The sequence below is a fragment of the Sorghum bicolor genome, chromosome 2 (genome assembly GCF_000003195.3).
Source record: "Sorghum bicolor cultivar BTx623 chromosome 2, Sorghum_bicolor_NCBIv3, whole genome shotgun sequence".
Classification (NCBI taxonomy): domain Eukaryota; kingdom Viridiplantae; phylum Streptophyta; class Magnoliopsida; order Poales; family Poaceae; genus Sorghum; species Sorghum bicolor.
This window is the reverse complement of record NC_012871.2, coordinates 69,396,174-69,501,376: the sequence shown is the minus strand read 5'-3', so window position 1 is coordinate 69,501,376 and position 105,203 is coordinate 69,396,174. Positions and strand designations below refer to the sequence as shown.

The window sequence follows — 105,203 nt, the reverse complement described above, 5'->3', positions numbered from 1 at the left end:
AAGGATGGGAATTGGAGAGGGGTAGTGGTTATTTCATTCTCTTCTGGCACAATTATTATACTAGTTTCATGGCTTTCAAGTCATCATGGGTTATAGCCGAATGTTTAAACCCATCTGCTAGGCTTTCGCTTTACAGGAGTCGTTTGATGCCTTTTAAAACCATGATGGACTTGGTAGCACTAATCGCAGGGGTAGACTTCACTAATCGCGTTTGGTGGGTGTGATCACTGTAATCTTTGTGACGATTGGGAGCAGTTAAGAGTTGTTGCTTTTAGTTGTATATCGACCGGTAGGAGAGGCGCACGAGCTTTTCGTGATCTCGAAAAGAGAGTGTTGCAACAGCAGCTAACACTAGTGACTAGTGAGCCTGAACTATCCTCTCAAGGAATGAGCCTGAACTAACACTAGTGACTCTGAAAGGGTGGTGGACTGAATTTTAGTAGTAACACCTGTTGGATGGGTGAATTAGTTTACCAATATGACATGAAGTTCAGCAGTTGAACCTTGTGCAGTTGGCTAGATGAAGCCTGCTGATAGGTTATGCGGTTAAGCTATCCCGTTCATGGCAGATTGCAGGCTCAAGCATAGCTTGGTCATGGCAGCTACCACTGTACTCCAGTGCCCAAACTAGGAGCAATGCAAGCTGATGACACTAGATCGTTGAAATGATTCTCCGACATCTCGTACCATGTCGGCAGGACAGGCCAGGATTCCAGTACCTAAATCCTGTCCTGTGTTTTTTTTTTCCTTCCTGATTTCCATCAGTTTGACTCTGACCTAACCCTGTCGCTGATACTACGTTCTCTTTACACAGCGTTACTGTGTAATTTCACCGGCGCTGCAGCTCACGCAAGGTCGCAGGGGTACTGAACTTATGAACAGGCCTTGTTTAGTTCACCCCGAAATCCAAAAACATTTCAAGATTTCCAATCACATCGAATCTTAGGACACATGCATGAAGCATTAGATATAGATGAAAACAAAAACTAATTACACAGTTTATCTGTAAATCGCGAGATAAATCTTTTGAGCCGTTAGTCTATGATTGGATAATATTTGCCACAAACAAACGAAAGTACTACATTACCGAAATCCAAAATCTTTTCGGAACTAAACAAGGCCTACACCGCACAAAAAGCACAGGCGATGGAGAAGAAACAAGTCGTTTGGCCCCTGCCATGCCAGCAGTGTAGGAGTATTTGTTCAGATCAGCACGCACGGTGTTGAGGTCTACTCGGCGAACTACATTGGCATGGCGTTGTCGTCAGGTGCTCGAGGAACTGCTCGTGCTCGAATCGTTTCCATGGTGCTTGTACTAGTACACGACAGATGACACCTCAAATCTCTTGAGGATCTACTACCTCACTTGGGTTGGGCTGGCTGCTGGCACTGGCAGTGGGTTCCCGATGCTGTTCTGCGGCCACTGAATCGATGGTGATGCTCGGGTTATTCTCTGATCTGATGGCGCGCACGACAGGGGCGTCGCCGTGCCCGCGCATGCCTGGGACTGAGATGCCTCCATGTGTCGCGCCGGGGAAGGCAGAGGCAGGTGCGGTGAACATGGGATCCACGTGCACCGGCCCCGGGAATACGGCGAACCCGATCTCATCTGCCCGTAGCCGTTAACGTTGTCAGCAGCCTAATCCTAATCCGCCGCGACGGACATCTTTTCTGAGCACGACCAGAGTTGCTGCCAGTGGACCTGGACGTAGCATCAATATCATATTGCCATCGTGCCATCATCTGGCCAGATCAAATTGATCGAAGCGCCACTCGCGAACATGACACACACTACTTTTGACCGATTTCTAACATTTTTTTTTCTTTTGATCGAAAGCCGTTGCGTTTCTCTCATACAGACGGGCCTGAAAACCGGGAACTCTCCAGCGATGATGCTACTGGTATGCCTGAGACCGAGATCACCTCCACCGGAGCGAAACCTCAGCAGGTGAAAATTTCTCGGGCCGTCGGAGGTGGTGTGCCCTGCCGTGGCCGACCACTGCCGGTGAAAATGTCGCGGCCGTCTTTTTGGATGCTTCTTCTTTCTTTAATCTGTGCACCCTGACCCTTATCTTCCTTTTTCCTCGTCAGCCTCACATGCACTTGTTCGCTCATGGCGTAACCTTTTTCTCCTTTCACTTTTTTTTTCCCCCTGATTCGTTCGCGATCCTAAATATGTCACGGTAGAGTACCACACCACACAAAAGGAAAACAAAAGCATGTCCCTAGTCTCACTAATAATCTGTAGACGAGTAGATGGAGTCATCGATCGTTTTCGTATCAGGCACAGCAAAAGGTCACAGGCTCACAGGTCACGGGATGGGTAGCGGGGATCTGTGGCTGGACACGGGCGGGCTGAAGCAATGGCCTGACCGCCGTGCCGGACGAGGCAAGGCAACTGATGAGATCTACTCGGCGCATGTTGCCATGCCCCTGCGACGCCGCACGTTCTCGGCTCTCTCTTTGCTGCCGCCGCGCCGCCCTTGATTCCTTCCTTCTCCAGCCTGCCACCGGGCCACGCCGCTCGTGCCCATACCCTGCCAAACTGCCTGAGGCTGTATCATGATTTGATTGCATTGCATCGTCACGTTAATAACCCCCCCGGTCCATGCAAAATCTAGCTCCCCTGTGTCCTTAATTAAATGGAAAATGGCAGCTTTGCCAACACAAACAGATTTTGCTTTGGTGGTTGGTAGTACAAAACTGGAATCCATTCCTCATCTCCTCCAACCAAACAGGTCCGGACTCAGCCTGCCCAACCCGATAATGTCCGACCTTTATCCCCCAAAAATCAGCAGCAGCCAGTTTACAAACACAAAACCCAAAAAAGAAGAAAAAAAAAAAAGAATCATCTCATCATCATCAACCAATAGTAGTATGATTGGGTCCCGACCGACCGACGAGAGAGGGGCTCGAGGTCGTCACGAGGCGGTGGTGGCGGCGGCGTCCCGGAGCGCGCACTCCTCGGGCGGCGTCGGGAAGCGCTTGCGGTCGTCGCAGTAGTCGTAGATGAGGAGGTTCCTGGCCACCCAGGCGTTGTCCAGGCGCTGCCCGGCGTCCAGCGCCCACGCGGGGGGCTGGTCCCACCAGCTGTCCCCCGTCGCCGCCGCGCACGCCGGCGGTCCGCCTGCAGCCGGCCACGCGCAGGCGTCGGCGGCGAAGTCGCGGTAGGACGACACGAAGGGCGCCCTGGACCAGTCCGTCTTCTCCAGCCCGCCGCGCGTCGCCCAGTCGTCCGCGTTCCAGATGCTCGAGAAGATGTACATGGGCTTGCTGATCGGGAAGAAGCCGCTGCCGCCGCCGCCGCCCGGCTTGGACGCGTCGTTCGGGTACACCCGGATCGCCACCTTGTCCACGAAGAACCTGCTCGCGTGCACGGACACACAAGAAGCGCGTCAGCAGTCAGCAGGTTGTCTCGCTATCTCGTCGCACAGTCCTGCATGCCGACACGTGAGCGTGACGTGCTTTGCTGTAGAGGACTGTTGTATCTGGAGAGCCTGTTGTCTGGGTGTCTGGAATCGATCGGCAACATCGTCAATCGTCATGGGCCACTACGTGAGTCGTGGATCATGGACATGGGCGGACCGACGGCATGTGATAATTCCTGCGCAGCACGGGGCCAGCAAGAACAGTTGCAATCTGGGCAGCGTCGTCTGCCGAGGATCCATGTGCGGTGTGTGGTGGTCCGGACGGAGCACAAAGAGCGGTCGGAGGAGGACGGGACGGGACGGGAATAGGCATGCACCGGTGGGCATGGGCGAGACGCCACGCATGGTTTGGCCCCAAACAAGGGCGGGTACCAAGTTTGCCATTGCCGACGCGCGGGACGGGAGCGAATCGTATCCAAATCCAACGAGCTATGCCCATGCCCATGCCAATTGCCAAACCAGGGTGCGGGGCCGGACAAGGCGGTGGGTGGCCGCATTCAACTCGCCCCGGATCCGGCCCCGGCCCCGGCCGGCCAACCAACCACCACGCTCTCTCTCTCTCTCTCTCTCTCTCTCTCTCTCTCTCTCGGAGCGGCAGAGAAGAAGCAGGCAGCACCAGGAGGGAGCGTGAGCGTTGGGGCAGGCAGCAAGGCGAGTGATGGTGACGGATGAAAGGAAAGGGAGGAGGAGGATTGGAACGGGAACGGAGGATTTGCTTACACGATGTGCTTGGGGTTCCAGAGGATGGCGTAGGTGTGGAAGTCGGCGGTGGGGTCGAACCAGAGCGAGTGGCGCATCTCCCGGCCGCCGACGCCGTTGTGGTACACGTTGGTCTGGATGATGTAGGGCTCCCCGCTGCGGTTGCCCAGGAACTCGAAGTCCAGCTCGTCGCGCAACGGCGCCGCGTCCACGTCCGAGCACATCTGCAGTGCAGATCGATCAGCAGCCATTGTATCAGCAACACTCGTGATTATGGTCGGATCAAATGATATGATCGGGAGTTAAAGGAAGCAGCGACGCACGTAGTAGGCGGTGACGACGCCCGCGGAGTCGTTGCCCACCAGCTTGAGCTTCATGCTGAACCAGCCGAAGAGGTAGCGCTGCTTCGTCTGGAACCCGACGCCTGCATACCCGATGATACGCCAAAGGGGGGATCGAGAGTGAGCTGAGCTTGACTGATTGCTGAGTGACGCGATCCAACCATCCATCGATCAAGCATTGTTATTACCTGTCTTGTTGTCGAGGTACAGGTACCAGGTCTGCCCGTCGGCGGAGGTCTTGACGTGGTCCTCGGCGCCCGTGATCTCGAAGTTGTCGCCGAACGACGCTGCCGCGGACGCGCCGTGGCAGCAGCAGGACGACAGCACCACCGCGACGGCCGCCGCGAGGGGAAGAAGAAGCGCGCCCGCGCACGGACGCCGCGGCGGCCCTCCCGTCATCATCGGTCTGGGTCTGTCGCGAGACGACCGGCGGGGGAGACGGCGGATCGACCGATCAGACTGGGAGAGGTTGCTGCTGGCTGGTACTGGCAGATGCTGCCTTCGGGAGCGGGGCAGAGCACGAGGCGGTCTCGTGTTTTTATCTATCGGAGAGAATCAGACGGGGCATGAGCGCGTTTGTTTAGGCTAAGCTGCGGGTTTAAAGTAGGACACAAGTTGTGGGCGGGGCCTCAAGAAGCGTGCAGCAAATTTGATGACAGCTGCACGGCTCGTTGCGGCTTGGCCGTGTCTGCATGCGTGCGCCGGGCGAACCGTTGCAGCTCGCTGCCTAGCTAGCCCGACCATCTTTCCCTCGAGTGGCTACAAGGCTAATATCACAACATCTTTTGTTTTTGTAGAATATTGCGAGCACCGGTGGTGGAGGGGGCCTCAGCGAGTTTCCATGATCACGACACCAGGCCATGGTCCATTCGTCTGCTCCCTCAGCTCGATCTAGATCGCGCTGGATTCTGAAATCTGAAGCCCAGCAGCCGGGCAGGAGAGCAGCAGCCAGGGTTTGCTGCGGCGATCGAGCAATCTGGATCGGGCGCTCGCCGCTCCGCTCGGCGCTACCGGGCTACCCGCTGGAGCAGGTCCGTGGCGTGGCCCCGGTAAACCGGCCGACCACGGCGCGGAGGACCGGAGGAGGGAGGGAGGGAGGGAGGGCCGATAGGTTTGACTCGGGTCCCAGTTGCCAGCACTTTCTCATTTTCAAAAAGGTGTCAAAAGTCGCTACTCGCTATTGGATTGGTGGATAAGAAGCGCGCGATTCGTGGTGGCCTCGTGACCATGCCCAATGGCCAATGGCCAATATGCACAATCCCCAGCTACCGCATGATTCGCTAGTCTCAAACGGTGTAGGTTTTGTTTCCTAAATTTTACTTTTAGGCCTTGTTTAGGCCCTGTTTAGATGCAGCCAAACAGCCAAAAATTTTGGAGAAATGAGCACTTTTTGGAAAAATAGATGTAAACAGGAGCTTGTAAAACTTAGGATATAAAGATTTGGAATTTGGGACCTTGGAGCCCCAAAACTGTGTAAACTTGCTTAGGGACTCGTATCTTGTGTGTTGCACACCAAAAAATTTGAGAAGCATCTAAATACCTATTTGAATGTAAAGTTTATAGTCAAAAATTTTGGGATCTAAACAGGCCCAGTTCGCGAAATTTTTTGGTTTCGCTACTGTAGCACTTTTGGCTTTATTTGATAATTATTATTTAATTATAGACTAATTAGACTTAAAAGATTCGTCTCGCAAATTACAGGCAAACTGTACAATTAGTTATCTTTTTAATTTATATTTAATACTTCATGGATGTGCTGTAAGATTCGATGTGAATGAAAAATTTTGAAAATTTTTGGGAACTAAACAAGGCCTTATTTTTATTTGGTAATTATTGTTCAATCATGGACTAACTAGGTTTAAAAGATTTATCTAGTAATTTACAGTTAAACTGTACAATTAGTTTTTGTTTTCATCTATATTTAATATTGCATACATGTGCCGCAAGATTCGATACGACGGAAAATCTTAAAAAAGTTTTTGGTTTTTGATTGAACTAAAGAAGGTCTAAACACGTATGAGGACTGTGCAGATAGCCTCGTGCAAAATTGATGAACAGTTAGCATGACTGGATTCACATCACTACACTACACACCTGGCCTGTTGGTGTTGAGGGTCCATTGATTCTGTTGTTCCTCCTAGTAGTTTTATCTTGCTAATTGCCCTGAGTGAGCTTAATATTTTTTCAATGAACCACCAAAAAGGCTAGGCTTAAACTCATTGTTCGATCTTGTCATCGGCAGTCTATAGAAATGTCACAAATCTCAGTCGATTGAAGTCGAGGAAGCGTGGAAAAAGAAGGGGGATGCAAGGGTCAGATCCTCACTTTTTGTAATGGGATGATCAGATGAGCGCCAAAGAAACTTAGTGTGATTTTTTAGCAAGAATTAGCAAGATAAGCTTCAACAGTTAATATAACACTTTAAAACTTTACATACACTCTGAAATTAAATGAGGCCCTAGCTGTAGGAGAAGTTTGAGCAAGGCGATGAGACAGAGAGTCACGTGTGCCTACAGTTCCAGTGTAGGAACTGTCTCATTTCCTTTTGTTTTTCTTTCTGACGAAAAGCTACTATGTGCATGTGCAAGTATGCCACCGTCACGGCAAGGAGCGATGGAGACCCGCAGGCCGCAGCAGAATATCGGGCTAACGGTGGTGGTCTCCGGGCCGGATTCAGGGCGGCCCTCCTCTGCACTGTGATGGACTGTGTGGTGTGGGTGCCCCTCCTCGTCGTTGTCCCGGGAGGCCCATGTGCCAGAAGGCTAGCTTTCAACCGGGCTACACACATCTAAGATCTAGATCTACTAGGCCGTGTGTGATCATTTGTTAAAAGGAACTCCTGGCCGGGCCGAAATCAAGTCACAACAGCTACCACAATTACTACTCCATCAAATTCAAATTATGTCACTTTACTTTTCTGCTAACTACCAAGTCAAACTTCTCTATTTTTATTTGTTAGAAAATACATTAACATCTATAAGTTGAAATGGATGCACTATTGTATCAAGCCATATTCCATGAAGAATTTTAATTAAACCAATTTGATGTTGCACATGTCCGTACACTTCCTATGAACTTAGTCGAAACTAGAGATTTTTTTTGCGAGACAAAACTAAAGAAATTTGACTTATTACATATCCAAAGTGACGAAGAAGGGTGTACTCACTCCGTCCACAAATAAATATTTGTAATGTCGTTTTCCGAGGAGTCAAACCTTTTTTTAAGTTTAACTAAATATATATAAAAATATACTAATATTTATTATATATAATATATTTCATTAGATTAAGCATGAAATATACTTTTATAATATACTTATTTGTAAATACAAATATTGATATTTTTTATATATTTTTAGTTTAAACTTTAAAAAGTTTGACTCGAAGTGAGACGTACATTTATTCGTAGATGGAGGGAGTATTTTTTATAAAAGGAATGGTACCACACATACTCCCTCCGTTCACGAAAGAATCAATTCCTAGGATCCGTGCCAGTCAAACTTTTTAAAGTTTGACTAACTTTATAGAAAAGAGTAACAACATCTATAATATAAAATGCATATTATATAAAAATATATTCTATGATGAATCTAATAATACTAATTTCATCCTATAAATCTTAGTATTTTTTTCTAGAAATTTGGTCAAAGTTTAAAAAGTTTGACTTAGGACAACTCTAGAAATTAACTCTTTCGTGGACGGAGGGAGTAGCAGATAATGGTTTCTCGATTTCTATACTATTTTTGTGGTACATTTCCCTTGTATAAAACATATCACTCATCATGCAAAAATATGAATAAAATTCTTGTTGCGCTTTTGATAAAGTATCAAGCCTTGTTATAGCCTTTAGACCATTTTTCTAGTCTTTATTGTGAAAAAAAGGGAACAGGAATGACGTCACTAGAAAATAGTTTGCCGGATGTTGAAAACTAGTACAACGGCGGACATCTCGTTGGATGGAGGTTCATAACGTGCCATGTCCATAGTATTTATAGTCACGCGTTGGCTTCAAAGAACAATGTTATTGCTTCGTAGTAAACTGTCAAAACCAATTACCACAGTTCATTTTTGTAATCGCATTTGATTACTTGTTACCCCTCACCCCACACCAAAATTCAAATTATATTGTACTTTGCCTTTGTCTTAAGTTGAACTCTTTTAACTTTTCTTTGATAATATTTGTAGAAAAAAACATATAGAGAGGATCAAACTAGTTTTATCAGATTTTTTTAAAGGAATTCAATCTGATGGAGCATTTATTTGAACTTATCTATATATATGTCAACATATTTTATCTTAAAAAATATTATTAAGTTTTGTTTTAAAAATAACTTTACAACAAAATCAAAATGAATTTTAGCTTGGAACGGGGTAGGGAGTGCGCAACTTGGCTTTAGAACAAAACCAAAATAAACTTTAACTTCGGAAGTCGGCGACGGTTGGATCGGGATTAGACCATCTTTACGGCTTGATCTGATTGAGTTCATTTTCAATAACAAAAGGGGGAAAATATATATATAAGAAAATCCGGAAATCTGACGTGGTCATGTGGAAAATTATATCTAAGAAAATCCGGAAACCTGACGTGGTGATGTGGAGATAAACATGAACATCAGTGCCATGCTTGTTACTCGGCCGCCCGTCTTTTCTCCGCAGCCCAATCAATCCTTATCCCTATCGGTAGGTGCGTGCGTGCCCGGCCCAATCCTGATTGATTGACTCCTGCGTCACGGGCCAAGCTGCAATCCTGTGAATGCCGACTGGTGACTGGAGCAGGTTATAGAGGCCTCGCAGTTCGGCAACCCGTGTGGGTATGGAAACAGTGTCGGAACATATATACATTGTTTCCGAAAACATAAAAGTTCGTTAACTATAGTCTATAGAGTCTCCGGAAAGATTGCAGAAATGTAAGACCGCATTTTTTTTGGCCTTGCTGTCAGTAACACGGTATTCATGGCGCCCCTTTTTTTTTTCCATCCATCTTTTATTTTATTATTAGGTGCAAATATCGAATTGCATTGGCCCATGGCCTACTAATCCCCGCGTTATATCGCACCTTGGTAGGTACTCTCTCAATTTCAAATTATAAACCACTTTGAATATTTTTTGGTACATACGTAGCAAGTTTAATATAAAAAAAAATTAAAACAACTTATAATTTGGAATAGATGAAGCAGATTGCTGGAGGCTGGACAAGTTGTGGTCTCAGTACCAGGCAACCTATATCGAACGTCCATGAGCATTGTCTAAATACGTTCACTAAGTTTTACAACATATTAATAACATGTTTTATGCAAAAATTTGTAACATCTGATGAGATCCCAATAATCCTGTTAATTAGAGAGAGAAAAAAAAGTCCTACTAGCTAGAACCTTGAACCCAATTACTGCCGGCTCAAAACAGCTTTACTTCTGCAGCTCTGCTTGAAGCCCTGCATAACAACATTCGTGTTCTCTATGCCAAGTTTCCCTATCTCACAGTCTGGAAGTAAATACTAGCCCTAATAAGGCCAGCTAGCTGTAGATAAACAAGATTGGCGCGAAGCATTTTCAGGGCTTGTTTGGTCCCCTTGGAACCATTGTCTCAACCGATTTTTAGCTGAAATAATTGGTAACTTGTATAACAATTGATTAGCCAGATTAATTTCTAGCCTCATTCCAAAATAAACGAATGAGTCTATAAAACTCTACTGAGACTAGCTTATTAGAGAACAGGAACCATGAAAAAAAAAATCTCCCTACTCTCGGTCATCACTCTGTGGCTGGTGTCAGCTCAGTTCACGCAAAACGATCGGAGGAGCAAGCACGCAACTCACCTCACTTGCAGTGTGAAAGTGTGCAGCTAGAGCTAACCACCGCTACTGTCCAAAACGTTCCATGCGGGCGCGCGCGCGAAACAATTGCGATCGAAACAGAGATCAGACGACGTGTCCACCATCACTCACCGTTGCAAGTCTGATCCATCTCTCACCTGCACCAGACCATGCCAATGCCAATGCCAACCTCTCACACGATAAGGCCGGCCGGATTGAAAGTTGGAGGCAGCACGTTACGTCCAAGTTGCATGCATGATTTTGCTCGATCATCTACTTTTGCATTGGGGCGTACACCGCTGACTATAAATACGACAGCATCCCAAGCGACAACGGAACCAAGGCACGCTTTGCACTTGAATTCCCTCATCTCCAATCCAAGTGCGTGCGTGCCCCCCGGCCGGCCGGCCCTCCTTCTCCGCTACCAGCCATGCCGTCGCCGTTCTCCGTCCCCTCGCTGGTCGGTTTCTAGCTAGTAGTAGTACATTCCAACTGTTAGTGCAGGAGGGTACGTGTACGTGTGCGTAACTCGCTTGTCTGGACGTATACATGTTCCATGCAGATCATGGAGGAGGAAGGGCGGTTCGAGGCGGAGGTGGCGGAAGTGGAGTCATGGTGGACGACGGAGCGGTTCCGGCTCACCAAGCGCCCCTACACCGCCCGCGACGTGGTCCTCCTCCGGGGCACGCTCCGCCAGAGCTACGCGTCGGGGGAGATGGCCAAGAAGCTGTGGCGCACGCTCAAGGCGCACCAGGCCGGGGGCACGGCGTCCCGCACCTTCGGCGCGCTGGACCCCGTCCAGGTCACCATGATGGCCAAGCACCTGGACACCATCTACGTCTCCGGCTGGCAGTGCTCCTCCACGCACACCTCCACCAACGAGCCCGGCCCGGACCTCGCCGACTACCCCTACGACACCGTGCCCAACAAGGTGGAGCACCTCTTCTTCGCGCAGCTCTACCACGACCGCAAGCAGCGGGAGGCGCGCATGTCGCTGCCCCGCGCCGACCGGGCCAGGGCGCCCTACGTCGACTTCCTCAAGCCCATCATCGCCGACGGCGACACCGGGTTCGGCGGCGCCACGGCCACCGTCAAGCTCTGCAAGCTCTTCGTCGAGCGCGGGGCGGCGGGCGTCCACCTCGAGGACCAGTCGTCGGTCACCAAGAAGTGCGGGCACATGGCCGGGAAGGTGCTCGTCGCGGTGTCGGAGCACGTCAACCGCCTCGTCGCCGCGCGGCTCCAGTTCGACGTCATGGGCGTCGAGACCGTCCTCGTCGCGCGCACCGACGCCGTCGCCGCCACGCTGATCCAGACCAACGTCGACGCGCGCGACCACCAGTTCATCCTCGGCGCCACCAACCCGCGCCTGAGGGGACAGAGCCTGGCGGCCGTGCTGTCGGACGGCATGGCGGCGGGCAAGAACGGCAGGGAGCTGCAGGCCATCGAGGACGAGTGGCTCGCCGCGGCGCAGCTCAAGACCTTCTCCGACTGCGTCAGGGACGCCATCGCGGGGCTCGCCGTCTCCGCCCAGGAGAAGCAGCGCAGGGTCCAGGAGTGGGACCGCGCCACCGGCGCTGGCGGCTACGACAGGTGCGTGTCCAACGAGCAGGCGCGCGACATCGCCGCGGGGCTCGGCGTCGCGTCCGTGTTCTGGGACTGGGACCTCCCGCGGACCAGGGAAGGGTTCTACCGGTTCCGGGGCTCCGTGGGCGCCGCCGTGGTCCGGGGCCGCGCCTTCGCGCCGCACGCCGACGTGCTGTGGATGGAGACGTCCAGCCCCAACGTGGCCGAGTGCACCGCCTTCGCCGAGGGCGTCAAGGCGGCGTGCCCGGAGGCGATGCTGGCCTACAACCTCTCGCCGTCCTTCAACTGGGACGCCTCCGGGATGACGGACGCCGAGATGGCGGCCTTCATCCCCAGCGTCGCACGCCTCGGGTACGTCTGGCAGTTCATCACGCTCGCCGGGTTCCACGCCGACGCGCTCGTCACCGACACGTTCGCGCGGGACTTCGCGCGGCGGGGCATGCTGGCCTACGTGGAGAGGATCCAGAGGGAGGAGAGGATCAACGGCGTGGAGACGCTGGAGCACCAGAAGTGGTCGGGCGCCAATTTCTATGACAGGGTGCTCAAGACGGTGCAGGGTGGCATCTCCTCAACTGCAGCCATGGGCAAAGGCAAGTGACTCATTTGCCATTGTTTTTTTTTTTTGACTGTTCGTGCATAGTACTTTTGATGTTTTTTTCTATACCTGATCTGATCTGATGATCTGATTTACCAAACCTGGCTGCTCATATTGTGTGTGTACTTGTGCTTTGCAGGAGTTACTGAAGAGCAATTCAAGGATTCAAGGCCGGCAACTGGGAGCAGTGGCCTGCAAGTTATGGCCAAATCCAGGATTTGATGAAGACTCAGAAAGAATAATGATTCGGAGAAGGCCCTAAATAAATAAGAAAAAAAAATAAGTTGGAGTCAGATCATCAGCCATGGGAAGATGCTTTCCAAACTGAACTATAATGAGCATAATGCATAAATGAATCGTCTAGCTAGCTATATACGAATGGAGTTCTGAGTTATGACTCCAAATGGAAACCCAGGTTGGGTTGAAAGTATTGGTGTCAATCTGTGAGATTATTTATCACTTGAGATTGAATACAAAATTTGATTATGATACTCTGTTCTTGGGATTAAAATTCTTCATTTTTACTACTGTTATATGCATGTACATACATTTAGACTTGAATTATATATATATATATATATATGATGAATAAATCATATGGTAGTGCTAGTAAGACTTGCGGCATTATTTAGTTCGTAAAAAGATAATAATACTGCAATAAATAAAAGGAACTAAAAGAACAATAAAATAACTATTATAATTACCTCGAACATGATAATACTGCTTCAAAATGATACATTCGGACATTTGTTGATGCAATATCATCATGAACAATATCACGATCAATATTGTGCGAAATATCATTCTCAAATACCACATGTAGTCACGCCATGCATTCAATCCTTTTTTTTAGAATCTCAAACTTTATTAAGTAGTCTGAGAATAAAAAGTATATACACCATCCAGCGGACTGATAAACCATACATGTCTACCAATTATCTCATACAGAGAGCCTCTTGTTAGCCTATGAGCATCCACATTAGACATCCGACTTTCATGAACAAACTCAACCGAAGTGAAACTGTCTCCTCGTTTCCTCGTGCCTTGATCTCTTAAATTACATGGCCATAAGATCTAAAGCCTTTGTATTCAGATATTTCTAACAACTGTGATATTATCATAAGCCACTCTGATTTGTGTAGCAACAAATCTAATGCTAGCCTAAGGCTCTCTCTACACGCTACTGCCAACGTACTAGTTGACCTTAAACAAGGCTGATGGGCCACACACACATCGGATGGGCCGAGATCGCTGGTAGTGGAACAACGCTTCAGTTCCATCCAATCCAACGAACAATTCCACCAGCAGGCTGTACAAAATTCAGAAAGACGGACGCGAAGATGCGCCGAGCCTGTCGGCCGAAGCGAAGCGGCGAGGAAGCTGTCAAAGTCCACCAAAACCACGACGGACGCCGGAAGTCGCACGGCAAAAGCCGGCAACGCGTCGACCGAATCCACTAGTGCCCCTCTTCCGCGTCTCCGGTCCTATAATAGACCGGCGCCCCCGCACCCGACGAGAATTCCACACCCACCAAACTGTGAGCAGCGCAGCGGCGACCAGCGCCCAACTAATTTTCCCCCTCACCTCCCCCTCCCTCGATCTCGCTCTCGCTCTCGTCGTCGATCGGCATGGCCACCGATGTGTTGCGCGCGCACAACATCCTGATGCCGGCGCCACCGCCGCAGAGGATCCGGGCGGCGGCGGCGGCGCACCGGAGGCCTGCTGCGGGTAGCGACAATCACCACCACCCCGGCGCCACCAGGAGGAGGTCGCAGCCGGTCGGGACGTCGTCTCCCGCGGCCGGCCGGAGACACCGCGGCAGGAAGATGAGGTCTGCGGTGGAAGTGTACGCCGGGCCAGGGTTCTCGACGTCCCCCGACCCGAGCTCGCTGCCGCTACCGCAGTTCCCCACCACCAGGAAGGCTGTGGCCGCCGCCGCGGTCGACGCCGCCGCCGCCGCGACGCGCGACCTCAGGCTTATCCTGCGGCTGGAGTAGCCAGCTGGATGGATACATATCTCGTCTGCTGGATCAATTGGTGGCTCCGTTTTTTTTTCAAATTTTTTATTAGCTCCTACTCCTATACGTACATAACTTTACTACTACTAGTCAACGCACACGCATGATCCATCAAGCTGCATGTTAGTTCTGGCTGCCCTCCTGGTTCCGTCCACGCTGCCGCGGCGAGGCTTCCGGCTCAGTTTTATTGTGTGGCCGGCGGCGAGGCACGCCGCGGCGGCCGTGGGATCCCACCGCGACGGCGGTGTAGAATGATCGTCGCAGCAATATACTCTGTACTGTGACCTGGAAGTAGATAGTATAAGATACACCTATGTATACTCATATATGTGTAGAGTAACTGTGGGGGTTCATCCGTGTAATAAGTTATCAGCATGTAATCCTCTCCGTCTCTGTTCATCAATATACATTTTTATATATTTCAACAATCGCTGATTTAAATTAGTAAAAGTCAAATTGCGTAATCACAATCATCGTTCGCTCTCTCAAACACCAACTCACGCTCATCTTGTTTAAGGGCGCATCCTGTTGTAAGATAACTTAGGCATGGTCTTCCTGTTGCGGCAAAATCTCTGCCTCTATACTCATGTTCATTCGTGTTTGCGAACTAAAATAGAAAATATTACATAACAGGATTTATTGAGGATAAATATACACACTTTTTTTTCGAATAGTGCATTTTTGTATACATAACAGGAGCTCACAAAAAGCATAGGAGGTGCCTGCCCCCTCAGCCCCTCCCTTCCTTTGCCCCTGCTCACCACCCATGGCGCCGGACGCCGCATTCCGTGTCGCCGTCCGATACTTCATTGTGACGACACGCCCTCTCTAGCCGATAGAGTCCTGAATTCGCCCCTAGGACACCATCTAGCGCTCGCCATGCAAGAGTTTGACGTTCGAGGAAAGAAAGGGACAAGATAAGGACACTCACAATGCAGACTCTATCATAGAGTCTAAAGTTATTTATTACCTCGAACAATGTGGACTTAGAGTCTAAATAAGACTTGGAGTCTTATTTTTTCTACCTCTTTCTTCAATAAATATGCTACCACATCAGCAAAATATCATAAATAATATGTAATTAAGTGTCTTGAACTCTGTGATAGAGTCTTGCATTGTGAGTGCCCTAAGATTAACACCTAATCCTCGCCCTTAGGACAATCACAATGCAGACTGATCTATTATAAAGTCTAAAATTATTTATTACCTCGAACAATGTTGACTTAGAGTCTAAATAAGACTTGGAGTCTTATTTTTTCTACCTCTTTCTTCAATAAATATGCTGCCACATCAACAAAATACTATAAATAATATGTAATTAATGGTCTTGGACTATATGATACTCCCTCCGTCCCCAAATACTGCTATTTCTAGCAGATTTCAGACAGATTAGTGTGGCAAACAAAAGACCATTCTACCCTCAATTAATTTGGGTTCTACCATTTAATCATGCACGTTAAGCCATGGTTCTCTGGTTCCAACGAGTTGTATTTAATGCCAACTAAACAGATTCAAACAATTATCATACGTCAAAGTACTACTTCCTAGAAGAAATTAAATGAGCTGGTGGACCACGAAAGTTCCAAGGAGAAATTAAATGAGCTGGTGGATTGAGTATGCTAGTAGAAATAGCAGTATTTGTGGACAAAATTTTCTCCTAGAAATAGCAGTATTTAGGGACGGAGAGAGTAGAGTCTTGCATTGTGAGTGGCCTTACTAGCCGTCAGAGTCCCGAGTCCGCCGCTCAGCCACCGCCTGGCGCCCATTGTGCTAGGGTTTGAGATTGGAGAAAGCACGAGATAGAACCTAGTAGCAGTACCTAAGAGCATCTCCACTACTCCACTAGACCCCTTTCTTCTTTCCCTTAAAAATTGCTATAGGGAATTGATGAAACAGTAATTCTAATTTTAGGGAAAGCTTGCTTAAGCAAATTGAGAAAAAAAATCACATCCCTCTTCTCTCCCGTGACTCTGTTCACCTTCTTCTCTCTTCTTCTCCCATGGTATTCTCCACCCCCTTCTCTCCCCGTGGCTGGCAAGGGGGCAGCATCGGCGGCTCGGTGCGGCAGCAGCGCGGTCGACATGTATGCCCGCCTAACCCAGCAAGGTGACGGTGCAACCAACCTGTGTGCTCATGGCGACAATGGCTCCATTTGTGGCCCCGCTATATCACTAACTGGAGGAGGAAGAAAAGAGATTGAGAAAAAAATATTGGCAGATCCCCTTCATTTGAGGCATTGGAAAAAAAATTGAAGGAAAGAAGATTAGAAAGGGGATCTGCTGGAGCATGCTTTTTTTCTCCAATTCCCTTTGCTGCTGGTTATATGAAAAGGAGATGAGTTTTCCTTAATTTGATGGAGATGCTCTAAAGGGTGAGTGAGCTAGCGGGAGTGCACTCGTGGGAGAGAAGTTGGGTCACAACTGCTGGGTCTTACTGGGATATCAGGTGCGGTAGGAGAATTATGTGTCAGGCTCAACTCTTGACATGGTATTTTTCTTTTGCTCTATTTTCCTTTTTATTATTATTAAATATAATCAACTGAATGCATTGAATACAAGCGGGTTTGCCTCTTCGGTCTATAGTGCTTTGTACTAAATTATAAGTTATTTTAATTTATTGAAAAGTCAAAGCATTTTAAATTTAACTACAATGATAGAAAAATTATAAAAACTTATAACATCAAATAGATATACTATTAATAATAATATAATTAATGAGAATGTGTAGATACGTAGTTGATATTATAAATAATAATGTTATTATTTTATTATATAAATGTTATCAAATTTAACATGAATTGACTATAAATTGGAATATTTTTTTTGAACGTAATGGCAGGAGTTCTGTCTTTCAATTAAGTAGAATAGAATTGGCTTAGTTTTTAAGAAAAAAACCAGACCTGAAAACCTTACAGACCCACAGATCCCCCAAGACACAAAAGCTCTAACAACTAACCCACGATAACCCTCTTACACACAAGGCAACACAGAAAACAAACACACCCACCGTATGTTCTCATTGTCGAGTTTATCACAGACAGGAGAAGAGCAGCTCCAACTTCTCACAGTCGTTCAGTATCTTCTCCATAACAACTCCACCTAGCATGGCGTGACCGAGTCCTTGAGCTGCGCAGAAAATTGGAATAATTTTTTAAGTTAGGAAGGAGGGAGTAGAAACGAACACGAGAAAGTACACTAATCGTGGACTCTTGTTGAACGTCGCGCGCTTCTTCCCTTCGTTATTAGATCCAGAACGCGCGAGGTTTTTCTGACGACGATTGCCAAGGCAGCTTGTAGACCTTAGCCCTCCTGTTCACTACGCAAAGCTCACCGTCCCAAGAGTACCGGACCCGGAAGGTTACTACGCGAAGCAGCATGGGCACGATGAGACCGCGGGTATCTGTGCGGTCCTGGTGCGGCTGCGTCACAGTCTCAAGGAGGCAGAACCTGGCGTTGCCCATGTAGACGAGGCTGGCGCTGTCGTGTCTCCTCCACATTTGCCTGAACAGCAGGTCCTCCCCGCACTTGCAGGCCGGCTCCGCCCCGCCACTGCGGTCGTCGTCCACCACCCGGCACGCGGCGAGTCTCCCCCGGTGTCGCGAGCAGAGGCCCACCCACGCGTCCAGGTCGCGGACGTAGTACCCCTCGCCGTCGAACGGCAGGACCCAGTCGCCGTGGCGCGCCCACTCCAGGCGCTCGGCGTCGAAGGAGAACGTCCCGGTCTTGTACTGTACACGGACAGGAACACGGTGGCGCCGTCCGGGTGCACGGCGCGGGACGCCACGATATGGTCCATCTTGAACGGCGGCCGGGGGGGGCGCCTCCCACTGCCAGGTCCCGTAGTGGCGCTGCGGCTCGGGGCCGAGCCTCTCGAAGACGCAGCGCTCCTTTCCATGGCTGGGTTCGTCGGCGCTCGTGTCCAGGGCGTAGACGGCGCCGCCGATCGCCCAGAACGCGTCGTACTTCTTGGGTGAACGGAGAGGCGGGGTGGCGGACACTAGCCGCGTTCTGACGTCGAAGTTGAAGTGAACGGCCGTGCTGGCTCGGTAGAGACTAGAGAGAGCCGCTGTCCAGTCCGACGATCTTGGTGCCCGCGGCGACGAACTCCGGGCACCATCTGGTGGCCAGGCGGGCGACGAGTCTGCGGTGGCGAAGACGGCGAGCCCTGGAATCCACGTCGTACTCGGAGTCGAAGCGGGCTTGAGCGGCGAAAGGATCCACGCTGCCCTCGGGCTCGAAGTCGGCGGAGCAGATGGAGCCGGAGTCGTCGTCCGCGCCCTCGGAGTAGGCATCGTCGGAGTCGAAATCGTCTTCGTTCAACTTGTATATGCTCACCCCGGAACTGCCGTCGTGATTGCTTAGTATGTAGAGTCGCCGCCGCCGTCGCCGCTGCTGTTTGTCGCCGCCGTCAGATCTCCGCGGTGGCCTCGCCATCTTCTTGGCAAGATTTCTGTCAATGTCCTTTCGTATCTCTATTCTCTAATTTGCTGTATTATAGCCTGACAACCTGACTTGCTAGTTGCTGCTGCTAGTCACGACGACTGGCCAGTTCAGGCCCTCAGTCCCTGATCGGCAAGAGCCCATTATATACGCTTGCCTTGCCGTACGCGGAGGCGGCAAGTTAACCATGCCGAGTTAGAGTCGGTTTCGGGCACCCATAAGCTTGCCCCAAAGGCCAAAACAGAGTCGGATTCGTGCATCCTTACCTGAAAAGCTTGAAAAACAGAGTCGGATTCGTGCATCCTTATTATATACCCAAAAAAAAAAGAAAATGTATTTGCAAGTGTTTATTCCGGTGCTACTCTTGTGCTGGTTTCTAAGAAAGTGATCACTCCTGCTACAAACTTATTAATGTATATAAAAAATTGCAGAAAAAGACAGCATGATAAACTAAAGTTTCATTTGTTTGCAATAATCTACTTCCACGGTAAAGATTTTGGTTTCATGATGCTTTAGTATGAACTCTTACATGAATAAGGCTGAATGATATAGCCGAGAGAATTACTTGCAACTTACACGAATCAAATAGATTAGTATGTTTACAATACATGCAACAGAAGATAGTATTTGTTTTCCCTTGCTCCTCCCCCTTACTTAGACTTAGCCCATGGCTTTAGAATCGAAAGCACAACTATGATGGCAATTACAAGCAGAATGATAATTGCAATCATCATGCACTTTCTCGACTTCTTCTGATAGTTCTTTGCTTCGCGTAGCGCTTCAGTACCAGTTACCACATGGTTTACAGCATTTTGAACCTGACGGTGGAAATGGATCAGTGCTCAAACTTGACAATTTTCCAGTAGCAATGATTAAATTCAGTCTCTTTTTTTTAAAACAGTTACATATACTAATCAGACCAAGAAGTGAAGTTACAAACCTGATTCTCTATGTTGTCTAGAACCTCTCCTTGTGCATCAACGAGTGCTGCCATGTCTGCAAAAATCTGAAAGCAAACAGTATACGGCATGATTCAGTCGACATGTCAATCTGGAAATTGATGTAATCAATTATGTTCTCGTTATAGGTTATTAGATTATAAATAACATTAAACATTCTTATCTTGTGGCAAAATATCTAAGTTGATGTTTTGAACAACTTCGTCTAAGCTGCATTCTTGCCAGAAACTACCTGCTGTAGTTCAAGAAGCCTTTTTTCTATCTCCATGACTGCATCATGCCGTTCCTGAATTTCTTCAACCGCGGCAAGAATCTATACCTCAAGCAATTTTTTAAACGTAAAACAAGAATAGTTAGACGTAGCACATTCAGATGAGCAATACAAGTACGAAGTGAAATTAAATAATGTTGTACTACTAACTGACCTGTCCTCTACCTGTCCCTTGGATTGCTCTCTCGAAGATCTGCTCGCTGCTTCCGGTCTCAATGAAACGGTCAATCACCTAGTCATTGTGCCAAAATGTGGTCAGAACTCAGAAGAGGTAAGTATTTTCTGTACCTAGTGTAGTGTGGTAGAACCATCATGCTCACCTCCTCAGAAGGTTTTGTTCCCGTCACTGTTCCAGTCCAAGATTAAGGTTTGTATAAATATTCAGTCAACAGGATAACTCAAACTGAAATGATGGATAACAAGAGATCTTAAAGCCAAAATTACTGGCCTGTGAAGATCCTCCTCTCTACGACTTCTCGGTACTCTTCTTGTATAGTTTGTCTTAGATTCTGCAATGAACGTTAAACAACATGATTCCAAGTCTTAATTTGTTTCCACAAAGAAGCTGGAGAGAGAGTAAGGTCACTGTACCTGGAAATCGTTCATTCTTTCTTTGAGCTTCTTCTTCAATGCACTGCAATCGAAGTTCACCTTTTGTTGGATTCCTTTTTTATATGCAATAGATATTTCCCTCTATGCTACTATGTTTCTATTATATAGATAGATTCAAAATATTATTGATTAACCGGTAAACTAGCATGGTCTTGAAACAGGTTCTGCTCAACTCCTTTTCTAAAAAAAAGGTTCTGCTCAACTCATTTGCCAGAGAAATGTGCGTGGTGTTCTGCTAGTAATATATGCTTAGCAGCATTTGCTGAGCGCCACTGTAATAGATGCTTGCATTAGCATAATAAATGCAACGATCTTACATGGTCATCGACATCCTTGATCGGTCTACGCTCGTGCCCTTCCCACACCCTGGCTTCTTTCTGTTCTCAAGATTCTGCAAACCAAAAGAGGATGAACACTGACGAACATCTGGTGAATGTGAATCAAATGCTGAAGATATGGTCAGGGTAATGTCTGTACATTTCTGTCCATTTGTTCCAACTTCACTTTTACGTTGCGTGCGATCTTCCCTACTTCATCAATGTCTTTCTCCATGCGCCCTTTTATCGCTGGAAGACGAGTTATTTCAGATGAGTGCTCAGTTAGATGTTCAGTTTAGAAATGTTGATACCAGTCTGTGTCAACGAGCGAAGTTACACATGCACCTTTCATTGCAGAAGCCTTAGTGACTGACTTCGATTCCTCATTAGCTTCCTGTAGATTTGCAGAGAGAATAAATTGTCTCTACACGGGTCCAAAACTAATACGCGACCAGGAGATGCAGGAAAAACATGTCGTCACGGAGAAGTAACATTTCCGAACTAAACTACAAAAATTGAGTAATAGCTACCTGAAGCTTGTGGACTATGTTGGACATCTTATCCAACAGGGTCTCAATCTCTTTAACCTAACAAAAGAAAAAAAGAACTCCTTGTAAGTAAATACTAATTCTGCGTCATTAATTATCACTGCTACAAAACTGCAAAAAGGAGATTTGATAAAACTTTCAGATCTGCACTAGTGCTTTCATTATAAACTGAAGACCAAACCTGTTCAAAGAAGTCTTTGAGACCATAATCAGAGTTGTCCTTGGGATTTCGATTCCCCATCTCAATGTCCCTCTCCCTTTCTGGCTTCTCATCCTTCTCAAAGGAATCCTGCCATCGAATTAACAGAACCGACAGCGGTTCCAACAAGTATATTAGTAAGTGATCATGAAGACAGCCACTGAATTTGGTATCTCCGTTTTTGCAGGTTATCCCAACAGGAAAATCAGTCAGGCTTCAAAGACAGATATTCTGTCATGACAAAAACCATTGTTTCTATACAGTCTAAGTACCCGGCATGAAAACTAGAACAAAAAAAAAAGGGAGATACAATCTTGCAAGAACGAACTGCACATACCGTGAGAAGATTGTTCATCTTGTGGTCCTCGGCGAAAGAGACGGAGGAGCCTTCCCTTGGGTTTCTCGTGCAGTGGTGCGAAGAACAGCAAGCCGCCGATGAAGAAGGAAATGGCGTATTCTTCAGAGGACTTTGGAGAAGCCGTTGCGATGAGGATAGCTAGCAGGAGTAGTAATAAACTATAGTCAGCAAGGATGATCTTGGCGACGCCGGCCAGCACTAGAAGCCATTAACTAGCAAACAACCGGGTTTAGCAACTAACTAAAGAGACTTAATGCCTATTCAATGGTAATGACTACGCTGCCAACGGATGGAAGAATGCACGGCCTCTTCTCCTCTTTCGGTGGTCTTCCGGTCATCCCCAGGGAAGAGACGGCCGTGTTATTTATTCACTTTTCTTTTCTGATGAAAGAATGCTATATTTCTCTTCTCTATAAATAATCGCCACGAACGTCTGGCGCGTAGGCTACTGGGCTTCATATGTCGCCCGGGTTTAATGGGCTGGGCTGGTATCGGTTATGTTGCAGATGCTCGGTGGCTAAAGAGGCTGTTGGGCTGTATTGGGCCCCACTATTCAAGAGCGAGCGAGATGTTCTGCACATAGACGAGCAAGTGCTCATCATCACAGGATCCAGCTGCTCTCCACGGCCGGACGACGCATCAACGGACATTTTTCTTTATCTCGAAAGTGCTAATTGTCTAAATTGGAGATAGAAAAAGGACGTTGTCTTATCTACCCACATAAACTTATATAATCAGGAGATTTGAGAAAAACAAACTAGAGAGATTATTTATTTCTAATCAGACCTTTATTACTGTTAACGCCGAAATGATATGGATTACACTATTTAGGGCTAGATCATCCGTGCTACCCGAACTGAAGAACATAGTGAGAATATCACACTTTCGTGGTGAAGAACAAAGAAGTTTATGAGGAAACCATCAAAAGATAACCTACTTGTGTGAACGAAGAACTGGGTAGTCTTGAGGCAAATTAGTAAAAAAACCGTCGAAACTCTTATCCAGGAGGGACTCATCGGAGCAAGGATGCCATAGTGTTGCCCTAGGTCGGCCAATAAGCTTAGAACATTATCGTTGGTCTTTGGATCAAACAATGAATACCAATATGGGTTTGAAAGAGGATATAAGTGGTTTGTATAAATGTAAAAGATTGTTAGGTGTATCTCAATCGGTCATCATCTTTATATTTATAGGCCGCTAGGTCTTCCCTGTGTATAAGAGACAACCGGCGAGCAGCGATACAGTTTCCGTTGATTGCTTCGACCGCCCCTGATGCCGTGAGGAGGATTCAAGATCAGCTTGAACTAGGAGCATATCCCACACGTTGCTGCGGGAATTGCAGATTAATGGATTGTGTAGTATGATGATGTCGACTATACTTATTTGTCTTGCTGACGTGAACACTACAGTTGTCATGTGTGCTATTGGATTTTAATTGTATATGTGGTAGTGCATTACATGTTGAGGTAAACAGTTATTGAGGATTTACTTAGTGGTTTTTAATTGAATATAGTAGTGTATTGCTTAGATGGATAGCTTGCATGCTTGGAGAAATAGTTAGTGGGGTTTAGGATTATAAGAGTTATAGATCGGTTAAAGATACATGCCCTTAACAAGAAGGAAGGTTCGGAGTAAAATCAAATCTATTTGCATGCATGTCTCTTATTTGTGAAAATAATCCACTAGCATGTTAAATTAACCATGTCACTAGTGCATACGTTAGTAGTACTTTGTCTCGTTCCAAACATGGAGCTGCCAAAATCAATAAAAAACCTCCATTGACCTGCCCCTTTCGGTCTTACTTCCTCCGTCCAAAATAATTATCGTTTTGAGTTTTCATGTCACAAATTTAATTAGATTTATATAGAAAATACGTATAATATTTATATCTTTAAATAAATTTGTTAAAAAAAATTAGATTTAAAGATATTTTCAATGATACTAAATATATGTATCATAAATATTAATATTTTTAATATATATTTAATTAAAGTTATTTTTCGGAAAGCAAAACGACAATTATTTTGGGATGGAGGGAGTAACTCTTAAACATAAAGTTGAAAGCTATCCTATGAACGTAAGAGGGTGTTTGGTTGTGGATGTTGAAATTTAGCATTTTTTTATTTTATTTGATAATTAGTGTTTAATTATGGACTAATCAGGCTCAAAAGTAGTTGTTTGTTTTTTTTCGGAAAATAGAATTTTACTTTCCTGGAGGTATATTACTACTACGCTGGAAGACGCTGCGGTGGACTGGTGAACTACTTGCTGATTGTTGCACAACTTGTGCTTATCAAGGTGTATTGACAGAGTCAACACACACGAAAGACCTACTAGTACTAATTAAACTGAAGCCACCATCTGTTCTTTAGTTGCGCCTTGATATAGCCCTCGTGGATCCATGAACGGAATCGTGATCCGCGAAGGTCATCGCTGACTTTATACCAAAATTTTTGTTTCACAGCACGAGCTGTCGAGGCGCATTTTGGTATATATAGTATTTCTGGTATAAATGTACACCCTTTGTCCCTGAATAAATAGAATTTTAGAATTGTCTTGAATCAAACTTTTTAAATTTTATTCAATATTTTAAAACTTTGACCAAATTTTCTAAAAAACACGTTAAGGTTTATGACATGAAATTAATATCATTAAATATACCATATAATATATTTTCGTAATATGCTTATTTTATGTTATAGATGTTGTTACTTTCCTACAAAGTTAGTCAAATTTAAAATAATTTGATTTGCATGGATTTTAGAAATTGATTTATTTGTGGAAGGAGGTAGTACATTTTAGTTTCTCTACCATTGTTTTAGTGCACTACCCACTCCATTTGATTTTTTTTACTTATTAAAGACAATCACGAATACGGTCTGGCGTAAATTAATATTATTAATTACATGATAATTGCGTTAGTATGTTCCATGGTAGTCAAAGAAAATGCGAAGCTCTTAAATCAACTACAAAAGGTATTGCATACTTCCTATATGACGCAAATAATAAACGATCGTGTTTAACCTTTAATCGGATAAACGACCGCAAAAAATAGATGTGGACTCTAAGAAGAGAATGGAAAACTTGGGACTTGGGAGGTTGTGAGTTTAAACTCTGGAACCGCACATGTGCTTTTATTTGCGAGATAAACATGTGACTTTAGTAAGGCCTTGTTTACTTCCACCTTGAACCTAAAAATTTTCAAGATTTTCCGTCACATTGAATCTTTAGGTGCATGCATGAAGTATTAAATATAAACGAAAATAAAACTAATTGCACAGTTTGGTCGGAATTTACGAGACGAATCTTTTGAGCTTAGTTAGTTGATGGTTGGACAATAATTACCACAAACAGACGAAAGTGCTACAGTGTCGCGAAAATTTTCCCTTCAGAAACTAAACACGGCCCTAAACGCGCTAGCAAGTGTACTTAGTAAACGCGGCAATTAATTGTTATGTCAAGGGGGGGGGGCATAGCGGAACTAGTCGCGGTAGCAAGTGTACTCAGTAAACACGGCAATTAATTATGATGTCAACGGGGGGCCCTAGCGGAACTAGTCTTAAGACATGCACTGCAAGTTGTGCAACATTGAGGCCTTGTTTAGTTGCCGGAATGAAAATATTTCGGCTAGTAGCACTTTCGTTTGTTTGTGGCAAATATTATCTAATTATAGATTAACTAGGCTCAAAAGATTCATCTCGTGATTTACAGGTAAACTGTGTAATTAGTTTTTGTTTTTGACCATATTTAATACTTCATACATGTGCCGCAAGATTCGATTTGACGGGGAATCTTGAAATTTTTTTGGTTTTTGGGTGAACTAAACAAGGCCTGAGACACAGGACACACAGTGTGTGTGTATATATATGCAGGACACAGGATCGATCTTCCACGGCAAAGCACAGGCACAGGCATGCACAAGTAAGCACAAGCAGAGACAACGCACGCACACAGAGCTAGCACACTACTAATTTGCTCTCTGCTTGCCTGCTTCTTAGCTGCTCAATCATCATTGCCGGTGCCTCCGATCCGATCCGATCCTCAGCTCGATGGGTTCTGCAGGCAACGTATTCGCCGACTCCGGCCCGAGGCATATGATGACGAAAATTGGCGCGGCTTCCTCTCCAACGACGGTTGAGATTGACTGGTCAAATTATAAAGTTTGCTCCGGAGAAATCCTAAAACTACATGTATTTTTTAATGGGACAGAGAATATATGATGCATAAATAAAAGTACTAAAAATACTTGTGTATATACATACAAAATAATAAGAGACGGACTGGTACGTCGGCCGGCATTCATCTGTATCAGCTAACCACTACCAGGGTATATTCCATTCCTCCAACCACATAATAGCCATAATATAACGGGGTACTCATAATGCAAGACTCTAGCACAGAGTTTAAAATAATTAATTACATATTATTTATGGTATTTTGCTGATGTGGTAGCATATTTATTGAAGAAAGATGTAGAAAAAAAAAGATTTCAAGTCTTATTTAGACTCTAAGTCCATATTGTTCAAGGTAATAAATAACTTTAGACTCTATGATAAATTCTGCATTGTGAGTGCCCACTAGTACTACTAAGGGCGTCCACAATGGTGTTTAAATCGCTAGCTATTTGATATTTAGCAAGAATGTTATTGGCTCTCAATGACAATTTGCAAATAGCTAGCTTAGAAAGTCGCTAGCTATTGTGGAGAGTATTGTGGGAGAGTTATTTCTAGAAGATCGTGCTAGATTAGTTATTTATGAGTCGCTAGCTATTAGGAAGTCGCTAGCTATTTGATCTCTCTCCTCGATAGCCAATGAGAGTGCTACTTTTTTATTATTTTTATATGTCATCTCGCTAGCTATTTGTAAAATATTATTGAAAGCTAATAAAAAATTTCTCTTAGCTAGCTATTTGATAACCGTAGATGACCTAAACGAGCTAGCAAGTGTACTTAGTAAACGCCTCAATTAATTATGATGTCAACGGGCCGGGGCCCCTAGCGGAACTAGTCTTAAGACATGCGCACTGCAAGTTGTGCAACATCGAGACACAGGACACAGTGTGTATATATGTGCAGGACACAGGATCGATATCCACACGGCAAAGCACAGGCATACAGGCATGACAACGCACGCACACAGCTAGCACATTACTTGCTCTCTGCTGCATTTGTTGCCTGCTTCTTAGCTGCTGATCATCATCGCCGGTGCCTCCGATCAGATCCTCAGCTCGATGGGTTCTGCAGGCAACGTATTCGCCGACTCCGGCCCGACGCATATGATGATGACGAAAATTGGCGCGGCTTCCTCTCCAACGACGGTTGAGATTGACTGGTATGTCCGCATGCTAGATTGCTAGCTAGCTCAAGATCCATATCCATGCATCACCTCTTGTCTTCTTCTTATGCTAGCGGCTCCATTCTCATTACCCTAGCTCATTTTAAGGTCTTTTTGACCAGCTAGGACTAGTTATTAGCTGAAGTTAAAAGTTACATTTTTATGCTTGCAGGGACAATGAAGAGCACCGCCGGTGCATCACCGCCTGTCTCGTTAAAGGCACTTACCTTCTAGAGAGCGAGCGAGCCAACTGCTGGGAGGAGGACGCCAATTCCGAGGAGCAACTCGCGCCGGCGTGGTGGGAGAGCTTCCACTTCCGCCGGCACCGTGTGCTTGCGTGCGTGTGCGAGTGCCTCCTCTGCAAGATCGGCCACCACATCCTTGCAGCCCGAAGCACGCCCTTCATCTACGGAGCTATCTTCGAGTACGTGCCGCCGGCCGGCGCGCGCCGCCACCCGTCGGCGGCTCCAAGCTACGTCGTCGCCTTCCGAGGCACCATGCGACGGGATCCCACAACGCTGGGCGACATGCGCCTCAACCTCAGGATCCTGCTCAACGAGCAGCACTTCTGCGGCCGCTTCAGCCATGCACGCGCAAAGGTGGAGGAGCTCCTCAACTCTATCCCCAAAAATGGCGGCGGCGGCGGCGGGGTGTGGCTCGCGGGGCACTCGCTTGGCGCGTCCATAGCGTTGGATGTGGGGCGCCATGTCATGACCGAGAAGGAGCTGAAGCTCCCCACCTTCCTATTCAATCCGCCGCAGGTGTCGCTGGCTAGCCTGGCTCCGGCGATCAACAAGATGCCCATCGCAGAGGTGGCGAAAAGGGGTGTGCACGCCTCGAGCTCCGCCGTGAAGCACGTGCTGGGGAAGACGGTTCTGAGGCCCCACAGGAGGAACATGGAGGAGAAGTTCGAGCGGCTGTCGCCATGGGTGCCGAATCTGTACGTGCACCCGCGGGACGTCATCTGCAGCGGCTTCATCGACTACTTCGAGCAGCGGGAGCGCCACCCACGCGTGGCCGGAGCGGCTGCCATGATGTCGTATCGAGACATGTGCCGCTCTGCTATCGGCAAGCAGAATGATCGCCCGCATCTCCTACCATCCGCAGTACTGTGGAAGAACCAGAGCTCGGAAGGCGACCCACACGAGCTCCGGCAATGGTGGCAGCCCCAAGGCCCCGAATTGGAGTTGACCAGCCAGTTATACAAGTGGTCTTGAGTATTAATGGACCGATTCTTATACATGCTTGTTCTCATCTAATCGATCCCGCGGATGCTCACTATCAGAGAGAGAGAGAGAGAGAGAGAGAGAGAGAGAGAGAGAGAGAGAGAGAGAGTGGATGTTTGTAGTTTTAATTTCATCGTGTGTTAGGACAAGTTAGAAGTATATCTATATTGGTGGTTGTTTCATATAGGTTATGGTCTTACATGCTGTGCCACGTAATCATGAGACATAGAACAACCAACTCATACAATAAATTATCTTTTAAGTTGCCTTATAGTAATTCACTAGCAAATTTGCTCATATGTTGCAACGGAAAAAAAATTATCGAATGTTAATGACAAACAATGATAAAAAACGATATCTATTTATATGGAAGTCTCACCCTAGCTACCTCATACCCTAGTGCAAAATTGGCGAGGGTAGGGGATGAGGGTTTTTCCATAGGAAAGGTTGCCAATGATTGTGGGATTGGTCCACAAATTACTTATAAGATTTAATTCTTGGTTTGATTAGTTTGACCATTGGTAGAATTTAATACTTGTTCTGTCCCTAAAAGCTTCAACTCCTAGAATCCATGTCAGTCAATTTTTTTAAATTTTGATCAACTTTATAGAAAAGAGCATCAATATTTATGACATAAAATGGGTATCTTATAAAAATATATTCTATGATAAATCTAATGGTATTAATTTGGTACTATAAATCTTAGCATATTTTTCTAGAAATTTGGTCAAAGTTTTAAAAGTTTGAATTAGGACAATTCTAGAAATTGAAGCTTTCAGGGACAACAAATCAAATTAGTAGATTTAGGAAAGATCTAAGATCCTCCTTTTGTTTTTGGTTAGGTGCCTTTAGTTAACACAGGTTTGTAATCCTTCGGACCATTCATTAATTTAAATTTAATCTCACTGTGGGGATCTCCCCCACAGTATTCACGTAAAAAAACAAGTCAAATTAGAGAGTACAAAATACTTAGTTACACAAACTAAGCAAAACAACTAATTTACTATAAAACTAAACTAGCTACACAAGGAAGCTACTTCTATGCTACACAAGTATGAAGAAAACTAGAAAGCTACTAAAGCTAGACTAGTTACAAAAGCAACTACACAAGCATAATGTATATCTAAAATGTAAATACAAGCTTGTCTAAGATCACTTGGTTGCCACCAAGCTAGTTTCGATTGTGTCGACCACTCACTTGGTGGTTCAGCGACTAATTGGCATGCATCACTCGCCAATTCTACACATTGGGCGCCACAAGAACGTACCCCAAAATTGAAGGTAGCTCAACGACATGCTCAACTAGAGTTGCTCTTAGTGCTCTCGTGGGGCGAGCACAATACCCCTCACAAGTCACAATCACTTCTTCGGAGCTAGTCATGGACTGTTGGACCATTCCAGGCTGCGTTTCACGCGATGGGGATCAGTTATGTCCCATTAAGTTCCCCACATGGATCAATTTCATATAGTTTTTATCCCCTAATGGATGAAATGCCCGTCGAGGATCAGGGCCCCATTGCCATCTTGAGACGCAACACGACAAAGAGTACGCGGGTCATCTCCGCATGAGGAAGAAGATGGCGCAAGTGGGTTAAGTAGTCCCATGAGGGCCACTTCCCCTTTGGTGTACAAAGTGGTAGCCTTCAACCCCCATGTGAAGCCATCGTTACCTACCCTAGAAATGCCCCTGTAGCCTTGCCGACTTCTGACTACTCTTGCCTGCAGTTCGTACCTGCCTGAACTTCCTCATTCCCAATTGCAGGAGCACCGCAGACCAATGAAGGTTGTTGATCAAAGCCTCACCTATGCTCGGTGGCGCTATGACCTTCATGGTTACATCCTCTGTTCCCCACTTCCCCCTAGTGGGATCCTTCGTTCTCCACTTCTCGTCCATGACTGGGAAGCCAGGAGGAGGCGATAGTGTGTGATTCATTTAATTTGCGTAGTTGATCTAATTAAGTTGTTTGGACTCTGGGCATCGAAGTACATGTTGTATGTTGTTAGTGATATTATAACTCAAAGCATACATAGATGATATTGGCTTTTGCAAAGTAATAATCAGAATTATAATTGAATGATGAATACTACTACTAGAAGAATAAATACCAGCCAATAATCATTATGGTTAGTGACACGAACAATAGAATTTATGGTACTTGCAAAAATAATTATGGGAAACATATAATGTATTTGCAAGTTGTACATGGACTAGTAGTAATAGTAATGATGAACACAAAAGGATATTGACCTGATATTTTCTTGTTGCTGTCACAACAGCAACTAACACAATAGCAAACAAAACTACAAGTGATCAATAACAGATGCAATCGTGTTTTGGCTCGATGCAATAGTAACGACGAACACAAATGTGATATATCAATTAACTAATGGGCTGAGGTAGAAAAAAATCATCCATTCTGTGAAACTGTCAAAAAAAAGTGTGTTGGTGATATAAAAATTGATCTCACACCCAAAGTGCAAGAGCACATAAACCACAAACAGATCGAGTCGGCACACAATTCTGCAGAAACCAGCCTAGTCAACTACAGAAACCATCCTCAACAATTTTCTCAGGTTTTGCCCAACTATCAAACTTGCATGGTGAAAAATGTCTAGGTTTACAAGTAAGGGCCTGTTTAGATGCACTGAAAAACCCAAAAGTTTACAAGATTCTCCATCATATTGATGAATCTTGCGCGCGGCACATGCATGAAGTATTAACTATAGATAAAAAGAATAGCTAATTACACAGTTTACTTGTAAATCACGAGACGAATCTTTTAATTCTAGTTACTCCATGATTGGACAATGTTTGTCAAGTAAAAACGAAAATGTTACAGTGTCAAAATCCAAAAAAAAAATAGATCTAAATAAGGCCTAAAGTCTGCAAATGTTATGTATCATGCTATAAATGACTAGTTTTCAGCTTTACTAGCAATTAATAACTGTCAACACTCATCTCCATTGGAGAGTTTCATGGCGTTGTTTCCAAGACTACATGTCATATGAAATAAAATGAAACTTGAATAAAACACTCACTCTCAATGGAGAGTTTCATTTCATAGTTTCATAAGCATTTAATTCCAAGACTCATAGAGAGTTGGTAATCGTGCCAAGAGAGTTTCATCTATATGAAACTCATTTCTTCTCTCTCTTCTTAAATACACTGCCATGTCATCAAAACAGCCTATGTGGCAACCTATTTAATGCAAATGAAACTCACATGAAACTTCCATTGAGACTGGCCTCAGGGTGTGTGGCCTATGTCGTCGGTGGCAAGCCTAAGGTGCCGCCTCGATCTAGGCCTTGTTTAGGCGCAAAAACTTTTTGGATTTTGACATTGTAGTATTTTCGTTTTTATTTGACAAACATTGTCTAATCATGGACTAACTAGGCTTAAAAGATTCGTATCGTGATTTACAGGTAAACTATGTAATTAGTTATCTTTTTTATCTATATTTAATGTTCTATGCATGTTTCGCAAGATTCGATGTGACGAAGAATCTTGTGAAGTTTTGGGTTTTTTTGGTGCATCTAAACAAGGCCCTAGCCATCGAATCAGAGGATGAACAACCGGGTCGTCAGAGGCTCAGAGCACGTGCATACGAGAAAAGCGCGCGTGGAAGAACCCGAGAAGATCAACCGGGTCAGCAACCGGCGCGGCCAAGTTGAGCAGTGTGGAACGACGATGCATGGACGATCCCGGCCCGGCGAGAGCCACGAAACAGAGCCCAGATCGAGCGGTTCCGTGACTTGGCTCGCAGCCTGCGCTGCAAGAAATAACGTACCACCAGTTGGCGTGATTTGGACGGATGCCGGTTCACGCTCAATGTCGACTTCAAGTGTTCACTGTTAACTGTACTACCGAGCCTGAAAATTCTTAAGAACACGTTCGATGACGACCTAGCTAGCGAAGGGGTCAACAGAATTAAACGAGAGACTTTGAGAAGTACTAGGTCGTCTCACATTCTGTCTGACTGCAGGTTTGTTGCACTCGAGCGTGCGTGAATGAAGGATCTTTACTGCGCTGCAACTTGCGCGCGCGAGACACGGCACAACGCGTATATAAACACAGGCACGAGCAGAGAGTTAAGCACGTAGCACACGCACTTATTTTTATTATTTAGCTTCCACGTACTGCTGCACACAGCACACTACTGCCTTCTTCGAAGGTAGGCTTGTTCATTTACCGATCGTTAGTTGTTGCTAGCTGATCATCACCGTGCTGGCCGGTGGCTACGAGCTTCGATCGTCTCGATCGCATTCTTCAACAATGGGCCGTTCATATGACCGGGATAATTTCTACGTCTATGGACCAACGGATCTGACTCAAATCGAGGTTGACTGGTACGCGTATGCCTTTACGTACTCAGCTTTTTTTTTTTACCCGGAAAAAAAATTTCCCTGTTTCATGCGTTACCCTAGAAAAATAAACTGAATCCTATGAAAATATTACAAATCTGGTGAAATTCCTATGTTTCAAATGGACCCACGCTGCCTTATTTGTTTCACTGCAATTTAACTTATGTTGATACTTATGCTAAAATATTGTGAGAGAAAAATATTGTTCGTTCGCTGAAAATACTGCTAAAGTATTATTTTGGCATAAAATATTATTAGTTTTTACTAAGATTTTTAATCATCCCTCGAAATACAAGATTTTGGAGCTTTCAAAATTTGTATATATAAATACAAGATTTTGGAGCTTTCAAAATTTGTATCTATAAACATCTCTGATAATCGATACGTATTTTAACACATGTATTTAGATTTAAATCAGCCACATTAGTACTCCCTTCGGTCCATTTTATCTGGCGCACATGTATATCAAGATTCAAACTTTAAAAACTTTGACTAATAATTAAACTAATATTTTTCAACTATTATAATACAAACTTTATATGATTAGATTTGCAAGGAATTGTACTATCCAATAATTATAAGTTCATAAATATAAATAACATAGTATAAAGCAAATAAATAGTCAAAGTGTGATCTAGGAGACCATGTCATTCTAACTTGTGCCAAATAAAATGGACCGGAGAGATTACTAGTTAAGGCCATCAGTGGTGGTACAACTGTATTAAATATAAGGGGCATCAATCGACTTTTGGCTTCCTTCGTGCTTTGAAATGCTTGTGTGTTTGTAGGCCAGTCTTAGTGGTAGTTTTATTATAGTTTCATAAGCTACCATGTAAGCGCTTTTGATGAGATGGCAAATGCTTTCAATAAGAGAAAGAAGAAATGAGTTTCATACTTAACATTATTATTACGAACTATCTATGAGTTATGAAATAAAATGTATATAAAATCATAGAATGAAATTTTTCATTGAGAGTGGTGTTTCATTTCATTCTATATGATATGACATTTGGAAACAACACGTTTAAACTCTCTTTAGAAACGGAAGCGAGCTAGTAATAATTCATAGGCTGTTTTGTTTGTTTGTAAGACAAATTGTAGCTGCATCACCACTGCCGTTATGCACACTACCACTTTATTAACCCTAATAATAACTTGGCTCAAGCTCAACTGTGTGCACATTTTATGATCGATTGCAGGAACAATGAGGAGCACCGCCGGTGCATCACCGCCTGTCTTGTTAAAGGCACTTACATTCTGGAGAGCGAGCATCAAATCAGGCGGAAGGAGGAGGGCAAGGGCAAATTCGCGGCAGCGTGGTGGGAGAACTTCCACTTCCGCCTCCATCATGTGCTTCAGTCTGAGTGCAACTGCGTCTGCTGCAAGATCCGCCGCCGACTGGAGTTGTCGGACCAAAGCACCATCAGGTCGTTCGTGTACGGAGCTATCTTCGAATACGTGCCCCCAGACGACGTCAAGAACCGCCGCCGCCACCCGTCGGCTCCGCGCTTCGTCGTTGCCTTTCGAGGCACCATGCCACGAGACGCCACGGCCGTCGGCGACATGCGACTCAACCTCATGGTCCTTCTCAACAGGCAGAGGTTCTGTAGCCGCTTCACGGAAGCACGCAAGCACGTTATCTCCCTCCTCAGCTCCATTCCTCCTCCTCCACCAGCTGCTGCTGGTGGTAGTGGTGGTCGTGCAGTAGCCGGCGGCGGCACGGCGAACTCGAACTCCGTAGGCGTGTGGCTCGCCGGCCACTCGCTCGGGGCGTCGATAGCGCTATACGTGGGGCGGGACATGGTGACCACAAGAGGGTGCAGTCTCCCAACCTTCCTCTTCAACCCGCCGCATGTTTCTGCGGCGCCGTTGATCGACGCCGCCGTCATGTCGTCGGAGGCGGCGAAGATGTATCTGTACATGTCCAGCTACGTCATCAAGTGCGTGCTGGGGATGACTTTTCTGAAATCCCACAGGAAAGATATGGAGAAACTCTTCGAGCAGCTGTCCCCGTGGGTGCCGAACCTGTACGTGCACCGGAAGGACATCATCTGCAAGGGCTTCATCGACTACTTCGAGCAGCGGGAGAAGGCGAAGGAGTTGTCCACCCGCGTGGGCAACTCGGCTGCCACACTGTCGTACCGCGACATGGTGTACTCTGTGTTCAACAAGCACAGCGGGCGGCAGCACCTCCTACCATGCGCAGTGTTGTGGATCTCGCACGGCGACAACCCGCACGCGCTCCGGCAGTGGTGGCGACCCACAGGCCCGGAGCAGGACTTGAGGCGCCAAGAATACAGCTGGACTTTAAGATAGATAGATGCTCTCATACATATATGCTTTGATTTTAATTTGTTCTCAAACCTAATATTTAATCCTGTAGAACTTTGTGATGTTGATTTTATGCTTTACGAAATTTACGTGTCTAGTTTGCAAGGTGGGCGTGTTCAATAAGAGGGTTCGTAAAAAAAAATGTACTACTTACTTGAATGCTTGAATTTTTATTTTTTTTTTGAGGAAAAGAGAACTTAATTTGTTATTACTACTCATCAACAATCAACACGCAATGACAAATTGAAGTGCCACGCAGCAGAGTGTCTACTTCTCTCTTTGCCGGTTGAGTTGAGCTCATGTGCCGTGCAATTCCGTTCTCTCTTTGTATCCATGACAACACTGCAATATTGACCATTTTCTTTTCTGAGCAATGTATGTGTGTATTATATTAAAAAAATAGTGATTCTAGTCATAGCATTGTATACAGATTTCACCCTCAATCTACCATTATTGCAGCCAAACTTCCACCTAATCATCAATCATGCCATTAAAATTTGCTCCCACTTCAATCTCCAGTCATCCACTAGCCATCTAGAAGTGAACTAGCATATCTTGAAGTGAACCTAGCATTTTTTACATTGAATTTACAATAAAGATAAATTGGTCTTAATAAATAAAAAAAAGTGTTAGGTAAAGATCCATTGACAAAACAGAAATTTAAACCAAAATGAAGCTAGGAATATTCTTACGGAATCTTATAGATATGATTAATTTTCACAGAAGATGCATGTTTATCCAGCGACTGTTGCTCAACTATTGCTTTTAAGCATACGAAATCATATTTATTGTCCTTGATTAATTGGTAGAATATGTTCCACATCCGTGGGTGGCAAATTTATGCTCGCTATTTTTTTGCAGAAAAAAGGGCAATCACTAGTGGAATACTAGATCAAGAGACATTAGTGTGTGTAGGGTGCTTAAAAGTGGAGTATGGGTAGTATTGCTGAAGACTCTCTTACAGATTGCAGCATGGTTCAATCCAGAATCAGTTGATCCGTCATGCCGGGGGGAGTGGGTAAAGTTTATTTTGCGAAGGATATGTGCCATCACCTCCCACCCATTGAATTCGTTTTGAAAAGTGTGCAAACACGTATCTCAATTCGCATTGAGATATGTGTTTGCACACTTCTCAAAGTGGATCCAATAAATGAGAGAATGAGAGCATGTGTCCTTAGGGTGCTCACAATGCAAAACTTTATCACAGAGTCCAAGACAATTAATTACATATTATTTATAGTATTTTGCTGATGTGGCAGCATATTTATTAAAGAAAGAGGTAGAAAAAATAAGACTCCAAATCTTATTTAGACTCTAAGTCCACATTGTTCGAGGTAATAAATAACTTTAGACTCTATGATAGAGTCTGTCTTGTGAGTGCCCTTAAGACTGACTCCAACAATACTACCCAGACCCAAAAATGCGTCCCCGCATAGTACTGTGTCTAAGAAAAACATACTCCAACAGCTAACCCAAACACCAAACGCATTTTGGGTAGCAGCCTGGACGAGACGCAGAAATGCGTCCTTCTCTCTCCTCGACCCATTCTCTGCAGCTTTCGGTGTTGGTTTCCTTGTTTGCATTTGCTGCTGGGAGATTTGTCGTTTTGCCATGGGTATCAGTGGACAATGCCGCGTCTGCATTGGCTGTTGGAGAAGCTCAGTTTTTGGGGCGTTATCTAATCACTGTGGATGACCCAAAACCAGAAATGAGTCTCGTATTTGCATTTGTTCTGTTGGAGTCAGTCTAAGGTCAGTCTCAATGCATGTTTCGTGAGAGTGTAATGCAAATTAAATAGGGTACCACATAAGTAAAATTGCTGACTTAGCAGGGTCATTAAATGAAGGAGTTTCATCAGATAAGAGACGAGTTTCATCCCCATAAAACTCATGTGGCTCGGTTATTTAGTTTATAGTCTTGGTAACTGTGTCATGAAACTATGCATCGAGGGCACTCACAATGCAAGGCTCTATCATAGAGTCCAAGACAATAATTACGTATTATTTATGGTATTTTACTGATGTGGACATGTGGTAGTATATTTATTGAATAAAGCAATAGAAAAAATAAGACTTCAAGTCTTATTTAGATTAATAAATTTAGACTTTATAATAAAGTCTACATTATGAGTGTACTGAGATTGGCCTAGGGAAAAAAACGCCTGGGGAGAGTGGCATCATCCGACACAATTTTTTGCGGAACCAGCATGTCCTTTGAACTGCGCTTGTGGAGAAGTCCAAGAAGGTTGGTTTGGTGCCGCACCGATTCAATCCGTGATGCTTGGTTTGCTAAATAAGGTCAGTTTTAATAGACAGTGTTACAGCACGGTTTCACATACCAACACGTCATCAAGATTGAAATAAAACCATCTATGAAATAATTCTAGCAATGAAGCATTTCACTTTGTTGTTTCCAAGGCTAAGCAAAGCATTTAATTGTTGCAAAAATGATTGGATCACATGCAAGATTGTGAAACGATTTGGCCCTCAGTGGGGATTTCATCTCGTTTCACCGTACGAGAAACAACGTCCGCGGGGTTTGAGCATGGTGAAACTACTCTCCTTCTCTCTCATCTTCGTTTCATGCAAAAAGTACAGTTTTTCTGATATGACGCTCTAATAAATGTGCATGACATCCTGGTGAAACTCCCACTTAAATTAGCCTAAATATGCCTAAGTATGTTAGGTTCGAATGATTCCGTATGGCTTGGTTTGTCAATCCAAAATGCATCGTTACAACTTATAAGTGCTTCCCTTGAGTACTTGTCATATTCTCCATCTCTCTCTTACATTTAATTTAATCCTCAGTCCTCACTCCCCTAGTGGAATTATTGTTTATAGGAAAAACATTCTTTTTATCTGCTTGCAACTCGTGCATTTTTTTTTAAAAAAAAAATGCATCTTGTGCATTTTATCTTGCTATATTCTAGTAGCTTCTACAGCTAATAAAAATCAGGCATCATTCCTTTCTGGCTTTCTCGCAGGGAGAAACAAGCCCGCACTGTGTATAAATATGCATCACATACAGTGCTAGCTCTTTCACGCCAAATCAGAAGCAACAAACAGAGCACACACACTAGTCTACTGCACTGCACGTCTGCCGATTGGTATCGTCGCCGCCGGCGCTTCCTGCCCTCGACTCCACTACATTGCACGATGGACTCATATGTATTTACCGACTCCGGCCCGAAGCATATGATGGTGAAAACTGGGTCAGGTTCTTCTCCGGCGGCGACCATGATAAACATTAACTGGTATGGGCTTGGTAGAGAACAGGTTCTTCTCCGGCGACCGTGAAAATTGAGCACTTTGCACTGTACGTCTTGATATGGCGTGACACCCTTCGTTACCATACAGTGCTGTGCTGTTAACTGTTGGGTTATTTTGGTGCATGTCTACCTCTAACTTCACAGAGATACGATTTCACCTTCGCCTGCATCGACATGCCTGCATGCTCTGCGACATGCCAAACAAATATGTGTTAGCCTTGCATTATATTTATATTGCTGACGATTGACGACCGCGTTTTATGATTTCAGGGACAGCCACGAGCACCGCCGCTGCATCGCCGCCTGCGTTGTTAATGGGACTTACGCCATGGAGAGCGACGAGTACATGAACAGGACGCACACCGGCGAGGCGCTAGCGCCGGCGTGGTGGGAGAGCTTCAACTTCCGCCGGCTTAAAACGCTCAGGTACGAATGCGAGTGCCTGCTCTGCGAGACCAAGACCAGACTGCTGTCCTCCTCCTCCGGAGCCCACCGGCCATGCTCCATCTACGGGGCCATCCTAGAGCACGTGCCCGCGGCCGGCGCCGGCTCGCTCCGCCACCCGTCGTCGGCTCCACGCTACATCGTGGCGTTCCGGGGAACCATTCTACGGCGGCACCAGCAACAACACCACGAGCAGCAGCAGCAGCATCAGCACACGGTTTTCTGCGACATGCACCTCAACCTCCGGATACTTGTCAACAAGCAGCACGGCTGCGGCCGCTTCCGCGACGCCCGTAAAGAGGTCGGCAGACTCCTGGACTCCGTCGCCGACGGCAGCCATGTCGCCCCGGCCGCCGTCTGGCTCGTGGGCCACTCGCTCGGCGCGTCCGTCGCGCTGAACGTGGGGCGCGACATGGCCACCAAGGGGTGCTACCTGCCGACGTTCCTCTTCAACCCGCCGCAGGTGTCGCTGGCGCCCAGCATGCTGCCGCAGGCCCTGAGGAGGGTCGCCAAGAGGGTGGTGTACCCGACGAGCTACGCCGTGAAGGCGGCGCTGGGGTCGACGGTCCTGAAGCGCCAGGAGAGGGACATGGAGGCGCTGTTCCAGACGCTGGCGCCCTGGGTGCCGGAGCTGTACGTCCACGAGAGGGACATCGTCTGCCAGGGCTTCATCGACTACTTCGAGCGGCGGCAGAAGATGCTGGACCGGCTCCGGCCAGTCGCCGAGGTAGCCATGAAGCTCTCTCTCCGTGACATGCTCATATCCACCGACCCCGCCAAGAACGGCGATGGCCAGGGAGTGCGCCCACACCTCCTGCCCTCGGCGAGGCTATGGAAGAATTCGAGCTACCACTACGCGCACGGACTTGAGCAGTGGTGGAAGCCCGACAGCGAGCTGAGGTTGAGCTCCAGGCGATACAGCGATCGTGGAGCTGAGGCAGAGCTTCTCTATGGTTAATGGTACCGTAAGTGCAATGCTAAAATTGTAACTTGTGATTCTTTATGTCATCTATATATCTGTAAGTCCAAAAAAATTGGTACTGTACTGAGTAATGGTTCTCTTGGGTACGTACCTCTTTACAGACTGTATAAGATTTATACAGACTGTATAAGATTTATCAAGGATATGCTCCGTAATTTTGTCTTGGGTCGGTTCAAATCCATTAAATACATGGTGATTCATCTGTCTTTGGGGATATCTTGTGCAAAAACACCATGATTATTCTAGGATATGTTTCCAAAGACTGCCTAGTGGACAACGGACTCGCCTCCGTTGTCACTTGTGCATGGCACTCCGCCACAGGGGACATCTCGGTGTCATGGATGTGGAGCCGCGTCCTGACCCATCACCGGTCGGGGCAACCACCCCGGGAGACGCGACGGTTGTGGCTACCACAGACGTGCTACTACATCCCCTCATGTGACCTCTACCGACAAACGCCTCAAGCGCTTCAGTGAGCGAGGCACAAAGGCAAGGCAGCCAAGCTACCTAGGGTTGATACGGCCCACGCTAGACTACACCGCCCATGCTCCCCATAAGACTAACCAGCAGAATGTCATCATCACGATGTCGGCCCTGAAGGCGTACAATAAAATCTACAGCGGTGGCCCCAGTGATATGCAAGGCGTACAATAAAATCTACAGCGGTGGCCCCAGTGATATGCATGTGCTACGTGACTTGTTTCCACAGTGACGTTGCGCAAGTCGGGTTGATTAGTGTTCAATGTAGCAACATGTTAGCATCAGAGATGGGTAGCAGCGAGTTGGGAAGGAAATCTCAGGAACGGAGTGAGTTGGGGAAGAATAGAAGGAGACTTCAGCACGCAACAGGGAAATAGGGCAGAGGAATGATTGTATTGTTCTGTTTGTTATGTTTTTCTTACCCTCTCTCTCCCATAACGATCTGTCTTTATACAAGGGCCATGCCCCGGCGTGAACCCCGCAGACACAACTGCGTTACGCCTATGGTTCACGCCCACTTGGGTCCACTGACCAGCACACTTGCGCGTTTGATCCGGTTCCCACGTCTTGCGACGTCGTCATCCACGGTTGGTCCCTCCTTGTTGTTGACATTCCCTCCCCGAAGAGAGACTGCTTGTCCCCAAGCAGGTGCATGTGGAAAACGTTGCTGAAGCGCCTCCTGGTCTTCCCAAGTAGCCAAAGAGCGTGGAAGGTTGGACCATTGAATCAATACCTGAGGCACCACACTGTTGTCAGATGTACGCACCCGGCGTTGTAAAACCTTGACTGGAATTTGATGACCCTCAAGGGCTTGCGGAAGGGAAGACACTGAGTGATCTGCTGGAATTGCAGCCTTCAATTGAGACACGTGGAATATGGGGTGGATGGTTGAAGAAGACGGAAGCTGGAGCTTGTAAGCGACAGCACCAATGCGGGAGATCACCTGAAAAGGACCAAAGAACTTGAAGGCAAGCTTCTGGTTAGATCTTGGCGCTAGAGACGCTTGTACATATGGTTGGAGCTTCAGATAAACCCAGTCACCCACAGCAAACTGTCGTTCAGAACGACCCTTATCAGCTTGTGTCTTCATACGTTTCTGGGCACGGGCCAAATGCTGCTGAATGAGGTTAGTCATGAGAGATTTATTGGCCAACCACTCATCTAAGGACACTGACAAAACAACATCTGCAGCAGTGAGTCCAAAGTGCCTTGGGTGGTGGCCATATAATATGTAGAACGGAGAGTGCCCCAAGGATGAGTGCCATGATGTATTATACCAGTATTCAGCCAAATAGATCCAATCAATCCATTTTGATGGGGAAGCACTGACAAAGCACCTTAAAAATGTTTCCAGACATTGGTTCACTCGTTCAGTTTGGCCGTCTGTCTGAGGATGATAGGCCGAAGACATTTTCAGAGTCACTCCAGAAAGACGGAAAAGCTCTTGCCACAGCCGACTTGTGAAAACACGATCACGGTCGGACACAATTGACGTTGGTAAGCCATGAAGGCGATAGACAGTGTTAAGGAACGCCTTGGCCACAGTTATGGCAGTGAAGGGATGCGCAAGTGGTATGAAATGGCTATATTTTGAAAAACGATCGACAATCACCAAGATGCAGTTCTTACCCCCTGAAGCTGGTAAGCCCTCTATAAAATCCATTGACACACTCTGCCAAGCCATCGTAGGGACCTCTAGTGGCTGAAGAAGACCTGGGTATTTGGAACGATCAGGTTTGGCTTGCTGACAAGTGGCGCAGGAGTGGATGAACTGCTGGACAGAAGTTTTCAGACCGGCCCAAGCAAACAGACGCTTGATTCGTTGGTAAGTGACTGGAATTCCAGAATGTCCACCCACAGGGGAGTCATGAAAAGCCTCAATAATTTGGTTCTGTAGAGCAGAATCTGCTCCTACCCAGATGCGCCCTTTGTATTTGAGGAGACCTTGGTGCAGAGAAAAAGGGGTATTGGAAGAGGAAGACACTGCAAGTTTGACCAACAATTCCTGGCATTGGGAGTCAGCAGTATAACTGTTTTTAACATTCTCCAACCAGAGAGGAACTGGAGTTGAAATAGAAGACAGCTCGCTCGCAGGACCACGGCGAGAAAGAGCATCAGCCACACGGTTCTCAGTGCCAGGTTTATAGACTATGCGGTACTGGAGACCCAATAGTTTGGTAAACACTTTTTGCTGCCAAATGGTATGCAAACGCTGGTCAGACAAATGCACTAGGCTTCTCTGGTCTGTATAAATAATGAATTCGGCTAACTGCAGATATGAACGCCACTGATCCACCGCAATGAGAATGGCCATGTACTCTTTTTCATATGCTGAAAGACCCTGATTCTTAGGTCCGAGAGCCTTACTGAGAAAAGCTAGAGGGTGACCATCCTGTAAGAGCACAGCACCAACCCCTGTGTGTGAAGCGTCAGTCTCGATGCAGAACTGACGAGAGAAATCCGGCAACCTGAGAATCGGTGCTGAACATAGGCTGGACTTGAGGGTAGCGAAGGCAGTGTCATGCACAGATGTCCACTGAAACAGTGAATGCTTCTTCAGCAACTCTGTAAGAGGCTTGGCAATAATGGCATAGTGTTGGACAAACCGGCGATAGAACCCAGTAAATCCCAGAAAACTGCGTAGCTCCCGCACATTGGTGGGTGTCGGCCAGGAGACTACTGCCTCGATTTTGGATGGATCTGTGGCCACACCTTGCTCACTGATAATGTGCCCGAGGTAAGAAATCGAAGTCTGCGCGAACTTACACTTGGACAATTTCACATGCCATTTGTCCCTTGCCAACAAAGAGAACACCAGACGTAAATGCTCCAAATGTTCCTCAAATGTTTTGCTGTAGATGAGTATATCATCGAAGAAAACAATGGCGCAGCGCCGCAAAAGGGACTGCAGTGTTGAATTCATTGCGCCTTGAAACGTTCCAGAGCCCCTGTGAGACCGAATGCCACCACTGTGAACTCATAATGACCGACGTGAGTGGAAAAAGCGGTCTTGTACTCTTCACCTTCCTGAAGACGAATCTGATGATAGCCGGACAGCAGGTCTAGAGTCGAAAAATACCGGGCACCAGAAAGCTCATCCATAAGCTGCTCAAAGACTGGTATTGGAAAGGCCGTTTTGACAGTCAAGGCATTCAAATATCTGTAATCGACACAAAAGCGCCAAGTACCATCTTTCTTGCGCACCATCAGCACCGGAGAATTAAAAGGAGAGGTACTGTGCTGAATAAGACCCTGTTTTAGCATTGCATCAACCTGAGCTTCGATTTCGTCTTTGATAGCTGGAGGGTAGCGGTAAGGCCGGACAGTAACGGGTCGAGCTCCCTCCACCAAGGGAATTGCATGATCACAGGTGCGCTTAGGAGGCAAAGACACTGGAGGAGATAGGACCCCAGGGAAATCATCCAGAATAGCACTGATAGCAGGCAAGTGTGTAGTGCTATGTTGAGAGTCGGGCACTGACATACTGCAGAACTGAATCAGGAATTGAGTCACCTCTTCCCCCGGAGGAACCGAACTGTCATGTAGCCTAACTGTCGTGCCGTTGTATGGTACAACCAACCAACGTTGCCGCCAATCGACCTTCATTGGGCTGAACATTTGCAACCAATCCATGCCAAGAACAATATCATAGGATGCCAGGGGTAATACCTTGAGAGTATGCTGAAAGTAATACTGATGAATAGTCCAAACTGCATCTGGGATGGAGGCGTCACAGTGCATAACGGCGCCATTTGCCACACGGACCGAGACCGGAGCGCAAGAAGTAGTAGCCAGACCCAAACTATCAACCAGTGTAGCACTGACAAAAGATGAAGAACTGCCCGAATCCAGTAAAATATGAACAGGTCGGTTTTGAAAAACACCCTCAAATTGCAATGTCCTGACGGCACCAGCAGCCGAAATGCAACAGCAAACCTCCTCAGGGCCAGACTCAGTATCTGCCTCTGTGTGAGCAGCCTCAACAGCATCATCAGTGGAAAATAAAGCATATAGCTCATCCAGGACATGTAGACCGACCTGGGTTGCACACTTGTGGTCACGGCTCCACTTTTCTCCGCAGCGATCACAGAGACCACGGGCACGCCGGTAGGCCTTGAGGTCAGCTAACTTCTTGTCCACAGGCTTCTGGTGCATGGTCTCCCTGTCGGAACGCCCTTCAGGTACATTGTCAGAACGAGGGGGCGCCTGATAGCCTCCCTTGTGATTCCAGGACTTGTAATCACGACGCCTTGAGGACTCCATTGCTTCTTCCTGCAACAACGCCAGAGAATACGCAGTATCCAAGGAAGTCGGCCGTTGAACAAGAAGTACAGCACGGATTTCAGGAAATAAACCATCCAGAAAGCGAGTAATGTGTGGCAAGGCTTTCATAGAGGAATCATAGGATTTGAGTTGATCTACGAGTTCGGCAAAGCGATCCACATAGTCCTGGACTGTTGTGGTTTGGCGAATGCGGTTCATCTTTCGGAGGAGGAACTCGTGTTGATCACGATCAAAGCGAGTGTGTAAAGCTTGACAAAACTGGGACCAGGACATGGTTTTCAGATCCTCAGTAACGGATTGGATCCAGCGCTTTGCAGGTCCAAGGAATTGCATGCGAGAGCACTGAATCCAAACAGATGGGTCAACAGAATACATAGTGAAGTAATCTTCGGCACAAGTGATCCACAGCTGGAGATCAGTACCATCAAATGTAGGAAACGACAATTTGGGAAGTTTGCCGGTGGGGTGGAATTGATGTTCAGGAGGACGATTGCGCGAAAGGATTAAATCCGATGATGTACCATGCAACTTAGGGGGATTGGCAAAGGAATCATTCATACCCGTGACCGGGGAATGAGTGAGGGTGGTAACCACCCCAAACTCATTCTCCCGGTGGTGAAGGTCGTCGCAGTGCCCGATTGGCCGAGCAGCCTTATAGCCCGCAGATGATGGTGCGGCGTGCTGCTCCACTTTGAGAGATGGCTCGGTGAAGACGCCCGGTTCAGGGAAGATGCCCGGCTCGGTGAAGGGGGACGCCGTCTCGAGCACCGAGCGGTTCCAATACTTCTCCAGCTTGCCGAGGCGGAGGCGCAGGTCGTCGACGAGGCCGTCCTGTTCCTGACGCCAGGAGGTCAGATCCTCGGCGGTCTTCTCCACCGCGCTGAGCCGTACATCCTGCCGAAGTTCGGAGTCGATGATGCGTTGTTCGACGACGGATTCGGCTTCCTTGAAGCGCTGGTCCATCGCTTCGTCGACCTCATCGAAACGTCGTTCGAGGAGGAGCTTCTGGTCGGAGAGCTGTTGCTGGATTGTAGCCTGCTCAAGGGAGATTTTCTGGATCTCCTTGAGCAAGAGCTGGGTATCGGGATTCATGGTTGCGTGCTGCGTGGCTCGTCTGGTGTAGTGAAGGCGGATTGGGGGTTTGGGCGGAAGTGGTGGTGGTGGCGGCGGTGGCGGCGGTGGCGGCGGTAGTGGATCCAGATCGCGTTCTCACCAATCGCTCACGGAACCAAGGATTTACGGCTCTCTGCGTCGTCCAGCCGAAGCCGATCGTCGCCGAGAGGAATCCAACCAGGGTTGTTTGTGAATCGAAAGGAGAGAAGAAAAAAATGATAGCGATCTAGAGGGATTGGCTCTGAGTACCAAATGTTAGCATCAGAGATGGGTAGCAGCGAGTTGGGAAGGAAATCTCAGGAACGGAGTGAGTTGGGGAAGAATAGAAGGAGACTTCAACACGCAACAGGGAAATAGGGCAGAGGAATGATTGTATTGTTCTGTTTGTTATGTTTTTCTTACCCTCTCTCTCCCATAACGATCTGTCTTTATACAAGGGCCATGCCCCGGCGTGAACCCCGCAGACACAACTGCGTTACGCCTATGGTTCACGCCCACTCGGGTCCACTGACCAGCACACTTGCGCGTTTGATCCGGTTCCCATGTCTTGCGACGTCGTCATCCACGGTTGGTCCCTCCTTGTTGTTGACACAACATGACTTTAAGTACACTAGGGATGGTCGGAGCGTCCATGTACTACTCTTTTGACCATGTAGGGCACTGCTAAGGCACGTTGAATTGAACATTTTCTCAGCCTTAATACAAAGACATACAATCTTTTGCGTCATCAAGAAAAAAATATCATTTTTTTGCACGTTTGGATCAAGTTCTGGAATTTTACCATCTGTCTTGTATGTTGTTAAAAGGAGTTTTGAATATGCTTATCTAAAAATTTCTTTCATAGACTTAAAGCAGCAGATTATTAGAACACGCCGAAAGTTCGGACGCAAACTGTCGAACTGTCGGCTCGGCACCTAGCTAAACTACGGAATCAGGGATAGAATGGACTTCAAATCTGAATATGTGAATACCTACTGGAGCTCTCCCAAACATAACCTAATATTGTCAACCGAAAGCCACAAGTAGAACTTGAACTTTTTGATTCCACTGGAACTTGAACTTTTTATATACAGAAGTACAAAACATACAGCTCCTCCAAGCAACATGCATATTACATCGAGGCACACTATTGTGATTCTCATCATAGCAATGCTAACAGAAAGATAAAGCTGTACGTAAATAACATACCAAGCATCCTCCGAAGGAATTGACAAGCAAAATTGGAGCCAACACCAATTGTAAGACGGCTCCTTGTTTCCAGAGGCAAGTGGGTCTTAAAAGCTCCTTTCCATCCCAATCGCCTCTTAATCGGCATGAACAGGAACCACAGCTGCCAGCTAGAAGGGTTGCGAAGCAAGAGCGTCATGAAGGTAGACATGCAGACCACAATGGCAATCCGCTCGCTGACAGGGCTCAAGACGACATATGCGCCCAATGCAAATCCTATTACCATACTTCTCGTTGCCTGCTCCATCGAAATTACAGAGAGAAACATGTAGATTGCTCGAAGCAGTGGATGCACGTGTTCTGACCCCGCATAGGTGAGCCAGATGGTGGACAAGGTGGAGCCGACAAATGCGAGTGTGTTTGCCATCACGAAGGCCTTGAAGGTATACCTGTGCGACAGAATTGGTGCACCGGCATGTGGATGCCCATCCGATATGTAGCCACCAGGCAGAGTGAAAACTGCTGCAAACGTGACCGTTGAGACAAGGACGGAACCAACAATTAAGTTCTGTGCAATGTTGGTGAATTTCTTGAGCTCGTTTCCAGAAGTTTTGCCAATGCCAAATTCATCTATGAAATGATCGAGGCGACGAGGACTAAGGACAGCTCCAGTCCATGCCAAACAGCGAAGTATGATGACCTGAGGATTCTACCAGAAGAAAATCAACATTTCAGGAAATCAAACTGTACAAGTTCAAAACTGAAATAAATTTAAAATCAACCGAGAACATGAATTAGAAGATGCAAAGAAGAATGCAGTCCTAGGAGATTAGGTGAAGCTTACCAGTGTATAACTTATGCCTTTGTCAGTTGCCAGTACAGCAAGATCTAAGGCAGTGAGGCCCTGGTTGTTCACTATATTTGGCAGTACACCTTTTGTCGCCATAAGAAGGCTCACTATCATCTGGTCTGCATTCTTGACTGCAAGATGCAGAGGTGTGTTGCCTTCTGAATCCATGACATTCGCCATCCTTCCAAGATCTTCAGTACCAGAGAAACACCAAACAACTTTCCATTTCTTATGCTCAATAGCAATATGTAGGAAATTTCTTCCTCTATTGTCAAGCAATTCGTCACAATCTGGGCAGAATCTACAGAGCTCGTAGATGAATTGTCCATATCCCATTTTAGCAGCAATATGTACAGGAAATAAACCATTTGAATCTGAGCTATAGGCTACAGAACTGTCACGGCGCAATAGGAGCTTCATTGCGGAAATATTTCCAACAGATGCAATGTAGTGAAAAGGAGTACTGCCTGAGTCATCAACTTCTTTCACAAGAGTTGGATTCCACTGCAGCAATTCCCGTATCATTTCTGTTATGAAAGAATTTCAGTAAATAAAAAGTGTAAGACTTCAAACACTATAACTCTTAAGAAAAAAATTTATATGCGCTCCCTATGGTCTTATAATAAGGATTGAATGAAGGCACATGATGCCAGGCCTTTTTTCTAAAAAGCTTTATGGACCTCAAGGTACATCATCTAGCACTTGAGGACCTAATATTTCTTAAATACAGACGAAAAACAGAAATGTCAGAGAAGTGAATTCAACCAGAACATGTGATAGGGTGTCAAGTCATCAAATTCCACCAAAGCACCAATGAGGGCAGATTTTTCTAACTCTCCTGATGCATGTCCAACAAAATTCTAACCCCAATGCCGTTGCTCACTCAGCGTCATTGATGATGTTAAGTCTTTAACATAATCAACACTTCATGCAAGCAGCAATAGATAGGCCAGATAAGATGCTGCACTTTATCACCGCGGCTGTCAGAATTAGAAGGTATGTATTATTCCCATGATTAATTCAAGTACAGATTTTCACATAACATTACTAAATTAGTAATGATTTGTTTTGAGCTTTTACAAAAGAAACATATTTCCTACATGTCCGCAAAACCAACCTAGTAATTAAGGCAGTAAAAAGTGCTCAGTAAAGAAGAGCAGCACAAAAGCAAAAGTAATTGATCAAATGTGTCATCAATTTATATGGGGCTAACCCTGGGAGTCATCTTACAAGGAGCCCAATGTGCAAATTAAAGAACCAGCCTTGCTTGTAAAGATGTTTTAATAATATTGGACAGAGTGATATTATCACCTAATAATATTGGACTAAAAGGCTTTGTTGTTGGATAGATTGCTATAAGTCATTTTTTAATAAAAAATAAACAAATTCATACTCATGCCTCATATTCAAATATATACCCTCCATTCCAAATTATAATAAGTCGTTATGGCTTTTATAGATGCATAGCTTTTATTATGTATCTAGACATAGCCTACATCTAGTGCATAGCAAAAACAATGTGCCTAAAGAAGCCAGAATGATAGAATGGAGGGAGTAGTTAGTAACTAGAGGTATTTCAAGATTTACACAAATATTTTTTTATACACAGTTTTCTTTCGGGACTTTAAATCTAAATTGCAAGAGACCTAACAATAATGTCATCATGAAAACATATTTGACACATTATGATTAGTCTTCGACACAACTGGTTTATTTTTCTAAGGTGCAGTTAAGTGTTATATTACTTTTGTCAGGTTATTTTTTTCTCTCTATAGAACCATCCGCAATTTACTACAGAGTAGTACTACTACTTAAACCGTAGTCCCTCCATGTCCATGATTACACGTATTCATTTCAGCAAGATTCTTTTGACGTGTACCCTCCTTTCTCTTTTGTGTCATGATTCACATGTGGGACAGTAGGAGTAACATAAAAATTGGGTGCCCTGGCCATTTGATGAGTGCCGACCGCTCACCCAAAAACCAATTATTCCATCAAATCAAACACTAGATGTGTGTCCCCACATAGTATGATTCACAGCACACTAATCACTCTGCTGTCAAGACAACCCAAACAAAATTCTATATCAGTAGATTACAGGTTACAGAGATTTCAAATGTTTGAGTTTAGATAGTGTACACTAATGTTCATAATACAGTGAATGAGTCATCACATCAAACAGAGACTTCGACCCTCCAACTCATACTCCATTCACTCGCTTTAGAAAAAGTGGCATCCTCGCTTTAACGAACATCCGAACTTATTATGGATAGCCAGCAAAATTTTTCTCTCATAATAAATCAGCATCGGCATCAGCCGCTTTTACATCCATTCAATCCAACCACAGTATATAGTCCAATCATTCTACCCAAAGAAGCATTTCCAGATTTTTGACAATCTTCCCACGGTACATCAAACCCCCAAAACATATAGCAAACTGAATAACTAAATCTGACAACCTAGATATTAAATAAACTCCAAATTGCTCATTAATTCATCACAAAACAGAGCACCATAAACTAGCAGTCAGGAGGGACTCACCATTGCTCGTGAGCACAGCGGCGTGCATCACGGTGCGGCCGCCGGGACCCATGCTCGAACCTAGTCCGGCCACCTCCTCCTCCTCGTCCGCGTCCCTGTATGTCTTTAAGAGCAGGCGCACCATCCCCAGGGATCCGGCCGCCGCCGCCATGTAAAACGGCGACTCCCCAGCGCCGCCGCACAGCTCGACAAGCCCCGGGTCCGCGGCGGCCAGCGCGCGCGCCGCGGCCTCGTGGCCGCCCCGCACGGCGTCGTGCAGCGCCGTCTCCCCGCGCCGGTTCGTGGCCCGGGTGAGGCCGCGCAGGGAGCACGCGGGGGAGGACGAGGACGAGGAGGCGACGAGGAGCGCGACGACCTTGTGCGCCCCCGCGCGTGCGGCGAGGTGGAGCGGGGTGTCGAGCGCGGCGTTGCGCGCCGCGAGGAGGCGCGGGGCGCGGCGGAGGAGGAGCGACGCGAGGTCCGCGTGCCCGCCCACGGCCGCCACGTGGAGGAGCGTGTTCCCTCCGGCTGTGGCGGCGGTCTCGAGGTCTGGGGCCGCCGGGTCCGCCAGGAGCGCCTTCACGAGCCGCCGCTCGTCGCCGCTGCGCGCCGCGCGGAGAAGCGTGGCGCCCATGGTCGGCGGTGCGGTAGCCAGCGGGCGCGGGGTCGGGCAGGGGGACGCGCTGGTGGTGGGGGTGGACGGCGGTGATGTCTCCGCCGCCTCCGGCGAGGCCATCGTGTGGCTCGTGCGGCCGGGGGTCGGTGGTGGTCTGGTGAAGCAGGGGAAAGGTGGTGTGTCATTTGGACTTATTTATGCCTCTAATGACTTTGCTTTGCTTCGGACTTGTGAACTGCGGAACTGTGCTGTGAACTGTGAAGTGTATTTGCTTTTCGGTCCTCGTTGATGTTCATAATTATGTTTGAAGTCCAATTTCTTGTTCTTTGACTTCGGCCTTGTTTAGGTGGCAAAATAAAAAGTTTTTGATACTGTAGCACTTTCGTTTGTTTGTGGCAAATATTGTCCAATTATAGACTAACTAGGCTTAAAAGATTCATCTCGCGATTTACAGGCAAATTGTGTTGTTAGTTTTTGTTTTTGCTTATATTTAATACTTCATGCATGTACTATAAGATTCGATGTGACATAGAATCTTGAAAAGTTTTGGTTTTGGGGGCAAACTATGGAACAAGGCAGAATAGGAGATTGTGATAGGTTGCTAGTTTCGGAGAAAACCATACTCTCTTACTACTGCTCTCTCCTTTCGTTCCAAATTATAAGATATTTTAGCTTTTTTATATTTATACTTTTATTATGGCCTTGTTTAGTTTCAAATCGTTTTTAATTTTAGATACTATAGCACTTCATTTTTATTTATCAGTTATTGTTCAATCATAGACTAACTAAACTTAAAAGATTCATCTCATGATTTATAAGTAAATTGTGTAATTAATTTTTTGCTTTTATTTTCATCTCGTGACTTAGAACTAGCCAACTAGGGCATGCCCATGCCCTAGTTGGCTAGTTCTAAGTAGTACTGACTCCACAATTTGAATTTGGTACCTGCACCGGCTACTCTCTCTGCATATAGGATTTCCATCCCCAGTCATTGACTACAGAGACCGCGGTTGCTTATTCTCCCGCGCGTACGCTTTAGCATCTCTATGATGCCGTCACTTGTGTGTACAATCCTACCATTTGACAGTGGGTTTAGAATGTTTACTCGTTGTACACAGAGTCTCCAAGGAACATGTCCTTTTTATATTTGAATAGGATAAAGCCGACGAGTGTGCTTTTGGGAATTGGACAACGATGCGAATGTGACATACTTAATGGTTCCCGAACATGACCGGGACGTCTTGTATAAATGGACGTAGCGACTAGCGAGGCATACGATTCCATTCCAACAGTGTGAGAAGACGCGTTCTGCTCACACCTTACAGACACCGATTACAGTAGTGTGAGCCATCCAGCAGCGATGAGAGTATGAGAGCACAAAGCAGAGCCCATAAACATAAATACATAATATTTTTTTTATCATTATTATCATGTAAAGAAAAGCAGAATGCTTTTCATGGATAACCTGAAAGCAGATGCCCCGGTGATTTGGACCAGTATTAAACTAGTAGTACACCAGGAAGATGGAATTTGGACCGTGCGTGATGCCGACAAGAATACGGCCGCCAGCCGGAGCGCGGATCGGCCACCAGCGGACAGCGATCGCGGAGACTCAAGAAAAGCCGAAGACCACGTGGTTTTGTTCTCCGGCTCCGCACACGGTAGCGTGCTTTCCATTTTACCCACCCGCACCTGCGCCGGCACGGGAGACACACCAATAATTTTCTCCACCGTGGGGTTGGCGCGGAGCGGAGTAGTATGGAAGTGGTGTGGGTGCAGGCCGAACCGAAAGGCGCGCTCGCCTAGGGGGGAGGATGAGGATGACCATGATGCTGCTGCCATGCTGGTCCGATCACGGACCACCGATGCCTGCCGGCCGCATGGAGAAAGCTGCACGCCCGACGACGGCTCGAGCGCCTGAAATGCTTGCTTCACGAGATTTGCACGTTTCCAGCATTTTTCAGCACTAGACTAGACTCTCCTAGCCTCGTCGATCGAGGTAGAGGAGACGACCCGTGTCGCTACTCGCTGCCGCGGAGCTGCGGAGTACTACGCGTCTATGCGCCTACGCCCGTACGCCGACACTGCCAGCTCAGATGCCATCCATCGTCATGTCAATCTCGAATTCTCGACCATCGGTTAGCGACTGCCTAACCGTCGGCGTTGTCTGTTCTGTTCGTGCATGTGCGTATCGAACTATTTATTACTCCCTCGTCCCTGAAAGCTTGAATTCCTAGAATTCGTGCCAGTCAAACTTATTTAATTTTGACCAATTTTATAGAAAAGAGCATCAATATGTATAACATAAAATGAGTATCTTATAAAAATATATTTAATAATAAATCTAATGGTATTAATTTCGTATTATAAATCTTAGTGTTTTTTTCTATAAATTTGGTCAAAGTTTTAAAAAATTGACTTTAGACAACTCTAGAAATTGCAGCTTTCAGGGACGGAAGGAGTAAAACCAAAGACCCGAAGTTACAAAAAAAGGTCCACGAAAAACACACACACATATTTTTGCTTGCATCTAGCCATGAACTAAGAGTAGGCCAAAGTGGCTGTTTTGTTTGAAGAATAACTTCTACAAACTCCATCCTTGAAAATTATGGTTATGGTACTCCTGGACAGAACCGCAAAGGACATGGTTAGGAACGACACTGTTTGAGAATATCGACACCACTTTGTTTGCACCGGATATAATAGTCACAGTATGCAAACAAAGTGTCGGGCCGTTTCCCACTGCTATACAGCCATAGCAAAAGGAAGAACATGACTGTTCATGAAGCTCTCAAACCCTGAGTTTGGATTAAGGATATCACATATAACCTAATCAATGCTCTCCTCGTAGAATTCTTCACATTATGGAATATGTTGTAGTACATGAGACTACATTTGAACACCCCAAAGGAAGATCAGATTTGCTAGAAGCCGGATACCTCCGAAAAATGCACTGCTAAATCCGCTTACAACATCCAATTCTGTGGCAACATATTTTCCAACTTCTCCAAATTGATTTAGAAAGTCTGGGCACCTCTAAATGCAAGTTCTTTTTTTGGTTGTTACTACAAGACCGACTATGAACAGGAACATAGTTTCTTTGCCTTTAAAAGCACATGGCCTCACATTGTGGACCACATGATTCGCTCTGAGATTCATGCCTAGTAGGAGAGAGATAATAGAAAATTGTCTCTCTCCCGCTGGGCACGAATCTCAGAGCCAATCCTATGGTCTATATTGTGAGGGCATGTACCCTTAAGGGCAAATATTACTTTACCCTATGAACAACGACATGTTTGTACGTGAGTGGCTAGAAAATAATTATTTTGTGGACTTTGCATTATAAACCTAGAGACTGCCATACACCTATTTATCGAATGCCCCTTCTCCTGCACTATATGGGAACATGTAGCTATCTAGAGTAACTGCAAGATTCTGCATCCTTCACAACAGAATGAAAAAATAGATACAGTTCTAGGAAAATGAAAAAAAAATACTCAGAGAAACCGAGAAAATTCCTAAAACATTATATCAATGTCCAAACATGTTTTTAAACTTTCCGCAACTAAATTATGAGATGCATTCATCGTGAATAAAACATACACTAATGTTGTATTAAAACAATTCACAACAACAAATACATTAGGTTTAAATTAATTTAGAAAATTAATTTAATATTTACTCTATGTACTATTAATAATATTAAATTAATATTAAATTTATCTATATATTCCATATTTTGAATACATTATTAGTAATATTAAAATTAAATAAGAAGTCACCAGTCATGGAGAAAAAACTTTTAAATAGATTCATCATAGTACCTTGTTCTTTGCAAATACAAATAAATATCGAATATATTTTTGTTGAATACAGATCTAGAATCAGATAAAAAATATAAAGAACGAATTCAGATAAATCTATTTAGTATCTACATTAGAAACACGTACGCGTATGGATATTCATATTATAAGTTTAGTGGATATGAATGTTGGATGATTTGATATCCATTTCTATTTTTCATTCCTATACGCATAATTTACATTGGGCCGGAGTATTTTGCGTTAGGCCGAGAAAGATGGGCTCACGGGCCGTCTTTCAGTATTCCGTCGTCAGCTTCAGTTGAGCGGTGTTTGATGGGCTGGTCCGTGACACTGAACTTAAAAAGAAACAACCATTTTCGCTTTTTTCCCCCTTTCAAATGAAGACCGTATTTCGTTCCAGGAAGCTTGCACGCTGGCGTGCGTGCTTCTCCAATTCTGAGCAAAAAAATTGTAATAGTAGAAGGTTGGCGCGCTACCTACCCGTTATAACGGGTGACGTTCCCGCGGTAATCTCGGTGTCCAAATGCGGGTCATTTGACACGGTCTTCCCGTCTTCCTCACGCAGACAACGCAACCCAACCACAAGCGTTGGCAAACCATGGATGGAAGCAAGGAGCAAGCGCACGCGCTCGAGAACCATGCACCTCAAATTTAGCAACCTCGCACAAAACCTGCATGCCTAATTATACCTTCGTGCCCCCCTCCCTCCCCGGTTGGAACGCATGCACTTGCTTCCCACCACGCCTGGCCTGCCCCCGTCGATCGAGGGAGCCACCTTCTTGCCCCCAACGACCCGTCCATTATTCGCTCAAACGCTTGCTAGCTCGATCGGCGCCGTTGTTCTTGGACCGGCCGGTCGATCGAGCGCGCTGAATAATTAATGGTGATGGCAGCGCCAGTGCCGCTCCGGCGGCGGCGGGCGCTCCTGGCGGTGGCGACGTTGCTCGCCGTGGTCACCGCCGCGGTGGCGCAGGACTATAACGATGGCGGCGACGACGAGGAAGACGAGAAGAAGAAGAAGCCGCAGTTCAAGGCGCAGGAGGCGTGCAACGGCGTGTTCCTGTCGTACACGTTCATGGAGCGCACCAAGGAGTACCCGCACCTGAAGAACGCGACGGCGCAGCCGTACGCGTTCAAGGCGACGGCGTCGGTGCTCAACACCATGACCGAGGACCTCAAGGCGTGGCAGATGTTCGTGGGCTTCCAGCACAAGGAGATCCTCGTGTCCGTCGGCGGCGCCGTGCTCCTGGACGGCTCCGACCTCCCCGCCAACGTGTCCGGCGGCGTCACCTTCGCGGGGTACCCGATGGCCGACCTCCTCAACTCCATCGAGACGGCCGGCGAGCCGTCCCTGATCGAGAGCAAGATTGAGATCACCGGCACCCAGTTCGGCGTGAAGCCCCCCGGCAAGCCCATGCCCAAGACCATCAAGCTGACCAACCCCGAGGGCTTCCGGTGCCCCGCACCAAACCACAAAGGTACGCTGTGCTCTGTGGCACGTCATGGCCTGCCAATTGCCATGGCCTCCGCCGTCCACGCACGGCGAATAACTACAACGACTGTCGCATGCCATGCCATGCCATGCCATTGCAGGCAGCGTGATGTACGTTTGCTGCGTCAAGGACCGCAAGTTCAAGGCGAAGAAGGCCAACAGCACGCGGTACCAGGCACGGCGGAAGGCGGACCTGACGTTCGCCTACGACGTGCTGCAGGCGACAGCCAACAACTACCAGGTGCAGGTGACGATCGACAACTGGAGCCCCATCAGCCGGCTGGACAACTGGAACCTCACCTGGGAGTGGAAGCGCGGCGAGTTCATCTACAACATGAAGGGCGCCTACACGCTGCTCAAGGAAGGCCCCGCCTGCATCTACAGCCCCGCCGCTGGCTACTACAAGGACTTGGACTTCACCCCGGTGTACAACTGCGAGAAGCGTCCCGTCATCGTGGACCTCCCGCCGGAGCGGGAGAAGGACAACGCCATCGGGAACATCCCCTTCTGCTGCAAGAACGGCACCCTGCTGCCGCCCACCATGGACCCGTCCAAGTCGCGTGCCATGTTCCAGATGCAGGTGTTCAAGCTGCCGCCGGACCTCAACCGCACGGCGCTGTACCCGCCGCAGAACTGGAAGATCTCCGGCAAGCTCAACCCGCAGTACAGGTGCGGGCAGCCCATCCGCGTGAAGCCCCAGGAGTTCCCGGACGCGACGGGGCTCATGTCCGCCACCCCGGCCGTGGCGTCGTGGCAGGTGGCGTGCAACATCACCCGGCCCAAGAAGCGCGCCTCCAAGTGCTGCGTCTCCTTCTCCGCCTACTACAACGACTCCGTGGTGCCGTGCAACACCTGCGCCTGCGGCTGCGGCAACGACACGTCCACGTGCGACCCGGACAGGCACGCCATGCTGCTGCCGCCGGAGGCGCTGCTCGTCCCGTTCGACAACCGGTCGGCCAAGGCCCGGGCGTGGGCCAAGATCAAGCACTGGCGGGTGCCCAACCCCATGCCCTGCAGCGACAACTGCGGCGTCAGCATCAACTGGCACGTCATGAACAACTACAAGTCCGGCTGGTCGGCGCGCATGACCATCTTCAACTGGCAGGACTACACCTTCAAGGACTGGTTCGCCGCCGTCACCATGGGCAGCCACTTCAGCGGCTACGAGAACGTCTACTCCTTCAACGGCACCAGGATGGGCGCCCCCTTCAACAACACCATCTTCATGCAGGGGGTGCCGGGACTCGCGTACCTCGACCCCATCACCGACGGGAACACGCCGGCGGAACCAAGGCTTCCCGGAAAGCAGCAGTCGGTCCTCTCCTTCTCCAGGAAAGACGCGCCCAACATCGACATTCCCAAAGGGGAAGGGTTCCCCAAGAGGGTCTACTTCGACGGCGAGGAGTGCGCGCTGCCGGATAGGATACCCAAGGTGTCGAGCGCGCGCCGGCGGGCAGGGACGGCGAGCCTCGGGCAGCTTGCCATGGCGGCGGCGCTCGTGATGATTGTGGCGCTAGTGGATTAATTCCTTGTGCCTCCTATGATGATGATGAGTGAAAACGATCGTCGACTGACTTCATGGGCCGGCGGGGTTTATACATAGGGGATTTGACTTGGGGCGCTGCATTTGTTGTGAACACTTTTAATTGCAGGGGGGATGATTGTACGTTTTCACTTCAGTTGAGAGAGATCACAGATGATCCCCACCAAATGGAGGAGCTCCGATCCATTTTACACACACAAGCATCCAAGTGGAAACTGACCTGAACGAATGAAACTGGTGGAGGGTGGGAGGCCGGCCGGAGATGATAGATGAACATATATGCTTCTGGTTTGGATTGGATGCAACAAATGTTTGTGAGGGTCATATGCATGGGTATGATGGTGAGAGTTGTAAGGGGATGGAGGAGGGCATGTAACATTTCAAGGTTGTGGTTGTATTGGTTGGGTGTCTATATGCTCATTGGTTTTCCACTTTTATTCCAGTTTCTTTGCCTTACACAATTAAAGCTCACGAGTTTGTCTATGTATATTCCGCGTAACTAGGCCTTGTTTAGTTCCTATAAATTTTTACAAAATTTTTCACATTCCCCATCACATCGAATCTTTAGACGCATGCATGGAGTATTAAATATAGACGAAAATAAAAACTAATTGCACAGTTTGGTCGAAATTGATGAGACGAATCTTTTAAGTCTAGTTGGTCCATGATTGGACAATATTTGTTAAATATAAACGAAAGTGCTACAGTGTCGATTTCTCAAAAATTTTCGGAACTAAACAAGGCCTTAGTTTTCTTCTACATACAGAGGACTAGAGGAGGGTGTATTCATAATTTCATATGTTAAAATCAGAAAATCAAAATTTACAGCTGTGATGCATAAGTCCCGGTGTACATATTTAGTCAGCATATCCTCCTTATTAGAACCTAACATGTCAATCTGTCCACTAGTAAAGGTGCCCGCAAATAACATGGGTACGTTTTCAGTTCGTCGGTACAGTTTCAAGAGGTTATTTTTAGCCTGTGTGGGTCCAACGTGTGTCTCTCACACCCACGAACTAAAGGACTTAGTGGTAGGGGGTTTCATCCCCGTGAAATATTTTCTTCTCTCTCATCCATGATACATGCAAATGCTCTATTTTTGCTGATATGACACTCTATCATATATATTCTTATAAAGCTAAACCTCACTAGATAAATTCTCTTTTCATGCAAGGTGTCTACATCATTCTCCACTAAATGTTTTATCTCTTCATGCAAGGTGTCTACGTCATTCCCCACTAAGTCCATATCATCTCATATTCATTAAAAAAATGACCATATCGTCTATATCGTGTGAAATACTTTAATTCAATCTATTAACATACAAGTCATGTACATACACTATTTGTAATGTAACCAAATATTAGTTTTTCTTCTATTAGCTTAACAATTATTTACTAGATCTAATACAATAAAATATATGCAAGACAAATTTATATATATGTATAGATACATAATATACTGAATACCATATAATAATGCTATGTATATAATAATTTATTTTTAAAAAAATCCCGCAGCAACAGGCGGGAATTCGCCTAGTACTCTTATAAAGCTAAACCCCACTAAATGAATTCTCTCTTCATGCAAGTTGTCCACATCATTTCCCACTAAATGACCTACTAAATGTTCTATCTCTTCATGCAAGATGTTCACATCATTTCCTACTAAGTCCATGTCATCCCATATTAATTACAAAAAGACCATGTCATCTATATCATGTGAAATCTTTAATCCATTAACATACAAGTCATGTGCATACACTATTTGTTTCATCACCAATTAATTCCTCTATAATGTAACCAAATATTAGTTTTTGTTCTATTAGCTTAGCAATTTTTTTACTAGATCTAATACAATAAAATACATGCAAGTCAAATTCATATATATGTATGAATACCATATAGTAATACTATGTATATAATAATTTATTTTTAAGAAAATCTCGCAACAACACGGAGGGATTCACCTAGTTTAATGTGTATAAAACTCCATAAAATCTGCATTAAGACTAGCCCTAATATCTAATTTGGATAGCTCTTGTGCATGTGTGCCATCCTTCCCATAGACCTTCCAAGTGGTTTTCTTGCTTTTTTATTACCGTGGCTAAAATCGAGCTATGACGTTAATTAGATTGCACGCTACTATCTCTTTCCACACATGTTATATATGTATTAGTCTTTTTTTAAAAAAATTCCTATATATTTTGATAGACCTAAACCATTACAATCTAGATATATAGGATCGATGTAGTAGGTTTTTAATCATAGAGTCAAAGAAATATTTCTATAATTTACTTAATAATACACTTATACACACTACTTTTTTTGTTTGGATGCTTTTTTCCAACATATGAAACAGATTACTAATTTTTTATAAATTTTTATTTTAATTTTAATTTTATATGGAGTATTTATTTTAGTATTTTTTGCGCGATTTTGAAGAGAAGAGAGAAGGGAGGGGGGGTTAAATGCAAAATGCGTGCCACAATAGCGTGATATGTGAGCAAGAAACCAGGGACACTAATCTTTAAATTATAGATGCATTATAACATGTCAAGGGAGGCGCCGAGATATGATATGACCAAAGGCCTTGTTGCGAGCCGGGCTCGAACTGACGAGGAGAGTGGAGAGGAATACAGTAGTAGTAGTCGGGCCAGGGGCTTATCTTATTCCTTGTATTCATTGGTCTGTATAGGGTCACATATAGTTGGTGTGCTTTGTGAACTGCGATCTTGACGGTTGTGATTTTTGAAATTACAGATATTGTTCTGCACATGTATGTATTTGTAAAGCTAACTCATGTACAGAAATTATCTCTTTTACGGGTAGAAGACGACTTCAAACTTATGTTGCAGATGAAATATTATTTCCTGGCGGACTCTGGACAAAAACAGAGGATTTGGTATAGCAAAGACCGTCACCATCCCAATAGAGGGCTCTCCAGAGAACACTCTAAAAGGGGAGCATGTGGTCAACCACCAAGAATCTAGCAGTGGGCCTAGCTTCGTACCATGATCAATTCACTATCTCTCGAATCTTCAGCCTCCATTGCGCTTCTAGATTGTTCTTTCTTGTGTTGACCGAAAAAAGCTCGGTATAAATGTTTTAGGATTAAGATAATGGCCACGTAATTGCTAGACAGGAGCGGCTAGGCCTCAAGCCCCCCTTCCATCGCCGAAAACTTGTAGCTCCTCTTCAGCTCCCCTACAAATTTGTGTCCTTAGATAGTCTTAATGAAGTTTCATTAAAGTTTCATAGGCATTAAATATGCTAATGTGGCACCATTTTAATGAAGAGAGAAGTGATAAAAGTTTCATAGGAGTAAGAGATTTTTATGGGGATAAAACTCTTCTACAATGTTTCCAAAATATAAACCGGGACATAAAACCCCACTGAAACTAGCCTTTGAAGAATAATCCAAATACAGAAAATAAGAGGAAAAGCCCATTCCAATATATTACTTTTAGATCACACCTCACGCCAGGTCATCTTACTAGTTCTCTAATTTCACACTAAAAAAAACCTTACTAGTTCTCTTGGTATTATGTACTTCATTGAAAACATTAGATCGTGCACTTTTACAGCTTTTACAATATGGTCAGAACTTTCGTGAAGCTGAATTCTGTCGCAAGGTGTTGTTCATTTCAACTTGTATTGAAATAATTATGTATGTATAAGGCATGCTACCCGCACTGCCTTCTGTCTGTACAAAATTCTTGAGTGCAAAAAACGTGAGATACATACTACCGGTTGCACACTCATCCTGTACTCAACGCACTAGCCTGGCACCATCAGAGTCAGTGTATCTGAGGACACGTCAGACGATTACCACCCGTGTCCTGTAAATCTTCACTCAAAGTTGTGTGTAGAAAATGGTCGTGTATGTTCAAATGGTAAGGATAATCCATTGGGAAGGTGTGTTCCATAGCACGTTCAAGGTTTCTTTGCTTGTTGTACCTGTCAAAGCAACAAGTGTAGCGTACTCGTTAATTAAGAAAATTCCTGCATTACATATATCGGCACTTATTACAGCCTTTATGTAAAGAAGTAGTGCTAGCCAACATGATAGCAGGAATTTGATTGGCAATAAGATAGCAGGTTACCTTTTTCAGGTATTTTTTGTGAAGTTTCAATGCTCCGGCGCAAGCTTTCTTGGCATCTAAGTTCCCATTTACATCGTTCAAAATCTGGAAGGAAATAAGAGCAAAAGTTAATGTACAACCCAAGCATAGATCAAAGTGATCATTTGTGAACTCCACGAAGGAAAGATTACACCCCTTACCCTGATAAGATCATCCAGTCCTCTAGCTTCCTGTAAGAGCTTTTCTCTCTTTTCCTTAAGGACACTTGCAACCATGAAAACTGAAATTGGAACCGGCCCATCTTCACCATCCTCAGCCCCATTTTTATCCTTGTCCTTATCCTTATCCTTGTCCTTATCCTTACTATTTTCCCACTTGCCAAAATGGCGCAGTCCTTTCAATTTGGATTTAGAAACTTTATTTTTATGTACTGCACCTTGTTCTTCACACGCTGCGAAGAAAATGTCAGGATCGTATTCCAGAGCCCACATCATCTGTTCAGAGGTTTGAAAGACAAAAGATGAGTTCAAATTAACATGAGACTCACAAAAAAAGAATATAATAATTCTAGTAAAATAAACTGAAGCTGCACTTAAAGCTCTTAAGGTATCACAAAAATGTTATTTTTGTAAAGAGTATGCCTCAAGATCATGAACAACAAACGTCAATGAGAAGAACCAAGAGACAACCAATGGTCTCATTCTGCATACATTCATCATATTGTATTATTATCATGGTAGCTTCATACCTCCCAGAGGTATAAGGAGTCTCCAAATGATACTTCACGCCTAAATAGAACCATGAACATACGGAACGCAAAAAGGTAGTCACCTCCACCAAGAGTTTCTGCATTCAGGACTCAGTACTGTAAGAGACTATTAACAAAAGACAAAATTAAGATTGACTTTTGCACAAATTTGTGCTACCCATATTTACCTAGGTGGTCATGTAGCTTCGGGTCAAGAACCTGAATAATAGACGCAAGGTGTTGAAGTTGGTTGGCTACTCCCACAGATTGATCTGTGCACTTGAAATTTCCTCGCTACATTTCAATCATCAAAATGATCAGAATGATGTCAAACATGAAAGAAAGCAAATGTTTGTGACCTGCAACAGTACCAATGTATGTTTCTGAATTTTGAGAAGAAAAATTACAAAAAGCAAGCAAGACATACCAATCTACGCATCAATTTCTCAAAGCACCAAAATGCATCTGCTTCATCATTTAGTAGAACTATCATTGGTGAGCATAAATCACTCATTCCTGTATGAAGTATAAACGATAATACACCTGTAAGCTTATTTGGACTGTGAATGAGTTTTCTCTGCATTTCTGATGTAGCTAACCTTGGCAGTAACCAACATCTTTGTCAATCCATGCATACACGGCTAGAATATCCCACAATTTTGAAAGATTTTCTTTGTTCTCATAGAATACCATGGTGCGATCAGTGCGTAGGACGTCAAGCCCTATATTAATATTCAAAGGTCAATAAAAAAGATAGGGAGAAAAGAATCCAAGGAAGCATAGAAAAAGAAATAAAATTAAAGCATACCAATTTGATGCAATGTCAGCTTCCACTCGATAATTTGCTTATCGGTAATGGGTTCTGCAGATTCATCAATTTCAGTTCTATTTATGCTGGTAGTTGGAGCACCTTCTGATCTGTTGTTGTCGGAAGTAGCCTCAAGTAAAACCAGAGGATCCTTAATAGGTCTGCCATCCTCAGTGATAAGTGGTGCTGTGATAACTTTACCACTACCAACATGCGAATCCATCAGTCGACAATCTTCCTTCCATCTGGCATACTGTATCCTGTGTGATTCATAAGGTAAAAAAATAAAAATTCAGGCTAAGTGGACATCATGTTTTACTGATAGTTCTTTATTCCTATTCCTATAAATAAAAATCTTCGGAATAAATTATTACAGAGATATCGGGAAAGGATCTGCAATGCGAGGACAATACAAGGGGAGGAACTGAACAATACCTTTCTACGTTAACTGAGTATAAACTGAAGCTTGCCATCCCAAAAGGGGTGATGGTGCAAAAAAATATTTCTTTGTCTATATCATAGGGGTCACACTAACTTTTCTTGGTAGAAATAATTGTCTTTAGTAAGAGAAAAAACAGGAAACTAAAATGATGATCCAGTATGGAATAACTAGCAAAAAAAGCAACTGTTTAATTGGTGAGTCGACATGCATTACTATCACTCTTTAAATTTAAGGGGGTAAATACTTACAAATTTCCTAATGAGAAAAAAATGCCTATCGAACAAGAAATGCCCTGTATATTTTACTGAAGCAAGTACCTCCGTATTTGCCTGATCTCTTCCCTTTCATCAAAGGTACTTCTGGGATCGAAACAGCCAAGTAAGAATTCCCAGACCTCTCCTCTGACTGTTGGATGGACACCCTAAAAGAAGATAGATAGATCATATCGATTGGTATGTAAACATTACTAAATGAATATAACACATATAAGAAACATCTGTAGGACAAGGAGCATATGTGAAACTAAGGAATCTTACTCCTCTTTGTATCCGGCTTAGGACTGAGGCAATATCAAGACATCCATCGGGACTAAATGCAGCCTGCCATTTCCGAGCACTTAATGTTTTGCCAGCCTGAAATGAGCTATATAAGATATAGTTGCTTGGAACAAGAAAGGATTGTGTTTTGTAGACAAAAGAACAAGAGTGGCATCAAGTTCTCAACAGAAGACTTAAAAATGCTATCAATATTGATAGAGTAAGTAAGCTTGCACCAAGTCTCTGTCTTCGATCTGACCTGATTGTAACTATTTCATAAACTAGCAACTTGGATTCTGCAGCAGAGATTTGGCTACAAAAGATTTATGAAAGAACTGAATGTATTGAGTGGGATCATCTATTTGGTGCTGATGAGGCTTGGAAAGGAATTGAGATATTATTAAGATAAGGACGAAATTGATGATGCTAGTAGTACTGCAACGACATCTCTTCTTTATTAAATCAGCAATTTATAGAGCAGATGCAAGATGTGTTATTGCACCAATGAACCAATAGATTCTCCATCTTTCCAGCTACACAGTATTCATTTGTAAAATTTGTTTATGTTTTCCTTCATTACACCAATACTACAGGGGCCCAATCTTTTGTTTCTTTTCCAATGGAAAATGTGTACATTGGCCAAATTGTAATACCATCAAACACATATTATGCTTTCTATAGACATCGTCACGCCATAATGAAAATTGACATACACAGAATGAAATAAATAAAAGACAGGCTATGAAGGTAGAAAGATCAGACCTTGATCTTGAACTTGCTCTTGGGCACACCGTCCGTGCAGTCTGACCGGACCTCGTAGTAGGAATCCGCGGGCGTGCCGCTGCTGAGCCCCCACTTCATCATCCTCGAAGCTCAATCAAAGACAGCACGCCACCAGGCCAACGGGTCAAATCCAACCAATGCAAGACGCGCTAAATGACAGCACCACCTTCGCGTTCGTTGAAGCACCCAGCAAGGCTTCCAACAACCGTTTGACCTTCTTCCAGGAGTAATCCAAGAAACGCCTAGATCAATCAATCAAGAGAAAGAGCCGGATCACGCGCAATGGAGCAAGCAGGAGCGGAGCCAATCCCCCCTCGAACCTGCCTTCCTGCCTGCCTGCCTCCTGAACCGAAGGATGGGAGTTGGGACCGCAGGAGGAGGCGGAGGGGAGGTTAAGGGGGGATGCGGTCGGGGTGAACCGGGGAGGCCGGGTGGGGTTAAATTAGGAGGAGGAGGAGGTCGGGAGCGACGGGGAGGGAGGAGGACGACCGGTTCCAAGTTGCCGCCAGGCTCCAGCTCGCCGGCTTCCCCGGGCATTCTTTGCTCCCCGTCTTGGACGGTACGAGTTGGGTTGATCGGAAATGGACAGCGTCACTCCAACGCCAGATTTCGTTATTGGATGGATGACCACGCGTTGCTATCTATAGCTATTGTGGGTTTCGTACTTTCGTCGGTAGGTAATGGCAGTTATCCGTTAAGCACTTTATTAACTGACTGGTTTCATCATTATTTTTTGGATTCATGGCCTGTGCCCTTTGGTGCTTTGCTGGAGCTGTAATGGTTGGGTTGATTAAGGTAAGATGGAGTTTATGGCTAGATTCTCGGTTGACCTTGGTCAAATAGGGTTTCTTCTAGGTTCAAAGAACCAAAAAGGTCCTTAAAGATTCTTCTAAATGAAAAACAGGTGTTAACCCGGTCGCAAAACAATAGCCTCTTGAGGATGGCTAGGTTTATCTTCTTACATCATCATGGATAAAGGTGTTTTTTTCCAAAACTATGGATCGAGGCCGAGGTAAGAAATCTGAGTTGTCTCATCCAGGAGTAATAGGTCATGCATACAGCGAGGGAGAGACTGCATTGATTGTAATAGCTATAGGCCCTCCCTTGTCCAGCGCCCCCGCGCGCCTGTAAAAACATTCCCTACTTAATACAAAGATACACAAGTCTTTTGCGTATTCGAGAAAAAAAGAAACTATGGATGAACGTGTTGGTGGTGGTGTGTGTGTGTTTTACAGAGAAAAGCTTTTGCTTTTATAGAAAATACATGTTCACGATATAAACTCACACCAACCTAGTTGTGGATATCAGCGCCACACACACTAGATAGTACATATAAAGGTTCTAAACCTAAAGAATGTTCAAAATGACTACCCTTAGGCTAAAGCCAACAACAAGCATAACAATGAACATCATGAGAGCTACAAACAAAAAAAGGTAAGGCATCTATAGATTAGTCCATCAGATGGCTCGTTCGACTTCTTGACCTTCAGTTTGTCCCCAAAATGCCTTCAGCCATTTCTTCATTCTATCGATCTTGCCTGCTAGAAATCTTGCATCTTGTTCCTTCAAAAGAATGCACCGTTTCTGCAGATAGTGAAAAATTTTGTGAAAGACTTCATTAGAAGATTGTGGATTACATGATAATTCCTTTCCCCTAAGACAATCGAGTGGTCAAAAGCATCTTGCATACTTCTCGAGCACCTATCCCAACCAAGGATTTCTTTAAAGCAGAACCAGATCAGTCTAGCTATATGACATTCAAAAAAGATGTGATCCATCATTTCAGAACATCCACATAGGCTACAATTTTTGCTATGGTATTGGTGTATTCACTCCTTGTGTGAGAACAAAAATTGCTGCATCATGATTTACATGCATGTTTGGTTTACATATGGCTAGTGTTTGGTTTACATGCAAATGTAGCCACACTTTTTTCATGTTCATTTGCTCACCACGATTATGGCGGACTTTGGCTTGGGACCAAACATCCCACTATACAGTACTCAATCCATCCTAAATTATAAGATATTTGACCTTTTTAACATCAAGTTTGACTACACGTCTTATTCAAAAATTTGTATAAAATATCACTTCTTTTGTTGTGGCTTGATTGATTAATAAAAGATTGTTAAGAATGATTAAATTTGACATTTGCATCAATTTTTAAAATAATACTAGAGGTTAAATTTGAGGGAAAAAAGTCAAACGTTAAGATATAGGTAGTAAGGTCAATCTCAATAGGGGTTTCATTAGAGTTTCATTCATACTAAATATGCTGAATTTATTCATGGGCCGTATGTCTTCCGCCGTCTGTAGGCCCCCTGCGCATCGATCCGCTCGTGGGCTGAATTTGTTCACCGGCCGTATGTCTTCCGCCGTCTGTAGGTTCACTGTTTCCACGCCGAACCGTACCACATTGTATTATCTGCTAGCTATTCTGGTTAGTCTGTTATACATTTCCGTCGTTCTCTCCCCCCCCCCCCCCCCCCCCCCCCCAAAACAGCACGTTTCATCTTGAGAACAGAATCTCAGTTTTTATCAATCATTCAATAGAAGACCTCTTTTATGAAAGTCGATTTTATTTTCATAGAAGTATGATTTATTTAATGGAAATCGCTTTATGGGAAGAAAGTTTCTTCGTATAAACAAAATTCCAAAGCCACCTAGATTTTTTGAATATTTTTTTTTGTAAATTTGAAAGAAAGGACCTAAAGGCCTCTAGAAATCTTGTAGTTTTCTAAATAGATATAAAAATTCAAGCATGTTCTGTATTTGGGTATATCTTTTTTTTTAGTGAGCCAACACACGAGTGTACAAGGAAGTAGCAGCAACTAAACTTACATCAAAACAAAACCTAATTTATTTGGGGCAGCTCTAGAGAGCTATAAGTAGATGGGAGGACGACCATAAGGGTGTTTGGATCATTCTCCAACCTTAGGATGTGTTCCTAATGAATCCAACTTCACATAAGAAATTTTGTTTGTTTTAGTTTATGTGTTCAAAAAAATTGTTTCATACGCTGTTGAAAAGAAACTTCTATCCAAAAGGAAAGTAAACGTCATTTTTTATTTCTGCAGCAATTTGTTTTTTGACCCAAAATCGTTGTAGTTCATTGGCTCACACCGTTTTCATTTCTTCTACAGAGCCGAGCCTCTGCTGGTTCATTGGAAGGCTCGCAAAAATCACATAGTTTCTCATCTCCCTCTTCATAGTGTTTTTGCCAATTTTCTTATCTTTATCGTTTGAATTAATGATTATAAAAATCATATAGTTTCTAGATTGCCTCTACTTCTATCACTGCAGCTGGGGCCCACATGCACCTGAACCATGAACTCGAGTCGTTGGTTTCTATACTTGTATCTCTAAGGGTATGTTTGGTTGCCGGCCACAGTTTGCCACGCCTAAGGTTAGGTGCAAGCCACACTTGTGGCTAGCCACACTTTATGGCAAATTAGGAGTGTTTGGTTGGCAACTAAGACGTGGCAAAAAATAGTGTGGCTATTGTTTGGTTTATTGCTATAAATATTAGGCAAAAGAATTATGGTAGTTGTTTGGATTGCAGCCACATGTCGATCAAAATGCCCCAAATTCCATTTATTAGGATGATTGTCACAGATATTTGACATGTGACAAATCAAACTTCATATGTACTTCCTTTGCCCAAGAAAAATATATGATCTTGTTAGAATGGATTTTTAGATCAGTGTAGAAAAAGCATAGCAAACAACGATGTAGGTAATTAATCATGTTGTTAAGTATGTCTACAAGGCTACAAGGCTTCCTCACGAAGAAAAGCTGCTTGTGGTCCAGCCTACACGAAGGAAGTGTCTTATCCATTCCCCATTATTTTCTACAGCTATACGGCTTCGAGCCATGGCTCTCCGCCATGGACGGCCTCCAAAACTCAAGTAGAGCTTGACTCAACTCAAGCAGGAGTCACACTCGCACCTCAGCCATGGACGACCACCACGCTCGTTGGCCCCGTGCTTAGCCTCGGCCACCACCTGTGTGGACGGAGAAAGCAGACGTGCTCAGCCGGCAAGACGACGAGAGAGGGAGAAGCCATGGGACTAGGCCGGAGAGATCGAGATGGGTCTTTACGGAGGGACAGAGAAGTTGTGGAGAAGCTTTTTTAATGCGGTGGCGCGCCACAGAGTAGTGCGGCGGTAAAAACGGCCGCCACACTTTGGTTGAAGAAAACTGTGGCGAGATGATTATGTGGTTGTGGCGAGCCATACCTGCGTGCTTAACCAAACAGCTACCAAAGTGAACGTGGCGAGCCTATTGTTAGGCGTGGCGACTTGTGGCCGGCATCCAAACATCCCCTAATTCCAACCGCACCATCTCGATCCAATTCGGTGTGTTCTCTTCGTCCCAAAAGAGTTGACATTATATGATTTAAATTCTGTCTCAAGATATAGTTGTCACTCTCACTTCTTAATGCACCTTTCTTTTCTTCTAATTAATACATTTTTTTCAATACATCTTTACTTTGTTCTTCTTATTTTTGTACATTGTATCAACTGAGATTACGCATGACGTAAGGGAGTGTAAAAACAATGCCGTTACCTACATTGGTTTTCCCGTAACGCGAACGGCAGCCGGGTAGCCCATCACGCGAGGTCAATTCAGACATTCAAGTACGTGCAGTGCAGATCTCCAAGAAAATACCATGTCTTTCCTCGCCATGACATCAGTTGCAATGATTAACTAAAAGGTCAGCTGCACCTCGATCTCTGTGACTCTGTCCATTGTTTTATTGGTCGTCAAACACTATGCTATGGCATTCCTGGACCTCTCGTAGTATCAATCATGTTCGTGGTTGCGCACAAGAGATGCCCCAAAGTTTGCTTGTCACCGTACCTATTCATCCGTGCATTTTGTGACTTTCAACATGTTTTGGAAAGTAGAGACGAGTGATCGATGGCAATCTAATACCGTTGCAAGGCATTTTTTTTTGCAAAGCTGCACCTGCACCTCTCGCTTTTATACGGACGATCTCTGTCAACTTGGCTAAGGAGGAAATGGACCTGATAATGACCCCCAATGGAAAATTCTGGTCTCGCCACGGATCTCAATATTAGCGCAAGGGACGTGTCAAGTGACGGCTATCAGCCTATTAGTTGGGACCTTAGCAGCCTACCGTTCCCACGTTCCACGTTTTGAGAACATTTACATTCCGAAAACGTAAATGTTTTCATTCCCATGTTATAAAATGACACTCTAAGTTTTCGTTTCCGTTTTGGAAACGGGGACAAAAATGGGAAATGACTGCTAAGGTTAGGATAATCTTCTTTTCATTACATTGCTGGGATGGATTTACATAGTTGTCCTTGTCCCGTGGCATGGTCTTAACTGATATGCACGTTGCTAAGTGCTATATATTACTATATACCTTATTATTTTAGTACAGAAAACATTTCACTTGTAGGTTTTAAGATTTCCAGTGACGCTTTAGTTTTATTAATCGACAATGAAAATCAAGTTGCTTCACTTATATCTGCATGTTTAAATATTAACACTGGCAATTAGTTTAAGGCTGCTGGTGTAAATCATTTCTAGAATTTGCAAACCGGTTACACTTGTGGTTGGTTTAAAGGTTGCTGGTATAAATCGTTCCTAGATTTTGCAAACCGGATCTAGTAATAGAATTTTTTTTTAACCTAGGAGAGGCCCACCAGCAAGTTCCCCACAGTCGCACGTTGCAAGTCTGAGTCATACGGTTTTTTGCTTACGTGCGATTGCTGAGGACCGAGCTCACAACCGTGACTTGCTATGTGTGCTAGTGTTAATTACTTTCTTAGGCCTTGTTCAGTTGCCAATGTTTTTTTTGCTTCCGGGACTGTAGCGTTTTCGTTTGTATTTGATAAAAATTGTCTAATCATGAACTAACTAGGCTTAAAAAATTTGTCTTGCAAATTATAGACAAAATGTATAATTAGTTTTTGTTTTTTTCTATATTTAATGTTTTACCGTATGATTCGATGTGATAGAGAATCTTGAAAATTTTTAGATACTTTTTGGAAACTAAACAAGACCTTTAGTATATCACTATGCCTCAGAGCCACTTATAACGAAGTCACAATACATTTCTTTTGTATTCACCCCAGTGAATATTGTTATACATATTTGGGACTCTAAATAAATTTAAATAAAAAGTTTGAATTAAAAAGTTTTAGATCTCTTCAAATACTAAAACTTTGATTTAAGTTATTTCTCCAACCAAAGTAATTTGAGAAATTCATAAAAATGTTAATTTCAAGATCATTAATTTAAAACCATTTTTTTGGGTCCTAGACAATTTTAAATGAAAATGTAGTCAACTACAAAGATGCATCTCTTGGAGACCTACAATTTTGATTGATATATTATTATTTCTCCATTTGAGGTTATTTAAAAAATAAAAACTAATTTCAAGTTATTTATATCAGCAGCAAGTTAAGAAAACCACTAGTGTAAATACATCTCAACTGGCAAATTTTTTAAAGTAATTCTTTATTTATATTGGTACTTGTCTTAAACCGACTGCACTAGTGTAAATACATCTCCACTTGTGGTTTATATAGCCATAGGCCTACAATTATATTTCTACTAGACTGCCATGGAAAAATTCTCAAACTATTACTTATTCAGGAAATTGACAAGGCTAGGCAGAATTTTCATTGGGTTGGCTCTCTAGAACTTGCATGATGGTAAAATTAAGGTGGATTATCTGGTCAAATTTGGAAACCTTGGAACCCTTGTTCTCATTGGCGGAGCCTAATGAAGGCAAAACTAGGCTCCCTTCCTGCCACGATAGAAATTTACAAAGCCTAATGATTGCCCTGCCTCTTGCCTGAAATTGTCAAACTTCATCATGGGATTGACTCGCTGCTTGAGGCTGAAAAAGAGATGTTCGGCTGCTAGGGGGTGTGGAAGGCCATTTCTGATGTTAACTATGGTTGACATTTTTCTTCCTAAAATTGACCCCCCCCCCCCCCCCCACCCCTACAATTTGCTTCTTCACCCTTCGCCACTGCTTGTCCTCGAGAGTTTTGGGCACTCACTTTGACTCTGTTGGCTTTGGAGACTTGGACACAACCTCACAAGGGTACGGTTGGGTAGGGATGAAACTTCATTGATAATACTAATATTGCCCTATCTGCACTGTGTGTAGTATCTATTAGACCTTTAAGATGGGATACTAATAGCAACTAATAATAGTCTAAATTGAGTTAGATCAGGTGGTGTCATAATTTAGATGCGACATGATTTAATGTGGAACCACATTAGGATCATAGTATTTTTTTTGATTGACTCAACGAGATTAGGTCAACACTATGAGCTGCCATTATATTTGCAATGTTGTTGTGCTTATTAAATAGTTGCTTAAAAATGGTAATGCTGAGGATTTGCTTAAAATGGTAACACTAGGGATTTGATTAGGTGGGTATTGTTCCCCTTGCCACCGTACACTACTCTATTATAAGCATCAATTTTCATGGGTCATTCACTCGTTATTTCCATGGTTCAAGCATATTATTATTCACTTGTCTAGTAGTACTCGGCATTCCTCAATCACCTTTTTTCTACTCTACTAGGTTAGTTTGGTTCCTTCATTTTAAATATGATTAAATTTACAATTACCTCATTTGTCAGCAATTGCATGCTTTTGGCCCCTCCTGATTTGGTCATTCTCTGCGGCTGAATTCAGCAAATAAATTTCTTGTTGGAGTTATAAAGTAATATTTTATCTTGTTTGAACAATGCACGCAAGATTTTTGATATAAGGATACTAACTTTTATATCCACTACACTTGGAAACTACGGCATATGCCAACTTGTTTTACCATTCAAAATATTCACATTTGTTTCCACAAAATGAGGCAGTGCACATAATATTTTGAGCTTTTGAATGGCTTCTGCTAATAAGTTTTTAAAATAGAGTTGGAAATCATCGTATCAACCAACACATGCATGAACTCTTTTTTTTTTTTGCTCTTACTCAATGATAGACTTAACACGGCCCTCTCACGGCAACTTGCCCTAGTGCCGCCGCCTCTGCCTTCCACCACCGTTGGTCCCCTTCCCTCCTTCCTCTAGCATATTGTAGGTGCCTAGAGGGAGTGGGAATCAATTATTTTTAATAAGTTTTTTTTAGTAAATCAAGCCTTTAGGGTTAGAGTCTCTCCATACTAAAGTTTCTTGTTTTTGGAAATTTATCTCCCCCTCCTCTCCGGCGATGGCGAGAGAGCGGGGTGGAATCGTTTTCTCCATGGTGGCTCTGTTGAAAATGAGGGCGATAACTACGGCGTCAGCATCATCACCGGTATGACGACATCGAGACTTTTCTTTCCGAACGGCGATATCAAGGCGGAGATGGCGTCAATGCCATAGAATAATTTTCTCCGGCCTCTTTTCCATTTTATTATGGTTAGAGCTGGCCACAATAAAGGATCAAAGAGAGAATAAGTTTTAGGTCAGTCTTCTTCATTCTTCGGTGGCAGAAAGAAGAAGAAGGAAGATACTAAAAAGAATACGTTTCTCAACTTTGTATGTATGAATGTTGGTCGTCGTTTGTTAGGCATCTATTTTTAGGCCTTTTGCCACTTGTGCAGTCATCCATACTGCAAAGTGTCATACATGTTTGGTTTTAACATCTGGAGCTATTCACAGCGTGGGTACAATTTAGTTGATCAGTTTGTGGATATACAGTGCGTGTTCCAGAGCGATACTCAACTATGATCTTTGTCTAAAAAAAGACCCTTTATTAGAGCTAAAGGGGTGAACCGAAGAGATATTTCTTTAGAATAAAGTTAGCATGAAAAAGGTATAACTGTATGATTTCTTTTGGTCTGAGAAAATATGCCATAAATCTCAGCAATGGACGAGGAATTTACTTAGTGCATGTTTGGCAGGGTTCCTTATTTTCGTACACACGTTTCAAATCTAGATTCCCTTCAGAAACATTTCTCTGATGAATCAGAATCATTTCATAGAACTATTTAGCTATCTCGCTAGATCTTAAAACTAGAATTAGAAGGAAACGAAATCAGGTTTGAGGTGTTTCTAGGTGAAATCCGAGAATCAGTTGCAAAAGATTCTCCTTAAAATATTTCTTTCTTTGTAGTGCTTCGCAGCAATTCTAGTGATTCTTGTGAAACATTTCTCGCTGCCAAATGCACCCTAGTAAAACCTATATTTAAGGAATCAAAGCCAGCCATACCTCTTATTTCCTTTTTTTTAACTTCATCCTGATCAATTGGTGCGTACAAGGCGTTGCTCACATTCCTCTAACTAGTGATCATGCATTATATGTACGCAAAGCAAATAAAAGATACATTAATAAGCACACGACACGTGACATCGTAATGTTCTGGATACATAGTGATCGTTTAACACGTGAAAGTCATATCTTTTTCTTTATATCGATGAACTGTAGGATAGTCAATTCAGATAAGCTTGCAGTATCTTTTCAGTTGCTAGATGACACATGGCGAGGATTGGGTTATTTGTCGATCATAATTTGTTGTCCGTTGTAATTATAATAATAATTTATATCTCTCTATTATGATCAAACCGACAAGAGTTATGAACTTTTTTTTCAATACGTAGAAGATTTACGTATCATTATATTAACAAGAAAAAGTTTACAGCATGAATAACGTGCAACAAGCGCGCTAGATGGTCAACAACTAGACCAACCTAGTAAAAAGTTTTGTAGATCGATATTACATAAATAAGTCAACCAAAAAACGCTCGATATTGCGTCTTACGGGTCCTTCCGGAAGAGTTCGCACACGCGCCCATTGAACACTGGGAACAACGTGGCCAGGCCCTCCACCTCGCTCGACGATAAGGTTCCAGATCGCAGGGCATCGAGTATCCCCGTTGGCGGGGGCAAAACCGGTGCGGTCGGCAGAGCGATCCCCAGTCGCTTGTTTAGGAGAACCTCGCCCTGCTTGAAGGCTGGAATGTGCGCCAACGGCTGGGCGACAATCCGACTGCTCCTGGGCCAGAAAGGCAGGGCCTCCTGATAGGCGTCCTGTGTCGAGGTGGGGAGGCGATCAAGGGTGGCTCTCACTCGACTCGCACCTCGTCAAGAAACCTTGCAAAGCGCCGAGCGACCTCGGTCGGTGTCGGTGTCTCATCCCCACTCACGACGTCGAGCTGACCCTCACGAGGAGGCGCCAGCAGCACCGACGGCAGAGGCGAGCGGCGGAGGCGTTACCCAACGTGGGCATCACGTCGCTGAGGCCATATGTGGCTTGGTCGGCCATCAGACTATGCATTGGCGGTGTAGAGTCTCTGCCACAGGCGCCATCGCGACCATCACAATGAGTCCTGTCTGAGGAGTATGACCTGCACAAGTGACGACACAGGCAGATCCTCCGTGCCTAGAGAAACCATCAACGAAGAAGGAGCAACTGGAAGCATAATGGGGAACTCCTCAAGCATTGGGTCAATCCACACGGGTGGCACCGAGCAGTTTAGCAGCTCCAACTCTGGGGGGTGTTAGGCTCGGGGAAGCCACCGGCAATGACGACAGTAGCGGCATTGTCGTCACCGTTAGAGGTGGCGGGCCTCGCTGGCTTGCATCGTCGACGTCGCCGACTTCCACCGACACCCGCCACGGTACCCTGCTGAAAGGTCCAAATGGCTGAGGGGGGGTGAATAGCCTATTTAAATTTTCTACAAACTTCAACTAGACAAGTTGATTACTAAAACAAAAGACAAAGCTATTCTAGCACTAGCACAACTAAGCTATGCCAGCCACCTACACAAGTCTAGCAAGAAAGCTAAACACAAGTTAGCAAGAAAGCTAAACACAAGTTACAACAAGAAAGCTAAGCTAAACAAGCTACACAACTAGCAAGGTATGCATAAAAGTAAAGGAGCGGGGAGTGATTGTTATACCAACGTTCTAGAGTAGAAATGTAGCCAATCAACAATCAATCAATCACAATTATAAGAGAATCCTCGGTAAGAGATGACACAAGATTTTTTACCGAGGTTCACTTGCTTTCCGGCAAGCTAGTCCTCGTTGTGGCGATACACCCACTTGATGGATCGCGAGCTAATTGGCAATCCAAAGCCAAACCCTCAGCGGGTGCCGCACATCCACTCACAAGATGGGGATCCTAGCAAACTCAAGAATCAAGTGCCACTAAATGCAACTCTCAAAGCAATGCTCTTGAATCTCACTCAATCTCACTAGGATTAGCAATCAAGCAAGGAGATGAGTGGATGGAGTGTTCTCTAGCTCAAAGTATGTCTTAAATAACCAAATGTGCAAGAGATAGGCTCCCAAAGCCGGCCCCCCTCTATTTATAAGCCCCCTCAAAGAAACTAGCCGTTGGTTGTTTTTACTGGGTTGAAAACGGGGGCACCGGACGCTCGACCCCTGCGTCCGGTGCACTGGGGTTAGCCACGTGTCCTTGAATCTCGCGTGTCAGTCTCTAACGGCTACCTGCAAAGCACCGGACGCTCTGCAGGTCCACACCGGACGCGTCCGGTGCACACGAGACTAAAACTCAGGGAGGTATGCAAAACCTCGGGGTCACCGGACGCTGAGCACCAGACTCTCTCCGGTGCGTCCGGTGCTCACCGGACTCATACCGAGAGAGGTTTGCAAAACGCCCGCACACCGGATGCTGAGCACCAGACTCTCTCTAGTGCGTCTGGTGCACTCTGCTACACCCGACAACACACCAGACGCTAAAGGCCAGCGTCCGGTGCCTCCGCGCAGAGCGTCCGGTGAGTGTTTCCTACTAAGAAACACTCCCGCGATTTCTCCAAAATTCCCACCGGCGCAATAGAAAATATACACTTATTTTTCTCAAAACCCTAGGAACCCACACCCCTCTCAACCCTAGGAACTCCACCTTCTTTGTAAAGTATGCTAACACCAACAAGTGTCCACCACCAAAATGCATGTGTGTTAGCTTTTCACAAATATTTTCACCAAAGGAGTTAAGTTAGCACTTTACTAGATCCTAATGCATATGCTCAAGATATGGACCTAGTAGCACTTGATTCGAGAGATGATCGTGATTTTCCCTCTTGATAGTCGGCTATCTATCCTAAATCTGGTCAATCACTTCTCTACTCATCTTAGACCGGCAAAAGTAAAACCCTATGTTTATACCTTTGCCTTGATAACTTTGCTCCTCGTCTATCACCATGATCTTTGGTCACATTTCCATGCCACCATGCATCTTCATCATATGTGTTGCTATGCCTAACTCAAATCACTTAGACACAAGGCATTAGCAACTTGATGTCATAATTACCAAAACCAAACTTGGGCTTTCAACAACACGCCCCCTCCACGCGTGTCGAGTCATGGGACATGCGCTGAGGCGCTGCAACATGCCTAGGGCGTCTGCAGTCCCTGGCGAGGTGGTGGAGACCGTGGCAGCGTAGGCAGCGCCGAGGTAACCGGCAGGTCGCTAGTCGATGAGTAGAGGACAGGTAGTTGAAGCATCTCCCAAAAAGCTTCACGGGAATCTTCCGGGGCTGCTGATGCTGCGAATGGTCTGTGCGAGACACAACCGAGGTGGTAGCCGGCCTCGTCTGTTGTTGGTGGAGTACCTCCCGCCACCCGTCGACGTCCGAGGCGGAGACCCATCCATGGCGGCGCTGGTAAGGATGGGTGCGACCCTCCTCAGGCCGCACGGGTAGGCCACACACCAGCTGCGGACGCGGCCGACCGCGCCTGCTTCGCCAATGACCTCGTCGCTGCCTTCAGGGGTTCGCTCCAGCTTGGCCCGAGCCCGAGGCAGGGGCGAGCCGTGGCGCTAGCAGAGGGAGTCGAGACCACGGCGTCGAGGTAGCTGTGGTGGTGCCCGCCGATGGAAGCTTCACCATTGTCGTCCGCCCACGGGCGGAGCCCGACACCGGTGGTCGCCGTGGCGGCATAGCGCGGCGTCATTGTCGGCTGAGACGGGGCTATGGTTGAGCCCAGTGAGCGACGGGCGTACACCCGCAGTGAGCTAGGCATCAAAGCCAACATCGACGCATCCACGGCTGGGACGACGGTCTCCGGTGCCTAGACGGTGACCAGCTCCAGCGGCGGCGACGGCGCAACCCTAGATTCGGGCTCGCCAGACTTCCCAGTCGCCGGAGGCTGCGAGGGCAAGCACATAGTGTTGGAGGTCGAAGCAGTCGGCGGCGCTGCACCTACTGGTGGAGGAAACGGCGCTGCGGCCAGTGGCTGCGGCGCCATCGATGGGGACGCGAGGTGTCCTACGCATGGCTGTCGTGGGGGTGGAGATGTGGATGAGGAGGAGGGGGAGGGCGAGGGAGAGCCAGGCAAGGGAGGAGCAAGCGCCAACAATGGCGGCGGCGCTGAGGAGCCCGCCAGGAGGCGCCCGCTTCGCACCACGCTCGGGCAGTCTTGTAACTACAATTAGGCCTCGTTTGGTTTCCTCCGGTAAAATTTAACTCATGTCACATCGAATATTTGGATACATGAGCTTAATGTGCCGTTCTACATGGAAGCCATCATCCTTATGGCCTGGGCTATCTTGTCAATCAGAAATGACCAAATTTTCAGGGGAATTATCCCAACGTTACAGACAGCAAGATTTAACTTCAGGAATGAATGGAGACTGCTACTCCTAAGGGCCAAGAAAAGTTATTTCCCACTAATTGAGCAATGGATAGCAAATCTTGTATAGCTCTTTACCTTGTAACTTGCTGCTTAATTTTCTTTGTCTCCTTTTTTGTTTCCTAAGTTTTTTTAGGAAACTGCTTCTCCTTCTTTTAGACATTTGTAAACTGTAACACTTTTTTTTAATAAAACACTGTAGGGGTGCAAACCCCTCCAGTTTCATTCAAAAAAAATATAGACTATTTACAAAACTAAAAACACAGCTATAGAATAATTTGCGAGATGAATCTTTTAAACTTAGTTAATCCACAATTGAACACTAATGGCTAAATAAAATAAAAATATTTTAGTATCTGTTAAACTTTAACGGACCCAACCAAACACCCCTTAGCACTAGCTAGAAATCATGAATTGCATGCATGTGTCTTGAGCATCTCAAGTTTTCAACAAAGAGACGAGAACAACCGAGTTGGCCTTCTTCAATCTCGTGGAATGGAACCACGCACAACTCTGTCCTAGATGCAAAAAATGTGCACTTCTCCACTAACACTTGCCTGCCCAGGTGAGGCGCATATCCATGATAGAGTAGTAGGCATGCTAATTATATATTGTAAGTGCAGTTCCAATCCAATTTTTATAGCCTGATCATATCATATATCCAGTTATCCACGCACCAACTCTCTCGTACAACTGTACAAGCGTGGCCAGCACCATCTGCAATTTTGCTACATACTCAGGCAAGCCTGGTACGGCGAGGGTGCACAGTTGGCTTGGCGAGAACATTCAGAACCAGCACAACATGCACTACTTCCGTTGTGGATCTCTACATGCTTTCAACATGCCAAAAAGGTTCATTTGCTTGTTCCATCGGTCACCTATTCTTCCCTTGCTCCGGTGCCCCCTCTCGTAATCACTTTGTTATGCATCACCCAACACGGCATATATGCAAATAATACAATAGATATAATGTTGACATGAAACAGTATGCATACTTATTAGTTTCTTAATAAACATTCCAAGTAGCTTTGCACGCAAAGCAGCTAGCTAGTGCCGTTGCGTTGGGGCTCCAAATGGTAACAGCTGAGCCACTAATGCTCGCTCCTACTGAATAAGCTAGTTGGGGTCGACTCGGATCGCTTGCTTGTCATCCTTTTCCTCTCTAAAATCTCCATCAGTGGATGCTCCGATCAGCCATCACTAATGAAACTCTTTTCCTGTGTTCTTCGCATGGCATGACTCAGAGACTCACCCCCATTGCAAATGTCCAGCATTTCCCATCCGTCTTCTTCCTCCTCCCCCATTGGCTCAGCACTGATTATTAGCCGACGGTGTGCCGCACTAGCAGCCTCTGCCGCCGGATTATCCATGTCCTGCACACCGTACCGGAACAAGGCATATGCTCTTACGAGGTTCCCGTGCCCCCGGTGGTGGTGCCTCAGCAGCCACACGCTTTTTGCAGTGTAGTTTAGCTATAGCTAGTAGTATATATAGCTTCCACGCACTGCCTCCCCAACTCGTCCAGAGTTAGTTGTATAGCTAGACTAGACTTGCTTGTAGTGTAGCAGGCTAGCAGCTAGGAAATGCTGCTTGTTGCCAAGATGGGTGGCGGTGTCAAGGCCTATGGCGCCGTGGTTCTGATCAGGCTCATGTACTCCGGCATGCACGTCATGAGCAAGGTGGCCCTGGACCAGGGCATGAACCCGCTGGTGTTCCTCTTCTACCGCCACACCACGGCCGCGCTCGTCCTCATCCCTGTCACCTTTGTTCTCGAGAGGTCGTGCGTCGTCCTCTGATGAGCTGCGCCTTCTTGATATGATGTCTGATTGTTAATTTTTGTGTGTTTTATAGCTGGTGTTTTGTTCTGATTGATGATGTTGTTAGTTGTGCGTGTGCAGGCGAAAAGCGAAGCCGGTTACGTTGAAGATTGGATGGAAGATGTTCATACATGCTCTCTATGGGTAGGTTCAGTTTTATACTCTAGCGTGATATGTGAATGCAATCTAAGGGTTATGTTCTTTGTTTACTCATCTTTGCCTTTATCAGTATCCTCTGTTTAATAAGTCATCACTCGATACCTGAAGTTCTGAAAAGAAAAGGCTTTGCTTGCAACACTTGTACTGTACTTGAATTTGTTATGTAGGAATAAGAATTCAGCTCCTTGTTTGTGTCCTTTACCTGAAATGCCTGAATATCTGTTTTGCTTTTCTCAGGGTGACAGCATGTGGTGACTTGTTTAACCTCGGCCTCAACTATGCTTCTGCTACGTCGTCGTCAGCATTGTACAATGTTCAACCGGTGGTCACATTCATCCTAGCCGTCATATTTGGGTAATAAACTAATGATTCTCCCAGGCCCATTTTTAACAAATGACAGCAAACAGAGTAAATAAAAACCAAGCAAAAGATGCATCTACGTAGTACAAAATATATAAGACGATCATATATAAAAGATAAAACAAGCAGTGCTTCAGTTTACCAACTGAAGAAACATATATACGACCTGTGGCTGTGACAGGATGGAGACTCTGAAACTGACTCGGTTCCATGGCAAAGTGAAATTCGCGGGCATCCTGTTCTGCGTCGCCGGCGTCACCATTCTGGCCTTCTACCAGGGCCCAATGTTCAGATCCTTCAACCACCACCATCTCTTTCAGAACGGCAGCAGCGGTGCCTCTGGAGAAGCAGGAGACACACAACCCAAGAATCAGTGGGTCTTGGGGATCTTCCTCATGACACTGTCCAACGTTCTAGCAGGCCTGTGGACAGTGCTTCAGGTACACACTCTTCTTTTCTTTTCTTTTTTTTTGAAAGAAAATACACACTTTTCTTTTCATTTATCTATCCCGATTTGAGATGAAATTCAAATAATTCTGTTGTTCAAAACTAATGAACCTGCAGGGGCCACTGATAGAGGACACGTCGAAGCTGATGAACACGACGCTGCAGATCTCGTGGGCGTCGCTGCAAGCCTTCCTGGTGGCCGTTGCCGTGGAGAGGGACTTCTCCAAGTGGAAGCTGGGCTGGAACGTCGGCCTCGCTGCCATCATCTACAGCGTGCGTAACTAAGCATGCACTAATCTTCATTCAGCTTGCTTGCACTGACAGCACTGTCCAAAGAAGCAAATTAAGCGACGTCCGTCCGTCCAAGTGAACACAGCAACCAACTTTGTCGATCGCAGGGCGTGATGGTGACGGCGCTTTCCTACTACATGCAAATGTGGACGATCGCCAAGAGAGGTCCGGTGTTCCTGGCCATGTCCATGCCGCTCACCTTCGTCTTCACCATCCTCATATCCTCCTTCATCATAGGGGACGCAGTCAACCTAGGAAGGTTGGTACAGTGCGTGCGTGTGCGTGTGTTTCGTAGTACTGAACTTTGATCTGATTCGTATTCAATTCGTATCTGTATTCATCACTTGCAGCATCTTTGCCGGGGCGTTGCTGGTTGGAGGCCTGTACAACGTGTTCTGGGGCAAGAGCATCGAGGAGCGAGACGACCTGAACAAGATCAGCGCCGCCGCCGCCGCCGGTAGACACGGCGGGCTGGAGCTGCCGGAGCAGCAGGACAAGGCGGAGAATCAGGCGGCGGCGTCCCAAGTGCCGGATGACGATGCGGAGGCAAAGGTCTAATCCAGCCTTTTTTTTCAGCAAGACGACGTACGTATGTGACAGGAAAGATTTGTGTCAAAGCGGGCAGCCAATTAAAGCCAGTGGTGGTTTCAGAGTGCTGGGAACAAACAGCAACGAGGAAGCACCTGTATTTGTGAATTTGACGTGATGCAGGTCTAATTCTACTCAACCGGGACTGGTGGCACGCCCGCTGTAATTGGTTTCAGATAAAAAGGATTAAAAAAAAAGACACGTCGCTGTTGTGCCATTGTATCTACACTTGGCGGCACGATGCATGTACCATAGCTTATTATTCATCTCCACAAATAAATGAAAAAAAAACCAAGGTGCGGAAGGTCGCTCTCAGTGACCTTCTATGTGGTTTCACCATGCACATTAATTCTTGTTTATATTGTATTGGCACCGGATTAGGACGTCGTGTGATGTGTGCCGTGCGTGCTCGCCACGACGCCACGACGGGCAAAGTTGCGGCAGAATGTGCTAGTAGTGCTAGTGGATTTATTTCGCAGCTTGATGATGCGTATTAGGTCTGCCGCCGTATATATCCTCCTTTAAATTGTACGTAAATGAATTCATTTCCATCAGTACCTAAAATTCTATAACTTTTGATAAAATCGCCAGGGCTTAATTTAGGAGTATCTCATGAGATGTCTGCTGGGTGGGTGGGTGTATTGCGGGCTGTCGTCGTCTCCTGCACTGTACGGACAGGGGAAAACGATCCGTCGTCACTGAATCTTACCGCGCGATCTGTCACTAAATCTTACGGATCAGCCATCATGTCAACCTTTGGTGAATGGGCGTTAAAGAAATTAGGAGGCGAGACTTTGCCCGGAAAAAAAAAAAGAAACAAAGACCTGCTTCACTCCACGCACTGGATCAGAGTCGGAGAGTACTCGAGTCGTGCTGAACTGGAATACCCACCCTGAATGTATCCAACCAGAAACCAGCAACTACCACCATGCACGCACGGTTTCTGTGTTGGCACCGACGGCGTGCGGCGCGGCACACAGCAGGGAGAGAGCAGGCCGCGGGGGCACTGCACGTGCACTGCACTGCACCTGCACGCTTCGGTCGGCGGCAGCAGGCAGCAGCTAGCGGCAACGGCAGCCGGCCGGAGCTGCCGGGCCCGGTTTGAGCCGGCCAGCGGTGAGGCGGCGGTGCGGTGCGGGGGGACTTGCACGCGCGCGCGGTCGCGCCCTTAGCAGCCAAGTTCCCGGAACATAGGATACGTGGTACGGGAACGTGGTACGTGGTACGACATTCTCATAAACTATGGAACGTAGGGGGTATATAGCTTCGTCTCGTTCCTTTAAGTTGCGGAACGCGTTCCACTTTCTAAAGGAACGTGTTTGGGACGTCGTAGTGGTTGGCTCAGGTAGTTTTACGTGTTGTTTTGAACCAAATGAGTTCGATTCCTAGCGTGATATAGTTTACTATTATATTTTTGTTTCACTTAGGGCTGTCCAACTCCAACCTTAAGGCTCATTGCAGGTTTAGGCCAATGAGTCAATCACCATCTAGATTTTTCGCCGACCGCTCATGGACGGGCATGGCGCAGTATGCACACATACCATGAAGTTCCATATGATTGCTCCTATATATGATTCGTGTTCCACTGTATTTGGAAACGATGTTCTATGATGTTCCCGTTCCATGTTTCGGGACGAAGTTCCCGGAACAGGGAACGTGCCCATGTTCCCGTACGCCGGCTGCTAAGGTCGCGCCTGATGGAGCGCCACGCCCCGACCAGGAGGCACCTCAGCTCGTCCTCGGTCCTCCGCCGCGCGTGCGGTTCGCTCTGGTCGCGCGCGGTTCCCCTGTCCGCGCCGTGTCGGCACGGTGCTGGCTTGTGTACGGTGTGCCAGTGCCACACACACACACACTACAAGCAGATCTGTCGAACCCAGAAGGGCCGAAAGAGTGATGAAAGACAACGGGTTGGATTTTTTTTTTGTGTTTGGACCTCCATTAGGCCGGCCTGTTCGCAGCCAGGAAGCTACAGTGATGGGCCAGGAAGCTACAGTGAAAGACAACGGGTAAGAATGTAATGTTGTCTGTTTCTCAAAATGGAAAAAAAATGTAATGTTGTCTGACTCTGGTGGGCCACAATATATTCCTTAAACATTGTGTTTTTATTCTAAAGATCAATTATTATTCCAGTTATACTATTCTTTTCTTTTTCTTTATTATATTATTATATATCATAAAAAAGCAAGTAGTATGTTGGAGGAGTTTAACTTTATGCCGTTATTAGAGGGCATGCTTAATCCTCCCTCTCAGACAATGGCAAATCATTATTTGTCACTTGCATTTACATTCATGTGTTTAGCTTAGTGTGTTGCTCTTGTTTGTGTGCAAGATACTTGTGTGACAACTAGGATCTCTCCCATGCTAGCTAGTCTGCTTATAGCTATAGATTTAATTTCTGCAACTAAGGACCATATTCTTTGTGTGAATATTCGCTAAGGATATGATGATTAGCTTAATGACCCTAAGGACTTCTCGTTAGTGTGATCTTTTTAGTCCTAGAAGAAGCTTTACCGTGCAAGTGCATGCGTAATTAATTACGCATGCACTTTTTTGCATATGTTAAGCTTTGTTTTCACTTAATTTTTTGAACCAAGTTTAATCCTCTGTTGGACGACCATTCAACCCCTTTCAACCTGTTTTTTTTAAAAGATTTTGAGCTTTTGTGATTTATTGACTACTTTATCCCTACGATCAAAAGTTTGATGCATTCTCATCACCACATGAGATGCATGCATGCAAGCATGACGCCATGCCTTAGCACACACTACAAAGTAATGACTGACGTCAGACATGCACATATCTTTTTTCCGAGAGAAATTTGTGATACACTGTTGGTACAGTGTGCGCCCTTAAAACAAGAATTAGAGGCGCAGTAGTTATAGACTCATATACTCTCTTTTTCTTGGACCTAAATTTTGGCATCTTTGTGTGTATGTATGTGTATCTCGACTTGTCCCCTCCAGCTTTGTTGGTTCATGATTCATGTACTAGTTAGATTCATTCATGCATGCATGCGGCATGCCTTAGCACACACTACAAAATAATACAACTATACAAGCTAAGGATGCCTGGATGTGGACGAAACGACGAGTTCCATGATGTGGGAGATAGTACACGGTTTTCTCGAGGGACAGCTAGGCACACGAATCTTGGTCCACTACCGTCATTGCTGACATGTTCAGTTGCTAGCCTAAAGCATTTTAATCTCTATTGCAGCTAATGGCACTTTAGCTCACAAAACCCTTATTTGATATAGCCACGAAATTTTACCACTGCTATTAATCTTGCCTAAGTCAAATATTTATTCTTTACTCTAGATGACTCTACAATATGTACCTCTTATTGTGTTTTAAACTTCAATAAATAAATGATGTACCGAGGCCTTGCTCAGTTAGCAAAATTTTGAGATTTCGGGTACTGTAGCACTTTTATTTGTATTTAATAAATATTGTCCAATCATGAGTTAACTAGGCTCAAAAGATTCGTCTCACATATTACAGATAAACTGTGTAATTAGTTTATTTTCGTATATATTTAATACTCCATGCATGCGCCGCAAGATTCGATGTGACAGGGAAATTAAAATTTTTGGAAATTTTTTTGGAAACTAAACAAGGCTTGAAGCAATGAATAACTATATATTGAGTTTATTTGTTTGTTGATTGAATAAATATGAATGTTGATTATAGCTTTGAGTATGTTGGTTGATTGAATAACGGTGAAGTAATGGACATGGACACATGTCTTCTAGAGATTTTGACATTATTGGGGTTTTCCATACACTAGTACAGAAGTGCTCAAAGCCAGCGGTGGAACATAATTTTTACAGTCGGTTTTAATTAAAAAACGCCTGTGGAAAGAAATTGGCTTACCCGACTACAAAACCGCCTGTGAAAATCAATTTTTACAGGCGGTTTTTCTAACAAAACCGCCTGTAGAAATCATGTATTTCTAGAGGCGGATTTCTTAAGAAACCGCCTGTAGAAATATGATTTCTACAGGCGGTTTCTTAAGAAATCCGTATGTAGAAATAATTTGAACTTGAATTTTTTGAGTTTTTCAAATGACCTCGTTTGAAAAAATCATCAAAATGAAAGTTGTAGATCTTGAAATGTTATGAAATTTTGTAGTTGATAATTTTTTCGTTTGAAATCATATTGTCATCGAAAACTACGTTTGAATTTCTCAAATTTGAAATTCAAATTTTGTAAATGACCTCGGATGAAAGAACTACCAATATAAAAGTTGTAGGTCTTAAAAAGTAGTAAAACTTTATAGTTGACGACTTTTCAATTTGAATTCGTTTAGGGCCTCAAATAATCAATTTATGCTTGGTTTATGATAGTATGTGGGGAACTAAACTCTAATACAAACACAAGTGAGTGATAGGTGGAGTGTCAGAGGAGGGTACATCTGAGAGTGTATTAATTTTTTTTTCTATTTTTAAAAACCGATTTCATATTTTCTAGAAAAAGATTTCTACAGGCGGAAAAAGATTTCTACAGGCAGTTGGCATAACTGAACCGTCTGTAGAAATGCATTTCCACAGGCGGTTCTCAGTTATTTCCATAGGCCACCAAACACAGGCGATTCGCCAAACCGCCTGTATAGTACCTCTGTGTACTAGTGATAGTTTCATGTTTGTATTCACAATTAAAATAAAAAAATTCATGTATTTCTACAAACCACTAAATGAAATAGGTTATTTTATATCTCGCTGCAGCTTTTGTAGCTCATGTTCGCTATCTCCATTAAATAGCTTAACCCATTATTTAGAACCTCGGTCGAAATAGTGCACTAGCTAGCTAGTATTAATACACAAACGCAACAGATCTATTGTTTTATTTTATATTTTATATTTGACACATGTAACAGAGTAAATGTGTTGGAAAGGGTCTATGTATTTTTTTTCTATCTCATTATTTATTTACCATATCACAATCGCACCACAAATGCTGATATGATACTACAGTCAATGAAAAGAAACTTGGAGTAACCTATTTTTATACGCTAGTAGCACTTGAGGCCAGTCTCAATGGAGATTTCATTAGAGTTTCATGCACATTAAATATGCTGATGTGGCGCTATATTAATGAAGAGATCTAGATGATAAGAGTTTCATGGGAGTAGAGAGAATTTCATCCCATGAAACTCCTATGCACTGTTTCCAAAATATTGATGTGTTGGAAACTGTGTCATGAAACTCCTATTGGACAGTTTTTTTTCTCACTTCTCTCTCTCTTAATTGTGCCGTTGAAATTTGTGATCACTCCACACTGGGTCCTTGTCTTAGGGCCTGTTTAGATTGTGGATGAAAATTTTTTGGGTGTCACATCGGATGTGTCGGAAGGATGTCGGGAGGGGTTTTTAGAAACTAATAAAAAAACAAATTACATAACTCGTCAGGAAACTGCAAGACAAATTTATTAAGCATAATTAATCTGTCATTAGCATATGTGGGTTACTGTAGCACTTAAGGCTAATCATGGAGTAACTAGGCTTAAAAGATTCGTCTCGTGATTCTCAACTAAACTGTGTAATTAGTTTATTTTTTTATCTACATTTAATGTTCCATGCATGTGTCCAAAGATTCGATGGGATGGATGAAAAATTTTTTGGTGGGGAACTAAACAGGGCCTTAGGTGCATGGAAAATCTAAGCCAAGACGTGGAACGCACTTCAATGCGAACACTAGAGGCATTTAGAACACTATACGCATTTAGAACAAAACAGATATTTTTAGCACGATCTAGTACGTCATCTATCCATGATAAGAGCATCACTAGAGGCATATATATCGACTCATGAAAAGGACAAAACAAATCTATCATGATTCTCTATTAGAGCATTCGTTTGGTGTGAGCTAAGCGTAGCTCAGTTCACTGTATTATAATTTGTTCATCTAGATTTAGTTTTTCCATTTGTTTGCCACAAGGACTCATACTTTACTGGATTGTTTTTAAGATTTAATAGTGCTATTCTTTCAATGATAAACGATGTGCTTGTTGGTAGCAAGGAGCATAGGGTGACTTTGTTAATCTCATACATTCATAAGGGTGAGCTGTAGTTTTTAGTTTTTCGACACAAAAGCTGGCTTTTGGCTTGTTGTTTTCTATTAGCTTTTGTAATTAGTTTTGAACTTCAAAGCACACACCAAAATATGGTAAAGCTCATCAGAATATACTTTTTACCTTTTAGTTCATTTCTCAGAAGCCAACGTTCTAGCTTTTTAAAAGTTAGCTAGACCAACAACTGGGTTGTGGTTAGATAAAATTTGATCGAGACATACATTCTAAGTCAACCTAGGTCCAACCGTGAAGTAAAATAGTCTGATTTTCTTATCTTATCAGGCTTTGATGTGTGTGGACTGTGAAGTGTCAGTTCTAGTTTTTTAGTTTGTTTGGCAGGAATTCTTGAGTGGCTTCAACTTCTTCTTCTTTTTTGGTGAAGCTTTGTGAAACACTAAATTGAAGAAACAATTCCTCAAGAGAAGCCACAAAGAGAAGAAAACCCTTTTTTATACTTCACGGGTCCTAAATATGGCTTCTTGTTCTCAAGCTTCTCTAGCTTCTTAGGTGGGAAGCCAAAAACATGGAACCTTATTAATATTTCCGATATGAACATTAGCCATGGTCCGTTTTCTCTGTTGATAACGATTTCCATGCTTTCCTAATGTGATTCTTATCGGTTTTTCCTAGTGGTTTTTGGCTATGAGGAAAAAACCCCTACTCGGGTAATATAGAATTCACGTTGAAGATAAGAGTTCGACCATTGGATGCTGTATAAAATACAAACGCATTGACACTCATTACGTGAACTATAGATAAATGTCTTGCGAGAGAACAAGGTCACTCTCTTTTACATCATATAAAATTTGAAATTCTTATATACAGACAACTAGCATATATGTTTTTTTTTGTTTACATACACTTAATAATAAACTCTTTTTTTGCATCACTTTTCTCAAGATGTGCTAATTGCATTGATTGAGCATGATAAAAGAACCCGGTAGGAGATCCATGCTCTGCACGTGGGCACTTGTGATGTTGAGCTTTGTGTCCTGAAGATCGAGGCAATCAGCGTCCGTAAGTCTGTAAGGAGATGAGGGGGCAAGAAGATCATTTGACATGGCTGGATTTGCATTGGAAAAGATAAGAAAATTGAATTAAATTCACAAAATGAAATAGAAAACAAGGTTACTCACCCTGTTATTATTCTACAAACTACATGTCGTTTTAGTTTTTTTAAGACATAGTGTATATCTCTATATAATTAGCCTATAATTTGGGATAAAGAATATACTAAAATAGCAAATCTTAATGTTTGCGATACCAAAGTTTAATTTTTTTCGAGATCAGGCCATTCATCCGTATTTCATTAAGAGGGATGAGATGGCAAAGTGACGAAGCCAAATGTTTGATCTAGCAAAATTGGCAAATAGCTGTCACGTGAAGTGAAACAAAAGAAGCTTTTCTTGCCCATTCTCATATCTTTTTGCAAAGCCGTTCTACTCTCCTTTTGTTGTTTCCTTTTAATTGCTCGGACACGGCATGTCAGCTTCGGTGAGGAAGACTCTCGTTGACTGCACAAAACGACATCAAACCATGGCTTCTAGTCAGACTATAACAGCTTGGCCCGACAAGAAATTCACACTAGATTCATGCGTCTAGAAAGAACTAGTAAAAAAGTTTAGTTGCACAGGTGCCTTGTTACATCAACACCTACGCACGCCGCTTACGTCGTGGATCTTACACCTCTGTTTCATCACTCGGCGGCCGGCAAAAATATTCTGCATTTAGCCTACGGTTACTAGCTCATTTCCAGCTCCATTTCGTGGACAAGAAGATGCTGTCTTCTGGGCTTTGCTGTGTGTGTATGTGAATTACATGCGTAGAAAAAAAAGGACGTTCAGCTTTGGACACGGCAAATAAAGGCGCCGAGGTGGTCGTGCATCTTTCTATAAAGGGAAAGGGAAGTTCACAAAGCGAGCATCTGCATCTATCTGTGTATGTACAGGAGGATCCTTCTGCAATCTGCATCATGCCCATGGCCAGAATGCCAGATGCGCAAGTCCACTTCTTTTTTTTTATCACTTGTTATCACCAACAAGAAAATTGGTTGCAGCGCGAGCGCTACGCCGCTACCTCCATTACCACGTACCATTCCAATGCAGGCGGCTCGGCGCAATCATTTCGAATATGACGACCACCACACTACGTAATCAACTACACAAGCACTCCATCCAACAGTAAAAATTCCTTCAAGTGAATAGTTCAGTGTTCTAAATTAACATATAAGGAATTGTTCCGTTAGTTAGATGATTAAATAAAATGTTGCACGATCTAAAGATTGAAAAATCAATGTACGTTTGGGATGCATGGGTGGTCTGATCCTCGGGGTCTTTTTTATTCTACCACATAATGGTTTCAACTAGATGAGTTATTTTTTTTTCTATTTTCCTTCTCTTTTTTTTTCTCCTAAATTCCACCAAAACAAAGTTTATTTGCTTCGGGTGACTCTTCTTGAATACAGCCTAGCAAAAGCAGAGACTTGGATGACATTCGACCGATGTCAGTGTCAATACTTTCGTTCACTTCTATGATTTACCACCATAAGTGTTGTTTAATCAAAGCATGTTTAGTTACTTATATTGTGTGACTAGTTCCTTAAAGTAGCCTTAGTCTACATTAGACCTTAATCAGCATAGCCAAAGCCAACATAAACATAGGTAAAGTCTTGGCGTTTAGGTGTCATGTATAGACATGCTATGTTTAGGCCTTGTTTAGTTCCAAAATTTTTTGTAAAATAGGAATAGTAGCACTTTCGTTTGTATTTGATAAATATTGTTTAATTATGGACTAACTAGGCTCAAAAGTGTAATACCCGATTTTAAGGACAAAACCAGATATGCACCATATGTGAGTTTTAAAAGTCAAATCTCACATATAGCTACAAATAAGGGGTAATATCAAAAGACAATGCATAAATATATAACGTACTTAATATAAAAGAGATAACCTTTGATAACAAACAGCGGATAGACAACTCCAAACTTCGGGTATTAACTCCACTCTACATGATCCAAATCAAGCATAAACATAATAACAAACCAATTAAGCACACTTCACTCAACTTGCGATACTATCGTTCTCTTCATAGTAAGGGTAGAGATCCTAAAATTCTTTTTCAACTACGTAAGCAGGTGGTAAGAGAAGATTCTAAAAGCTTATCAAATCAAGGAATCAAGGAGTGAAGATGAGAACAAGTACTTTTAAAATAAGCAACAAGGTAGAGACAAATAGCAAGGATAGGGATATAGTATGGATGAAAATACCAAGGTTTATAGAGCAAGGATTTTATGACAATTCCAAAACCTTAAGACGACCAATTTCTATCTAGGCTTGCGTCCTACAGCCAGCATTGCTTTGAGTGACAAAGAAAATATTTAGGAAGGTTCTAATAAAAATTTGAGCTTAGAAACAAGGAATTTGGTTGTAGATAAAAGATAAATACGTGCCGAATAAGGAAGATCGATCTACTAAACGTATTTTAAATATTTTTCTTACTATCAACACATAAAGGAGCAACAAGCATAACATCAAAACATATGCACCAGCATGTATGCATAATAATATTGCTAAGCCTTATGATAAATTTTAATTTAATGAAAAATATTATTTTTCCTATATTTTTATGAGCACAAAAATACAAAATTAAATAATTTTATCTATATTTCAAAAGGAGTAAATTTTAGGGTGTTACAAAAATATTTGTCTCGTCAATTCCGACCAAACTGTGCAATTAGTTTTTATTTTCATCTATATTTAATACTTCATGCATACGTCTAAAGATTCGATGTGACGGATAATCTGAAAAATTTTGCAAAATTTTTGGGGAACTAAACAAGGCCTTAGTAAGGTTGTGTTGGGTTCCTTACATTATAGTACTAGACAAGGGCTACAGAACTACAAAATCCTAGTAGGAAAAGGAAGCCAACTTGTAACCCTACCCTCCCCTAGACTATATAAGAAGGACGGAAATCCCTAGACAAAGACATCCGAACATACATCCCGTGGAGCGTCATCAGGAAACAACACATCTCATCACAAAAAAACTGCAAATGATGAATAAGAAATACAACTATAAACACATGATGTAAGCTATTACCATAGCTCCTCACAAGGACCCGAGCCTATCTAAACTTTGTTTCCCACGTGCTACCACATAGTTTCTTCTACCACAGAACGCCCAATTATATTGTCGATGACAAAAACCTCAACATATCACATACCTATATTCAAGATTCATCAAAAAGATTCAAGATTATGTCTATTTCAACCAATTGAGCTTTAACATGTGTTCATATGAATTATCCTTCACAATGGTAGCAACCATCTTTGTCTCTTCATTATTGTACTAACTTTACAAGAAAACCAAATATTTTCAATAAAATAAATGATGATGATAAAAAGATATTATAGTGTGCTTAGCTATGCTATTTACATGGATTAGAAAAGGCAATTTTCAGTAAGCAAAAAATATATATTTTCTTGAGGGCTGATGACCCCAAAGTATTTGTACCAACAATCAAAGACATATATTTTCTTGAGGGATAATGACCCCAAGGTATTTCTAGCAATGGACAAGGATGTGCAAAGCAAAAAATAGTAACATTGGGAGAAGCTCGTCACATGATTTTTGTGCGCATGTAGGTACTAGGAATTGAAGTCACAACCTGAGATTTCACATGAGCCTCCCCTACCACTCCATCCCAAAGTCACTTGTGACTAAGCCTGTTTGTTTTCGCTTTTATTTGGCTTCTGATAGCTAAAACCCATGAGTTGAAACAAATAGCCTAGCTATTGAGTTGGCTTTTGAAAAGCTAGAAAGCTGGCTTATGAGAGGAATGGAACTAAAAGCTAAAAATCACATTGAGATCGCCTTTTTTTGGCTTCGGTGTGCTGACAAGCTAAAAATCTCATGGAGTACTACAGCTTAGGTTTAGGTCATATCTTCATCAGATATCATTTGGAGATAAAAAATTTAATTTGAAAAATCTAAGAAATCAAAACATATATTTTGACATTAAACAACTTCAAATCTATAAAGTTGTAGAGCTGAGAGAGCTCTGCAACTTATATAATTATAGTATGTTGTGTGTTGGTAGTTTTAAAACTAACTAGACATCCCAAGCTAAGTGCCAGAAAGCAGTCTAATGAATACAACTCAAAATTGTACCTTTTTGTTTGTTTTATATAAAAAAATGTATTTCATTCGCAAACATATCAAGGGAGCATTTGTGTCTATAAAATGCAATGTCTAACTAACAAACCAGCAACGTATCCATTATATTGGTGGTTAAGAGGAATGACTAGAAAATGAATATTTTTTTCTTATTAGCTACAATAATTTATTCGAGGGTTTACACCCCAAGGAAACTAGGACTACCTTGGCGGTTTTCAATTACACCAATACATTTTCTTGGTAGTACGAAATAATAACTAAGGAAATATTGAATTATCTTGGCGGTTTGTAATAACACTTAAGGAAATATGAAATTACATTGATGGTTTTGAATAGCACCTAAGAAAATGTGGCACTACCTCAAGGGTTTGAGGTAGGACTCGAGAAATATGTATTTCCTTGGAGGTTTCTTACAATCACCAAGGTAATGATATTGATGGTTCAATTTCTTCTCTGAGGAAATTATTAGCCGCTAAAGAGCTGTTCCATTTTTTTCGTTAGGGAAGGTACATGTTAGCTTTGAGATTCGCTTTCTTTTTCTTTAGTTGTAAGAGCTAGAAAAATGTACAGTATTTTATATCAAGACTTGTTGTTGATACAAAATCAGTCATCACAAAACCTTAATCTATTTCACGACGGCGCACGTGATACCTTTCTTTATAAAAAGTAAACAATGTCAGGAGTTCAGGGAAGCTTCTCCCATGAACAGCTTTTCCATAAATAAACCATGGTCCCATGTCACTAAGAGACCTTTATCCAACACACTTCTGTTCTGCTTGATCAAGTGGCAGCTAGGTTATTCATCTGTGGCCAACGCACTACTCAATGTTTTGTAATATAAGCATCATGACCACTTGGCCAATTAAGATTCATCCATCTTTTAGCTTAACAAAGAACTAATGCTGTCGATTGTCTCAACAACAAATATATACTTCCTCCGGCCTGTAATATAACACGTTTTGGCATTTGAAATTTATTTTGAAATATAAAGGGTTCACGAAACAAAAAAATGTTTACTAATTATAAATACTTTATTTATTACTTGATAGATTTTTTATAAAAAAATTGAGAGTCCACCCTTTAAACATAGAGGATAGCATCGGATTTCAATAAATTAGAAAGTTAAGTACATGCGTCTATTGCACTCTCTTTTTTGTCTAAGAATGTTTAGAATGCGCTATATGGACGGAGGAAGTATTTGTAACGATAAATTTTGCAACAAGAAAAAAGAACTTGATCTTTTTTTAAGGGAAGAAAAACTTTGCCTATAATCTCGATCACTGTGCTACCTGAAATTTCTGTTATCCGGAATGCATGCATGAACATGCAGAGAACTTTCAGCCCCCGCTCTTTCATGTGTCCCTTTACTCTCTTTAAGCAGTCTTGGCAATTCACACAAACGAACTCTGTTGGCTCGCCATCGCGTATATATAGAGGCGTTAGCTTAGCTCTGGGGCAGGCACAAGGCACAAGAGCAGTGTTGATGCACCATCATCGATCGTTGTTCTATAGCCACCATGGGCAGCGGCAACGGCAAGGTGTACGCCACGGTGGTGCTCATCAGGCTCATCTACGCGGGGATGCACATCCTCACCAAGGCGGCCTTCAACGAAGGCACCAGCACCACCGTCTTCGTCTTCTACCGGCACGCCGTCGCCGCCATCTTCTTGCTGCCTTTCGCCTTCCTTGAAATCAGGTACCCATGGCGAAGCCAGCTGATACCAAAGTAATCGGGGCTAGTTCCACTAGTGAATCTACTAGCAAACAGTAAATTTGTGTGTGCATGCTCTCTGCAAGTCACCGTGAATGATAAGAGAGTGAGTAGCTCATCTGGTGTTCTATGTATGCGTTTGCAGGAAGCGACCGGCGCCACCTCTGACCTTCAGGCTCTCCGTCAAGATCTTTGCTCACGGCTTCTACGGGTATGTTGGCGATTTCAGCATGCGCTTTGGCCGCAGCAGATTATTCTCTGTTCTTGTCGCTGAAACACTGATCAAGCTGTTGCCGTTCTGGTGGATCAGGATGGCTGGAACGATCAACTTGTACTGCATTGGCCTGAAATATGCTTCGGCGACCTCGTCGTCGGCTATCTTCAACATCGTGCCGGTGGTCGCCTTCATCTTGGCCGTCATGTTCAGGTCACTCACTGTCTGATGGACCTTAATAAACAACCAAGAGGAGGACGCCATGTTCAGTATGTACTACGTAGCTGCTAACAGTTTTCGTTTGGGCGATGGACAGGATGGAGACCCTGAAGCTGAGGAGCGTCCATGGCATGGCCAAAGCCTCCGGTATCCTCCTCTGCGTCGCCGGCGTCGTCGTGCTGGCGCTGTACCAGGGCCCCCAGCTCAAGTCGATGAACCACCACCAGCTCCTCCAGCACCACGTGAGCGCGGCGGCCGCCCACCATTCCAACAGGGAGTGGGCGCTGGGGATCTTCCTGATGACAACGTCGGTCGTGATATGGTCGCTCTGGACAGTGAAGCAGGGGCCGTTGCTGCTGGAGTACCCTTCCAAGCTCCTCAACACGACGCTCCAGTGCGCGTTCGCCAGCGTCCAGTCGCTGGCCATCGCGCTTGCCCTCGAGAGGGACTTCTCCCGGTGGAAGCTCGCCGGCCCCGTCAGCCTCGCCTCCGTGCTCTTCACGGTACGTGATTGGATTAACACGCCACGGCCCGGCGCCGGCGCCGGCGGCAGGCCGTCGATCTCTTTGGTTGGCCAAGTCCCACTTCTGAATTCTGATCTCTCTGTTCTTCGTTGCAGGGCATCGTGGTGGCGGCGATCTCGTACTACCTGCAGATCTGGGTGATCGAGAAGAAAGGGCCCGTGTTCCTGTCCATGTCGATGCCGCTCAGCCTCGTCTTCACCATGGCCATCGCCTCTTTCCTGCTGGGCGAGGACGTCAGCCTCGGAAGGTAATGGTATTGGTAAATGGTAACCTCACATACATCACATTCACATCGATGGCATTCTCGCGCATTGATTGCCAGCCAGGCAGCCACACCACACGTCGCCGGCGATGGAAAACCATCCGCTCGCGACTTCTTTTTGACTTGCGCACGCCCCCCGCAAGTGGCACCGTGTCGAGCTCACGGAGACCATAGACGATGTGGGGTTATAGTTGTGGCCAACGATCGATCGGCTCGAGCTGATGGGGTCCCGACCCAACGGATCGAGCTGATGATAGATGATCTCTTCAGTCGTTTCGCTGTCTGAAAACGCTTTAGCTATCTGCTACTGCTATATCTCCAACGACTCTTCTCTGTATCTGTATGGGCGCAGCATTATCGGCAGCGTCCTCCTCGTCGCGGGCCTCTACAATGTGCTGTGGGGCAAGAGCAGGGAGGACAAGCAACAAGCGGCGGCGGGCGAGACGACGACGGACAGCGGCCGCGACAAAGCAGAGGACGTGGAGAAGAACGCGGCGGCCGTGCAGCCGGCGGACGGGGAGGAGGAACAGGACCACGGGACGCACGGCGACGCGCGCGGCCGGGGCCAAAGTCTGACATGATCGACACGGCGCGTCCGTGCGTGCGTGTGAATCATGCATTGCATAGCATGCAAAGCGGATATCATCTGCCGATTCCGTGCATCTTTCACGGCAGGCGTACGACCGGTGTTTGTCCGATCACTGCAGAAAGGATGCCGGACGCAGGATCAGGCAGGCACTGTCGCAGTACTGATCATGTGCTCACCCTATCTGAAAGCGGTTCTTGGGCTCATCAGCGCCCTATATGCGTACTACTCTATCCACCACCCTTTATTGTTTGTGTGCTCACATGTACTGTGTGCATCACATCAAGTTAAATTTCTGGGTGATGATTGGACCTTTAATTTCATAAAGATTGTTCTTTTCTTGTAATCAAACAATCAGCTTTAGTTTTCACTAGAGGTAGAAGAATCTAGTTTATTACGACCAAATCGTGAAATGGACGTGCATCCAAAGCTCCAACGCAAAGAACCGACTATAGACAGGAGCTCCTTCCCCGGAGCAAAAAGAAAGCAAGCAAAAGGGAAGCAGGGTTAGTGTGTGGCCCTACGGGTGAACTCCCTTTTCTTAAATGTGGTTTGTGAAGATTGCAGAATATTATTTTATCAAAATAGAAAAGACAACTACGAGCAAAGTTGTTGGGTCAGGTTGACATTTTTTTTTATTAGTACAGTGTCCATGTTAACGCCACGACTCTATTTCAGGGATGCACGTAAAAACAACAAATGACTATTTTTTAGCATAGTTCAACTTTCACACAATTATATATGACCATGTATATAATCCAAAAAAACACATATACATAACAAGATATAATACAGTTATGTCTCGTTTTAACCATCTATTTTACGATCTGCCTAAGACCTTAAAGCCTTGTTGATCTATCTACCCCTAAAATCCATTGTTATGTTGCGCCTTAACCATCTATTTTACAATCTACCAAAAACCTTAAATAAAATCCACCACTTGTGTTCTTTCCTACGACCACCCTAAATTGTGCCCCCAACCCTTTCTCTGTGTCCACACCAATTCTTGTCCTTAGAAAAGCAACCGCTGAAATTAACGATCAAGAATCAATTTCTACCTTTCTCTCTCCATAGTCACTCAAATCCAACAATCCTAATTAAATCCCAAACCCCGCAAACGAGTCGCAGTCCTTCCCTTGCAAGTCACGGAGGACATGCGCACCCTGTTCGGCAACATTTCTACGGCTAATTTTGATGTTGATTTATTATGAGAGAAAAATATTGTTTTATGGTTGGAAAAGTACTACTGATTCTGGTTGATAAGTTCAAGCAAACGGGGAACAATCACAAGCGTCGACTCCAGGCCCCAAACCTACGAGTAGGGTACATCCAACTTGTCTCAGGTTCTAGATCATGTTCGCTACAAGGTAACTAATGAGATGAATTATTTTTATGTGCCCCTTTTGATGAGAAGGAAATAAAGAATGTCCTCTTTCAAATGTTTCCAACCAAATCTCCAGGGCCTGATGGTTTTCCTGCACATTTTTTCCAGCATAACTGGGACGTTTGTCATGACGACTTGACAAGGGTGGTGCTGGGAGTTCTTAATGGAAATGAAATGCCAACTGAAATCAATGGTATGTTCATCGTTTTAATCCCAAAAGTCCAAAGTCCAGTATCTTTGAACCAATTTTGACCTATAAGTCTTTCCAATGTCGTATACAAAATTATATCCAAAGCTTTGGCTAATAGGTTGAAAAGGGTTCTCCTGAATGTCATTTCCGTGGAGCAATCAGCTTTTGTCCCTTGTAGAATCATCACTGACAACGTTCTCGCTGCCCATGAACGTTCGCATTTTATGCATACTAATAGGTCAAAAGCTAATGCTCATTGTGCTTTGAAGTTGGATATGACGAAGGCATATGATAGAGTAGAATGGAATTATCTGGAGGCTATCATGTTAAAATTGGGTTTCTATCGAACATGGATGAATAAAGTAATGAAATGTGTCACATCCGTTTCTTTTTCAGTCTTGTTCAATGGAGAACGACTACAAGATTTTAAATCAACTAGAGGAATTAGACAAGAGACCTGATTTCTCCATATTTATTCCTAATTTGTGCTGAAGGACTATCTTCAGGTTGCGCAATGGGCACCAAAGATCAACCATCTTTTATTTGCTTATGACAGTCTTTTGTTCTTCAAATCTACAACATGCAACACAGGAGCAGTGCAAGAATCCTTGGCAAAATATTGTGAAGCCTCTGGTCAATAGGTAAATCTGGCAAAATCATCCATCTTTTTCAGCAAAGGTTGTAGGCAAACCATTCACAATGAAATTAAATCAATAACTCATGTGGAGAATAAATCCTTAAATAAGAAATATTTAGGATTGCCTACGGGGGTCGGTAGAGCAACAAATGGGGCTTTCTAGTACATTAAAGATAGAGTTTGGAGTAAAGTTCAAGGTTGGATAGAAAAAAAATTATCTGCAGGAAGGAAAGAAATTTTAATTAAAGTTGTGGCCCAATCAATTTCTACATCTACTATGGGATGCTTCAGACTTTCAAAAGGTTTGTGTGATCATATAAACTCTCTGTTAAGAAAATTTTGGTGGGAAAGTGAAAGAGGCAAAAGAAAAAACAAGTTGGGTAGCATGGGAAAAGATGGCCCAACCAAAATATATTGGAGGCATGGGTTTTAGAGATATGGAAATTTTTAATTTGGCTCTTCTTGCTAAGTAAGCATGGTGCCTCCTCACTAAGCCAAAATCACTTCCCTCAAATGACACTCTTAGTGCGCAGATTGGGAATAATCCATCTAAGACATGGAGGGCTATTTGTGATGGGATAGATGTATTAAGACAAGGACTAGTTAAACACATAGGTGATGGTGAAAGCACATAAATTTGGGAGTGTAACCGAATACCAAGATCTAGAATGTATAGACCTGTAGCTTCAAACAAGCCTAACCCCCCCCCCCCCCCCCCCCCTCCCTCCAACACGACTAAGTGAGCTGATTGATCATACTTCTATATGACATGGAAAGTTGATGTGGTGAGGCACTTTTTTCATGACATAGGCAGTGAAGCAATTCTCCAGATTTCCACTGAGTATGAGAAAACATGAAGACTGTTGGGCATGGTTCAATGAAAAAATGGGCTCTTTACTGTATGTTCCGCCTACATGATGTTGATTAAGGTAAAGAAGACTAGAGAAGATTATTTTGATAGCATGACCAATTGCTCTGATGTTGTGGAGCATGAAGTTACCATCTAAAATCAAGGTTTTCTGTTGGCATCTTGCACTCAACTCAATACCCACAACAAGTGTGTTGAAAAGCAGGAATCTAGCCAAAACATCAGAATGCAAAATTTGTGGTGCAAAAGAAGATAAATGGGACAATTCCTTACTGTATTGCACAATGTCTAGACGAAACCTGTCTGTGCTTTTAAGTATATAATATAATATATAATATATATAGTACTAGACTAGATAAGGGTCCAATTCGAAATATATAAATAGGTGGAATACTTGGTGCACATGAGCATGTCTAACTTAAAAGGAAAATAGGATTACTCTATATATTCTATTAATAGGAATTATTTCAGTTTTATTGTTGTACCTGCATTGCAGGAGAAAAAAGTTTTACACTATAGCATGATTGAATACAAATTCTTGCTCATCGGTCATGTTCCCCTCCCTTCTCTGCATCAGTGAGTTCTACCTTTGTGCCATTTGTTTCAGACCCAGCATGACTGTCCTATCTACAGCTAGGCAAGCAGCTCATTTCAGTCATGACCCAACCAACTAGGGCCGTGTTTAGTTGGTGTAGAAAAATTTTTTTAACACTGTAGTACTTTCGTTTGTTTGTGGTAATTATTGTCCAACTATAGACTAAGGCCTTATTTAGTTCATCTCAAAAACAAAAAAGTTTTCAAAATTCACTGTCACATCGAATCTTCGGCACATGCATGAAGCATTAAATATAGACAAAAATAAAAACTAATTGCACAGTTTAACTGTAAAAATCACGAGACGAATCTTTTGATCTTAGTTAGTCTATGATTGGACAATATTTGCCACAAACAAACGAAAGTGCTACAGTAGCAAAATCCAAAATCTTTTCGTATCTAAACAAGACTGTCAGCAACACAACTACGACACCTCCTGAAGACAATGCTGATGGGCCGAGAAGGAGTGTGCGCCAACGACGGCCCAACCCACATGTTCAAGGCCCAGAGTGGGAATAGGTCACCTGCACTACTAGTTGGACGAAACAGGATGAAGTAGTATATGTATGACTCAGAGAGAGGGGAGAGGAATTATGGAAGAACTAAATTGTAATCCTTAACTCCTAAACACTACTCGTTCTAACGAGATTCCTCTGAGTTCTTCCTCAAATTCTTGCTAATCTGTCTAAATTCCATCTAGCTATATCTCGCTGCTTACATCTGGTACCAGAGCTAGCGTGTCTTCCGCACATCAATTTTTTTTTCCGGATCCGTAGTTCGAGCCGCAAACGCCTCTGGTTGTCGAGTTCGATTTGCATTCGTGCATCTTGAGCTCCGTAATTCCACGCACGCGCTCGATCCGGGTTCGATTCGCGATCTGGATCGATCTTCCCCGCCGCCGCCTCACCATCACCACTTCACGCGTTTCGCTCGCAGCCGCGGCGCCATGAATCCCGACTCCAAGTTGATTCTCGACGAGATGCACCGTCTCTTCCAGGAGCAGCGTACGGAGTTCGATTCGTGCTTCGCTGCGACGGACCGCAAGCTCGATTCCCTCGAGCAGCGCTTTGTTGCCAGCGACCGCGCCATGGAGGCTCGCCTCGCCGAGATCGATGAGTCCGTCACCAACAAGTTCAGCGACATCGACGCATCCCTCGCCAAGCAAATCGCCGACTCGGATCTGAACTGGGAGCGTCGCATCACTGATTCAGAGATGCGCCAATCCATGCTTCTGTCCGACGCCGAGCTTCGTCAGGACACCGTCGTCGCCTCCATACTCAAGGCTACTGGGTCGCTGGAGGCCTGGCGCCAGACGACGGAGGGTGACATGGACGACCTCAAGCTGAAGATCTCCAAGCTCACCAAGTACATGGATCGATCCGTCTTCGACAATCCATTTCCTTCGGCCGGGGTGATGTCTTCATCGCCGTTGTTGGAGCAGACCGCCATGCGCTCACCTGCAGGTAATATGGCTGCTCGGCCCAGCGGGCACCACGATGACATGATTACACGGGTGGATGGTGATGGGGAAAAACTTTCCCCGAACCATTCCCCGGCCAATGGTACGTATTCAGACCTACAACAGTTTCATGGTACTTTGTTTGATTCTCAGCATGCCACTCACCCACCAGATCTCGCACTTAATGACCATAGTCACTTGCCTAAGCTTAATTTTCCTACCTATGAGGGTGAAACACACGTCTCTGGATTTCACAAGCTGAGGATTACTTTGAGATGTACTCTGTTCCTCCTTACCGTTGGGTAAAAGTGTCGCGAATGCACTTTCGTGGTGCTGCTGCACGATGGATTGAATCCCTCCATCATCCTGATCGCATTCCTTGGCCAGATTTCTGCAAAATGCTCCATGATCGCTTTGGCCGTGACCAGCGCGATCGGCTTTCTCGCCAAATGTTCCACATTAACCAATCTAGCACTGTCCTTGATTATGTGGAGCGCTTTTCTTCCTTGTTCGATCAGCTTAAAGCCTACCAGTCTGACCCCGATATGCATTATTATACTACTCGCTTTATTGATGGTCTCAAGCATGAAATTCGCATAGCTATCGCTATTCAGCGTCCCTCCAATCTCGATACTGCGTACATGCTTGCTCTGTTGCAGGAGGAAATGGCGGAGGCACCCAAGAAAAGTGAATTTCACGGCTACAACCGTGGAGCAAGACCAGGATCTCGGCCGGTTCAGACTTCACTGCGTCAGCCAGCAGGGGCCAGTAGTGTCAATGCTGAGAAATCTCTGACCAAGCCGCAAGTTCAGGATGACAAGATTTCGGCATTACGAGCATATCGCCGAGCAAGGGGTCTTTGTGACTTCTGTGCGGAGAAGTGGTTTCGTGGCCACAAGTGTGCATCTGCCATATCCCTCCATGCTATGCAAGAAATCTGGGATTTGTTTCACCTTGAAGCGTTGCCTGCCGATGTTGATGAGGATCGACCTATTACCGAGTCACCGCCAGAACATCTCTTTGTGGCTCTCTCTCAAGATGCACAGCGGGGATCGCAAGGCCGACAAACTATCCAGTTCCTGGGATCGTTACAAGGCTTGACAGTCACAGTACTGGTGGATTCTGGTAGCTCTGCTTCATTTCTGGCTACATCTGTTGCCTCTCAGCTACAACACCTTCCCAGGACAGCCAGTGCAGCTTCGGTCAAGGTTGCCAACGGACACACTATGCGTTGCACTGCTTCCATTCCAGATTGCAATTTTTTCTCTGGGCACAATACAGTTTCAGCATGACTTGCGGATCTTACCTTTGGATTCTTATGATCTCATCCTTGGCATGGATTGGTTAGAGTTGTACAGTCCAATGGAAGTCCACTGGAAGGAAAAGTGGTTATCTATACCATATCATTGGTTAGAGTTGTACAGTCCAATGGAAGTCCACTGGAAGGAAAAGTGGGTATCTATACCATATCAAGGCACCACTGTGTTGTTGCAGGGTCTCACACATCATGCGCAGCATGACATTGTTATCCAGTTGCAAATGATTGATAATGTGGATCCAGAGCAATCGGTATCTCATCTGCCAACTGACATTCAGTCACTGCTGAACCAGTTTCCAAATGTCCTTGCTGTGCCTACAGCCTTACCCCCTCGGCGGGCGTGTGATCATACCATACCGCTAGTTGAAGGGGCCACTCCAGTCAATATTAGAGCATACCGCTATCCACCAAGTTTGAAAGATGAAATTGAACGCCAAGTTCAGGTGATGCTGGAACATGGACTTATCCAACCGAGCAAGTCTCCCTTCTCTTCACCGGTGTTGTTGGTTCGGAAGAAAGATGGTTCATGGCGGTTCTGTGTGGATTACCGCTATTTGAATGCGCTGACTGTCAAATCAGTTTACCCAATTCCTGTGTTTGAGCAGTTGGTTGACGAGTTGGGCTCAGCTTCCTGGTTTTCAGTTCTGGATCTCCATTCTGGTTATCATCAAATTAGACTGCAACCGGGTGAGGAGTTCAAAATGGCTTTTAGTACTCATGCTGGACACTATGAGTTTTGTGTGGTTCCTTTCGGTGCCACAGGAGCTCCGGCAACATTTCAGGGTGCCATGAATGTAACCCTGGCACCGGTACTTCGCCGCTGTGCAATTGTCTTCTTCGACGACATATTGGTGTACAGTTCTTCTTATGATGAACATCTCAAACACTTGCATCAAGTGCTCACTCTGTTGGTGAAAGATCAATGGGTTATTAAACTGAAGAAATGCCGATTTGCACAACAAAAAATACATTACCTTGGACACGTCTTGAGTGCGCAAGGTATCAGCACTAACCCTGATAAAGTTACTGCAGTTGCTGATTGGCCAATACCTACGTCTGTTCGTGAACTCCGGGGATTTTTTGGGACTGGCCGGCTTCTATCGTAAGTTTGTCAGGCACTTCGCTGTCCTAGCCAAGCCGCTCACTCAGTTGCTAAAGAAAAATCAGTTGTTTGTTTGGACGTCCCAGCAGCAATCAGCTTTTAACACTCTCAAGCAAGCTCTATGTAAAGCACCAGTACTGGGAATTCCCAATTTTGCAAAACCTTTTGCCATCGAGACTGATGCATGTCAGACAGGAGTTGGAGCAGTGCTCTTACAGGAGG

General features: G+C 44.6%; 12 protein-coding genes across 13 annotated transcripts; 8 read left to right on the top strand and 4 right to left on the bottom strand.

Moving 5' to 3' along the window:
• LOC8084065 (probable xyloglucan endotransglucosylase/hydrolase protein 8) lies at positions 2,644–5,204 on the bottom strand. Its single transcript, XM_002460756.2, has 4 exons — positions 4,657–5,204; positions 4,451–4,551; positions 4,149–4,351; positions 2,644–3,363 (listed from the first exon to the last, which is right to left on the bottom strand). Exons 1-4 carry the CDS (start codon positions 4,868–4,870, stop codon positions 2,922–2,924), a joined length of 960 nt encoding a protein of 319 aa, XP_002460801.2. The 5' UTR covers positions 4,871–5,204; the 3' UTR covers positions 2,644–2,921.
• Positions 10,605–12,944, top strand: LOC8084064 (isocitrate lyase). Its single transcript, XM_002462905.2, has 3 exons — positions 10,605–10,739; positions 10,842–12,453; positions 12,598–12,944. Exons 1-3 carry the CDS (start codon positions 10,710–10,712, stop codon positions 12,678–12,680), a joined length of 1,725 nt encoding a protein of 574 aa, XP_002462950.1. The 5' UTR covers positions 10,605–10,709; the 3' UTR covers positions 12,681–12,944.
• Positions 13,844–14,904, top strand: LOC8080147. Its single transcript, XM_002462904.2, has one exon. It carries the CDS (start codon positions 14,087–14,089, stop codon positions 14,453–14,455), a length of 369 nt encoding a protein of 122 aa, XP_002462949.1. The 5' UTR covers positions 13,844–14,086; the 3' UTR covers positions 14,456–14,904.
• Positions 19,446–21,888, bottom strand: LOC8084063 (putative syntaxin-131). Its single transcript, XM_021454818.1, has 12 exons — positions 21,804–21,888; positions 21,605–21,661; positions 21,420–21,468; positions 21,235–21,323; positions 21,075–21,148; positions 20,737–20,779; positions 20,594–20,654; positions 20,466–20,491; positions 20,300–20,377; positions 20,107–20,187; positions 19,856–19,921; positions 19,446–19,733 (listed from the first exon to the last, which is right to left on the bottom strand). Exons 1-12 carry the CDS (start codon positions 21,861–21,863, stop codon positions 19,566–19,568), a joined length of 852 nt encoding a protein of 283 aa, XP_021310493.1. The 5' UTR covers positions 21,864–21,888; the 3' UTR covers positions 19,446–19,565.
• On the top strand, positions 27,290–28,952 carry LOC8084062 (GDSL esterase/lipase At4g10955). Its single transcript, XM_002462903.2, has 2 exons — positions 27,290–27,510; positions 27,686–28,952. The coding sequence occupies exons 1-2, from the start codon at positions 27,410–27,412 to the stop codon at positions 28,728–28,730; spliced, it is 1,146 nt and encodes a 381-aa protein (XP_002462948.1). The 5' UTR covers positions 27,290–27,409; the 3' UTR covers positions 28,731–28,952.
• LOC8084061 (GDSL esterase/lipase At4g10955) lies at positions 33,013–35,417 on the top strand. The gene is made up of 2 exons (XM_002462902.1): positions 33,013–33,086; positions 34,301–35,417. The coding sequence occupies exons 1-2, from the start codon at positions 33,013–33,015 to the stop codon at positions 35,415–35,417; spliced, it is 1,191 nt and encodes a 396-aa protein (XP_002462947.1).
• LOC8080145 (GDSL esterase/lipase At4g10955) lies at positions 38,588–40,102 on the top strand. Its single transcript, XM_002462901.1, has 2 exons — positions 38,588–38,685; positions 38,971–40,102. Exons 1-2 carry the CDS (start codon positions 38,588–38,590, stop codon positions 40,100–40,102), a joined length of 1,230 nt encoding a protein of 409 aa, XP_002462946.1.
• Positions 47,024–51,347, bottom strand: LOC8084060 (protein ACCELERATED CELL DEATH 6). 2 transcript variants are annotated; one of them, XM_021454492.1, is made up of 3 exons: positions 50,562–51,347; positions 48,015–48,547; positions 47,024–47,870 (listed from the first exon to the last, which is right to left on the bottom strand). In XM_021454492.1, the coding sequence occupies exons 1-3, from the start codon at positions 51,274–51,276 to the stop codon at positions 47,145–47,147; spliced, it is 1,974 nt and encodes a 657-aa protein (XP_021310167.1). In that variant the 5' UTR covers positions 51,277–51,347; the 3' UTR covers positions 47,024–47,144. The 2 variants fall into 2 exon arrangements, with proteins under 2 accessions (XP_021310167.1, XP_002460798.1); XM_002460753.2 differs by having other exon boundaries at positions 47,024–47,879; positions 50,562–51,345.
• On the top strand, positions 55,646–58,498 carry LOC8080144 (COBRA-like protein 10). Its single transcript, XM_002462900.2, has 2 exons — positions 55,646–56,458; positions 56,574–58,498. Exons 1-2 carry the CDS (start codon positions 55,861–55,863, stop codon positions 57,995–57,997), a joined length of 2,022 nt encoding a protein of 673 aa, XP_002462945.2. The 5' UTR covers positions 55,646–55,860; the 3' UTR covers positions 57,998–58,498.
• On the bottom strand, positions 61,549–65,953 carry LOC8084059 (GTPase-activating protein GYP7). The gene is made up of 11 exons (XM_002460752.2): positions 65,396–65,953; positions 64,634–64,729; positions 64,415–64,518; positions 63,656–63,915; positions 63,447–63,569; positions 63,275–63,363; positions 63,036–63,141; positions 62,848–62,945; positions 62,300–62,593; positions 62,121–62,204; positions 61,549–61,974 (listed from the first exon to the last, which is right to left on the bottom strand). The coding sequence occupies exons 1-11, from the start codon at positions 65,495–65,497 to the stop codon at positions 61,951–61,953; spliced, it is 1,380 nt and encodes a 459-aa protein (XP_002460797.1). The 5' UTR covers positions 65,498–65,953; the 3' UTR covers positions 61,549–61,950.
• LOC8084058 (WAT1-related protein At5g64700) lies at positions 80,284–82,897 on the top strand. The gene is made up of 7 exons (XM_002462899.2): positions 80,284–80,784; positions 80,906–80,968; positions 81,221–81,337; positions 81,525–81,783; positions 81,908–82,063; positions 82,189–82,340; positions 82,432–82,897. Exons 1-7 carry the CDS (start codon positions 80,591–80,593, stop codon positions 82,637–82,639), a joined length of 1,149 nt encoding a protein of 382 aa, XP_002462944.1. The 5' UTR covers positions 80,284–80,590; the 3' UTR covers positions 82,640–82,897.
• On the top strand, positions 95,332–98,067 carry LOC8080143 (WAT1-related protein At5g64700). The gene is made up of 6 exons (XM_002462898.2): positions 95,332–95,609; positions 95,770–95,835; positions 95,935–96,051; positions 96,155–96,560; positions 96,677–96,828; positions 97,196–98,067. The coding sequence occupies exons 1-6, from the start codon at positions 95,431–95,433 to the stop codon at positions 97,422–97,424; spliced, it is 1,149 nt and encodes a 382-aa protein (XP_002462943.1). The 5' UTR covers positions 95,332–95,430; the 3' UTR covers positions 97,425–98,067.

Bases quoted from the DNA above. Each gene is read 5' to 3' on its own strand.
- LOC8080147 (XM_002462904.2), top strand. From the start codon at position 14,087: ATGGCCACCGATGTGTTGCGCGCGCACAACATCCTGATGCCGGCGCCA.
- LOC8084058 (XM_002462899.2), top strand. From the start codon at position 80,591: ATGCTGCTTGTTGCCAAGATGGGTGGCGGTGTCAAGGCCTATGGCGCC. The intron at 81,338-81,524 runs GTAATAAACTAA...TGGCTGTGACAG, and splicing joins ATCCTAGCCGTCATATTTGG to GATGGAGACTCTGAAACTGA. The intron at 82,064-82,188 runs GTGCGTAACTAA...TGTCGATCGCAG, and splicing joins TCGCTGCCATCATCTACAGC to GGCGTGATGGTGACGGCGCT.
- LOC8084062 (XM_002462903.2), top strand. From the start codon at position 27,410: ATGGGTTCTGCAGGCAACGTATTCGCCGACTCCGGCCCGACGCATATG. The intron at 27,511-27,685 runs GTATGTCCGCAT...TTATGCTTGCAG, and splicing joins ACGACGGTTGAGATTGACTG to GGACAATGAAGAGCACCGCC.
- LOC8084061 (XM_002462902.1), top strand. From the start codon at position 33,013: ATGGGCCGTTCATATGACCGGGATAATTTCTACGTCTATGGACCAACG. The intron at 33,087-34,300 runs GTACGCGTATGC...GATCGATTGCAG, and splicing joins ACTCAAATCGAGGTTGACTG to GAACAATGAGGAGCACCGCC.
- LOC8080144 (XM_002462900.2), top strand. From the start codon at position 55,861: ATGGTGATGGCAGCGCCAGTGCCGCTCCGGCGGCGGCGGGCGCTCCTG. The intron at 56,459-56,573 runs GTACGCTGTGCT...ATGCCATTGCAG, and splicing joins CCCCGCACCAAACCACAAAG to GCAGCGTGATGTACGTTTGC.
- LOC8084065 (XM_002460756.2), bottom strand. From the start codon at position 4,870: ATGATGACGGGAGGGCCGCCGCGGCGTCCGTGCGCGGGCGCGCTTCTT. The intron at 4,552-4,656 runs GTAATAACAATG...TCGGGTATGCAG, and splicing joins GTACCTCGACAACAAGACAG to GCGTCGGGTTCCAGACGAAG. The intron at 4,352-4,450 runs GTGCGTCGCTGC...TCTGCACTGCAG, and splicing joins GCGTCGTCACCGCCTACTAC to ATGTGCTCGGACGTGGACGC.
- LOC8084064 (XM_002462905.2), top strand. From the start codon at position 10,710: ATGCCGTCGCCGTTCTCCGTCCCCTCGCTG. The intron at 10,740-10,841 runs GTCGGTTTCTAG...TGTTCCATGCAG, and splicing joins CGTTCTCCGTCCCCTCGCTG to ATCATGGAGGAGGAAGGGCG. The intron at 12,454-12,597 runs GCAAGTGACTCA...TGTGCTTTGCAG, and splicing joins AACTGCAGCCATGGGCAAAG to GAGTTACTGAAGAGCAATTC.
- LOC8080143 (XM_002462898.2), top strand. From the start codon at position 95,431: ATGGGCAGCGGCAACGGCAAGGTGTACGCCACGGTGGTGCTCATCAGG. The intron at 95,836-95,934 runs GTATGTTGGCGA...CTGGTGGATCAG, and splicing joins TTTGCTCACGGCTTCTACGG to GATGGCTGGAACGATCAACT. The intron at 96,829-97,195 runs GTAATGGTATTG...GTATGGGCGCAG, and splicing joins GAGGACGTCAGCCTCGGAAG to CATTATCGGCAGCGTCCTCC.
- LOC8084060 (XM_002460753.2), bottom strand. From the start codon at position 51,276: ATGGCCTCGCCGGAGGCGGCGGAGACATCACCGCCGTCCACCCCCACC. The intron at 48,548-50,561 runs GTGAGTCCCTCC...CTTTCATAACAG, and splicing joins CGCTGTGCTCACGAGCAATG to AAATGATACGGGAATTGCTG. The intron at 47,880-48,014 runs GTAAGCTTCACC...TTCTTCTGGTAG, and splicing joins AAGGCATAAGTTATACACTG to AATCCTCAGGTCATCATACT.
- LOC8080145 (XM_002462901.1), top strand. From the start codon at position 38,588: ATGGACTCATATGTATTTACCGACTCCGGCCCGAAGCATATGATGGTG. The intron at 38,686-38,970 runs GTATGGGCTTGG...TTATGATTTCAG, and splicing joins ACCATGATAAACATTAACTG to GGACAGCCACGAGCACCGCC.
- LOC8084059 (XM_002460752.2), bottom strand. From the start codon at position 65,497: ATGATGAAGTGGGGGCTCAGCAGCGGCACGCCCGCGGATTCCTACTAC. The intron at 63,142-63,274 runs GTATGTCTTGCT...ATTGAAATGTAG, and splicing joins AGAAATTGATGCGTAGATTG to CGAGGAAATTTCAAGTGCAC. The intron at 62,946-63,035 runs GTAAATATGGGT...TCCTGAATGCAG, and splicing joins GAAGCTACATGACCACCTAG to AAACTCTTGGTGGAGGTGAC.
- LOC8084063 (XM_021454818.1), bottom strand. From the start codon at position 21,863: ATGGGGAATCGAAATCCCAAGGACAACTCTGATTATGGTCTCAAAGAC. The intron at 20,188-20,299 runs GTCAGTTAGTAG...CTTGAGGTATAG, and splicing joins AAGGGACAGGTAGAGGACAG to ATTCTTGCCGCGGTTGAAGA. The intron at 19,922-20,106 runs GTAGTTTCTGGC...GTTTGCTTTCAG, and splicing joins GGCTTCTTGAACTACAGCAG to ATTTTTGCAGACATGGCAGC.